The sequence below is a fragment of the Lutra lutra genome, chromosome 8 (assembly GCF_902655055.1).
Source record: "Lutra lutra chromosome 8, mLutLut1.2, whole genome shotgun sequence".
In the NCBI taxonomy this organism is placed as follows: domain Eukaryota; kingdom Metazoa; phylum Chordata; class Mammalia; order Carnivora; family Mustelidae; genus Lutra; species Lutra lutra.
In genome coordinates, this window is record NC_062285.1 from 114,066,710 (window position 1) to 114,204,176 (window position 137,467).

The 137,467-nt window shown below is 40.9% G+C and overlaps 2 protein-coding genes, 1 long non-coding RNA gene and 1 pseudogene across 6 annotated transcripts; 2 read left to right on the plus strand and 2 right to left on the minus strand.

Moving 5' to 3' along the window:
• Positions 1-6,433: 6,433 nt before the first annotated feature.
• On the minus strand, positions 6,434-108,739 carry POC1B (POC1 centriolar protein B). 4 transcript variants are annotated; one of them, XM_047740779.1, is made up of 12 exons: positions 108,451-108,739; positions 107,736-107,820; positions 85,690-85,861; positions 81,020-81,199; positions 61,322-61,429; positions 61,078-61,193; positions 59,782-59,915; positions 57,674-57,742; positions 56,809-56,961; positions 47,515-47,592; positions 12,221-12,442; positions 6,434-8,024 (listed from the first exon to the last, which is right to left on the minus strand). In XM_047740779.1, the coding sequence occupies exons 1-12, from the start codon at positions 108,463-108,465 to the stop codon at positions 7,920-7,922; spliced, it is 1,437 nt and encodes a 478-aa protein (XP_047596735.1). In that variant the 5' UTR covers positions 108,466-108,739; the 3' UTR covers positions 6,434-7,919. The 4 variants fall into 4 exon arrangements, 3 of the variants coding, with proteins under 3 accessions (XP_047596735.1, XP_047596733.1, XP_047596734.1); XR_007129349.1 differs by lacking the exon at positions 6,434-8,024 and adding an exon at positions 37,100-37,221 and having other exon boundaries at positions 12,327-12,442; positions 108,451-108,611; XM_047740777.1 differs by lacking the exon at positions 47,515-47,592 and having other exon boundaries at positions 108,451-108,609.
• LOC125106552 (heterogeneous nuclear ribonucleoprotein A1-like) lies at positions 27,806-29,308 on the plus strand (annotated as a pseudogene).
• GALNT4 (polypeptide N-acetylgalactosaminyltransferase 4) lies at positions 102,091-107,475 on the minus strand. The gene has a single exon (XM_047740776.1). The coding sequence runs from the start codon at positions 107,186-107,188 to the stop codon at positions 105,452-105,454; it is 1,737 nt and encodes a 578-aa protein (XP_047596732.1). The 5' UTR covers positions 107,189-107,475; the 3' UTR covers positions 102,091-105,451.
• Positions 107,717-110,775, plus strand: LOC125106553 (uncharacterized). Its single transcript, XR_007129350.1, has 3 exons — positions 107,717-107,853; positions 108,786-108,920; positions 110,733-110,775. It is a non-coding gene; the product is annotated as an uncharacterized LOC125106553 (long non-coding RNA).
• Positions 110,776-137,467: the final 26,692 nt, after the last annotated feature.

Here is a 137,467-nt window from a genome sequence, read left to right on the forward strand (position 1 = left end):
CCTCAAGATAAGAAGCTGTTTCCTTGCTTCTACCATTTCCGAGTCCACGGGATCGTGAGAGCTGCCCCCTGAGCCACACAAGCCCACTGTTCTGACACCAACTGGACAGAGCAGTGACCGGCCACAAAGACAAGCAGACAGGTGGCTGGAAGGGGCCGCCACGTGACACGGGCCGCCCGTAGGGACTAAAGGAATGTAGAATCCAGAGTAAATGACCATCATAGAGTACCAGATCTTCCCGTTTTTGAACAGAACCCAGAAACCTGGATTTTCATGAGCAGTTGTTTCATTTTTAAATATTGATACCTAAACCAAAAAGCCGCAGAGGTGGAACAGAACCTGATGCCCGGCGCCAATTGGCAATGCCAGGTGCGCCAGCGGCCAACTTGACCAATGCCAGGTACAAGGACACCGAGAGGGGTGTTCTGAGGAGCCCCTTGTAGGACAGCAATTGGATTATTACCCAAAGTCTAAGACATCAAATGCTTATATTAACGGTGAATAAATGGAGTCTAGGATTTTATCGCCTCTGGTTTCTTCCATCGGCCTGATAGGGACTTCCCCTTGCTTCTTCCCACTGCAAGCCCCCCAGCTTACAGACGCTCTCCTGAATACGCAGTGTACTGGAAACGAGTCAGGACCCTCCTTGGCCACAACTCCTTTTATATGCATCTTTCATGATCCCACCTGGTCCAAAATCCCATCCTGCGTTTTTTGCCTGACGCTCGCGGTTTAGGGAGAAATTGGAAAGGAAAATGATGAAAGTCTTAGACAGGTGTTCCCCAGAGTAAAAGCTGCCACCTTAAGCCACCTTAATTGTTCTCTTCAATGGCCCCCACTTTGTGGGTCTTTAATCTCTTCTTTTCAGAGAAAGAGTGATCAACATCACAACATCACAGTGACAGGGAGACACCCTCCTCCCCCTGCGCTTGGCACTCTCACTCGCTGAAAGCAGTGCAGAAAGAGGATTTAACGACTTTGAACTTTTTACGTGATTTTTGCCTTTGACACAGTTGTTATTAAGTGAGTTCTCAAAAGGCAACAGCCCCCTACAAGAACATCAGGTTTCTAAATGATTCATCTTCTCACAGACCTTGATATTCAATCCAGGTGTAGGAATAAACAGTGTGGCCCTCAGGGTCTATCCTTGGGGCTTGGAAAGGCTTCAGTGAAATTCTAGAGCAAGGGACCCAGGCACTTCCCCTGACTTTCTCTTTGTTCTACTAACTTTTTATCTCTGAAAAGCAAAGGGATTTCCTTTGGGGATTAAGCAGAGGAAACAACCTAAGGCAGAGATAGTGTTTCCTGAGAATGATGAGATGCGAGATATCCTGGAGTCTGACTGAGCAAGAAGCCCTTCACCCCAGTCTCGGACCTTCTCTCTCTTTCCCAGCCCAGAGCTCCGCAGCTTCTTCCCATCTGAGTTTTACGGTGTCCTTTCTCTGAGCCACAGGAGGATCCTGGGCAAATACAGACGTGTCTCATCCCAAAGTGATGGCATGCTGCCTTTTTTTTTTTTTTTTTTTTTTGTATTTTTTAAAAAAGGTTTTACAGGTATCCTTTTGTTAACACAAAATCATTTTGAAAAGATATTTAAAAATCATTAAGTGCCCTTCTCATCCTACTGGGTCATGGTTTTGAGTCACTGAAAGGAACAGAGGTTAGAATGAGGCAGGTGATTAATTTTCTTAGTCACACATTTGTACCAAGAATATGACAAAAGAGAAATACTTTTTTTTTTTTTAAAGATTTTATTTATTTATTTGAGAGAGAGACAGTGAGAGAGAACATGAGCAAGGAGAAGGTCAGAGGGAGAAGCAGACTCCCCATGGAGCTGGGAGCCCAATGTGGGACTCGATCCCGGGACCCCGGGATCATGACCTGAGCCGAAGGCAGTCATCCAACCAACTGAGCCACCCAGGCGTCCCGAGAAATACTTTTTTATTAAAAAAAATTTTTTTTTAGTGTTCCATGATTCCTTGTTTGCATATAACACCCAGTGCTCCTTGCAATACGTGCCCCCCTTAATACCCATCACTAGGTTCTTAAAAATACTCTTCCTGCTCCCAGAAGGCCAACGTGCCACTCTGTAAGTTTGTCCTAGCCACACTTTTTATGCCAAACCAGGAGTCTGCAAAAGGATTGGAGTATGACAGTCAAGAAAAGGCTTTGTGTCAAAGGAGTTACAGCAGCCTGACATACCCATCTCCGGTCAACACAAGGCTAGATAAAAAGTACACACATGCCACTACCTGAGAGCCATGGGAAAATCTTGAAATGAACAATGACATAAATCACATTCCTATTACATTTGTTTTCCCGATTTTTCCACTCTTATGAGTGACTGACATTTACTTTAAAAATGTTCACGGTAACCCGAAGGACCAAAGTCTAAGTTAGGCACATTTTTATTAATTACTTTTGAAATAAAACAAGTTTTCTTCTCCTTTTGGTTAATGCTTAACTTTTAAAATTTTCAAAGAGCCAACTATTTTTCCCCACTTTTTATGTGAACTTTGTTATATTTTCCTTTCACTTTGTTATGATCACATTTTTAAGGAAAACCCTTGGCTCATACTTTCATGGTTTCAGTGGTATCCCATCTAATTTCACGGGTTGCATTTCTATTTGCGTTTAAAAATACTCTTGGCTACATTTTGGAGTTTCTTCACTGCCCCAAGTATTACGGGACTTCAAGTTTTCTTTTCCGTATTTTCTGTGTGACTGAGCATTTTATTTGGTTATTTCTAACTTTATGATTTGCTCTGTGGTATACATGGAATATAACATCGGAACTTCCTTTATATCATGTAATCTAGAACATGGTCAAATTTTGTTTAAAAACCCAGTTGGCCAAAAAAGAAAATTTGCTTATCTTTCCATGTAGTTCTTTGTACATATGTTAAGTCTGCCTCATTAGTTTTGTATAAGACTATATCATGGATTACTAAAATTCTACTTCTGAGCTGTTGATACTCCCAATTATTTATGTTGCATTTCTGCCCATCTTTTCCTCTCATACACTTTTTGCTTTATAAATTTAGAAATTTTAGATGAGTGAGCTAGTTCTCCTGCTGCTTTTGTTGTGAAATCTACTTTATTAGAAGACCCTCAAAGCAGAGCCTTTATTTTTAATAGGAACATGTTTGAGATTTGGCCCAAAAGAAAAGACAACTTTTGTACTTTGCAAAGAAAAAGAGTAGTTGTGCACACCCTCTCTGCCCCCATTAACTTCTGCCTCTTGGCAAGCCACTAACCTATTTTCCTAGTGAGCCCAAGCTGCCATTGGGACCGAGAGTCCCAGCTGGGACTTAGGGAGGAGGACAACCTGACAATTACACAGTGTTTCTAGATTCCATGTACATTCATAAATCCTCTGGTGCATGAAGTCTAAAACCTCGTGACTTGGCTCAGGCAATGACATTGTATGAACCATAGTGGAATGTGAAGCATACAATGTATTGAAGATATAATTCCACTTGAATATCTATTACAGACCCATCCATACTTATTGCTGAATTTGCTCATGAGTTGAACATGATTGTCAATAACCTCCAAATATTGGAATCATTTTTCTCTCAGCAGCCAAATATTTCTACCCAAGGATAGAGGGCTTATCTTTCAATCCTCTTAGATGCACAGAATTTATTTTGAGACCAACAGACCAAGTTTGCTCCTCATGTGAATGAAAGGTTAAGTGAGGTTCTGGATTGCTTTGTCTTTAAAGAAAAGGCAGAAAGCAAATGATACTTGTTTACCAAATGTCAAAGGGCAGGGACAGTATGAATTCCCGGTAAGTCTTTGTCTCACTGGCACTTACTTGGTTCACATTCCATTCCCTTCTCCCACTTCTCATTTCTTCCCTGCCTCTTTTTAGGATAATTATGGCATTTGTATGCTCGGGCTGAATTCCTCTGAAGTTGCTCAGAGACTTGCTTTTGGCCTGAACCCTGAGGTTTTCTGTGTATGGAAGGCTAATTTCTTTTACATGTTATTCTATTTGTTGTACTTTTAATAAGGAAAACATTAATTCTGGATTAAATACCATGCTTTCATTCATTAGCACTTAATACCTGTATCCTTCCCACAGTTACAGTTGAAATCATATGAAATCATATTGCTTGAAAATACAGTTCAGGGAAACAAGATGATTAATAAAGAGCATTAATATCTAACATTTACTGAGCACTTAATTCTCTGACAGCTACTGTGCTAATCATTTCACAAACATAATTATTATTTTCACCTTTTATAGGTAAGGAAAACGAAGTTTTGTGAATACCTTTCCTAAAGGTCATACAGCTAGAGAAAAGCAAAGCCGGAATGCACACCCAGGTGTTTCTGGCTTTGAAGACTGCATGTGGGTGCCTGCGTGGCTCTGTTGGTTAAGTGTGTGCCTTCAGCTCAGGTCATGATCTAGAGTCGTGGGATCAAGCCCCACGTCTGGCTCCCTGCTCTGCAGGGGATCTGCTTCTCCCTCTCCTTATGATACCTGCCTCTTTACCCTTGCTCATGTTCTTTCTCTCTTTCTCAAATACATAAAATCTTTTAAAAAGGGGGGGGTGTCTTTAAAAAAAAGGCTGTCCATGTACCTATTGAGCATACAACAAATAGCAAGCCAGAGCAATGCCCACTCTGCCCCAAGCATCTAAATTTTTACCTACGTTACTTCTTCCAGTCCACCCAGCCTAGTCTTAACTACTTTCAGCTGGAAGTGAATTGACAAATGTTTTTAAAACCCTCAAATAAATGAAAATTCTCATTTACTCAAGTATCTGCTATGTGCTTGGTGGGGGAATCTAGAGATGACGGCACCTTGCATTTTGAGAAGGTAGAGCCACAGTGGAAAGGGCAGAATTGCGATGGTATTGTCATCTATGTTGGACCAGAGACATGCAGGGAATGAATGGAAGTGAATGATTTCATCCTGGGTGGTCATGGAGGGCACCTCTGAAAATGCAACCTGGAGGGGTGCCTGGCTGGCACAGTCTGTGGAGTGTGCAACTCTTGATCATGAAGTTGTGGGTTCGAGCCCCATGTCGGGTGTGGAGATTGCTTAAGAATAAATTTTTTTTAATAAAAGATTTCATTTATTTATTTGAGAGAGAGAACAAATGAGAGCACAAGCAGGGAAAGCAGCAGAGGGAAAGGGAGAAGCAAGCTGGCTCCCTGCTGAGCCGGGAGACTGACGTGGGGCTCCATCCCAGGACCCTGGGATCATGACCTGAGTCGAAGGCAGGCACTTAATTGACTGAGCCACCCAGGAGCCCCAAGAAAGAAATATTTTTACAAAAAGATGTCTTTGAAAAGGCAACCTGTGAGCAGGGCTGGAATGTTAGGAGGGCTGGGGACGGAGAGTTCCAGGTGGAGGGAATGGCAAGTGCAAAAGCCCTCAGGCAGGAGCTATTTCGCTTCTTCAAAGGAAAGCAAAGAGGCCACTAGGCCAGAGGGCAGTGAGGGAGGGTGACCCAAGGCAGGGGAGAGAGGAGTTCCACAAGGAGGGGGTAGGGGTCACATTACCACTGCCAAGGCTTGAGCCTTTATGCTGCTGAAGGAAATGGGAAGCCCTGGAAGGTTTGGAGCAGAAGGGCCATATGGGTAAACTCACTCTTCAGTGAGTACTCTGGCCTACTGCAAGGACAGCAGGCAGACCTGCAGGGAGGTGGATGTCGTCGTCAGTAAGAGATAACGATGGCTTGGGCCCTGGCAGGTGACGGAGGAAGTGAGAAGTGACGGGGTGTTTCATCCATTCTGACAAAATCTTCTGAATAGAATGTGAGGTGTGAGAGAAAGCAGGCAAGCCTAACTCTGAGGTTGTCAGCCTGAGCTGAGCGCCTGTTGGGAGAGTTGCCACTCGCAGAGACAGAGGAGGAGACCTAGGGGAGGAGCTGGCAGGTGGTGTGGAAGGGGGGAGCCGAGTTTGGTTTAGGACAGATTCAGAGCCACCTACTCACCAAGTGGAGATGGTGATGAGGCAGCTGAATATGCAGGTTGGGGCGGAGGAGAGGCTGGAAATCAGAGGAAAAGCAAAGAGAATCTGCAAATGCTTAGAAAAAGGGAGGGGGTTATAAAATGACCCTCTTGAAAAAGTTTCAAGGCATTTTAATTTCTACCACCACTGTTTTTGGATCTCTTATAAAGGTCTGTGATATCTGCAAAAATGTGGCAACCACACATTATAAGAAGTGGCTATAGCTCCATCGTGGGTTTCTAGAGTGTGGGCCTTAGGCCGACAAGCAGCTAGGGCACCTGTGAGCTTCTGAGAGATGCAGATGATGGGCCCCGACTGACCCCCATGATCCTACAAACTGGATAGGGCCCAAGAAACCTGGACAAATGCTCCAGGAGACTGTTATGCACGATGAAAGGTGACTGAGCTAAATAAGAAGTTTAGTATGTCAAGGTTTTAACCACCTAGAAAGAAAGGCACAACTTTTTTAAAGGTATAATGTCTTTATTGTTTGAAGCTTAAGAAATGGTAAACAAAAATCGGAATGACATTTCATTTCTTAGTCTTTTGAACGAGGTTATAAAAATACAATGCCACTTAGTCTTTATAAACTTTTGAAAATGTCTAGAAGTTCACACTTGGTATAATATAAAAAGGCACTTAAAACACACAACAAGGTGATTTTTTAAAAAAACCACCTTATAGATATGATTGAAATTGCTTGGGAAAAATTTATCAACACAGACTCCTACACAAATAGGACTTGACTTTTTCTTCTTTTTCAAAACATAGATAGCATTTTCCCCATGTTACCTACAGACAGCATAAATACAGACTGCCCTCTTCCACATTTGTTCTTGATTTAGGTTAACAGAAAAGCAAGCAAAAATTCATTTTTCTTCAATTTAATCTCTTATTTTTTTTTAGCTAAAACAAAATTCTTCATTTGTAACCAGATCACCCTGAGCATTTTTTGGAATGTCAGGCTCATTTTCATTTTGTTTTAAATCACAATTCACTAAAAAAAAAAAAAAAAATAGGAAGACAATGATGTGAATATTATATGTACTTATTACCCAGCCACCAAAATCACCCTGTGCAGCAGCATTTCTGAAGCATGTGGACATATGTGTGTGTGTGCATCTGTAAGTATCACTGTTGCCTCATTCAAGCACCAGAGCCTACGGAAATCACACTGGCGCCATCTTTGTAACCTGGGGTCACAGGTCTGGGCACAACCCCAATCATTCCGGGCACTCACCCACAAGGGCAAAGATGTGCGCTTCATGCATTTCTAGCTCTTCATTTTCTTTCAGCTTGGGCAAAGGATAAGCCGTGTACAGCATAAATGAAAAACCCACGGCCCTGTGTCACGTATGTAAGTGTGTTCTTGCTGTGGAAAGTCTGTGCTTTGGGAATTTTATAAGATCATCATTTCGGGACATGGTTAAGGAAGAGTAAGTTTTTTCTGAGCTGACAGACCCATGAGCCAGACTGCTAGCTCATTCCCTGAGTCCAGGATGCAGGAGAGGTAACTGTATTACTTTACCCCAAGCGTGTTGTTCATGAAGGGAACACATCCACTGCTATAAGCAATCGCCTGAACGTGATCAGTTGAAATGATTTAACAGTGAAATTCGGAGATTTGGTTACTTTCCTGGCAGGATTTGTACTATAAATGACAACTGGCATTTACAATAATATGGGGGAAAATATCGAGCCACTTGGATACTTATTACTTTATTACTGCAATCATAAATGTTAATGATCTGAATTAGTCCTTGACATTGATTTGTGTATTTAAATTGGTCGTTAATTATGCCTTTTCTGCCTTTTGTTCTGTTGCTCGCCCTTCTAAGAAAGGCCAGGATAGTGAGTACATGGTCGAGTTGCCGGAACCATCTTGCACTGCCTTCCTGAGCACAGGTACATGTGGTCATTTATCAAGCCTCTGTTCCTATTTTTCTATTTAACTTTTATGTTGGATAACATTGAAAAGCCTTTGCTGATTTTCAAGGCAGTCTTTCAGCTTATCCTCTGTCAAAGTCAGTCGCTGCTCCAAGATTGAAACAGTCTGTAAAAGGATGACAAAATAATCAATGCCTGGTGACCCGATGGTGAGGACAATGACAGTCATCTCTACAGAGGAGATCCTCTCAGCAACTGGAATGTCCACCCCTTTGCCAGGAAGGGGCTCATAAATTAGCCCCAGAACTTGTTCTGCTTCTAGGCCCTACCACTGGCAAAAAGCGCTATGAAGCAATTTGAGGAAAAGATGAAGAAGTGATGCCTTTGGTGAGAAAAGAGTAAAAGACGAGGCCTCTGTAGACCATTCTTGTCTGGTCTCCTAAAGCACCAACGCCAGGGAAGGGGCCCCAGGTAGGCTGTGCACAGCCCCACATGCTACACAGCAGTATGGGGGGAAGGGGGGTGCCACGTGCCCAGCCCAGGAGCTCTGTCACTCTGTCACAACCAATCCATGATGAACCCTGTCTACACCAGCTGGATCCCTGGTTTCCTTGTTATAATGACTGGCATCAGTTCTCACACCTTGAAAATGACGACAGCACCTCCCAGGGTTGTTAGGAAGACTGAGCGAAGTAATGCACATAAAATGCTTACGTGAGGGTCTGGCGCATAGGGCTTGAGGAATCTTAGCTCTTTTGCCTCCGTGGCTGATAAATGAACATATGACTACACACACACACACACACACATATACGGCTACTTTTAAATTCCACAAATCTAATTTGATATTGACTACTTCATCTTTGATCTTTTACATTTCTTTTAAACGTTTTATTATAAAATAAAGTGAATTCAGGAAGCTGCACAAAACACATGTCTCTGAATGAATCCTCATGAGAAAAATACCCTGATGACTGGCACTCAGATCAAGAACTAGAACTCGGGGGCACCTGGGTGGTTCAGTCAGTTGAGCGTCTGCCTTCAGCTCGGGTCATGATCCCAGGGACCTCGGATCGAGCCCTGCATTGGGTTCCCTGCTCAGCGGGGAGCCTGCTTCTCCCTCTCTCTCTCTCTGCTGCTCTCCCTGCTTGTGGGCTCTCTCTCTGACAAATAAATAAATAAAATCTTAAGAGAGAAAAAAAAAAGAACGAGAACTGCCAGCCACCCAAGTTCTTTCCATGGGCCTCTCAGAATCCCCACTCCTGCCCCACCCCCACAACCGCCACCATCCTCACCATTATAGTAACTGCTTTCTTATATTCTTTATGGTTTTATCTTTCAAATGTACATTCCTAGACACTATAATTTTGTCTTACCCATTTTCAAAGTTTGAGATGTCATTTAAAGTTCCTTTTGACAGCTGCTCATCCTCTCCCCTCACTTTTTTTTTTTTTAAACACTTCGTTGGGGTGCCTGGGTGGCCCAGTGGGTTAAGGCCTCTGCCTTCATCTCGGGTCATGATCCCAGGGTCCTGGAATCGAGCCCTGCATCAGACTCTCTGCTCAGCAGGGAGCCTGCTTCCTCCTCTCTCTCTGCCTGCTCTCTTTCTGTCAAATAAATAAAATCTTTAAAAAAAATAAAATAAAACACTTTGTTGACAAACTCAGGCCATTGAGAACAGAGTTTTGTCTGCAGAGCTTCCACCAGGCTGAATTTTCAGGTCAGTGCGCTAAGGGTGCAGGTCAGTCTGTTCTGTTCTCCGTATTTTCTACAAATTGGCAGCTGGATTAAAGGCTTGATTAGACTCAGATTAGATCTGTAAGACTATGGATCTAACAAGACCGAAAGTTAAAGCTATCGGTAGACATCTATTTCATCAGAATGCATGTAATAAGGTTTGATCATTTCTTTTCTCATAATGTTGGGCCTGCTCGATGCCTACAACTATTCATTCTTGTGGACTATAAATGATGATATTCTAATTCCATCATTTAGAAAATTATTAGCTGGGATAATTTATAAATAAGAGATGCTTTCCTCACCTACTACTTGGCTATCCAGTGGTAGAGTTCATATAGGAAAGGCAAGATAAATACTTGATTATTTTAGTCAGCAAGTGTCAAGAAAATGAACTGATTCCCTATCGTCCTCTGAAGGTAAATAATTTTTAAGATATCATTACTTAATAGCTATTGCTTTCATATTTCCTACTATAGACTATGGCTAATTAAAAATGATGCTAATAGGGCGCCTGGGTGGCTCTGTGGGTTAACCCTCTGCCTTCGGCTCAGGTCATGATCTCAGGGTCCTGGGACCGAGTCCCACATCGGGCTCTCTGCTCAGCAGGGAGCCTGCTTCCTCCTCTCTCTCTGCCTGCCTCTTTGCTTACTTGTGATCTTTCTCTATCAAATAAATAAATAAAATCTTTTAAAAAAAGTTAAAAAAATGATGCTAATAATATTTTCTATCCTTTTTTGAGTACCTATAGGGGGCAAGCATTTTGCCATATACTTTGCATACATTATCACAATCCCACATACTAAAGCGACATCTTTAATACTGGCTAATTCCATTTATCTACCTCATAAAACGTAATTTTCTTTTACTTGATTTCTGATTATAGTTCAGTGTAGATAAGTTATAAACACCGTGAGTGAGTTAGGAGATGCTCAGTCATCTGTAATTAAAGTGAATCAGAACACGTTTATTTCAGAATAAATTCACTGAAATTCACTGTTTCTATTTTCCAAGTGTGTTGTGCTTGCTTTAACCTCTTTAATTATAAAAGTAAGCCAGCCTTTCAAAATTAAAAATCATGGAGACATTCAATAAATCTTAAATGATTCATTCAACCCTGAATCAGGTAAAAAGAGGATGGAAAGATTCACTTGTGAGAGGCTCTAAAAAGGACCTGACGTCGAATATGACAGTGCAGGTGAGGAAGTCATGGCAATATGGGAAATAAGCCAGCCAAAACGAAATCTGGCATGAGGCCGAAAGGGAAGATGTCTTTAAAGGGAAGAAATGTCTGATAAATACAGAGAAGGTCACCTCCAATTCAATACTGCAAAGTGAAAATGATTTTAATATGATTTTCACCAAACAAATCTTGTGATGACTCCAGGTGTTCACGTGGCCCTTCCCCACAATCTGTCAGGACCCCAAATCCACATACATGGCCCTTGCTCCTAAAGGCCCTGAGATGTCATCTACAGGTTTTTAGTATTCAGTTAATGAATGCCTCTAAACCCTGGCGGTAAAACAGAATCATGTGGGGTACCTAAAAGGACAAATGTCAGGGACTTGCCCCAGACCCATGGCAATGCGCTGTCAGGAGAAGAGAACTGGCCGTCCTGATCTGTAGCTTTACAACCGCCCCGGTGATGGTAATGCACAGCCAGTGTTGAGAACAGAATGAGAGGATTTCTACGCAAGAGCTATTTGAACTTGAAATATGTATTCTGGAAAAGGAACTGACATCTCTCTAGCTCACATGATAGCCTCTCTTTCTGTATAACCTGTAGCCAAGGTCTGCTTTGACAGATACGGGCAACCTCATTCTAGAGATACAGGAACAATAAGACGTCTTCCAAGGAAACACTGAATCAGCAGAGCTGGAGGGGAAACCGTTGAGGTAACCATTTCAACACCCCCTTCCCTTACATGACACCTGTATCTTCTGACCAAGAGTTGGAAGACCTTTGATACATAAAGATCCATAGTATACCTTCTTTGCAAAGGTAAAAAGGCATCAAAGGACGAGGTAATATTCTAAAACAGGTATGCAAAAACCATCACCTCCAGAAGAACACAGCATCAACATAATAAGCTCTGGAATGAGGAAAGTTATATCTTGGATAATAAGAATATCTTCAGGTGAAGAACTATAAGCATTGCCAAAATTTCATTCTAACCAGAAATTGTTAATCGTTTTTCTTATGGCCCTGGATATTTCTTTGATAATGCACTAATCTGAGCACAATACATCAAAAATCTTCAGGTAAAACCTTACTGAGCAGAATCATATTACATTTATAGCAAGGAGTACCACTGCTGTTCTTCCCAGTCTCCACTGTTCCTTCCAGCCTCCAGATGGTGGAGAGAGCACAGGGGCAGCTGTGTGTGCACATGCGTGTGCATGTGTGTGTGTAAATGCATACATGCATATGCACACACGGACTCTGATCTTACCTCTACCAGATCTTACCAGAGCAGCTCAGCAGAGCGTGCCTTGCTGTATTGATTGCCACCCCGAGCTTACCTTTCTAAGAACTTTCCCCCTGGCTCTGCTAGTTCTGCAGCGTGCTGTAACCTGGACTGTTTTGTATAACCTACCCCTCAGGACAAAGCACACTGGCCTACCTGGGTCAAAACATTGAGTTGTTCCATAATATGCTCTAAAGCATCAGTCAGAGCGAGTGGTATGCTTCTTTGGCTCTCAGAAGGGAGGTCACTCATGTCTTCTGTTTTCTTTTTCAAGGACGTTGGGGAACATTCCGATGACAATAAAGAAGGGTTCAAGAAATATCCGCTGATCTCTTCGCTCTTGTCTGCTAAGGTTCTAACAGTGGTGGTATCTGTTGTCTTTGACAACACAGAAAAGATAGGAAGAGTTATATTTTCCAAACCTCAACATGATAAATAGATAAAGTATTTAATAATCTTCCTTCTAAATACCCAGCTTACATTTAATTGTTTAACAACTACAGTATTATAAAAATTACAATTACAGAGAGAAAATAAAGTCTAAATCTTTTTTTTTTTTTTTTTTTAAGATTTCATTCATTTGACACGGAGAGACAGAGTGAGACCACAAGTAGGCAGAGCAGCAGGCAGAGAGAGAGAGGGAAGCAGGCTCCCTGCTGAGCAGAGAGCCTGATGTGGGGTTTGATCCCAGGACCCTGAGATCATGACCTGAGCTGAAACAGAGGCTTAACCCACTGAGCCACCCAGGCACCCCAATGCAGTCTAGTTCTTAATTAAAAACAAATACCACATCAAGATGACCATTATTTTTTTAAAAATGGAAAACGACAAGTGAGGGTGAGGATGTGGAGGAACTGGAACCCTCGGGCATTGCTGGGGGAGCAGCAAACAGTGTGGCTGCTGTAGGAAACAGTTTGGCTGTTCCACAAAAAGTTAAACCAGAATTACCATATGACATAGCAATTCCAATCCTAGGTATGTATCCAAAAGAATTGAAAGCAAACACTTGAACAGACACTTATATACCACTGTTCACAGCAGCTTTACTCACAAAAGCCAAAAGGTGGAAACAACACAAATATCCATCAGCAGGTAAATGTAGATACAAAATGTGGTATGGACATACAACAGAGATTGTTCAGCCTCAAAAATGACTGGAATGCTGATACATGCTACAGCATGATGAACCCTGAAAGTATTATGCTAAGGGAAATAAGTCAGACACAAAGGAAAATAGGGCACAAGTCTACTAATATGAGGTATGCAGAACAGGCAAATTCACAGACACAGAAACAGTAGAGGCCACGATGGGCTGGAAGGAGGGGGAAGGTGGAGTTACTGTTTGATGGGTACAGGGCTTCTATTTGCAATGGTGAAAAAGTTCTCAAAATAGATAGTGGTGATGATTACACAACACTGTGAATACTTACTGTCTGTAAACTGTACACTTAAAAGTGATTAAAATGGTAAACTTTATGCTGAGTATATTTTATCACAATAAAAAGCCAAAAAGCCCTCCAAACATATGGTCATGAGCAATCTGAAAATAAAATTTAAAAAACAACTCTATTTACAACAGCTCCAGAAAGAATGAAGTACTTAGGATAAATTTAACAAAAGCACAAGGCTTGTTCATTGAAAACTGCAAACATCACTAAAAGAAATTAAAGATCTAAATAAATGGAAAGGCATCCAAATCCATGTTTGTGGACCAGAACAGTTAATACTGTTAAGATGGCAATATTCCCCAAATTGATATGTACAGATTCAATAATATTCCTATCAAAATCCTAGCTGCCATATTTGCAGAAGTTGACAAACTGATCTTAAAATCCATAAGGTAATGCAAGGAACCCAGAATAGCCAAAACAATACTGAAGAATAGACTTAGAGGACTTATACTTCCCAATTTCAAAATTTAGTACAAAACTATAGTAGTCGAGACAGTATGGCAATGGGTATAAAGACAAACATATAGATCCATGGGACAGAACTGAGAATCCAGAAATAAGCCCTTTCACTTATGATCAATTGATTTTTGACAAGACTGCCAAGACAATTTAATGGGGGAAAGAATAGTGTTTTCCACAAATGGTGCTGGAAAAACTAGATGTCTAAATTCAAAAGTATGGATTTGGACCCCACCTCACACCATTACCTCAATATGGATCATAGACTTAAAAATAAGAATGAAAACTGTAAAACTCTTAGAAGAAAACATACAAGTAAATTCTCCTGGCCTTGGGTTAGACACAGGATTCTTAGATACAACACCAAAAGTACAAATGACTGACTAAATGAATAAATAAACTGGACTTTATAAAAATTAAAAACTTTTGTACTTCAAAAGATACCATCAAGAAACTGAAAAAAAAAATACCCATAGAATGGGAGAAAAAATCTGCAATTCATGTATTTGATAAGAGATTTTTTTGAAGAACATACAAAGAACATGTAACTTCTACAACTCAAATATAAAAAGAAAAATAATTCAAAAATGGTTAAAGGGTCTGAATGGATGTTTCTCCAAAGATACACAAATGACCAATAAGCTCATTGAAAACATGCTCAACATTATTAGTCATCAGGGAAATGCAAATCAAAGCCATAATGAGATCTCACTTCATACCCACTGGGATGATTGAAACAAAAAAGAAAGAATATAACAAATGTTGGTAAAGATATAAAGAAATTGGAACCCTCATATATTTGCCAGTGAGATTGTATAATGGTGTAAACACTTTGGAAAACAGTTAAACATAGAATTACCATAAGACCTAGCAATTAAACTCCTTGGTATATACCAAAGAAAAATGAAAATATACATCCACATGAAACTTGTACATGAGTGTCATGGAAAGATTATTCATGATAGCCAAGAAAATGAAAACATTCCATATGCATCCAAATGCTGTAGTAATGAATGTTTTAACAAAATGTGGTATATCTATATAATGAGTATTATTTACTCATAAAAGGGATGGAGTACTAATACACGCTACCATGTGGATAAGCCTTGAAAACTTTAGACTAAGTTAAAGAAGCTATATATAAGATCACACATTGTATGATTCCATGTTCATGAAGTGGTCATAATAGATAAATATATGAAGACAGACTATGATTAGTGGTTGCCAGGAGCTAGGAGGAGAGAGCTAATGGGAGAGACTGGTAATACTATGATGGTGATGAAAATGTTCTAAAATTCTGGAGCACCTGGCTGGTTCAGTTGGTGGAACATGCAACTCTTGATCTCAGGGTCATGTTGGGCGCCTCTGCATTTTCTTTCTCAGAAAGAAAAGAAAGAGGAGAGCAGAGGAAGAGAGAGAGGAAGGAAGGGAGGAAGGAAGAAAGGAAGGAAGGAAGAAGGGAGGGAAGGGAGGGAGGGGGAAGGGAGAAAAAGGGAGTTAGTTCTAAATTTCTTTTTGGAATAGTGAAATATTTAAAAGTTAGATAGTGGTAATGGTTACACAACTTTGTGAATATATCAAAAACCATCGAATCATATACTTTAAAAGGGTGAACTTTATAGTATGTAAATTTTATCTTATTAAAACTATGATGAAAACAAGCAAAAATATAAATATACACATTACAGAGGGTTTTTTTAAAAGATTTTAATCAGTTTCACATTTTTGGCTATCATATGAGAGTTCCTGAGTGAGTTCCTGAGTGAGGTTCCCTCAAACATGGAAGTATACATCTAATGATGATGATGATGATTGTGATGACCATTAGCATACAGAACTTACTATGTATTTGGCACTGTTTCAAGTACCTTACCTCTATTAATTGATTTAATCCTCACAATAATCCCATAAGGTAGGTTCTGCTAGTATTCCCATTTTACAAATGAGGGAACAGATACAGAGAGATTGAATAGCCTGTCCCAGGATATACACATAGGAAAGATTATGAACCATAACCAATCATACATCTCAGAGATGCTGAAATATTATAGGTGCTGTAACTTTGGGATCAAAGCCACTTTCTCCATGAGGTTCCCAGCCAGTTTTTAGGAAGATGAAAACTTTCAAGTTTCCCTCTATCATAAATTTGCCATTTGTTGAAAATAATAAAAACAAACTCAAAATCCATCCTCTGCAATTCAAATTTATCTTATTTTATTTTACTTTTAAAGATTTTATTTATTTATTTGAAAGAGAGAGAATGAGAGAGAGAGAGAGAGAGAGAGCATGGTGGGGGGGAGGGTCAGAGGGAGAAGTAGACTCCCCGCTCGGCCCGAAGTGGGACTCGATTCTGGGACTCCAGGATCATGACCCGAGCCAAACCAACTGAACCACCCAGATGCCCTCAAGTTTATTTTACGAGACCGACGCCTTACCACTTGGCCACCGCGCCTGACTCAAGTTTATTTTAAAAGGATGTATAAAACACGCCTTCATACTCCTACCTAGCTAAGTGTGTCTGCTCAGGGTCTCTCTGTTCCCTCAGCTCATGGTCCCAGGGCCTCGCTCTGTGTTAGGGACCCCCTTAAGCAGTGAGAACCCTTACCACTGTACACCCTGGACTGAGCAGGAACTTGAATATTTTTGAGTAATACGTTAACCACCTATATACAGATTTTATTGCTGTTCTCACTGACAGAAACCAAACGCTCCATATAACCGAGACAGTCTTTTACACGGGGCATGACACACCTCCACGTGTACATGCAAGTATCACTATGGGTATTGCGGCAACTGTTCCGGCCACCCATGGGAAAAGGCCTCAGGCTAGTGAAGCAACCATCTTTGAACTCTGGGGTTTTACAGTCAGGGTGGTTAGTGAAGAAAGGGTAATAGGAAATAGACAAAGGAAAGATTTAAGTCCCTCAGTCTAAGCCATAAAAGATCTCAATACAGCCTTAATAATGGTCTTCTTGTTTGGGACCAGCAACAAATAAATTACTATCATATGACATGTGGAGGTGAATGAAAAACAGTCAAGGGGACGGTCAGGGAGATGGGGAAAGTACGAGGTCTCCATCCCACATCCCACAACGTTAGGCCAACTGACGTATCTCTCTTTCTGTCTCTCAGAGGTACTGGAACCTCGAAATGAGCAGATTCTTTCCCACCAACCAACTCTGACTTTGCATCCTGCTTGTACAGGAAAAGGGAAGGGTGCATGGCTTAGGGAAGTTTCAAAGCACTCATTCATGAAATTTTTTAAGCAGTCGAGAAGGGAAAAAATAGGTTGAAGATTCTGGGCTATCAGAAGTCCCGCTGATGAGGCTGCCGTCCCCGCTGCTCCCAGTGCACCCTGGCCCTCTCCAAGTGGCTTCTACTCTTTTCCTGGGTAAATGCCCACTGAGCGCCGACATCACAGCGAGCACTGACTGAGGGTCAACGGGAGTATGGTGCAAGGCCTGCTCTTGAGGATTCTGTTGTGGGGAGAGAATTAAGACAGAGTGAGGCCTAGAACCCCCCGCGGGGCCGGGGGCATCACTGGTGGGCACAGTGGAAAAGAAACAGGAGCACACCTGTGACTGGAAGACTGTCAAAAAGAGCGACCCTCTGGTGCTCCATGAAAGGAAGAAACCACACTCTCTGTTCCCTTAGCTCCTACTTTTATTGCCAACGCTTGAAGTACAGTGAGGTAAGAATAACTCATTCCTTGATTGATTCTGCAAACAGAGGCCTCCTGAGCTGGGCTTTAATTAAAGCTACAGGAAACAGCAAGAGGGATGTGGTACCTCCCCTTGTGGAGCTTAACAGTTCTCTGAGAGACCACTTGATCCAGAAGGATGGCAGAGAAATCACCACCCCTAAGTTTCCCTTGGATGGGCCCATGGTGGCCATGTCAAAGATGGGAAATGCAGAATATGCAGAAAATGCGCCAAGAGCAGAATAAATCTGAGTGGCTGAGAAAACTCTCCCTTTAAGCATACAAAACAAAGTAAGAGATACAGAGTTGACGACTGCCAACAATTTGATAGTCCTGAGAGCTAGACACAAAACTGACATTCTGGGGACAACAGACTCCTTTAAAAAAATTTTTTTTGAGGATTTTATTTATTTGACAGAAAGAAAACATAGCAGGGGTGGTGGCAGAGGGAGAAGCAGGCTCCCCATTGAGCAGGGAGCCTGACATGGGGCTCGATCCCACGACTGTGGGATCATGACCTGAACTGAAGGCAGACACTTAACCGACTGAGCCACCCAGGCGCCCCTGGAAAACTGACTCTTAAAAGATTGTTTAGGGGCGCCTGGGTGGCTCAGTGGGTTAAGCCGCTGCCTTCAGCTCAGGTCATGATCTCAGGGTCCTGGGATCGAGTCCCACATCGGGCTCTCTGCTCGGCAAGAAGCCTGCTTCCCTCTCTCTCTCTCTCTGCCTGCCTCTCCGTCTACTTGTGATCTCTCTCTGTCAAATAAATAAATAAAAAATCTTTAAAAAAGATTGTTTAGACACCATGGAAAAATTAATGCGTAATTTTTCATTTGTCACTTACATTAGAGAATGAATATTTTAGATATATTTTTTAAATGATTTTACCTATTCATTTGCCAGAGAGATAGCGAGTGAGCACATGAGCAGAGGCACAGGGAGAGGGAGAAGTAGACTCCCTGCTGAGTGGGGAGCCTGACACAGGGCTTGATCCTAGGACCCCAAGATCACAACCCGAGCAAAGGCAGACGCCCAACGGACTGAGCGATCCAGGAGCCCTGAGAATGAATTTTTTTAAGTACATTAATAGAAAGTGAAAATTGTGGCATTTGCAAATTTTCAAGCAAATTTTCATCAGGAAACTAACCATTCAACGATGTAATCAAGGTCCACATTTAAACTATTACTATTTACATAATTAACAACGGAACATTCGCAATACAAGGTCCACATTTAAACTATTACTATTTACATAATTAACAACGGAATATTCGCGATACTGTGCTGCTCCTTCCACACACAGAAGTTCAGGCATCATTTTGTTCCTCCCTCCTCTCCTCTTCTTCCCTCCTCCCGGCCCTCGCCCACTCCCCGTCTAGGCGAGCCAGCCAGACCTAATCACTGGGGCCTCTTCCCTCACCATCTCGCTGTCATTTCCTGTTACATTTGTGTTTACAGGTCTACATTCCCAATTAGTTTGTGAGAGAGTCTCTTGAGGGCAGGAGCCACCACTTTCCCATCTTTTTTCCTCAGGGTTCTGGCACAGTCCATGAGACGCTGGCAGGGCTCCCCAGTTATTGAGCTGAATGGGTTCTAATGGGTTCTAATTCACTGAATTCACTGTCCCGTATCAGGTGAGCCACCAACGAAATAGTATTATTAATAATTCGATAGTTTGAGAGACAAGTAAAAACAAAGTTAAGCCAATCCCATTCTCTGTTAAAAATTACTGTCTGAAGTGCCTCCTGTGAGGGAGCAGTGGAAGCATTTAGCACGTAACCGCAAATCTGCAGATCACTTCTTGATTTTTCCTCACCATTCCCCCTACAGCATATCTGATGGTTTCTGATGGCCTGGCATAAAGACTGCAAAGTAGGCATTTCACATGTAAAGGTAATCAATGACTTGCACTTCAGATATATCTTTAATAAATGGATATATCTTTATATCTATAAAGATATATCTTTAATAAGTTTGGGCTTAGAACTACTATTTTTAGTCTTGGTTTAATTCTGTGAGTAGAGAACAAAACAGACAAAAGTCAGAAAAGCCTTTCTAAGGGTGGTTTTGACCCCTCCAGCTAGTGAGTTTCCTATCATTGAAAATTCTAAAATAGAGATGGGATGGTCATTTGTTGGTGATATTCTGAAAAGTATATAAACATCAGGTCAGGAAATTCAAATGATTGCCCTTCAAAGCCCTAAAATTCTGAGATTTAAAAATTACTACACACACACACATGAAATGCCTCCTTGAAAAAGACTAGGATAACAAAGAATATCTTTTGCCAGGATAAAAATAAAGGTAAAATTATTTTCCAAATAAAGAATGGGTCACTTATTTTCAATAACATTTAGAGTATGAATTCGGAACTTAATAATCTCTATATGGGATCTAAAACAATGAAGACAGGGACGCCTGGGTGGCTCAGTGGGTTAAAGCCTCTGCCTTCGGCTCAGGTCATGATCCCAGGGTCCTGGGATTGAGCCCCACATTGGGCTCTCTGCTCAGCAGGGAACCTGCTTCCTCCTCTCTCTCTGCCTGCCTCTCTGCCTACTTGTGATCTCTGTCAAATAAATAAATAAAATCTTTAAAAAAATAAAATAAAATAAAACAATGAAGACATAAAATCCATTCAAATGACATTTTATTTAGCACCTACACGCCAAAAAAATTCTAAACAGCAGAGATACAAAACTGTGTTAGTTTCCTACTGCTGCTACAACAAATTACGAATTTGTTGCTTAAAACAACACAAGTATATGAACTTAAAGCTCGGGAGGTCAGAAGTCCAAGATAGGTTTTACACAGCTAAAACCGACAAGCCAGCAGAGCTGTGTTCCTACCTTTTCCGGCTTCTAGAGGCCCCTGCGTTCCCTGGCTCATTACCCCATCATTTTAATCTCTGCTTCCATTGTCATACTCCTCTAATTCCCGTACCTCCCTCCTTCCCATACAGGGACCCTAGTGATTTATTGTGCTCATCCCAATAATCCGGAATAATTTCCCTAACACAAGATCCTTAACTTTATCACATTTGCAAAGTCCCTTTTGCCATGTAAAAAAACACGTTCACATATTCTGGGAATGGGGACATGGCTGCCTACTCTAAGGAATGAATAAAGAGAGATCCTGTGGTCACAGGGTTAAACTCAAGTGGGTGAAACAGGAAAATAAATACACAGATATGTGATATAATGTCAGGTAATGACAAGGGTTATGAAGGAAAAATAAAGCAGGGTAACATGATATTATGATACAGCTTCATTAATGATGTATTTTTTTTAAAAGATTTTATTTATTTATTTGACAGAGAGAGAGAGGGAACACAAGCAGAGAGAGCAGGAAAGGTAGAAGCAGACTCCCCACTGAGCAGGGAGCCTGATGTGGGGCTCGATCCCAGGACCCTGGGATCATGACCTGAGCCGAAGGCAGACGCTTACCTACTGAGTCACCCAGGCACCCCTCAAAGATGTATTTTTTTAAACAGGAAAGGTGGAAAATAAATTTTAAGCATGTTAAGGTTGAAGTACCTATTAGACTTCCAAAGGGAAAAGTCATGACTGTCACTGGAAGTATATAATTCTAGATTTCTGTGGAGAAGTTGTGGAGAGTTATCTGAATCAATCTATCTATCCATCTATTCACCAGTTTTTGTAAAGGATACAAATGAACAGCCAGATAAAGAGACACACAGAGCAAGGTCTGGAAAAGTCCCAAATATAAGAACTTCTGTTGCCTTGAAGTTGGGGTCCTCAGCATGTAAATATTACAGCTATGGGTCTATGATCACTCAGGGGGAGTTAAACAAGGAAAGAGCTACAAAGACTTCAAAAGGCAAGAAGAGAAGGAGCAGGAAAGTTGACGAGGGGCCCATGAGGTGGGAAAGGTAGTGGCCCAGAAAGCCAAGGGACAGAACAGTTTCAAGGAGGAGAGGGTGATCACCAGGAGCAAGTGCTGTACAAACACTGATTTTTAACAAAGCACTGGGACCTTGACATGAGTGGAATGGTGGGGACAAAAGTTTAATTGGGAATTCAGAAGAGTGGCAAATGAAGAAATGAAGATCGAATGTAGGCAACTCTTCTGGGGAGCTCTGCTTTAAAGGGGAGCAGAGTGATGAGACCGGAGCTGGACAGGGATGAGGGGGTCAAATGAAGTTTTCCTTTTTAAAGATGGCAGATACATTATAAATGTGTGCTAATGGAAAAGTTCTGGTAGAAAGAGAGCACTGATGTCATAGGACAGTGAGGTGATAACTACTCAGCTAATGGGTTGGCTAGGCAGCGCTAAGTGCCCTGGAACTTTGTATAAAATTTAAGGTGCAATCAGTCAGCATGGCTGTCTACTCAAAATCAGTTGCTTGGGTGTTGGTGTACAGTAGGCAAAGAAATAGATTTAACCAGGTTCAAATTTTTCAGGTGGGCACAACAGCGGTAGGAAGGGATAAGGGCATGGTTATCATGATGGACTACAGAACCTAAAGTAGAAGAGAGGGACACAGACAGAGGAGGTGGGCAGTGAAAAGGCACCAGGATTGGAGACCCTTCTGGGGTTGATGAAATATCAAAATTCGAGGACTGGAGGAAGTGGTGGCAAAAACTAGCAGGCTTTACACTGAGTTTACCATCAGCACAAAGGATTCAGACTGTCACTGAGTTCATCTGAGAATCCTGACAGAGAGACAGTATGGCTGTCTTTCCGAAGTGACTCACTGCTGCTCTATCTTTAGTTCTCTCCTTGAGGTCAGAATCCTGTGTTAACAAAGGAATGGATGAACCAATCAGGAAAAACAGAAAAAGGAGCTATACACTCACCCATGTGGGACTGTCAGAGGACCACACCGAAAGATTCAGTCCCAATTTCTAAAATCATTAGGAAGAAAATCCTGAAGAAAACCGCAAGTCTTCTATTTCGTATATATGTACAACAACAACGTACTGTGTATCCTTGTAAAAACATACCCACCTGCTCAAGTCTTACTGATTTAAAAATATCTCTGGGATAAAATCAGAGAATGTCATGTGAAATTTGTGTCTCTCACACTACCCTGGCTGAGCTGAAAAAGACTTCTGTTTGTCCCTTGGGAGAAATCATACATCTTTTTCTCAAAGAAAGAGCCTTCAGGCCTTAGGGATAAGGTTTTATAGAGGGCTTTGATTTTTCTTCTTCAAACCAAATTGGAAATTTCGTTTTTGTCAGAAGACTTGAAAAACACAGTCTTATGCAGCTATCAACTATAACATCTGAATGCTTAATTCAGTCCCCTTGAAAAAAGCAGCTGCCACAACAAATCGACTGTCTTTGTCTTTTATCTTTATTCTCATCTCTAGAGAAGCTTATTAATTTTGAAGACATGAACGTGCAGAATACAAGTATGACAAATAAAATCTGTATAAAAATTTCCTTCTGTTTCATTTCTTACGCGATCAGGCAAAACCAAACCATGGTGCTTCACTCATTGTTCAAAAAAAGGTGCATGCATGCGTATAGCTAAATTTTGAGGCAAATAATAGCTTATATTACACAATGATCTATTTCTTGAAGATGTTTTATGTTCAAGTAAGTATTATATCTTGGAAAAAATGGAAGTTTGACGTGGAAAGCCATATTTGGTTTAGTTTCACCCACGTGTCTCAAAAGAGCCATCTGTTCACCTTTCAGAAAGCTGCCCTTTTCTCTGTGTGCACAACAGCAGTCAAGGGAAATTAATACGTGACTGAATAAGAAATGCAAACTCACTGCAGTTCTAACATCTTTGAATGAATCAGTGATTTCTCTCTTTTTATCTAATAGCTGGCTTTTCTTTAAGTTCCAACTCTGCTTTAAAACTTTCAATTAAAAGGTATAAGGAATAATAAAGCAGTCCTCTCCCCTATCTTAAGAAATAAAGTGTGCCATTTTTGGATCTATCTTCTTCCCTTTCCCTTGTAAAGAACAGCATCATCTTGAATGTGGTATCTATCATCCCAGTTCACGTCCCTGTACTTTTATCACTCTCTAGATATCCCTGAACAACAGTATTGTTTTTGCATGTGTTAGAACTGCTCATAAAATGGTCTTGTAGTGTATCCTTGCAGAACTTTTTGTTAACCGTTTTTAGATTTGTCTATGGGGATGCAGGTAAGTCTAGCTCACTTATTTTCACTGCCAAATAGTATTCCATTGAAAACTATTCTACAGTTTAGATATTCTGTCTACTGTTAACTTGCATTAAATGCTACAATGAGCAGTGTTATAAATGTCTCCTGCATACGGGTGTGAGAGTTTCTCTAGAATGGGAAAGTTAAGTCAAAGTTTTATCAGATATTGTCCAAAATATCGTCCAGACATTGTCTAAACTTACTCTTGTATGAGCAGAAGGCAATCTCCCCTTTTTCTACAAAATCAGTAATATTTCATTGTGCATTTCCATGATTACTGCTAACTTGAGCATATTTTATCTGTATATTATTCTTCTGTAAATTGCCTTTCAAATCCTTTGTCCACTTTTTAATAGGTCTACCTGTCTTTTTTCTAATTTAAATTTAGGAGTTCTGTATATATTCTGGATACGAGTATTTTGTTGTTTATAGGTATAATACATCTTCTACTTTGTGGTTTGTCTTCACTTCTGTTTTATGGGATTTTCTTTATTTGTGCAAATTTTTGTTACAAATGTAGTCAAATTGTTCAAATCTTCCTTTGTACTTTGTGTATTTTGTATTTGCCTCGCCTACCAGGAGTGTATAAATACATTCTGTTTTCTTTTAGAGGTTCTGAAGTATTTTCACATTTAAACCTCTAACTCCCCTGGTATTGATTTTGTTTGTGGCTAAAAGCATGAAAATAATTATATATTTTTTCCAATTAGCTGGTTGTCCCAGCAACATTTATTGAACAGTCTATTTAGTGACTAATCTGTCTTCATGGGTCTGCAAAACCAGGCCTTTCATATACCAACCATCTATTTCTGTGTGGGTCTGTTTATGTGCTCCCAACTGTGGGCTCTGTCTCTGCCTGTAATAGCACCACATTTAAACTTAATGAACCTGCAACCTCCATATTTCTTCAAAATTGTCCTGTTCCAAAAATTGGCTATTTTTGGCCCTTTGCTTTTCTACTTGAGCCTTAAACTCAATTTTTTAGGTTTCATTAAAAATCTTACTGGGATGTTTACTGGAATTGCCTTGAATTTATAGATTCATTCAGGAGAACTAACATCTTTATGACACTGAGCCACCTGATCTACAAACCTGGTATTCCAAAAAACATGGAATATTTTCTAAATTTCATGCCATCCTTACATGAAGGCCTTACACTCTGTACTTTCTGTATCATTTCAATTTTAGTCTATGTGCTTTCAAAGCAAACACACTGGGGGCACCTGGGTTGCTCAGTCATTAAGTGTCTGCCTTGGGCTCACGAGATGATTCCAGGGTCCTGGGATTGAGCCCCGCACTGGGCTCCCTGTTCAGCAGGAATTCTGCACCTCCCTTTCCTACTTCCCCTGCTTGTGTTTCCTCTCTTGCTGTGTCTTCTATCAAATAAATAAATAAATAAATAAATAAATAAATAAAAAGCAAACACATCACCACCAGGTTAGCATTGTAATAGTCATTCAGAGCCCAACTTACCCTGATGTTTCAAATTATAATTTTTCAACTTTATGATGGTGCAAAAGCAATATACCCTCAGCAGAAATCACACTTCAAATTTTAAATTCTGATCTCTTCCTGAGCTAGCGATGTGCATGGGATATGACATTCTCTGTCCTGGGCAGTAGCAGTGAGCCCCAGCTCCCAGTCAGTCGCACGATCTCAAGGGTAAACAATCAACATACTTTCAACCATTCGGTTTCTCACTCTCAGTATGGTATTCAATAACTCACACGAGACTTTCAACAGTTCATTACAAAATAGGCATTGTGTTCGATGATTCTGCCTGACTGTAGGCTAATATGCCCTGAGCACATTTAAGGTAGGCAAGGCCAAGCTAAGACGTTTGGTAGGTTAGGTGTCTTAAATGCAGTATACTGGGATGTAACCTCATGTAAGTTGAGGAAGACTGGTACACAGACAGCCAACCAAATCAAAAGTCAAATAAATCCTCAAATAACTCAGTATTTCTGTGAAACATAAAGTTATCAAAGAATCAGGGACATTATTTAGAATGTATTTTTGAAAAATTATTTCCTGAGCTTGCTTATTCTTTCAGATAAATAATGCCATTTCTTAGCCTTTCCTAGAGGCCCTATTTTCTGTTCCTCAAAACTTTTCAAATGCCAGATTCAAAAGAAGCGAGCTGTGGTGTTAAAAATCATGAGATAGTTCTTTTAAATTGTACACACAAAGTACATCATGCTTTAGTCAACTGAATAAGACTTTAGCTCCCTTGCTGTATTTGTTTTAGCGCTATGAAGAGGCAATTTTAAGACAAGAATTTATCCAATCATTTAACAAAGCTACATTCAGAAAACTGGCAAGCTTTACAGAACATCTTTTGGAGAGCAAATATTGTATTTCTTTATTGTTCTATTCATCATGTAGCATAATGTGAATATTATAGTACAATTAATAATAACTGTGATTGTAACAGTAATATATATTCACAGCTGGGTTTGAAAACCACCCTTCTCTCTATTTATTATTCATTAAATCATTCAAAAAACAGAGAATGAAAGCTTTCTATGAGAATTCAATATACACAGTGTACATTGTATTAGTTGACTTTAATTTGCATTTGCTAAATAATGAAGTCTTTCCTTATCTTCCCCAAATAGATGAAACTTGCCCATCATCTAAATCTCTATAAAAATTCAATTTTGCTTAGGCAATTATCAATTTTTCCTTACATTTCTGCTTTTTGTGACATCATATAATTTTCTATGCTCTCATATAATATGGTGGCTATATGAATGGGACATCAAGTCACACAGACTTTTAACCCTGTATCTTTTATGCCATAACTATGTGACCATGGACAAATTACTTGACCTTCTAAGAGCCCTTAGTTCCCTCATCCATAAAATGAAGAAAATGGTATTGAGCTACATTATAAGGCTGTGGTGAGAATGTAGATTTATTGAAAGAGTTTAATGTAGATTCTGTATTTACTTACCTACCATCATCAGTATCATCATATTATGTCCTCCCCCAACTCCTCTAAAATCTAATTTGCAAGTTTCTAGAAGGGCAGAAGCTACAGGTTACCTTCCTTCACACAGTTGACAACTTGCTGAGTAACTCCTATGTGTAAGGCACACATAAAGTAATTAATGAAATTTGTTGAATTAAAGATACTTCTCTATGCTGTATATTCCAAATTTGTTTGTTTTTTAATTCTACTCTTTATATGTCTATTTTCTCAAATTAGGTCATAAGCCATAAAAGGCAGGTACAGTTCAACAAATAAATGGATGAACCATAATAAATAAATGCTGATAGTAAAGAAGTATACACTGAATACACACTTAAAATAAAAATCACTGACAAATCCAAAATAAAATATTAAGACATTTTCAGATGTAATTAAAAAAAAAACACACAAGGGACACCTGGGTGGCTCAGTTGGTTAAGCAGCTGCCTTCGGCTCAGGTCATGATCCCAGCGTCCTGGGATCGAGTCCCACATCAGGCTCCTTGCTTGGCGGGGAGCCTGCTTCTCCCTCTGCCTCTGCCTGCCATTCTGTCTGCCTGTGCTTCTCTCTCTCCCTCTCTCTCTGAAAAATTAAAAAAAAAAAAAAAAAACCACACAAAAAATAAGGTTTCCATTTTCAGGCAGGTGCCTGAAAAATGTACATAATATTTTAAAAAGACATTTAGTAGACAAAGATCCAACAGCTATTAAAAAATTCTGATCTTGTCATTTTCATGGATAAAAATGGTTTCCTAATAATTAATACAGGAAGCCAATCTAACATCAAGCATTTAAATCTATGAATCTTATCTAAAATATTTAACCCCTTGATGAAGATTATATATATAGACACAGTTAAAAATTAGGGCATAAAGCCTCCAGGAAGCTTATGAGCTTATGAGTAGAATTTCAGTAACAGATATTTCATTATAAATAGCTGAAAACAAGATGCTATGATAATAGTGCACTGTTTGATAGAGATAGAATATTTTCCTTTCCAAGATTTTTGCGTGTAGAGAGCTGTAGGTGTTTTTCCTTTTCTTATTTTGCTGGTGGAAGAAACCCAGAAACCAAAGACAATAAAAATAATGACTGCATTTATAATGAAAGATTTTCCTTTTTTTTTTCTTTTTAATCAATTACCATAGGGAAAGATGGTCTAGGAAAAATAACTTACAAATACTACTACGTATCGTTAAGGTCTCCCCTCCTGCCACCATCATGTTTAAGTCAGAGTCTCCCAGAGCCCCAACAGCTGTTGAAGCTCTCATCGAAGGTCTGAGCTTTGAAACAACTGATGAAACTCCGAGGAACCATTCTGAACAACAGGGAATGCTCTCAGACTGTGTGGTCATGAGAGATCCAAACACCAAGCACTCCAGAGGCTTTGGGTTTGTCATGTATGCCACTGTGGAGGAGGAGGAGGCAGCCATGAATGCAAGGCCACCCAAAGCGTATGGAAGAGCTGTGGAAACAAAGATGGCTGCCTCAAGAGAAGATTCTCAAAAACATGGTTTCCACTTAACTGTGAAGAAGATTTTTGTTGATAGCATTAAAAAAGACACTGAAGAATATCACCCAAGAGATGATTTTGAACAGTATGGGAAAACTGAAGTGACTGATGTCATGACTGACTGAGGCAGTGGTGACGAGAGGCTTTGCTTTTATAACATTTGATGACCATGACTCTGTATGCAAGACTGTCATTGAGAAATTCCTACCGTGAATGGTCAAAACTGTGAAGTAAGAAAAGCCCTAAGGAAGAGGTGGCTAGGGTTTTATTCAGCCGAGGAGGTCGAAGTAGTTCTGACAACTTTGGTGGTGGTCGTACAGGTGGTTTTGGTGGGAATGACAACTTTGGTCATGGAGGACACTTCAGTGGTGAGGGGGCTTTGCTGGGAGTCGAGGTGGTGGTGGATATGGTGGCAGTGGGGATGGCTATAATGGCTTTGGTAATGTTAGACGCAACTCTGGAGGTGGTGGATGCTATAATGATTTTGGCAGTTACAATAATCAATCTTCAAAATCTGGACCCATGAAAGGAGGACATTTTGGAGGCTAAAGCTCCAGTCCCTAGGGTGGTGGAGGCCAACATTTGCCAAACCATGAAACCAAGGTGGCTACGGTGGTTCCAGCAAGCAGCAGTAGTGACAGCAGTGGCAGGAGGTTTTCACGACTGCCAGGAAACAAAGCTGAGCAGGAGAGGAGAACCAGAGAAGTGACAGCGAAGCTACAGGTTACAACAGGTTTGTGAACTTGGCCAAGCACAGTGGTGGCAGAGCCAAGCTGCCACAAAGAAGACATGTTTTAGACAATACTCACACGTGTGGACAAAAAACTCATGATTAATTGTATAACGGGTTATTTTAGCTTCTTTTCTGCGGAAGATGTAAAGCACTCCAAGAAAGGGTTTTAATGTAGGTTTTTTTGTTTTTGTTTTTGTTTTTGCACCCACGCTGCCAATTGCTAAATGTAATCGTCTGATCGTGGTGCTGAATAAATGTGTCTTTTTAAAAATGTGCTGTGTAAAGTCAGTCTACTCTGAAGCCACCTTGGTAAACTACCTTAACAGTGTGAAGTCAGCATCCCTTCAAGGGGATACCAGGTTCCATTTGAAATGTGTTTAACACTTGCTCGGGCACAGAAGCCACAGTCTCCAGAAACCTTGGTATAGCTGAACTGACAAGTTAATGTGTTGGCACCTGGAGTTCATGGTCAGGACTTTATTTGGTTATCAGGTTATTAATACGATCGCTGGCACAACCTATGCAATATATATAAACTGAATTACGGGATCAGATAAGATTACAGATAGCACATGTAATTAATAAATGATTTAATATCCTCTTGAAAAAAAATTATACCATAAAAATTCAAACATACTTTTCACAGATGCCATGAGTCAGAGAGAATATGAACTCGATTCTCTAACTCCGTAAAAGAGTGGTTAGCAATCATGATAAGCTGTGCACACACACAAACCCAGGAGGAAGCAGGCAGTTCTGGAAGGAGCAGCCGTGCCACCGCTAAAATGTCTAATATTTCCTGCCATCCAATAGACCCAGTTTTAGTTGCTTCATATTTCAGTCACAGTGTTTACCAGATAACCAGCATTTCTCAAATAAACAGTCTTCTGATGGTCCCTCCTGATGGATGGGACGGGATGCATGCGGACCATCAGTTTGTCATAGTCGCTACAGTATGTACCATGGGGTGCAGTTTGGGGTCATCCTGTGTGACCTTATGGCTCGATCAATCAGTTAGACTCTCACATCTCTATCTGGACTGGAGGCTCTATCCCCAAGCTCTGTGTCCTATCTTGGTAAACTGTTTACTCAGCAGTTCCAAATTTAAGGTCAGTCACCTCCTCTCCATACCCTATGTTATTGCTCTCGATCAAGCACTCCCTGCTTTCTATCTGGACTACTACTGCAACTGGCCCCCACTTTTCTATGCCTCCAGTCTCACCTCCCTGTCACCCCTCCGTTATCATGTTTTCGGAGTACCTATTCTGAAATTCAAATTCGCTTGTCACTCTCCTGCTTAAAATCCTTCACTGGTCCACCTGAACTTCTCAGGGAGAATCCCAACACCTTCAGAGGGCATTCAAGGTCATTCATGACCCAGTTTCATCTCTTCTCTCCTGCCTCCTGTCTTACTATCCCCCTCAACTCCCTCCCCCAGTACTGCAGCCAATCAGGAACGCCCACAGTATTCTGAACTCACCATGCCCTCTCAAGCCTTCTTGCGTATGCAGAAACTGAGCTCTGTCCTTGCTTCCCATATAATCAGGCAAATTCTTAAAGAATCTGCTCAGGTATCAACCCATCTGGGAGGTTATTTCTGATTAACTTTTTGGTCCACATTTTACTTTTCTAGTCTGCACACACATATGTGTACACACACACGCACATTCCTTATTTAGCCACTCTGCTCCTGGACTCCCATAGCAACTTAGGCATATATCCCTATTTTTGGACATAGTCCCTCATCTGTACGTTCCCACTGCTTGGTATATAACAGTGTTCAGCAAATGTATTGAATGAAAGAAAGAAAGATCTATTCTAGCCGTCTCTTTTGCTCACCCTTCCCCCAGAGACTCATTGTTCTCACTCATTGTTCTTCAGACGGGCTTGCACCTGTATTATTCCATCAGAAATGGTAACCAAAAATCTCTGCCAAATTCACCAAACATTTTTCAGTCCTTCTCTTGGCTTTCATTTCTACTGCTACCCATGCCCTTGAAGCACTCCTCTCTCGGCTGCCAGGACACGACATGCTCCCACCCATCCCTGCGCTCCAGCCCTCATTTCAGTCCCTAGGGAATACCCAGTCCCCTGCAAGATGGTCTTCGCACACAACGTTCTGTCTAGACCACTCCAGTACTCCTAACCCTCTCATCTCAGCTGTCTCTGAAGCTTTAGATCACGTTTCTCAAATTTCAATGTACATGTAAACCACTGTGGGTGGTTTACATGTACGTTGGTCTAGGATGGGACTGGAGAGGTCTAGGATGGGACTCATCCTAGGGTGAGAGGGTCTAGGATGGGACTGGAGAATCCGCATTTCTAATAAGGTCCCAGATGATGCTCAAGCAGACTATTCATGGACTACATTTTAAAGAGCAAGGTTTTTGTTTTTTTTTTTAAATTTTGTAAAGAATTTATTTATTTGAGAGAGAGCCTGACAGAGCACAAGCAGGGGGGAGTGGCTGAGGGAGAGGGAGAAGCAGGGAGCCGACCTCGGGGGCTTGATCTCAGGACCCCGGGCTCACGACCTGAGCTGAAGGCAGATGCTTAACCCACTGAGCCACCCAGGTGCCCCTGAATAGCAAGGTTTTATATCTTGTTCAAATGTCTTTCCAGAAGAACTGTATCTGATTCCACCTTATCCACATACCTAATGATGTCTAATGTCCCCAATACAGACTCTCACCGTATCATGTAACTCTCTACAATAGCTTTTGCTTAGATTCACAGCCTACATGCATCCTTCTCTCCAGCCTCCAGTTCCCACCTAAGACCTGGCATAATCCTTTCTGAGAAATGAATGAACAATGTCTGTTGAGCCTTCTCCTGACAGGCCAAACCACACTAACACAACAAGGTTCACTGCTCCAAGCTCAGCTCCTACAGAAATCCAGCTCGTCCATGCTTGGTTCTTAGAGGGATTTTCTATTCCTTCCCAAGATTCACTTGTCTGGGGTCTGCTGAGCTATGGCCAGAGAGTAAATGATTCCACATGCACTGGCCTTTTTGTTCATTATAACAAGCACGGTTGGACACAATCTTCGTGTACCGTCTACTAGGTAGTCCAGATTCTTTGTGCTGGGTATATAAGAAACAGAGTTTAATCAAGTAAATTCTACTTATTGTGGCCAGATTCAAATCTCCTACCCTGGTGTGAGAAATATTTTGGCACCAGGAGGGAATGAGGCAGGAGGAAAAGACAAAAACTTTTAGTACACTCTGATTTTTTTCCATTTAAAATTCACTGCCTAGATTCTCATAAAATCTATTCTTTCTTGTGTTTAGGAAAAAAAATTGACTAAAAATGCTATAGGAAAAATTATATAAGTTAATGGCTGGATACAACATCTAGAACATTTACATGAAGTAAGCTGTGATGGGAAGCTAATGGAAGAGCTTAACTGCATAGACACACGACAGGTAGAAACAAACCGTTGTTGCCAAGAGAACCGCCTGGAAGGAGTGCCAAAGTGAACACTAAAAATAAACAAAACACAGTCTGAGATATAAACTCCACGAATGTCAATTCCCTTGACTAATAAATACATAAAAATAGTCATAAGCACATAGTAGCACAAATAAAAAGATATTAACACTTGATTAAAATATTATTAGTATACCTTAGAGAAAACTGTTGCTCTCTGAATAACAAGTTTTAAGTGTACTTAAGGGAAGAGATCATTTATTTTGAAATTAAAACAATTTTTCCCCCAATTCTGTTTGGTAAACCTACTAGTATACTCAACTTGAAAAATGGTGATGAATTTTTTAAATAAATAATCTTATTCATGTGCAATTGTTCATGTCATCTAGTTGTAGGCCAGAAAGTAATTGCTTTTCCAGAGATGAGATAAAAGGATGTGACCCTCTAGTACATCAGTGTCCAAAATGTAAATAGGCATAGTTTTATGCATTCACCATTCACAGAACACATAAGTATAGAAATGATTTCTTAAAAAAGAAAGAACAACTTTTAAAATAGCATTAACATCTTGAATTTTTTTCAGTAATTTTACCGTGTACAAAATTATACAGAAAGTACACAGAATTTTCTAAAAGTACAAATTTGGGAGAGTACATTGCTTAGTCAAATTCTTTCAGATTTTCAATTGGTTTTCCAAAGCACACAAATGTCTTCACTTTGTCTTAATAATGCATTTCCAGTTCTATTTAAGATGAGAAATTATTTTAGTTATCATTCTCAAATTTCATTGTTATGAATTCTTATCCTCAAAATGCATTATTTCAGAATTGGAATAACATTTCTCAGCATGGTAATTTGCCTGATGCTAGATGTCATTTAGAATTAATTCATTTTACATAATATTAATTATGCACAGAATGGACAAAGTGGGCACAGACCCATTTTACTGAACCTAAAGCTTCAAACAGAACTTGATCAAGTGAACTAGGAAATGTCTTTGGAAGTTCCCACCTGTGGGGACAAGGTACAACATGGAAACACAGCTCTGTTACATAATGGCTCCCAAAGAGGGGATACCGGCAGAGGCTGAGGAGCAGTGAACATGGAAGAACTGGATCCCTCGGAACAGCAAGTACTTGGAATCTGAGCAATAGTAACAGCAAGAGGAAAAAAAGGTTGGAGGAGACTGCCCGGGTTCTGCAAATGGATGTATATTTGCAAAAATGACTCAAATCAATAGAAACAAAGTATGAGTTTGGGTAAGCTTTCCAGCCTTGCCCACAAGATTTCCAGCCCAGCAAACTAAGGATATTTACCAAGAAAATAGAGCTCTGTTTAAAAATAAAAGGCAGTGGAAAACAGGATTCACTTCATAGAAATCACACATAACCAAATCTGATGGAAACCGAAGTTACCATCTACTCTACAAAGGAAATAAAACCTGCAACCACCAGAACAAACAGCAATAACAGCACCAAAGAAAACTTATGCACTCACGATTCTTACCACGAAGAATATCCTTTCCTCAAAAGCAATGAACAAAAACAAGACAAAACAACAATAAAAAAAAAAAACAAAAAATGAAGATCCTAGTAGGATAAGGTTGGGGTCCTGGGGGGAGGAGTCAAAGAAAAGTAACCAAAAAGCCCTGTTAAGGAGGTTAAGCCATTCTATGGTTGGGAAAGAGACTTAAAGATCGGAGAGCTCAATGACTATTTTTTTTAAAAGATTTTATTTCTTTATTTGACAGACAGAGATCACAAGTAGGCAGAGAGGCAGGCAGAGAGAGAGAGGAGGAAGCAGGCTCGCCGCTGAGCAGAGAGCCCGATGTGGGGCTCGATCCCAGGACCCCGAGATCATGACCTGAGCCGAAGGCAGAAGCTTTAACCCACTGAGCCACCCAGGCGCCCCTCAATAACTATTCTTACCAGGAAGCTGTATCCACACAGCTAGGCTGGAATAACCTGTGACCAGCACACAACAGGGAATGCCTCCTGGACAGTCAGTAAGAGACAGTGCGTCTGCTACAAACAATTCTTCTCCGTCAGGATTCCAATACTAAGTTAAGGATCTGTGCTTGTTAAAGCCTGGCATGTGCTGAGGATTTAAGTACTTGGCGAATAGGAATGGGGGATGTATGAAATCCCAAAGTAGGCTCCACAACGGATTACTTGTAAGCACTGACACTAGGGCCCATTTCTCCATATGTTCCCAACCAAGTACTGGGATCCTCAAAACTTGTCCCTCTTTTCTCCCCAAACAAATACTCGTCAGGCTTTTTTGGCTACTATATTATACCACAGTGAAGAAATATTTACTGAGGATAAGCCCTGTTGATACTAAGGATGCTAAAACTAGGATTTAGAATGAATGTGATGTGGGTAGCTGAACTCTTTGGGGAGTGGTAGAGTGCACAGGGTGAGTGTGGGCTCAAAACTGAGTCCCATTCGAGCCCTTGCTTCTATCACTTCACAGTTGGTGTGACTTTGGGTAAGTTACCTCAGTCTCTCTCTCTTTTTTTTTTAAAAGATTTATTTATTTATTGGAGAAAGAGGAAGAGATTGAGTACATGAGTTTGTGAACAGGGGGAGGGTCGAGGAAGAGGGAGAGAGAAAATCTCAAGTAGACACCCTATAAGCACAGAGCCTGATTTAGGGCTTGATCTCAAGACCCTAAGATCATGAACTGAGCCAAAATCAAGAGTCAGATGCTTAACTGACTGAACCACCCAGGTATCCCTTGGCAAGCTACCTTAACCTCTTTAGAGCTAATCTGTGGATAGAGTCTGTGTGCATCCTTAGTAAGGAGATAAAATGCTTAGTCGTACATAAGAAATGGTGACTATTTTTGTGAATACCACAGGCATGTAAGGAGAATGCTCCTAAACTTGATTCAGTGAAACTTTAAAATACATACCTATAATACTATATTCCTAGATAAGCAAATAAAGATGGTAAAGTTGGCAATTCTTCTCAAATTATTTTATAAATAAAATGCAACTCTCATCAATATTCCAAAAGAATGTTTTTGGACAACTGACAAAATAATTCTGAAGTTCATATGGATAAATACTAGGTCAGAATATCCAAGAAACATTTGAAGGGAAAACTTGTGCACTGTATTTTAATGAAATACTTTGAAGTTACAATAATTAAGGTATGAAAATAGATAAAGAGCAAACAGATCAATAAGACAGAAGACAAAATCCCCAGAGACAAGTACATAAGGATTTAGTTTTAAGAAGGTTCAAATCAATGAGGAAAGAAACAATACAAATGGAGGATAACTTTGTTAACTATAAATATGTAATTTATAACACCAAAATTAATTCATCTAGAATTTCAGATTTAATTGTTAAAAATAAAACTTTAAGAGGCGCCCAGGTGGCTCAATCAGTTCAGCATCTGACTACTAGTTTCAGCTCATGTCATGATCCCAGGGTCCTGGGATAGAGCCCAGCACATCAGGCTCTGAGTCAGTGGGATGTCTGCCTGCCTCTCTCCCTCTGCCCCTCCAGCTCCTACACATACTCATTTTCTCTCTCCCTCTGCTTCTCCCTGCTCCCTTCTCTCTCAAATAAATTAAATTTAAAAAAAAAAAAACAATAAGAGTAGCTAGGGACATATTTGGGAAGTAGGGAAGGACTTTCTTTGCAAAAACTCTGAAGAAATCATAAAATTAAAATAATGATATTTTTCAAGAAGTTAATGCAACTAAACCTATCAAAAATCAGAAAGAGAATTCAAGGAGAAATAGCAAAGAAAACTTTGTAGCACATGGCAAAGATGGTCAACCTTATCAGTTAAAATGACTTAAGGATCCATTTTAAAATGAACAAAACAATAAGAAAAATGGGCAAACACGCAAAAAAGCAATGCTGAGAAATAGGAATGAGCGGAAATCATGAAAACAGTTTGAAGCACACAAGTCACTGTTCTTACCACACACACAAAAGGTAACTATGGGACATAACAGATATGTTAATTACTTCAACTGCGGTCCTCTTACACCATGTATTCATATATCAAAACATCCCACTGAACACATCAATATATACACAATATACACAATATATATATATACATATATATGTGTATATATATACACAATATATACACAATATACATAAAATATATCCAATTTTTTGGTCAGAAATATTTTTTAAAAAGCTCACTTCACTAAAAAATTAAAAACACCTCTTACTTATTAGATTTTTAAAGCCTTTTAAATTTAAACAATTAATAATTAAGTAAGTATAATACCTAACATATGTTTTAAAATATAGTAAGTGGGCACCCTCATATAGAACTAGTGGGATCCAAATTCACACATTCTAGACTGAATTTGCCTAGTTTTTGGTTTTTTTAAAGTTCCTATCCTTTAATTCAGTGATTCCTTTTATAGAATATGTTTCTTGGTTCCGAATCCACCCTTCAAAACTCTATTCTGTGATGCTGAGATTGGGCCTCTATGAACTACAGCTTTCTCTTGCCAATGGGTTCCCTGATAGGCTCTGCCAAAAGGAGCCATGAGGGGGAGGACAGAGGTCAGAGGGGACAGAAGAGACTCCTCTCCCTATCTGACTCCAGTCAGCCTCTTCCCAGCAACAGCCTTGACCCCACAGAGACATTTGTACCAGGTGACCAGTGGCCCTCAGAAGTCTGGGTTCAGTCTGCAGGCTCTGCCTTCCGAGCTCTTGAGGCTGGAGGGCAGGGCCTCTTCTCCAGGCCTCTAGCATCTAACAGCAGCAACCTCTTCCTGGGAGAAAATATTTTAAATGTTCACAACAGTTGTCTCCTGGTAATTTTTTGTTTCTTGTGTTTTTTCTCCTTGTTTTTCATTCTTTGTATAATTAGGAAAGTTACTGCTTTAAAAGCATACACATGGACATTACAAAGTGGTTAAAAGCACATTGTAAAACTAGATAGAGTTCGAAATCCAGCTTTGTTACTTACTGGCTGGATGACCTTGGGTAAATTTCAAATGCCCAGGTTAGTATCCAAGACATACAAGACGCTCAGAAAGAATTCCACTGAATGGAGACACGTATTTGTGTCCCTTGATAAAATTAGAATCATATTGCTTGTGATATTCTTTTTTCACTTAATAAAAAGATAAACAAAAATCATATTTTAAAATTAAAAAAAAATCATACCCTTACAAGACATATAAGCGATTTTTAACTTTCATTGTGAAATAATTTCAAGCTTATAAAAAAGTTGCAAGAATAATGAAAAGGACTCTCATATATCCTTCATGCAGATTCATGTGCTGACATTTTGTCACATCTTCTATATCATTATCTGTTTATCTAAATTTTTTTGGAATCTTTTGAGAAAAGCTATAGACACTATGCCTCTTTACCTTAATTACTATTGTGGGTATTTCCAAAGGACAAGACCATTCTCCCATACAACTACAGTATTATCATCAAAATCAGGAAATTTAGCATTGATATTATCATCTAATATTGATAGGACATTTTTGCCAACTGTCTTAATCATGTCCTATGTAGCAATTTCCCCACTGACCCAGGATCAAATCTAGAATAACACACATTGTATTTAGTTGTTGTTAAATGTGGTATGGCTACATAATATTCCATTCATGGATATACTATCCTTCTATTTAACCCTTACTCTCATAAAGGACATTTGATTTGTGTCCACCCTCTTGTTATTAAGAGTCATGCTGGAATAAACGTACTTGAATAGAAGTCTTCGTCAGTCTGTCTTATTATTTTTTAAAGATGATTTAGGATCTTTAGAATGATCATTCAGGATCCAACAGGAAAACAGAAACCACAAGAGTTATTTTAACAGAGAGAATTTAATATAGGGAGCTGGTTAAACAGGTTTGGAAGTCTGTAAAGGCTGAAAGGAAGCACAGAGGGAAGAAGAAATAGTAAATGCATGGAACAAGACCTCAGTAGCGCTGGAGGAACAAAGGAAATGTGTTGGATTATTGGACCCTAGGCACTTAGAGGCCCCTGGCTGACTTGAGATGGTTTGTTCATAGGAGAGAAGAGGAATGTTCATTAAAAAGACATTCTGAAAAGGAAGAGGAAATGCCTGGCATTCCTTCTCCATCTCCCCTTCAACTTAGAACAAACAAGTTGACTTGTATGTGCTTTAGCAAAATAATCCAAACAAACACTCGAAAAGTAAAAGAATTTTGCGACCATAAGCACTGAAACCTAGCAAAATTCTGCAATGATTTGGAAAGCAATTTAAAATGTACATGTAATATACAAATTGGGCTTTGTGGTGGCCATCATTATCTCACGCAAAGAGAAAACGCTATGGGAGTTAGATTAAAAAAAAAGTCAAGTTATACTAAAACATTCTTCAACTAAAAATCCATTTGAAATGTAAATGATAGGAGTTGGTTGGTTGGTTCAAAGCAACAGTTGTATCTGTGTTTGAGAATGTATGATTGTGCACACAATACGTTACCTTCTACTGATGCCTACACTTCAGAAAGTAAAAGAAAGGAAATGGAAAGACACAGGAGGAACTAGAAAAGGATCAGCACTGGCCTTAATAGCCACGCCACTGATTGTAAGGGTTTTAATTTCTTTGAAGCCCTAACCATGTTTTACCAATCCTGATTTCATAAAGTACAATTGAAATGACTGAAAATTCTATTAGCAGATTATTGATTACTTCCAGCAAGTAATTAACTGTCAAGTGTCTAAATAGAAGGGCAAAGCCAACTAGCTTTCCCGTGTATGCAGCACCAAATAACTCAAAACCAGATAGGTAGGGATGGACAGAACAATGAGTTCACGATTTTCCACGAAATTCTGACAGACCCGTATGTGGTGTTTAGCTCCCCAGTGAACCATCCTCTCGGTCAGCCGGTCAGCCGCAGGAAGCTCATTCCCGGCTGACAGTCCAAGAGACAGGCACTTTTCAGTGCGCTACTGGAGTAATTTCCTGTGTGAAAAGCTCACTGCTGTTCTTGCATTCCTCAGGGTGCATTTCTTCTCATTTCAGAGGATGTTGCTCTTCCACAGGAAGAGGAAGGAACCAGTTGTTACTGGATGTGTGGGCGGAGAGAGCTGTGGGGCATTTTCAGCATGCCTCAGGCTCAGCTGTGGGAACCAGGGGTGCGGCTGAGATTCCCAGGCCCGGGACCCCGGGTAGTACTGCAGCAGTTAGGGGTCACGGCTTAGACAGACAATATCTTAGGGAGCTGGAAGGCAGAAATAATACCTGGAACTTCAACACCTCCAGTTTCCAGAAACGTGCTAATTTTCTAAAGGAAATTGTAAAAAAGTACCCTGTTGGGCTGCCAAAGAGCATATTTTATAAAATCTTTTTGGAGAGCATCTCCTTTTTAAAAAATTTCTTCTTTTGTACATTTCATAGAGAAAAGTTTAAGTCCTGAAACATTTTTGTTGAAATGTAATTTGTGTAACATTTTTTTTGGTGAAAGGAAACATTAATGTAAGCTTTCTTTCTCTGTGACCTTGAACCTGGGAATAAAACTCAAAAATTAATATATTTTTCAATATAGCTAAGTCAAACCTTGGAACTTAAGATCATTATGATTTTTTATTAAAAAATATATTTTATTTGAAGGAAAAAAGAAAGCCTCTGACCTACACTATTAATCTCTTTTTCTAGCTGTACTATCTTGGTAAACTTTACAGATTATCAGATCTGTGTCATCTAAAAATAAAAGAAAAAAAGAAAGAAAAAGAAAAAAGTCATGTTCCTTTAACAGACTAAAAAGTTAAAAAGTTTTAGTTGGATTTTTTTTTTCCTTTTTACAATCCCAAAACACATTTTTTAAAGGTCAGCTATCACATCCACAACTGTTGGTAGTTTTCTAACATATGGGTCACGAAATACTTCAAAAGCAAAGACACAACTAATTTTGAAGTAGTCTCTTTCTAATATTTTCTTTCCTATCTCTAAAATAACTTGTATCTGAAAAAAAGAAAATGTGCTGTTTTCGTCTAACTGGTAATAGGTCTGTGAAAACGTTTTTCTTCATTACTTCCATCGATTATCATGTACATCTTCTTTTTAAAATGTCTGACAATTTAATTTCTTCATTTCTTACAATTTCAAAGACAACGTTTTCAAATTACTTCTCAACCCAGATGAGAATTCCTCTTTTATTCCTACTAAGCATTTCAAGAGTAACATTTAACTTTTGGAGTTCCTGATTTAAAAAAAAAAAAAAAATCACTGTGTCCTACTTAACAGGCTCATTATTTTTTGAAATGAAGACTAAAAGTCTTTTAATAAAAGGTGGACAAAATGTGGAAGGTACCAGCTAGTTAGTCCTGATATAGATTCTACAAATATCTATGTTAATTTCCCTTCAAATGCTTAGACCAAGGGTGGTCAGGAGAAAGATAGCACAGGGCCACTGAACCAATGTCTACAGATATGGTTCACATGTCTATTTCCTAAAGCTTAGTAAGCAGCAACAAAGTTACAAACATACCTCGTTTCAGAAATCATATGGACTAAACTTACAAATCAAATGCTATGTTAAAAAATACTGCAAAGTTTAAAAACTTCAAAAAGAATCTTCCTGCCTCCAAATTTGGAGGTGGTTTATATACGTAAATCCAGCAATGTTAGCATACAGGAAAGTAGTGAAAGCAGGAGGATTGTGCAACCTGATTTTTACTTATTTTCCTGGAAAAGTAAATGGGGAGTCTGAGGACAATAAATCGCATATTACCATTTTACACTTTTAAAGTTATAAATTTTAGTTTTGAGACATTTAGGTTTGCATACACCATGTTCTTTTGAGTAAGTCTTTCTAAATCTTTGCTTACATAAGCAGTTAGGAACTGGAATAACTGAACTAGTTACACAATGTTGTTCAGTAGCCAGGACAAACTGTTGCCACAACATCCATGGAAATATTCCCTCTGTATCTGCGAGTTTACTTTGTATGTCCATAGAGTTTATCAATGCATTAATATTTTTCAGAGAGCATATACCATATGACTATCTCCATGGAAGCATGCAACATTTTTCTTCCTAAAAATACGCTGAGACAAAAGTCTTTCCAACAGGGAAATGAGTGCACTTTGCTGAAAAACACCCATCTCAGTGACGTCTAGGAGAGAGGAGTGTTTTACCACTGCGCTTCCCTAAGTCACAGCAACAGCAGAGTATCAGATTCAACTGATCTGATCGCTTTCCTGAGCCTAAAAAAGGATGTGGTAAAGCCACAGTTCTTCTTTCAGCAATCCCGCTGGCAAAATGATGCAGAGCCAGGAGATAATCTCAGCTCTCCTGAGGTTACTCAAGGCTACACCTTCCCATCCCTGGGGAAAGGAGGTAGGGAATCCCACAGCTGACATCCAACCTGTCAGGAAATCCTCTTGGCTCTGCCTTCAAAACACATCCAGAATCAGATCACTTACACCACCTCCTCCGCTACCACTGTGGATCAAGGAACTCCGGACGGCCATCTGACTATTCAGTAGCCTCCTAATTAGCCCGTGTGCTTGCTTCTCTCCACCACCACCCCTGCAGCCGGTTCTCAACACAGTCATAGCCGCAGTGAACCTATTAAAACCCAAGTCCAACAAGTTCCGCCTCTGAAGGAAAGCCTCTGCTGACTCCTCTCTCACTCCCAATCTGCCCTTCCAGCACTGCTCCCACTTGCCGGGGGCACCTGCCCAGATATCCTCATGGCTGTCCCCTTCACTCCTCACATGTCCCCTCTCGCGGGAATCTCATCCTGGCCATACCTAAAGCACATCCCTCCTCCTGTCTGCCTTCAGCGCTTTCTCTACCTTTACCTTCTGGGGGCGGGGGGCTATATACGCTAAGCCCTACCATACTGTACAGTCTGTCTTTTCATCTGTGAATTGCCTGTCTTCCCCACTAGGATGTAGGAAGCAGGCTACTCGGGGGCAGGTGTTTTTGTTTCATTCCCTTTTTCTAAAATCAAGAACGATGAATGACACAGAACAGTTACTCAACAATACGGATTAAGAGACATATATGTTGTGGGTAGGCATGTTCTTGGCTTTCTGCTACATCTGCTACCGACTGAGCAACTTAAAGATCCCAAACTAGACTGATGCACTTTGATTGCTTTGGTATGTATTTTCAATTACTTCGGAGACATCTACCTACACCTTGCTCTTTCCCCAACTGGAATGTCCCCATCAAAATCCTATCCGATTCTGGTCAGGTCAAGAACTGGTCAAAAGATTCCTTCCAGAGAAATTTCTCTAGTTTCCTCCAGCCCATTAATGATCTTTTCTGAGTACTTACATCAGTAAACTTTCGCGACCATCACATACACTTGGTATCTACTATACTCTAAGTGTCGCTTATTTCTTAAACTCTTATTACTTAAAGATTTTATTTATTTATTTGACAGAGATCACAAGTAGGCAGAGAGGCAGGCAGAGTGAGAGGAGGAAGCAGGCTCCTTGCTGAGCAGACAGCCCCACATGGGGTTCGATCCCAGGACCCCGGGATCATGACCTGAGCCAAAGGCAGAGGCTTTAACCCACTGAGCCACCCAGGGCCCCCTAAACTCTTATTTCTGTTGGGCTCGGTTCTAAGTTTCTTGAAGTCAGCTCACTGAGCATCTCATGTTCTGTCTTCATGTACTATAATCTTATATATTTTGACTGATGGAGCAACAAAAGGCTGCAAACCCATGATTTTTTCCCTATAATTGTAAATTCTCATTTATTGTAAAGAATTAATCTGACCTGAAACACTGTCCCCAATTCTAAAGAAAGACACCCACATTATGTTCATAGTCTACACAGTTGCCAGAATGAAGATGAGAACACTGTTTTGGTTCTCTCTCAGTGAAGAGTCCATGTTTTGACAATCAGTTGGAGGAAACACTAGCAAGATTATCAACCTCATTTTGTTCATTTGTAGGACAAATAATAATAAAATTAATACATCAAAACATAGGAATACAGTTGACCTAGAATAAAACATTTTAATAATCCTAGAATATTTTTAAATAAATTTTGTTTATAGTCAGTATTGTTTTAAAAAAGACTTTGTTAGGATACAGAAGAGAAATTCCTATCTTGCCTGCCTTTTATAGGAGAGAGGTTAAGAATAGGGGAGGGTCTGGAACATCCCAGAGGGCCACATCCAATGTCAGTGCTAATGCTAAATGCTGCTCTACAACCGTGTTGTTAAAATGGTTGGTCCAGTTCTAACTGAATAAATGAAAATATTAAAAGACCCAATGGAATCCCGGAAAACCCTCAAAAAATCAGTACATAATGAGTAAGAATGCAATCAGAATGAAGATTTAGGGATTCGAGATCAACATTTTAAAAATTACATTTATTTGACAGCCAGTATGTCCCTTTACAAATTGCCCCCCCCAATTCTGTTTTTGTTTGTTTGTTTGTTTATAGCAAAACTTCAAAAATGCAGGCTGGTGGAGCACCTGGATGGCTCAAGCAGTTGGGTGTCTGCCTTCTGCTCAAGTCCTAATGGGATAGAACCCCACATTCAGCTCCCTGCTCAGTGAGGAGTCTACTTCTCCCTCTCTCTCTGCCCATCCCCCTCTGCTCCTGTGCCCCGTCTTTCACTTTCTTTCTCTCAAATAAATAAAATCTGAAAAAAAAATGCATATTGGTTACAGCTTATTTTGATCCTGAAATACTATATCAGATGTCCTGCCTGCTTTTAGAGGCACAAGTACAAGCCGGGAAGATTCCAACTGTTATACTGTATGCCATAACTTGTAATAAGAAAGCATCAGAGTGGGGTGCCTTGGTGGCTCAGTGGGTTAAGCCTCTGCCTTTGGCTCAGGTCATGATCTCAGGGTCTTGGGATCCAGCCCTGCATTGAATTGGGCTCTCTGCTCAGCAGGGAGCCTGGTTCCCCCTCTCTCTCTACCTGCTGCTCTGCCTACTTGTGATCTCTCTTTCTCTGTGTCAAATAAATAAATAAAATCTTTAAAAAAAAAAAAAAAGAAAGAAAGAAAGCATCAGAGCCCAGATACCAGTACTCTCAGATCTATAAATCATCCTAAATGTAATATAAAATCAAGTCAAAGTAGGAATAAAAGCCAACTACTTCTATCGTAACAACCCTGGCTTTTGTCCTAGTAGGAAATATGACAAATTAAGGCTTGAAGAGTAATCTTTTTTATGTCCCATCTTGATGAAATGAATTCTAAGGGAAATTTCTTCCAGTCTTCTATGAAAACCAAACAAATAAATCCCCCAGATAAAGAGTAACCACCACAATAAAAACCAAAACCACCTATCAATACTGTTTGGTGGTGGTTTTTTTTTTTTTTTTTTTTGGCTTCTGGTATTTCTCTGGGTTTTAAAATTATAATCACATGCAAAGTTCAAATCACAAATACTTAACGCAGTTATGCTTCACGCCAGACTGGAAACAAATCTCCTTTACAGTTGTGCCTGGTTTGTTGTGCAGAAGCAAAAGAAAAGTAGCCAAGGTACAGAGACTATAGATTAAGAATTACTTATCAGTAGATTAATAAGATGAACATTTAAAGTGATTTCACTTTAGTTTTCTACCCAATTATCTATCAATGAGCTAAAAGGAAGATACATATATATATATGTATATTGAAAGTTTAAAGGGAAAAGTTTTAGAAATATTCTTTATAAAAAAGATGTTTTATGAGCATATATTTATATCTTCAGAGAATGTCCTAGTAAAATAAATAAAATCAGGAATCCTTATAACTTGCCCTGGAGGCAACCAGCTATCTTCCAGATTCTAAAAGAATCTACCTAGATGGGACTTCATTAGCCTAATCCTAAACTGATTTATGGCAAATATATTTTTGCTTTCCTGTGTTTTTTTGTCTGTTTTATTTTTATGAAGCATTAAGCACATAACTCAAAGTAACAGTAGAGTCTTTTTTGTAATACTTACTACTGGGTTGAACCATGGGAAATCACTGACATTAGACTATTTATGCCTACAAAATGGCAATTTCCTATAATCCAATCTTATATTATCCCTTATGTGGACATATTTGTACTCTTCAGTCTTATTAAAGGTTTACTAGCATAGCTGCAAACTTATCATGTATTTATCACACAGAACTGTCCTCTCAGAATTTCACATACATTGTAGTCCCTGAGTTAGGTTACTATAACACGGACTAGTTGACTTTGGCACCTTTGGATCACCATCAAGGGATAGATACTCTGCTATCACTTGCTAGGTGGCAATTAGGCCACTTGCACAGCAAACTGTAAAAAAAAAAAAAAAAAAGTCTGGATTATTCAGGTCATGAGGTTTTGCAAAACTTCAAAGGTACCAGCAGGAAGCCTGAGTCTCAAAATGTAGACCAAATTTTGATGATCTAGGATAACTTCTAGGCCAGAAATACATAAATCTTGTAGAATAACAGCTTCATAAGAAGGCATCACCTCTCTTTTGGTCCTCTTACAGCAGGGGCAAAAACCTAACTCACTGGAATTTATGTTTTTCAAGTATTTTATTGAACATAAATGTATTGACTACCTATTATAAGCCACCAATCCATGTGGCAACAATTAGATGTCCAGTTAATTTTTAATGCCATAAGTAAGCTATTAATGCAGAAGTGCTAAGAGGAATATTCTATAAACATGCAATCTACAGAAGACAGGACCACGGACCTGCCTGAGATTTCCGTGACAATTCTACATGACAATCAGCCTGTTGGTCACCCTCCCTCCCCCAACTCAGGGTGATTTCTTTTTGTAAAACTTCTCATGAGTGATCTATGAGTCTTCTCTGCCTCGGGTTAAGTACAGGTTTTTTGTTTGTTTGTTCTTCTTGCTTTTTAAAGATTTACTTATTTATCTGAGAGAGAGAGAGAGTGAGAGAGAGCATGAGGGGAGAAGGTCAAAGGGAGAAGCAGACTCCCTGTGGAGCTGGGAGCCTGATGTGGGACTTGATCCCAGGACTCTGGGATCACGACCTGAGCTGAAGGTAACCAACTGAGCCACCCAGGTGCCCCAATAAGTACAGTTCTTTCTGGTACAGGACAGATTCAACATGGACTAGTCCCTCTACAGAATTCCTCTACCAAAAATACCATTCTTGAGATCTGCTGGAAAGGGTGTAATGTCATAATGTCAAGCGTTTTTGTTTGTTTTCTTTTTTGGCCACCCATTAACAATTTCTCCAAAATACTCAACTACACCGACACCATCACAGTAGTGTGACCACAGAGCGTGCATGCCATTCCTCCCACTCATTCTTTTTTTTTTTTTTTTTTTTTTTTTTCCTCCCACTCATTCTTACAACTAGTTTTGCATTGACTCGCGGGAATTGATGGCAGTAATAATCTGCTTTGCAAAGGCCAACAGACTCAGACTGAAAAGCTGAAACTCTCAGTGTATGACTTTACACTGAGTAAGTAAATTATATGTATATAGTTATTATAAACGAAATTGCAAGTACTAGAAATTCTTAATCCCTGCATAATCCATCAAGAGGGATGGACAAAGAGAAAGGACTGCTTTTTTTATAGCTTCTCAGGAGAAAACTGTGAGTTTAGCATCTCTGAAAGGCAATTAACAGAGAAGAAAATCTGTTCTGTGACAACAAAGTGAAATGTCAGCTGGATGGCACCTTGACAGGGAATGAGGCAGTGAGTACAGGTTAGGCTGAGTTTAAGGTCATCAGAAGTGAAGGCTTTTCTGAGAAACTGGTGCTGCTCCCCCTTGTGGCTATTTAGGCATATCGTAAATATGACTCTGTACAAGTTTTTTTTTTAAATGCTAAAATGTTAGGCTATTTAGACCACTTTTTATCTCCTCTCCCACACACTTTTTTTTTTTTAAGATTTTATTTATTTATTTGACAGACAGAGATCACAAGTAGGCAGAGAGGCAGGCAGAGAGAGAGGAAGGGAAGCAGGCTCCCTGCTGAGCATCGAGCCTGATGCAAGGCTCCATCCCAGGACGCTGGGATCATGACCTGAGCCAAAGGCAGAGGCTTTAACCCACTGAGCCACCCAGGCACCCCTCCCACACACTTTTTAAGGAAAATGTATTTTGCCAAATAATTTAATGCCACTTAAATGTTAAAGAAAACTTACTGTGGTAGAATCAAAAGAAAGGACATCCACAACAGGGGGAGAAGTCTGCAAATCAATTACCTCAAGCTTTGGATTAATCTGTGTATATAGATAAGAAAAGTTAACATTAGTTTTTTCTACCATAAGAAACTGGATGCTATTTGTAACAACCTAGAGGGTATTTCCTAATATTCTAAAATTAAATACATTGCCATATTTATGAATATGGATGCAGAAATTTTAAACATAATATTAGCCTATCAAATCTATCAATGTATAAAAAAAGATTATTAGGACCAAGCTGAATTTATTCCAGGAATAAAAAGTTGATTTTACATTCGAAAATCAATATAATTCACCTTTATAAAGGAATTTTTAAAATAAAATAAAATGACCCACCTCCAGAGATGCAGAAAAAAGTCCTAGCCAGTTCATTAAAACAAGAAAAGGAATAAAAGGTGATAAGATGTAAGAATTAGAACAGAAGAAATAAAACTGTCATTCATATGTAATTATCTACGGAGAAATTCCAAGGGAATCTACTGTTAATCATCAGAACTAACAAGAGAATTCATGCGATCCAAAATCCATACACAAAATCAAATTCATGTCTATACTTCAACACACAGAAAATGTAAATTTGAAAAAGACATCATTTATGGGGCGCTCTGCTGGCTCAGTCAGTAGAGTACGCGACTCTTGATCACGGGGTGGTGAGTTCAAGTCCCATGTTGGGCGTAGAGCTTACTTTAAAAACAATAAGAAAAAAATTTTAAAAAAGAATAAAAAGACATCATTTACAACACCATAAAAAATTTAAATACATCACAATAAACATACAAAGATGTATAAGATCTCATGAGAAAAATAATAAAACTAACATGATAGATATTTAAAAAGACTTAAGTAAATAGAAGGCTATACCACCAAAAGCTCAGAAACGGCACCCTATATACATGGGAAATAAATACAAAAGAAAAATAGCACAACAAATCAATAGAGGAAGGATGATTATAGTTGAGAAAACTGGCTCACCATATGACATACAAAAGTGGACAGTAGATAGATTACAAAACCTAAATGTTATGTTAAAACTAGGAAGTTATAAACTATAAGGTAAATAAGAATCTCTTTGTCACATGGGGTCAAGAAAGACATCTTAACAAGAGCCGCAAAAGCAAAACCATAAGGTAAAAAATAACAACACCGAATTTTTAGAAACCTGATGCATCTGATGACATCAAAATTAACAATTTGTTTAACAATGGACACCACAAAGTTAATAATCCGATCATGGAAAAGGAGATAGATTATGCTGTCTAAAACTGAAAAAGTAGGTTTTTCTTACACAGCTACAAATCACTGTGAAAAACACTGATCCCAAGAAAAAAAATTATGGAAGAAAAAACCTAACAGTTGACCAGCAATATGGAGAGGTTTCTAGAAACATCAGTAATTAGACCAGATTAAAGCAAAATGCCACTTGACACCTATTAGATTCTGAAAATGAGAAAGCTCAATGATGCCAGCCTTGTTTATAGCAGTACTGTTTATAATGGTGAGGGGAAAAAAAAAAAAAAAGCCACAGCCCCAAATCCCCTAATGTGTATCAACAGCGGAAAAGACACATAAGTCATGGTAATTACATTCACTGGAATCCTATACAACAGTGAAAATAAATGAAATACAACTATGTACAACATATGTTTGTACAAATTCAGAATTCAAACATATGACTCTCAGGATTTTAATTTCTTTTTAAAGATTTTATTTATTTATTTGAGAGAGAAAGAAAGCACATATGAGCAGTGGGGAGGGGCTAAGGAAGAGAGAGAATTTCAAGCGAACTCCCCACTTAGTGCAGAGCCTTACGTGGGGCTCGATCCCAGGACTCTGAGATCATGACCTGAGCAAAAGGCCGAAGCTTGGGGCGCCTGGGTGGCTCAGTGGGTTAAAGCCTCTGCCTTCGGCTCAGGTCATGATCCCAGGGTCCTGGGATCGAGCCCCGCATCGGGCTCTCTGCTCGGCAGGGAGCCTGCTTCCTCCTCTCTCTCTCTGCCTGCCTCTCTGCTTACTTATAATCTCTCTCTCTGTCAAATAAATAAATAAAATCTTAAAAAAAAAAAAAAAAAAGGCCGAAGCTTAACCTACTGAGCCAGCCAGGTACCCCACAGGATTTTAAGTAAAAAAGCAGTTTATAAAGAAATACACTCAGTATGATTTCATTTGTATAAAGCTTAAAACCATCTAAAACTAAGTAACATCTAGTTATAGGTTAAAATGTTACAGTAAATGAAAAAATGAAAGCAATGGAATAATTAACTAGATTGGTGATTATTTCTGAAGGAGGTTACTTCAGAATTCAAGAAGACCAAAGGAAAAAAATTAAAAATAAAACCCATCATCACCAAATACTTATAAAGACTGTGAATACAAATTAGTTAACAAAGGGCAACAAAGGTAGGAGAACTCTGTATCAAATGAATGGTACCAGCAATGAGTATACAAGAACCTTAAAGAAGAAGCTGTTGACTGGGCATTTAGGGAGAAAACCTTTTCTATGGAGGAAACATAGGAAGGGCTTAAGATGGATCCCTAAAAACAAAGGTTTAGGAAACAAACCTGAGACAGAGATGAGGTAAAGAGCATTCCTGAGCACTGAGGCAGAAGGCTGACATGATCCTTTTGGAGAGGGCAGTAATAAGACAGGTTGGCAAGGGGCAAACTGGGAAGGGTGCAGGAACTGGGGAAGAGAAGCTGGAGCTGCAATGCTGTTTAGCAAGGTGAATCTGACAGAGGCCTGCAGAGCACCAAGAAGGACGTCGGGTAACAGCGAGAACACCGCTACGGCAGTCCAGGACTGTGCTGATAAGGGCTGAGCCCAGGGGAAGAGGAGCAGAATGATTTTTTTAAAAATTACTTTTATTAACATATAATGTATTATTTGCCCCAGGGGTACAAGTCTGTGAATCATCAGGCTTACACATTTCACAGCACTCACCATAGTACATACCCTTCCTAATGTCCATCACCCAGCCACCCTCTCCCTACACCCCCACCCCTCAGCAACCCTCAGTTTGTTTTGTGAGGTTAAGAGTCTCATATGGTTTTTCTCCCTCCCGATCCCATCTTGTTTCATTTTTTCCTTCCCTACCCCCCACAACCTCCCGCCCTGCCTCTCAAATTCCTCACATCAGAGAGATCATATGGTAATTGTTTTTCTCTGATTGACTTCACTCAGCATAATACCCTCTAGTTCCATCCACATCATTGCAAATGGCAAGATTTCTTTTTTTTTTTTTTAAGATTTTATTTATTTATTTGACAGACAGAGATCACAAGGAGGTAGAGAGGCAGGCAGAGAGAGGGGGTAAGCAGGCTCCCCACTGAGCAGAGAGTCCATTGTGGGGCTCGATCCCAGGACCCTGGGATCATGACCTGAGCTGAAGACAGAGGCTTTAACCCACTGAGCTACCCAGGCACCCCAAGATTTCATTTCTTTTAATGGCTGAGAAGATGTGGTGTGTGTATGTATGTATGTGTATATATATATACATATATGTGTGTGTGTGTGTGTGTGTGTGTGTGTATACACACACGTACATACAGAGGAGCAGAATGATTTTAAAAACACTTATCATGTTTGATGGGTATAGCTAGAGTTCTGGAAACAATAAGAGACTTTTATAATTATCCAGCCACTTGTGTTAGACGTACGTGCCCAGGAGTGTCTGTGCCCCAGGAAAGGGGTTAGCACCATGCAGGATGAGGACCAGGGCCTATCAGCACCTCTGTTTCTTTCTGGCTGCTCCAGATAACAGAAAACATAGCCTCCTACTCTCAGCTCTGAGTCCACACAGCAGGCCACAGAAACCTGAGGATGAATCACCTTCCTTCCAACCTTAGCCTAGCCGGCCAGAGTGCCTGCAGACATTTTATTCTCTTTTATCTACTGCCACCTAGTGTAGATATGAAATCACTTACCTATGAAAAATACAATCTGGTTTTACCATCTGAAATTGGAACTGCTCAGAAAATCTAAATCCCATGGAAATAGCATCTCTCACAGAGCAATCCGTAAACTTCTCCAAGTTGGAAAACTCTTGATGTGACTAACAAGTTGCTGCCACATACATTAAATGGAGCAGGACGTTCTTACTGAGTAAAACTCCACAGTCTTCTCCAAAAGAGAATGTGTGTGTGTGTTGCGGGGCGGGGGGGGGGGGGGGGGGGGGGGCGGGCAGCGCAGGGAGATGCTTCCAGTAAGGCTCTTCACCGGCTAACCTCCAGGAGTATCAATAGTCCATCCTAGCTCTTTGTCCTTATTAAGGGAAAGAACCGTGTCATGACTACACTCGCCTTGCCGTGGAGTGGACTGCCTTCTGAGGGGCTGAGTTCTCTCTATCACTGACCGTGTCATGGAGGGGTTTGTGCAGGACAGAAACCTCGTGCACAGCATCCCATTCTGAGGCCCTGTGTACCTGCCACACGGAGGAGTCCTGAGCACAAGGACTGCTACTAACAAAATCCAGAAGGACAGGAATGTGCCTATCTTGTTCTTTGCTGCACGCTCCAAAGCAAGTACAATGTCCTGCACATACATACTGCTAACACAGCAGCATTTACTTTTGATTATTTTGAAGCATTACCTCAACACGGTTAAAAGCACAAAAAAGAAAGGAACCAAAGTGTTTGGGTTGAAATTCTAGCACTGCCATTTACTAACTTTAAGTTTTAACTTATATGTGCCTCAATTTCTCAAGGAATAAAACTAGTACTTCATAGAGCTTTAAAGGAAGATTTAATGACAACTTATATAGGCCAATTAGAGTAACTCTGTATGTACTGAATATTGCTATCATTACTAATATTATTTTGTAATCTCTGAAGAACATTTATTGAGGCCCGAACAACATAAACATATGCCATGGCTAAAAATAAAATACAAGATTTGTAGAGAAGTGATCATTTTTTTATCCAAAATTATGCTTCTAACCTTAAGAAAAGGTTGAGATAAAAACCCAATCTCAGACCTGAAGACTTAAATTGGTCATTTTTCAACAATGGATCATGGCCAGACTGTCACAAATTATTATTATATAGATAGTTGGTTAAGTTAAAGGAATTTTTCCTTCCTGTTAAATATCACACAGAATTTCCTGTGCAATATTAAGAACTTATAGATTAAGTTCAACTCAAATGGGTACTAGAAGATTAAAAGCTACCAGAACAATTATTTTATTAATAAACTCTTTTTAACCTACCATAATCCCTTCTTACAATATTCTGCAGTTCTCCTAGAATAATTATTTTGGTGCCTGTGACCCTTAGGATGGCTTTATTGTCTTCCCATTAAAATACGCAAAAGAAGAAGGTACTGCACACACATTAAGTTCCCCTTCAAGAAGGAAATCTGGTTTTATCTAGGGGCAGAACTGCGCAATTCAGCTCATGCCAGTCTGAAGAAGATAAAGACAGCATGAATTAGGGATGTGCCATAGCACAGCATGGTCTGAGTTAAGAATCCTTTCCCACCAAAAGAGAAAGAAGCTGTTCTCAAGTTTTTAATCAAGATGGAGGACCTTAGCTAGCTTAGTCAGTAAAGCATGCAACTCTTGATCTCAGGGTTGTAGGTTTGAGCCCCACGTTGAGTGTAGAGATTACTTAAAATTAAAAATCTATACATTTAGGGGCACCTGGATGGTTTAGTCATTAAGTGTCTGCCTTCGGTTCAGGTCATGAGCCCAGGGTCCTGGGATTGAGCTCCGCGACAGGGTACCTGCTCAGCGGGAAGCTTGCTTCTCCCTCTCCCTCTCCCTCTGCCCCTGCTTGTGTTCCCTCTCTCGCTGTGTCTCCCTCTGTCAAATAAATAAATAAAATCTTTAATGAATAAATAAATAAATATAAATAAAAATAAATATTAAAAGAAAAAACAAAAGATGGAGTGCCCAAGCCAGAAGTGCCACAACAAAGATTTGCAGTCAGACCAGTGGGAAGGACATGGGAGGGACCTGTCCCGCGCAGCTGGAGCTAGGACTGCATGCTGCGTGCTTTCTTTCATGTGGCCTTCTCTCGTTCATTCTAAAAGCAACCTACTATCACCCTCTCTATCCATGTAGTAATTAGTAATTTACACATTTCCTCAGCTGGAACCCAGGTCTAAGACTCCACCTTCAAACAAGCAAAGCATGAAAGCTGGCAAATGGGTCGCTTTCATAAAGGGCCACTGTCACCCAGAAGGCTGGGATTATGCCACTCAAATGAGCCTCACAGAAAACACACAAAAATATAAACCATAGGAATTCTCTGTTGCTTCAAACTCAGAAATAGAATACTCATGGTTACTATAAAAAGAGCCAATTAGGGAAATTAACTAGATCATTTAGGAGCCATTTTTTCCCTACATCTTTCAATAATACCTTTTTATACAGTTAATCACGAATTCTGACCTCAAAAAGTTTTTTTCTAATTTCAAATATTTCCAGAGTAGCCTATCATATATAAACTGACCTTGCTTAAATCTTTGGGGGGGAAAAAATCAACCCACCACATTTAGCAGTTCAAGGTCAAATGTACTGATCATAAATGGACATAGTAGTACAACATCTATTCTGATTCATCCCCTTCCATCCTAGGTGATATTGTCAAATTAATGTATTTTTGGTTCTAGGAGGCATCCTTGGACATTAACTTGAAGCCTTCAAAAAAATTTGATATTTACCATTTATTTCTAATATTAAAGATATCCTCTGTCCAGAAAACTTTACATCCTTGCTTACTATAAGAACTTTTCAAGAAAAAAGAAAAAAAAAAAAAAGGCAAACGGTTGTTCTTATGCAGCATCCTATCACTTCTCTGGTATTTTATTTTATTTTATTTTTATTTTTATTTTTTTTTAAAGATTTTATTTATTTATTTGACAGACAGAGATCACAAGTAGGCAGAGAGAGAGAGAAGAGGAAGCAGGCTCCCCGCTGCCCAGAGAGCCCAATGTGGGGCTCGATCCCAGGACCCTGGGATCATGACCTGAGTTGAAGGCAGAGGCTTTAACCCACTGAGCCACCCAGGCGCCCCATCTGGTATTTTATATCACGTGGTCTGCGGATGTTTTACAAATATACGTCACTCTGTGTACTTAATTGAAGCAGCCGTGAGTGCTTGATAGATCATTTAAACTAGGTGCACAGAGGCGGACATTCTTAAGGCCACAAACATAATTCAGTCATATATTGCTCAACGTTCTGTACAGTATAACTGAATTCTAATTCCAGGAGGAAAAGTTGGTTTTTATTTTTTTTTATTTTTATTTTTTTTATTTTTTTTTTTTAAAGATTTTATTTATTTATTTGACAGAGAGAGATCACAAGTAGACAGAGAGGCAGGCAGGGAGAGAGAGAGAGAGGGAAGCAGGCTCCCCGCTGAGCAGAGAGCCCGATGTAGGACTCGATCCCAGGACCCTGAGATCATGACCTGAGCAGAAGGCAGTGGCTTAACCCACTGAGCCACCCAGGCGCCCGAAAAGTTGGTTTTTAATAGATTTTTCAAGTGTACATGTGAAAATTATGGTTGAGAGTGACTTTGCGTGACTGGGGTCATCTTGACCCAGCCAAGCAAAGCAGCCCAGCCGCTTTTACTGCTTTCTGGCTGCTGTCAGAGCCGAGCTTCTCAGACAACTTGTTGACATTTTCAACAAAGTCCAGCACTCTTAAGTGGGCTGGGGCTGACAGCAAATCACAGAGAAAATAACTTGGGTGTTTACTGCAGGGGTGGTGTGGTGTCATGGAAATATCACTCAATTAGGAGCCAGGAGAACTGGGCTCAGCCTGCAGCTCTACCCCCCACAACTCTGGAAAGGTGGCTGACTGGATGACTGGGCAGCATCAACACTGAGGACCAACCCCAGCCAAGCCCCAGAAATGCTAGAGTAAAAAATACCATGAGTCAATAACCAGCTGGGGTAAAACAAGAAAAGGGAACTTCAAATATATTTTACATATACATTATGTGAATACATGTGATCCCAGGGAATCCACGAATACATACACCATTGTAGAAACTGAAACAAAAATGTGATGAACCACAAATTATATTACATTATTTCTTTCAAAGAAATAAAAAAAAGATACAATAATCATCAATAATCATGATGATACAGTAACAAGCAGTAAAGCACATGGTAAATACTCTGTTTAGAAGAACTGGAAAGATAGTCAGAAGATGGAAGGACAAAAATTATAACCAAGAAAAAACTAGAATAGAAATCCCCAAATGAGGCTAAACAAAATCTAGAAAATAATCCAAAAAACTCAAAAGAGTTTCAAAAACGTAAATGTACACACACACACACACACGTAAGCACACACATACACAGTGACTAACCGAAACCGAAATCAAAGCGCAGACTTGGGGGGAGGCACAGGGACCGTGAAAGGGAGTATGGACCCACTACATAAAGTGTGTGGGGTGACTGCGTTTCCACTCAGGAGTAAGTGTTAAGAACTCAAAACAGCTACTCTCAAAGCAAAGCAAGGCTCTGTTGATGATGGAAAAACAGTTCAGATAAATAGGTAATAGTGATTTCCAATATCAGCTCTTGGAGGAGAAAGGGGCTTAAGAATAATTATGCAAATTGGGAAGAAACAGACAAACACCAGCCAAGTACCCAGCAAAGATGAATTCTGACTCTGAAAAGAGTAGAACATTTAAATCTATAGGACCTAGGGGAACTTGTCAATAAAGACCTACAGCATTTAATAGATAATTACATATTTGAAAATACATGTAGGCAAAGTAGGCAAATAGTAAAATAATTCTCAATGATTAGGCTTAATGCCTAAATCTCTTCTTTTTACTGTCCACAAGATTTTTTTTTTCCTATGGTCATAAAGAGGCTGTAAGATACCTATTCCAGGAACTGTTATAAAAATTCTTGCCTTTCAGCCCCATTCTTGTGATAGCCATCACAGATGCTCCCTAAACGCATCAAGAGTATGAGCTAATTCGGGCTACACGGTCAACACTGGCCTTAGGTTTGATTTCTCATTTCCTATGACACAATGTTTTGTGTCACTGACACAATTTTTAAGCTTTATTTCTAGACCATCAAGCCATGAATCTGAGGCTTCAACAGAATTACACACTATCATTACTTATAGTTTTGCTGTATTATTGAAAATAAGTGTTTCTCAAAGAGCTGCTGTTTTAAGACATAACTAAGTTTTATATAATAAAGTATAATTTCAAGCATCTAGTTGACCAGTTGCCCCAAAACATACACTTGCAAACAGGCAGATGACTGGGGTGCAAAGTACTCACTTCAATGGTCTCAATTTTCCCTTCGTGGGGATGTGGTGTCCTTGGGTATATATCGGCAAGATGTGGTGACGCATCAAAATGTAACCTTTTGAGATTTCTTTTTATCATATCCTTACAATTCAAGTCATCAAAATTAGTCCTCCATAATAAGACCTATAAAAAATTAATACGTTGGCACTTAAAATTGACTTGCACATAAAACTAACAGAACTAATTAAAAAAAAAGTTTACATGCTTGTTCCTCAGAATAGGAAGGCTGAAATATACATTTCAGATGTGCTACTAGTTCCCACTACTACTTTTTAAGGGTGAGAGAGATTTAGCACTTTGAATTGCCTTCGTGTCCAATTTATAATTTATGCTAAGAAAGTAATGTATTCCTTTAAAATACTCTCTCATGTTTTCACAGTTCAAAATCATGTTCTTGGCCTGACAGTCCCCCTCATTCAGTCCATCTGCCTATGGATGACTTTGGACACTTCCTCAAAAATGCAGATTTGCTACATGAACAATTTATATTTACCATCCTCGAGGGGCTTAACATTTGAAAAAAAGACCTAGAGATAAAAGGTGAGGCAAGAGTTCAAGTGGAAGTCCCACACCAACACTGGGACCTCAGGAAATCCCACATATAATTAAGTGTCAAGAAGAGCACAAGAAATAACCACTATTTGAGTCCCAGAAAGTGTCAGAACCAGTACTAGCTCAGCAATGAGACAGGAGACTTCCTGGAATTAAAGTAAAATATAAACCCAGTGATAATCATCTTAACACCTACAAATGAGCTGGTTGTAAGAATCCTAGCCGAGGTGTTGGATCCCTTTACCCTCACCAAATCAGAGAAGGAGCTGAAAGATTTACAAACCTGTGCGTCTGTACCTCCTGAGCTAAACAGCTCTCCACCTTTTGAAAATGAAACAGTAAAGACGGGTCCCTAGGAAATAAATGGAGATAAAAAAAAAAAAAAGCACTTGGTATTGTTTTCTCATAGTCAAAAAGATTGTATGAATTCTTCATCCTAATCTATGTAGATGATGTATGCAGTAAGTCTGATAGAACGTATCCAGTCACTGCCAACTAATGTAGGCGGAGTAAAGATAATCAAGGAACCAACCCAATTGTATTAAAACACATACCAATAATACTAGATTAAAAAAGCAATACTAATAAAACTGAAAATACACTTTCTTTCCATTTAAAGAAAAGCTTGTAAACGTGTAAGTGAATAAGAATGTCTGTTAAGATTTTCTGGTTTTGGACTCTTTGTTCATCAAATCACTAGGAGAAACCGAATGACAAGTGTGTAAGGCAATCTGGACAAAGGCCATTTCCTGACCACAAAGGGCTTTGCGGAGCTCTCCCCTCAAGAGGGAACAGGGAGTCACTGAGAGTTTTGCCAGCAGAGACAGGCAGAGAGCTGTGACTGTGGAACACTGGGATCACGATTGTAAACGATGAATTCGGGCAAGAATTAATGGTTGGAGCTGATTGAGAAATGACTGCAGTTATCGAGGTGAGAGGTAGTGAGAACCTGAAATTAAGCAATGACTGTGGAGTTGGGCAAGTCACAAGATGCATAGCCTTTAGGTCAATTTTTCCGCCAAGAGTAACTCTTTCTCATCTCAAATATATTACTATATGGTTTGTTCTTAATGTCTTTAGTTGGTGTAAGCAAAATTGGGGGGGGGGAATCATTTTGTATTTTTCAAGTAGATCATCACACAGACTTGGGTTATTATAGCCTCTTAAACATCTTCACTCTAGACTGAAAAATTTCATCTTTGTGTACATTGTTTTCCTCCTAAAATATATTTTTCCGATTATTCTGAATTATTATTATCCTATATTATTCCACAGATATTTTAACCCTTGACCACTTTTATTGGTTGTTTATTCAGCCTGAATCCGTGGATATACATATATCTGAACTGGTTAGTGTCTATTCCTGCTTTGCTCTAACACAGCTGCAGAACAAATGATAAAGCAAAGCAGGAAGCCAGACAGGATATATGAAGGCAGAAAAGAACCCCTTTCCTAGACCACAAAGCCTATTCTATTTTTGGAGATAAACAGCTCACACTTGGTTAAAAGGAAGTACCTAGTACATCTTAAAACAAAACAGAGGATGCAGGATGCATTCTAAAAAATATAAAGAAGTTTGAATATTTACCCAGAAAGGAGGAATAGTTTATACACTTAAAAACTCTTTTTATTTATTGCATTGTATGCTGGGTGTGTGTGTGTGTGTGTGTGTGTGTGTGTGCGTGAGATTGAACAGGCTCAATAAATAACAAGCCTCTTGCTCACTGGGTTCTAAGTCAATTAAAAATTAACACATAGGAATGTCATCTTTCTTGCTGCTGAAGGCTTGTAAAGAGAAAACGTGGCTTTATCTGTGGGCAAATGGGCTGAAGAACTGAATCCCAGAATGAGTCATATTTGAGTACCCTGTCACAGGCAAGACTGAACAAAGGCAGGCATGCCCACAAGAAATACCAGAGAAAAACACTGAGGACAGGCTCCTAACAGAAGGCACTGGGCTCTCCTTGTTGACTTTCTCCTTCTAAACTCACCAATCAGATTAATGAAAAGGAATGAGTGAGAGGGTGTGCAAGGCTGAGTGGCAGAGCTGTGGACAGCCTCCACATGAGGGGAAAGATCCGAAGTCAGGAAAATGCTTCTCCATCGCCATCGGACCAGGCAAATCTATGTTACATACTGAGGAAGCCAGCAGTGGAGGATTACTTCCAGGGCTACTGAAAGATACACATTGATTTTGATAAGAATTACAGTAAGTAATATTTCGAAGAGTTGCTTCCAGAGGATAAAAACAAAGCCCTGAAAGCAAACATTCTGTGTGAGTCATAATGGTAATGTGTGCTACACCTGGAAAGATCATAAAGATATATAATAAACTGGGCCAACGCCTTAAAATATATGTTATTTAAAAAGCACAAATCTTAGTGTTAATACCGTATGTCCTTGAAGGGTGTATATGAGCCTCCCTTCTAAGAGATCCAGAATCTTAAGTGTACCGTCTGAAGAGGCAGTGATGAGGTAGTGGCCCGAAGGATGGAATGATACACAGTTAACTCCACCACTGTGAACTAATTCATGGGAAAGAAAAGCAACAAGTTCAGAGAACAATTTCTAATTCTAGAGATGTCTCTTTGCCCTATTAGCAATATTAGCTTGGAAACAACAATCCGTTAAAGCCAATGTCTCCATGATACCAAAATTCCATATAGCTCACTAAAACAAGTAAGTAGCTTATGATCATAGATTCAACTTCCAGCAATGAGACTGAATAGCTTTAAAACTGGAAGTATGTCATGGAAGGATAAGCTGGTTAACCATAACTATGAAGTCTTCAGACACATTACCAAGATAATATAACCAATAATGGATTGCCACCAGCTCACATATGGTATACAATCTAGCCTTAAATGAAATTTCATAACCGATTAGTGACTTGAGGCTTGGGGATGAAGAGTGTGGCAGTCTATTTGCAGAAGTGCAGTCTTGCTAGCTTCTCCGAGAATTCATTCCTGGACACCATCTTTCCAACAGGAGGCAGCAGGACACAGCCATGAGAAGGCTGTTCTTCCACGTACTTTACAAACAGATAACCCTAAGCTAGTTCTAGCAATTACTTTAGCAAGTTACTTATGTTCCTTAAGCTTCAATTTCCTTATCTATAAAATGGGGGCAATCATAACAGTAACAATAATAATAATAATAGTAATAATAATAATAATAATAATAATATGTCCCAGGGTTGTTGTAAGGATTTAGCACAGTATTATACTTATTTTAAAAGGGAATATGAATTTAATATAAATCCAGTACAAACCAAGAAATCAACTAATTTCTCTTCTAGTTTCAATACATAGACACAGGAAGACGCCATTTTCCACCACTTACAACACCTATTTGTGCTCACAGAACTCCTGATTCGGAATTCAGAATTAGTTTCTATCTCTCATACTATGCAGAGAACCAACCTGTGAACATCTCACTGTAGCTTCTTTTTTAACAGCCCTGGCATCACTTCTGAGGTCCCTCCCCCTCCCTCTCCACTCTGACACCTGTCCCAGCTTCTCCCACCATGCTTTTGATGGAACTAAACTGTTCTCGAGTCAATTCAAAGGCAGCCCCCTGACTCTCTTGAAGAGGGCCAAACCATACTGAGAAGCATGGGCTGCGGCTTAACGGTTTCCTGGAAGGGGCCAGGTGTCAACTGGATTTTGTTGTCATGGAAATTGTTACCTTGATAATGCTGAAGCAACTTGTTTACTCTTATATCCCAGATTTTCACGGTATGATCAGAACCTGCCGATGCTATGCATGTACCATTAGGGTTAAAATCCACAAAATTTGCAAACCTAGGAGGAAAGAATAAGGTAGCCCAATATTCTGATTTCTTTCCCTTCATTTCTTTATTTGAATTTTAATAATGAAATGTCTCCTTAGCAAACCAACCCATATAAATGCACAAAGGGAATGGACTTACCCTACAGAATCTGAGAAGTTATTAACACACTGCTTATTGGTGGTATCCCAAATTTTAATAGTTTTATCTTCACTGCATGATACAATTAGCCTTCCATCAGGTGAAAATCTGGAGAGCACAAGAAAGAAGACTGCCTTTGTGAAAGGCTCCTGACAATCACTCACATGCCCTACCCCCCCCCCCCAACACATGTCAGGTTGTACATATTAAATACCAGAGACCACAGTTACCATACCATGTAGCAAGGTCATATTCTACAACCATCTTTCTAACTACAAATAAGCAGGACAAATGACAATGACAGACCATATCAAAACACACTATACAGACCAACCAACTTTCTTTTTTCCTTGTATTAGTTGATTTAATTGATTTAGTTTTATGGCACTTGTTCTAGGTCTTTGATTCAACTCTTCACTCCTCCCAAGCCAAATACCTTATTTTAAAAAAAATCATTCTTTATCTCTTTCTTCTACTTTTGTCATTTTCTGGTACTATCCCTATGACCTATGACCTGATAGATATAGACCAATATCTATCACCCTTTTGATCCTGTGGCCTATAGGATTGAACCGATGGTGGTTCCAGGAGTGGAATTTGAGCCAATGCTAATCCCACATCATAAGGGCAGGAAGCGAATGCACTTAGAATTGAGAGAGGGCTTGACCAGGATGAGTATGGACCTTAAGAACAACTTGCTAGGTTCACTGCGGATGGCCTGGAAGTCTTTCACCAGAGCTCCATACCCTGCCTTACAGGCTTCAGAAACTACAGAAGAAACTGAAGCAGAATCTGAATCAAGTTCAGAGAAGCTGAGTGATGTTAACACAGAAGAGACCCCTGTGACAGTTAAAGAAGAAGTCCCACCCATCAATGTGGGAATGCTGAATGGAGGCCAGCGCATTGACTATGTGCTACAAGAGAAGCCCATTGAAAGTTTTAATGAATATTTATTTGCTTTACAAAGCCATCTATGCTATTGGGAGTCTGAAGATACGGTATTGCTGGTCCTCAAAGAAATCTACCAGACCCAGGGCATCTTCCTTGATCAGCCTTTACAGTAAAAGTGAACCATATATAGCTGCTTGATGTAAGTTTTTAAATGTCATGTATGCAGCATAGTTCCTACAAATTGACACGTTATGAGGAACAGTGTAGCCTTGAGCTCTTTATAAACGTACTTTTCTGTTGCCTGTCACCAAGATCTAGGTTATTGTTCATTTTTAGAGGGACTCTGGTTAAAACTGCTGAGGAATAAGTGCAGTGGCCCATTTAGACCAAGAGTGTGTGTGTGTTTGCTGGTGACTTAGTCCAGTAACACCTGTCACGTTTTTAGGATCTAAAAAAAAAAAAAAAAAAAAAAAAAAAAGAGCCTTTACTACTCATCCCACTAACCAGTAGTAAAGCTTTCTGGAAGAAAAGGATTGGCATGTTGAGGATTAAAATTAAATGACACCACCAACAGAAGAACCAACTCGCTCAGCCTGTAACTTCCTGGACTTCGGGAGGCCGGAAATCTCCAGCGGAAATCTCCAGCAGACGGCGTATTTATACAGAACTGAAGATCCTCATTCACGGACACACCTACCATCCACATGACCCCCTCAGAAACAAGTGAGACAATTCTCAGACATCTCATCTACTGCTTTTATGCACTCTCCTCCTTTAAGAACCTTCCCGAGGTTCATTCTTTTTCCCCTAAGTGGTAGGGGAAAAACAGAAGAAAAGACGACCAAGAAAAAAAAAAATTTAGACTATTAGGAAACTATGAATAGTATTTTTATTATTAATACTTTAGCAATAACAACAACAACAACAACAACAAAAAGGACTTAGGTCATAGACTGATTATGTTTGAATTTTCTTTGTACTTTCCCTCTATGCCCAGATGACTATAAAGGTCATTAATTAAGGGCGTGGGTTGTAATTGAAGAGTTTCATTGTTGTCGTTGTTGTTCTCTCTCACTCTCTTCTCTCCTCCCTCTCTGTTCTTAAGACTGACCTAAAAATAATTCTTCCTGACAGAAACTTTGAATCTGTCATTTATGGACTTACCATATTTTAAAAAAGGGCGTAGAAGCATAATTCAGTTCTATGTGAAATAGTCTTTTAAAATTCTGAAAGTGGGGCACCTGGGTAGCTCAGTGCACTAAGTATCTGCCTTTGGCTCCGGTCAGGATCCTAGGGCCCTGGGATTGAGCCCTGAATCGGGCTCCTTGTTCAGTGGGGAGCCTGATTCCCCGTCTGCCTGCTGCTCCCTCTGCTCATGCTCTCTCTCTCTCTCTCTGACAAATAAAGAACATCTTAAAAATAAAATAAAATTCTGGGAAGTAACCTTGCAAGGAAATGCCTTCCATGCTGGGTAGTTCAGCTTGATTTGATTTGATTTTTTCTTTTTTTAAAGATTTGATCTATTTACTTGAGACAGAGAGAGAGAAAGAGAAAGCACACGCACAGAGGGAGGAGAAGCAGACTCCCCACTGAGCAGGGAGCCTGATGTGGGGCTCAAACCCAAGACCATGAGATTGTGACCTGAACCAAACGCAGATGCTTAACCACTGAGCCAGGCAGGCACCACTTGATTTTATGATAATATAATATTTTATTAATCTTTTCTTCTAGAAAATATGTCAGGAAGATTCGCATATGAAAGGCAATATTATAGAAATGCTTCAAACAGATATGTATTTGACACAGATCCCGGGGAAGGAACACCTACTCAGTATCCTCATGGAAATAAACTTTGGATAATAATGCAACTAATATAAGGAATCAATTGTTTCTTAATAAGTAATGTTTTAAAAATCACTTACTATGAATATTTTAAAGAGTATTTCTAAGAGATTACTTGATTCATACATTTTAAGAAAGCAATGATGAAAGAATGGTTAATGGAATGACCAGATTAAAAACAAAGTCTAAAAACACTCACCCTTTGACATTACTGACTAAATACCACCACTTCCATTATCGTCATTATCCTGCCTACATTATTGAGCGCATATATCTTAGAATGTTTCCTAACACATTACCTATAGCAACTCATTTAATCCTCAAAATAATCTACAGAACAGGTGCTACTGGTATCCTCAATTTACAGGTGAAAATGCCCAGCCCCATAAAGGATCAGGAAACTGCCAGAGTCACACAGACAGGAAGGTCTGACCAGGCAGTCTGGCTCCATAGCCAAACCTCTCAGCCACTCTGCTGAAGTCCCTGAAAGGAAACTTTCTTCAACGGGCTAAATGATTTATAGCACAGTTCAGTGTGGCTTCTGGGTAACCACACAAAGTTCTAGGGTGAAGGGAAACCATGAGGCAGGGTTCCGAGGAGGCTATGTGACTGGGCTATGACTGGCAGGCTAGCCACCAGACTATCCTTTAATAAAAACTTGTCTGTGCTGCTAGACACTGTCAGTGTCCTTGGGGAGTTTATGGGGAAGATATTCATCCATTTGTTCAAATATTTATTGCGCACCTGCCAAAACCTGGGCATTGTCCTGGGTAATGGGGATTAAGTGGTGAATGAGACTGGTAAGATCCTGGCCCTCATGAGGTTTTTCATTCTAGGAAGGGCACACAAATAATAGCATTTTAGATAGTGCTAAGAAAACAGTCTGTAACAAAAAGGTGCCAATTTGTCAGTAGAAGTTAGAATGGAGCAACAGGACTTTAAAGAAACTCATTAGTAAGTTAAAGAAGGGATCTTGGCTGGCTAGAAATTCATCCTGAGCAGGAGGACCAAGAGCCTGGGAGAATTTCCAGGTGCTAAAGAAACGAAGGGGATGAAAAGTCAGATAAGCTGAGAGTGAAGGGCAGAGGGGGCGGGGAGCGAGGGGTTCTACCCCCAGCTCAACACAACCAAAGGGGGACTCAGGGTTGAGGCTGTCCCCTTCCTCTGGATACCACATTATAATCCTGACATATGTTCTCAAAAATGTTGTCGTTTGCCTTGGGAGGGGTTAAAAGTGAGGATAGTGGTTTGTATCTTCTTTTCTCCCCTTTCATTTTAAATTAGACACATCGAAAAGAGGATAGCCCCAATAAAACAGGCTTCTCTTTGCCCTGACTTTGGGGCAAAGGATTGTTCTTTCCTTTTTCAGGGCTTAAACAACATCTAACTGGGTTATTAATTTTAAGAATGTTAAGAGTATATAAAATTTCTACTGAAACATCAACAGATTTCTACCTAATTTAGCACCACTTAACCACCTTTTAAAACCTAGAAGGGGGGTGCCTGCTCAGCGGGGAGTGTGCTTCTCCCTCTGCTTTTGCCCCTCCCCTCTGCTCTCTCTCAAATAAATAAAATCTTTAAATAAAAATAAACAATTTGGGGGTGAAGTCTTTTGGGTTTCCACATAAAGTATTATGTCATCTGCAAAGAGAGTCTGACTTCTTTGCCAATCTGAATACCTTTTATTTCTTTGTGTTGTCTGATTGCTGTTGCTAGGACTTCTAGTGCTATGTTGAACAACTGTGCCGAGAGTGGGCATCCTTGTCGTGTTCCTGATCTCAGTGGGAAGGCTCTCAGCTTTTCCCCACTGAGAATGATATTAGCTGTGGGTTTTTCATAGATGGATTTTATGAAGTTGAGGAATGTTCCCTCTAGCCCTATACTCTGAAGAGTTTTAATCAGGAAAGGAACACTACTAGCCATCAGATAGGACAAATACCCAACTTCTGCATCAATATGGATGGGACTGGAGGAGATTGTGCTGAGTGAAGTGGTCAAGCAGAGAAAGTCAATTATCATGTTTTCACTTACTTGTAGAGCATAATGAATAACATGGAGGACATTAGGAGAAGGAAAGGAAAAGTGAATAGGAGGAAATCAGAGGGGGATCAACCATGAGAGGATGTGGACTCTGAGAAACAAACTGAGGGTTTTAGAGGGGAGGGGGGCATTGGGGGATGGGTTAGCCTGGTCGTGGGTATTAAGGAGGGCACGTATTGCATGGAGCACTGGGTGTTATACATAAACAATGAATCTTGGAACACTACATCAAAAACTAATGATGTATTTTATGGGGAATAACATAATAAAAATATAAATAAATAAATAAAACCTCTAGAGTGTGTCACTGACATGGACATTAGTTAATAGTGACTACTGGATTAGCACACATGAATTGTCTATAAGGTACCTGGGAAATTAACTGAATTATTTACTTAAACATAGTGATACTCATTTGAGAGAATCAGAAAATTACTGAACTTCTTTCTAGAAAAACTGGTTCACAGGTCCTTGAGAATAGCCCAATTATATAACAGGAGTTCTTTAACTTGGAATCTATGGAGTTCCTAAAACTGTATGTAAAATTGTATTATTATATGCAGAGCCGTAGAGTTATTAACTCATTAGAGAGCCAAAGGGGTTCATGAACCGTGAGAAGTTTCAGTGTTCATAAGAAATCAAAATTTTCCTTTGGAAATTTCTTATCGTTGGAATGAATACTCTATAAAATGACCATTCCAGCCCTCAGGGCTCTGACATCAGAGTAGGCACTATTCCATGTCCCTTAAGAAACAAATAATCAGTGGGCGCCTGGGTGGCTCAGTGGGTTAAGCCACTGCCTTCGGCTCAGGTCATGATCCCAGGTCCTGGGTTCGAGCCCCACATCGGGCTTTCTGCTCAGCAGGGAGCCTGCTTCCTCCTCTCTCTCTGCCTGCCTCTCTGCCTACTTGTGATTTCTCTCTGTCAAATAAATAAATAAAATCTTAAAAAAAAAAAAAAAGAAAAGAAACAAATAATCAGTAATTGGTACTCTGAAGTCAGCAACTATTCAATAGGAGAGGAAAGCAGTAAAAAGTAGTGGAAATAAGACTGCCCTGTCGGTACATGGTCCTGGATTCTAGGGCCAATTTTGCAACTGCCCAGCTCTGTAACCTTGTGAAATTCAAAACCACACTGGCCACTGTTTTCTATTTGTATAATGAGGGAGTTTGGATTGCATTCAGACCTAAACTTTCATAGACTCATTAAAAAATATATATATTGGCAGTCTCAGAGTTTGCTTTGGTTGGATTTTGTGTTTGCATACTGAAGGTGAAGTTCAAGGCAATAAGCAAAACATTTGTGTGTGTGCGGTGTTTTGTTTTTTTTTTTTTTAAGTGCTGGTCAGCATCAGAAGAGAACCCATCTGTTAATGACAGGAACAGGATTCATTCCTACAGCTGCTAGGAGACAAAAAGCAGATGAAAGAGATACAAAAAGATTTAACTATGCCATGGAACATGCTAATTACTTGTTAGGTCATTTACCACTTATATGCCCAGACTTCTCTCCTGGGATCTCCACCCATAAATACAACTGCCTACTGGGCGTCTCCTCTTGGATATCCTGCAGGCTCCTCCAACTCTGAACTTGTCCAAATCTGAACTCATCGTCTACCTCCCCAAACTGCTCCTTCTCCAGTGTTCCTTTTTTCAGTAAGTATTTTCTCAGGCCAGAATCCTAGGAGTCATGTTTTGTGCCTCTTTCTCTTCCTCTACACCCACCCACTCCAATCCATTATCAGGCCCTGTCTCTTCAAACCATAATGGGAACTAATGTCTTCCATTCTCCGCAGGCAATAAAAGTGTTCTTTAAACATTAAATTAAATTTCTCTGATTAAAATGCTTTGATGATTTTGCATTTCCCTTGAGAAAAAGCCTGGCATCCTTCCCACTGCTTACCAGGTCCTCCAGAGTCTCCCCTCCTGTCTCTCCATCATCCTGCGTACTCTTCCTGACATATATGTCTCTCCTCTCAGGTCCCTGCCCCTGTCTCAGGAAGTGTCTTCATGTGCTATTCCCTGTGCCTCAAACGCTGCCCCCTACTCTTTACCTAGTTTAAAAAACCTAAGAGGATTTTACTTGTCCTGTAAGCCTCCCGCTCAGCATCACTTCCTCAGGAAGTCTTCTAGACCACCCCTGCGCTCCCAGCTTAGTTCCTCAATATGTGTTCTTAGAGTGGCTCAGAGTCGCACTAAGGTCACACTTGTAACCAAACATTCTGTCGTCTTCCCCAACAAATGTAAACACCAAGAGGACAGAAACCACGTCTGTCTTGTTCATTGTTACACTTCCAGACACAATAGATGGCACTGAGTAGGTCTTTAGTAAATATTTCAGGCATTTAAAAGACATTTTTTTTAAGAAAATTGGGTCCAATTTAAAGTATTATAACCAATGAAAGCTGATGTTTAAAATCTTTGCAATTTGTTGCACAGCATGAATATACCCAGTGACACTTAACTTTATACTTTAAAATGGTTAAAATGGTAAGCTCTATAATATATGTATCTTACCACTGTGAAGGAAAAAACCTCTGTAGTTCAGGTGGTCAAAGATCACTGTAACACTACCAACAAGTGAAAATTAAAGGTAGAATTTTTTCCCCCTAAAAATTAATGCTGGAAAAGCAATAATGTTGGAAACGTTGTCTCAATAGGCTGTGTTTATTTTTAATGGAGGATACCATAAAAAAGCATACAGAATCCTAGAGTACACATGATTTTAAGAATATACGGCTACAGGCATTCCTGGGTGGCTCAGTGGGTTAAAGCCTCTGCCTTCCACTCAGGTCATGATCCCAGCTTCCTGGGATCAAGCCCCGTATAGGGCTCTCTGCTCAACAGGGAGCCTGCTTCCCCCTCTCTCTCTGCCTGCATCTCTGCCTACTTGTGATCTCTGTCTGTCAAATAAATAAATCAAATCTTAAAAAAAAAAAAGAATATAGGGCTACAATAAGTTTTACCTATTAAAAAGATTCTTTGCCACTGGAAAGAGAAAATATTTCTCATATTTTATATATAGATATAGATATAGATATCAAATGATAAATGTTTTCTTCATTACTCATTAAAGAAAAATTGAATGTTAAAAAAATGGGAAATACGGTAAGTAAAAATAGTCTATCGTCCCATCACTCAAAATCACACTTAACATTGTATGTATGATAGGTACTTTATCTTTTATATTATAATGAGTTCTGAGTTTTGCTCTCCCTCCCTCACATAAATATTTTCATGTCATTACTTATATATAGTCCCCTTTTAAACTATACAATAGTTTAAGTTTATTTAACTAGTTTTTTGGGGAAAAATTCGTTCTTTCCGACTTCTCACCATTATAAATTATACTGAAAGCAGTATCTTGGAATACAAAGCTTTTTCTTTTGCACATAAAAAAGAGTATTTACGTAGAATATACTTCCAATTGTGAAGTCATTGCAACAAAGATACCTGACAGATTTTGCAAACTGATTTCTAAAAAGACGATACTACTTTATATTTTAAAAGCATGAATATATTTCCCAATAGAGAGTGTACCTTAAAAATATTTGTGAATTAAAATGTATGATTATAAACAACAGCCACTTCAAAGAACGTAGCAAGCTATTCATCACTTCTTACATGAATAGGTACCATCTCTATGCCACACAGAGGCTCTAAGAACAAAATTATGGTAAGTACCAAGCATAGACAGACACAGAATTTTAATTACTTAAGTCTATGCCATACATTAAAATGAATATACTTAGGAGAAAAACTCTGCTGACCCTCTATATTTGTTTACATATACTTCCTACATATTAGGAGGAAAAGCAGTATCATTGGACCATTTTTAATGTTTAAGTGTTTAATTCATCTACAAATTTTGTACATGTATGGTATACAATAAAGATCCCACTTTATATTCTTCCAAACAGAAATCCAATTATCTTAACTATAGATTAAATAGTCCATCCACTTCCCCACTTATTGGAAACACCATCTAAGGCATATATGAGCCTGCTTCTAGACTTTCTATGACTTATTTTCCTAATAGCATACCACTATCACCATATTTTAATTTCTATAATTTTGTACTGTGTTCTGACAGCAGGTTGGACAAGTTTCTTCTCATTTTTTTCTTGGCTATTCTTACACATATAACTCACCCATATGAATTTTGAAATTGGCTTGGTAGGCTCCACTAAATTCATTTGGCAGAACTTCTAGACAGAGGGAGTAATGGTTATCAGACGTATTCTCCTATAAACAAACCTACAACTGGGCAAAATATATGAAGCAACTATTTTTAGGCACCAGTGAAGAGATGGCATGGCATTGTGAATCTTGCGAGAGAAGGAATATGAAATGGGATGAGATCTATCCCGCATATGTACCTACAAGCATTTTCCAAACCATGGCACGAGGACATAGGGTCCAAGGAGACAGTCCAGTCTGACTGAGCAGAGGAAACAGAAATCAGAATTCAGAACTGGACTAAAGGGCTAGAATTTTGGAGGCGTGTACAAGAGGAGCTACAAAGAGCAGAAACCCTCCAAAAATCTGCCTCCAAGACCCCCTGAGTCTAGTCAAATACAAAGCTGCTTATGCTCTGACAAGGCTTGACAGAGAGCAACCACTGGAGACTAAGTGCTGAACAGAGATGCCAGATGTTAAATAGTACTCAAAGATGTTCAAGTTCTGGGCAGACCTTGCTAAATGCTTCAGGCATTTGGTTGAGGCCCTAGAAAGGCCACTAGTACTACAGCCCAAATGTAAATGCTACTCTAGATGTATACCCTAAAACAGCCTAAATCCAAGCCTCAGGAAAATCTAGCGGAACCAGCAAAAAGCTAACTGCTTACAAGAACAAAACTCATCACTTTCTAGAGATGACAGAGTAATCTCAGACACTTAGCAGTGTTTGGGCACATAATTAAAAAAAAAAAATTACAAGACCTACAAAGCAGCAGGGAATCTTGACCCAAACAGGGCACAGACACTGGAATTAGCAGATCGCGTTCCAGTGAGCCCCTGCTCTTGACCACCCTGCACTGCCTCTCCGCGGACTTCAACCAACCGCACTGTTGCACCTGAGAGGTACCCTGTCACCAGAGAGGAGGTGTCCAGCAATGGGAGGAGGCAAGAGTGGTCAGTGTGTCTCCTGCCTGGCCTTGGGGAGCGGGTCGAGGACCCGACCAGCTGATCATGCAGCTTCCTGGGCTGGTGTGTGCATGTGGCCGAGATGGCCCCATCACACGGTCCGAACCCAAGAAAACTATTCATCAAGATAATTTTTCAACAAACTTCCTTGCTTTAGTTCCAGAAAAAACATAATAAATGCATGAGAAAGAATCTCTAAGTATGCTGTAAGCATATACATGGAAAGTTGCCCAAAAGGTGAGATCCTTATTCATTAAATTTAACCAAATTATTTATCAAAGAACATTCTTCCAGAGAGGCCTCTGCAGAGTTTCCCATGAACCACTCAGGCCAAACAGTTAGAAAACAACGGGTAACATAAGACAACTGTTAATCAAGATAAAGAGTCATATTGATATGAATACATTAATAGTAGGGGATCTTAATACACCACTCTCAGTAACAGACAGATCATCCAAGCAGAAAATCAATAAAGAAACAAGAGCACTGAATGACACATTGGACCATATGGACCTCATAGATAAATACAGAACATTCCACCCGAAAACAACAGAATACTCATTCTTCTCAAGTGCACATGGAACTTTCTCCAGAATAGACCACAAACTCTGTCACAAATCAGGGCTCAACCGATACTAAAAGATTGAGATTATTTCCTGCATATTCTCAGATCACAATGCTTTGAAACTGGAGCTCAACCACAAGAAAAAGTTCAGAAGGAATTCAAACACCTGGAAGCTAAAGACCACCTTGCTTAGGAATGCTGGGATCAACCAGGAAATCAAAGAAGAATTTAAATGATTCATGGAAACCAATGAGAATGAAGACACTTTGGTCCAAAATGTATGGGATACAGTGAAGGCAGTCCTAAGGGGGAAATACATAGCCATCCAAGCCTCCCTCAAAAGAATTGAAAAATCCAGAATATACCAGCTCTCTTTACACCTTAAAGAACTGGAGAGTCAACAACAAATTAAGCCAATTCAACACACAAGAAAGGAAATAATCAAGATTAGAGCAGAGATCAATGAGATAGAAACAAGAGATACAGTAGAACACATCAATGAAACTAGAAGCTGGTTTTTTGAAAGAATCAATAAGATCAATAAACCATTGGCCAAACTAATCCAAAAGAAAAGAGAGAAGACCCAAATTTAAAAAAATTATGAATGAAAAGGGAGAGATCACAACTACCACCAAAGAAATAGAAACAGTCATCAGAAATTATTATCAACAGTTATATGCCAATAAGTTAAGCAACCTAGATGAAATGAATGCATTCCTGGAAAACTATAAACTCCCAAAATTGAACCAGAAAGAAACTGACCACCTGAATAGACTGATATCTAGTAACGAGATTGAAGCAGTGATCAAAAACCTCCCAAAAGGGGCACCTGGGTGGCTCAGTGGGTTAAAGCCTTTGCCTTCGGCTCGGGTCATGATCCCAGGATCCTGGGATCGAGCCCCGCATCGGGCTCTCTGCTCGGCGGGGAGCCTGCTTCCTCCTCTCTCTCTGCCTGCCTCTCTGTCTACTTGTGATCTCTCTCTGTCAAATAAATAAATAAATCTTAAAAAAAAAAAAACCAAAAAACTCCCAAAAAACAAGAGCCTAGGACCTGATGGATTCCCTGGGGAATTCTACCAAACTTTCAAAGAAGAAGTAATACCTATTCTCCTGAAGCTGTTTCAAAAAAAATTGAAGCAGAAGGAAAACTTCCAGATTCTTTTTATGAAGCCAGCATTACCCTGAACCCCAAACCAGGCAAAGACCCCACCAAAAAGGAGAATTTCAGACCAATATCCCTGATGAATATGGATGCTAAGATTCTCAATAAGATCCTAGCTAATAGGATCCAACAGTATATTAAAAAGATTATCCACCACGACCAGGTGGGATTTATCCCTGGGTTGCAAGGGTGGTTCAACATTCGCAAATCAATCAATGTGATAGAACAAATCAATAAGAGAAGAGAGAAGAACCATATGGTCCTCTCAATTGATGCAGAAAAATCATGTGACAAAATCCAGCATCCTTTCCTGATTAAAACGCTTCAAAGTATAGGGATAGAGGGAACATTGCTGAACTTCATAAAATCTATCTACGAAAAACCCACAGCGAATATCATTCTCAATGAGAAAAAGCTGACAGCCTTCCCTTTGAGATCAGGAATACGACAAGGATGCCCACTCTCACCACTCTTATTCAACATAGTATTAGAAGTCCTAGCAACAGCAGTCAGACAACAAAAAGAAATAAAAGGTATTCAAATTAGCAAGGAAGAAGTCAAACTCTCTCTCTTCGCAGATGACATGATACTTTATATGGAAAATCCAAAAGACTCCACCCCAAACTACTTGAACTCATTCAGCAATTCAGTAATGTGGCAGAATGCAAAATCAATGTACAGAAATCAGTTGCTTTCTTATACACTAACAATGAAAACACAGAAAGGGAAATTAGAGAATTGATTCCATTTACTATAGCACCAAGAACTGTAAGATACCTGGGAATAAACCTAACCAAAGAGGTAAAGGAACTGTACTGAAGGAACTACAGAACATTCATGAAAGAAATTGAAGAAGACACAAAAGATGGAAGACCATTCCATGCTCATGGATCGGAAGAATAAACATTGTTAAAATGTCTATACTACCTAGAGCAATCTATACTCTCAATGCCATTCTGATCAAAATTCCACTGGCATTTTTCAAAGAGCTGGTTCAAACAATCCTAAAATTTGTATGGAATCCAAAGAGACCCTGAATTGCTAAGGAAATGTTGAAAAAGAAAAACAAAACTGGGGTCATCGTATTGCCTGACTTCAAGCTTTACTACAAAGCTATGATCACCAAGACAGCATGGTACTGGCATAAAAACAGACACATAGACCAGTGGAACACAGTAGAGAGCCCGGATATGGACCCTCAACTCTATGGTCAAATAATCTTTGACAAAGCAGGAAAAAATATACAGTGGAAAAAAGACAGTCTCTTCCAATAAATGGTGCTGGGAAAACTTGACAGCTATGTATACAAGAGTGAAATTCAACCATTCTCTTATACCATACACAAAGATAAACTCAAAATGGATAAACTCAATGTGAGGCAGTAATCCATCAGAATCCTAGAGAAGAACATAGGCAGTAATCTCTTCAACATCAGCCACAGCAACTTCTTTCAAGATATGTCTCCAAAGGCAAAGGAAACAAAAATGAAAACGAATTTTTGGGACTTCATCAAGATCAAAAGCTTCTGCACAGCAAAGGAAACAGTCAACAAAACAAAGAAGCAACCCACGGAACGGGAGAAGATATTCACAAATGACAATACGGACAAAGGGCTGATATCCAAGGTCTGTAAAGAACTCCTCAAACTCAACACACACAAAACAGATAATCATGTCCAAAAATAGGCAGAAGACATGAACAGACACTTCTCCAATGAAGACATACAAATGGCCATCAGACACATGAAAAAACGTTCATCATCACTAGCCATCAAGGAAATTCAAATCAAAACCACATTGAGATACCACCTTACACCAGTAAGAATGGCCAAAATCAACAAGACAGTAAACAACAAGTGTTGGAGAGGATGTGGAGAAAGGGGAATTCTCTTACACTGTTTGTGGGAATGCAAGTTGGTGCAGCCACTTTGGAAAACAGTGTGGAGATTCCTCAAACAACTGAAAATAGAGCTACCCTATGACCTGCAATGGCATTAGTAGGTATTTACCCCAAAGATACTGATGTAGTGAAAAGAAGGACCATCTGTAATCCAATGTTTATAGCAGCAATGGCCACAGTTGCCAAGCTGTGGAAAGAACCAAGATGCCCTTCAACAGACGAATGGATAAAGAAGATATGGTCCATATCTACAATGAAGTATTATGCCTCCATCAGAAAGGATGAATACCCAACTTTTATATCAACATAGATGGGACTGGAAGAGATTCTGCTGAGTGAAATAAGTCAAGCAGAGAGAGTCAATTATCATATGGTTTCGCTTATTTGTGGAGCATAAGGAATAACACAGAGGACATGGGGAGATGGAGAGAAGAAGGGAATTGGGGGGAAACTGGAGGGGGAGATGAACCATGAGAGACTGTGGACCCTGAAAAACAATCTGAGGGTTTTGAAGGGGCGGGGCTGGGAGGTTGGGTGAGCCTGGTATTATGGAGGGCATGTATTACATGGAGCACTGGGTGTGGTGCATAAACAATGAATTCTGGAACACTGAAAAGAAATTTAAAAAAAATAAATTAAAAAGAAAACAGGTAAAAAAGAAAAAAGAAATCCACCTAGAACCACAAGGTAGACAAGGTGAGATAAAGGCATTCTATAAAAGAGTAGGTGAGCTCAGTACAAAATTATCAATCTGAACAGGGATTGGGAAAAAGATGGAAAAAAAAAGTGAAGTCCCATACACATTCTCCATCACAACATGCATGTACAGTCCTCTTTTATTTGATATTAAAAATCCACAGAAATGACTCTTCCTTGAAGAAGCCCATGAAAACTCCCACCTAAGCTACCTGCACACCCCTCACTGATTCATTCAACCCACATTTTTACACAACTCCTCTGAGCTTTCCCCACTCCATACTAACATGGTGGTGCTTCTCATACTGTGTAAGACTCCATCTCCAACACTCGTCCCCGCCCCCTGCCCCCCCTCACTGGCTTCCCGCCTTCAGGCAAGGTCACCTGAGCAGAGATGCCTTGTCACCGGGATATAAGAGCACCCTGCAACCCAGCACTCTCTATCTGGTTACCCTAGAGAATTTTTCTGCAGAGCACATATCACTGACATATTTTTTTAATTGTCTACCTCCCTTTGGTAGAAGGAACTCTACAAGACTGGGAATTTTGGTTTGCTTTCTATGGTAGCTACAGAATTTAGAACAGTGCTTGTCAAGGGAATACAATAGGAATAAAATACTTGTAACTCAAAATCTGACAGGGAAGTGAGGCTGAAGCAGACAGATCTCCTCAAAGGGACAATGCAGTGGCATAAAGGACTTCGGATAAGCTGGGCTTGGGAGAGTCAGAAACATCTCCTGGAGGGTGAGATACAGAGCAGGACTGTGAAGGGAGCATGGATTCAGGGGGCACTGCAGACAGGGCAGGCAGCATGTGGAAAAGGCAGAGAGTATAACGGAACATCGCACACGGGAACTCTGCATAGAGGCAAGAAGGGGATGGTGACAGGGACAAAAGACAAGGTTGTAACAGGAAGGCAGAGCAGAGGCGCCAGGGCAAGGAATCACTGAGTGGTTTTAACCTGAGGAGCCCTGTGACTGGATCTGCATTTCACCAGGGTCTCCATGGAGACTGCAGAGCGCTGGTGGGGGTGGGGTGGGGAAGGAAGGCAAATCTGTGGAGAGGGTACATCACCGGGTGCCACAATAACTCCCACTTTTCCAAAACACTGTTCCACTATCACATCTTATAGAAAGTGCCTTTAAAAAATAAAGTGAGAATTTCTAAGGCTGGTTTCTCACACGCACATACACGCCCACATGCAAACACCTGCTAATAAAACCAGGTATAACCCTTTCCAGAAACCGCAGCAGGTAATTACACAGCAATGTTTTCTCTCTCCAGCTCACAGTCTGCTGCCCCAAAGTCAGCTCTTTGCCCGCACTGTCCTTCAGCAGCCACAGGTTTAAATAAGCCTAAGGGGCTCTTGGCTGGTTCTGTCAGAAGGGTATGTGACTCTTGATCTCAGGGTCATAAATTCAAGCCCCACTTGGGGTGTAGAGATTACTAAAACAAATAAATAAACTTAAGGAAAAAAAGAAGGAAGGAAAAAGAAAATAAGCCTGACAGAGAAATCCCAAGGCAAGGGCATGCCGTTCTAACAAGACTCACTAACTCCTGTAGGCAGGAGATGTCCTGTTCCAGGCGGCAAGCCTGAGCTCAATGCCCTCCGCTGGGGCTGGAGAGTAGGCCTTGCCAGCATGGTACATAACATAATGAGGGACTGCGGGGGAGTACTGGTTCCTCGGGGAATACTTGGCACCGTCTCCAGAAAACAGAACAGATGCTAGGCAGACAGAAAAGCAGGGTTCAACCATCACCTCCTCCTCTCTAAGTGATGAGGGAGAATGTTTTTAGGGGCTCTTCCCCAATACCTAAGTCTCTCCCTAACCAGTGCTGTCCAGCCGGAGGAATGGCAGGCTTCTGGCATCACTCAGTTCTGCACACAGTCTCTCTCATCCCCACAAGTCTATTTGAGATGCCCCATTACCCTCACCTCCCACTGGGCTGAGAGCTGTAGACTGACTTGCCGAAGAGTAATGATGTCGCACAGGGAGGCCTATGAGTCTTGGCCCAGCTCATGCCAACACTCTAAAGCAAGCATGCTGTGGGATGTAAGACCAATTAGCAGAGAGCTCCAGAAAGATCAGTCTTCCTCCCCATTCCAAGCCCTCTGGTATCTCCGTGTCACCTGGAGGATGAAGTCCAAAGTCTTTTCATGACATCCATGACACTGAGCCTTCCCCAGCTCTCCCCCCTCCACCCCACTTCTCATTTCACTCCTCACACCTGGCAACAGCTGAATAATTAATGTTCCCAGAGCACAAAACCTTTCCCCAGGCCACAGTGCCTACTCTGGCTGATTTCCACCGTGAATGGCTTGCCACCCTTCCCCATCTGACAAGACGCTGCTGCCTCTACTCCTGCCTGTCTTTGTCGGTCGGTGCTGGGCCTGAAATGCCTCCCCAGCTTCTCCTCATGCAGGTCTAGTTCAGTGCCCCACTGCCCAATCCCTTATCACCCTGTGCATCACCTTCCCACAGGATACATTAAGTTTATAATTTTTATAAGTATAATTTGTATCCATTTTTTCCCATTGAACTATAAAATATAAAAGCCCCTTGAGGCCCAGACTGTGGATCTCTATCTACCTAACACGCAGCACAGATATGTGGTACATAGCAGGGCTATGCTCATTAAAGGAATATTGTGAAAACCAGAATTTTACATTATTGGTGACCTTTTCAACATTTCCTAAGTTCTTCTGTCTTATATCAGCAATAACTGTTCTTCTGCATGTATATTATACTAGATGATTCATTACAAGGGCAAGGAATAAAATACCTCCTTGAATTTACTACAGGAAAAATTTTGTCTTATCTGAACAACTTGATAGGATTTCTTTTTGTTGTTAGAATATGAAAGTACGTCAGCCACCATCATCCCATTAATACCGTGGCTGCAGGAAACTCAGTCTAAACCTGCCAGATTTGCACTAAGCAAGGTTACATGGTTCTAGATAGAATCATCTCTTCATTCCCTCTGATTGTGTTACAGTTATTACAAACCACCTTAAATTATTTTAGGAAGGAAATAGAGACACTCAGGACACACTAGAGAAATAACAGCTATCATTCATTGTTTTTGCTTCTGATGAGCTCCTTGATGAAGATAATAGAAACTAGTGTCTTTGCTAAACACATCCAGAGTCAGTCCTAGTGGGAGCTGAATAATGACTCCCAGGCCCCCGCCTAGTCTCCTGTCCTCTGTCTGTTCTCCGGATCTGATGCACGGGACGATCAATTCTCTGTTCATAACATCATTGAATAAATCAATACAAATGAGCTGACCAGCCTCTTGGGACCACCACACATGTCACCTCCTTAGGCAGAAAACAATTATCAACTCAAGTTTCACAATATCTTTAAAAAGGAAACAAAATTGTGATGTCCAATGATGATGAGGAAGAGGATGACTAAAGATTTATCTAGTGATTACTCTGTGGGAGGCATGATTCTAAAAGTTCCACATATATTTACTCATTTAAATACCATGACAACCTGTGTAGCAGGTTATTATTATCCTAATTTTACAGGTAAGAAAACTAAGGCACTGAGTAGTTAGATAAACTTCCATAAGGTCACACAGCTGGTAGTTGGTGGAGCTAGAATTTTAACCTATATATTTAGGTCCCAGGCCCAGGTTCTTGACCACACAGCTCTCTGGCATATACAGAAATAAGACTGAGATGGCCAGAGCCAAAAGTAGCGGAGACCTTTTGAAGGGGAAAAAAAACAAAACAAAAAAAAACTATTGACTAAAAGTATGACCTTCTGTCTTTTTTATTTTCCTTAGACTCATCCCTAGATTATAATCAACACCTGAACAATAATGTTCCACTGAGAGCATGCGAACAGGAACGTGGGATGTAAGGCGAGACAGACAGGGCTGGGCTCCCCCTCCCCCATATCCTGGCTGGAGATGTCATCACACATTGTTTCCTCCAGTGTACACCAAGTCTGCTGGCTGCAAGCTTCACAGATTGTCCCCTAATGGCCATGACTATGCTAGCCCCCTCCTTTTGCGAGCTGTCCTCTCTCTCTACCACCAGAATGCATGGTTGGTATGTACTCTCACCCCTCAGCCAGCCGGGGTCACTGGTCTCATCGGGCGCCTGCCTAACCTGACACAACCAGTGTCTCACTGCCTGAAGGGATGGGCACAGGATCCAAGCTGAGAGCTGCCCCTGGCACTTTTCTAACTGGTGTCAGGAGGAGCTTTTCTTGTCCAGTCACAGAGCTGTGAGGACTTCGCCAAGAGCTGGCAGTGACCTCAGCAGCGGGGTGTTTGAGAGAATAGAGCTGGCGTCTATGGAGGTCTACAGTGACGCTGGAGGCATTGGAGTCCCTGCTTCTAGTGTTCCCTGTCTTCACTCCAATTCACTCCAATGTTACCAAACATCAGCTAATTAACCACCTTGAGAGGAAAAAAATAGTTTCTTTGGGTTTTTATCACTTTCAACTAGATGAGTGCTAATTTTAACTCTGAAACTCAGTTCCCTTATCTGCAAAACTAGGAAAATAAAACAATAGTCCTATCTTGCCATGGCAGTTGGGGAAATATTTTAAGTACTTTAGCAGTGTGTCTTAAGAACAGAAAGGGACACCTACAATAGCACTTGTCCCAGTAGACTACTGAGAAAGACTGTGGTCATTCTTAGTTCCTCTCTTTGTCTCTCACATCCTATGTGACAGCAAGTAGTGTTGCTTATCCCTTCAAACTATGTCTAGACTCCAATCACTTCTTGAAGTCTCCACTGCCACCACTCTGGTCCAAGCCCAGATGTGAACCACTACACATAACCTCCAAGCAACACCCCCTGCTTCTGCCCTGACTTTGACAGTCCATTTTCCACAAAGAAATCAGAGCAACCCCACAAAACATTGGTCAGGGAGATGAAACGCGCTCCAGTGGCATCTTGCCTCACTCAGTGCCTGTCAGCTGTTCCTAACCTGGCTGAAGCTTCCCTTGGGGCCTCTCCAATTCCTTCCCCACACTCTGCTCCACACCAGCCTTCTTGCTGGTCCTTCAACAGCCACCAGGCTCCCACCCCAGGGCTTCTGTACTAGTTTCCTGTATCCAGGACATTTCCTTTCCCAAATATATTCAAGCCTTGCCTCCTCCCCCTCAATTAGGTCTCAGCTCAAAGGCCACCCTTTTTGTGATGCAGTCTCTGAACACCCTGTTTAAAACTCCAGCCACCCCTTCCAATCCATTTTCCTACCTGTTTGTTTTCTGTCTCCCCTTTCTAGAATGTCAGCTTCATGACAGTGAGAGGTTCTGACCATTTTGTTTCCTATTCTTCCCAGCACACAGCAGGCGCACAATAAATATTTGCTGAATGAACAAACGAACGAATTTGTCCTCAATCCCCTTTTCTGGGGGTTAGGTGGGGAGGGTAAACATGAACTACAGCAGGGAAAAAATGTGGAAACCTTATGACAAAACTTCATACTTACTTGGCACAGCGTACCCAGTGTGTATGTCGGTACAAGGAATACAAGAAACGTTGGCGATACATGTTCCATACTTTGATGGATTTGTCTTCAGAGGCTGTAGCTAGAAACTGGCCATCGGCTGAAAAGTCTACACTTCGAACTGGAGCTGTATGAGCTTTAAATTCGGAGGATTTCCCTCTCCTGGAAATAAACAGTTCAATATTTGTAACTCTGGGTTTCAATATTATCAACATCTAACCAGCGTACAGACTTTGAAACATAGGAAAATTTAATTCCTAAAAAATTAAGAAAAGTATGAGAAGTTTCTTCATCAACATTCTTTATAGCTGGTTTTATTAGAGTCACAACTGATACTTAACAGGAAAGACCCTGGTGGTTCCACCCAGAAATGCAGTTGCTGTTCTAACTGGAAGCTAGAGAATAGTATTTTGAACAAATCTCGACCATGAATTTTAAGTTACTGTTGTTCCTCCAGAAAGAGCAAAAAATAGTTTAAAGAACCTGCAACCTAGAAAAACTAAGACAGGTTAAATGAATAGCTCCAAGGAAGCGCTTTCAGACTAAGGTCACATGTGGACTGGCAGTCTGGGGTGGGAGAGAAGAGATGCCCCTTATGCAATTTTTCCCTCTCCAGGACGTAGTTCTAGGTAATATGACTTTCCTGTTTCCACTTGTGTTTGCACCCACCAGCAATGAGAACTGAGACCCCTGGGGTATATCTAAGGCCATGCTCAGGCCAGGTCCAATCTTACGCTCATAAGCAAAACAAAGGACAAATGGTAATAACACAGTTCTCAACACTGAAATTTCAGATGCTTCTTCTTTTTCTTGACTAGGGTGAGCAAAAGAGAACAGGAAAAGAAGAGATGGAGAAAATGATGTGTGGCATTTAAGGAGAAGCACCAGGAAAAAAACAAAACAAAAAACTTTAAAATAGGAGCAGGCTAGCAGAGAGAGCTGGAGTTCAAAGGTGGCTTTGGGGAAATACTACTTTGTGGTAGCATTCTAAAGTTCCCAAGACACCTCCAAGTGTCTTTCCATTCAGAAAGTCATTTACATGTTTGAAAAACAGCAGGCAACAGAATTTGTAGAGGGAGAAGTCATTCTCAACTGCTCCCCTTCTCTTCCCACATTCAGTAGGCCAACAAATGGACTTATTGATAGTGATATTGCTATCACTGCCCAAATATCCTTTCAGTACCTCTTCTTTCTATCCCAGCTATGCTCACATTAAGGGAGATACACCTTCCATATCCCTCACAGAGATTATCGCAAAAGCTTCCTAACTGGTTTCCCTGCTCTAATCTGTTATCCCCCTCCAGTCCCCAACATACGGTGCTTATTACCTCCCTAAAAGTGCCATTCTATGCATGTAAATCTTAGCCTAAACGTGTCACTGGCTGCCCTCCAAGAAAAGGCACAATGCCCAAGCTCTTCAGCAAGGCGTCCTGCCCTTACACTGAACTTTGGACTCAGAAAAATCCCCGAGCTTCAAACACACCTCTGGCTTTGCACCTGCTGCTTTTTCTTAGCCTGGATTACTTCCTCCACCCCAACAGCCCCCCCTCCCCGCCCCGCTGCCTTGACTGACCCGGGCAGGCTTAACTGCTCCCTGTCTGCTATATCTATTTTACGTATTACATTATACAGAACTTAAAAAAAAAATAGACCTGTTTCTCTTGTATTAAGCCCCAAGTTTTGGGGGTTTTTTTGTTTGTTTGTTTTTGTAGGGTTTTTTTTTTTGAGGACAGGAATGATGATTTATTCATCCCTATAAGATCAGCATCTAGCAAAATATCAGGCATATAAAAAGAGCTCAATACACTTTGTTCAATTCCACTGGGAAGACTCACTACTTAAGGCTCTTAGATCCATCCTGGCTTATCCTTCCAGTGGTCTGTAGAATGTAAAGTGACTTTGTAATAAATCTCCATCACCTGATACATGATATTATACCAGGAAAAACTAAAATTGATATATATTTTTTTAAATAGGAAGGAGCATTCAGGCTCTGGTCTAGTGAAATTTCAAGGGAAAGTTCTATGGGTGGCAGTTAGGAGTACAGTTTGGCCCGAATTCAAGAATATAGCCTAGAGGGGTGCCTGGGTGGCTCAGTGAGTTGGGCCACTACCTTCAGCTCAGGTCATGATCTCAGGGTCCTGGGATCGAGCCCCGCATTGGGCTCTCTGCTCGGCGGGGAGCCTGCTTCCCCCTCTCTGCCTGCTTCTCTGCCTACTTGTGATCTCTCTCTCTGTGTCAAATAAATAAATAAAATCTTAAAAAAAAAAAACAAAGACTACAGCCTAGAAAAGACAAAGACTAGACTGGCATCCACTATGACCAGGAAGCCAGGAGACAGTTGGAATCATTCAAATCCGCCCTGGTCATTAGTTCTGCGCTCCACACTCCATCAGGCTGTCTGGCTGGACATCTTTCTAAAGGGTCTGCCTCTTGGCTCTTGTCTGCTGTGACCCTGGACCCGGTCTCAACAGGAAGCCTATAAGAAACCACCGTAGGAGTGCCTTGTTTGTGCTGCTGCTTAACGGCTCCGTAGGTCCTCACCTTGCCTTGACACTGGTTCTGTGCCCACACATATTTACGTCCCCTTTCTGCCCACATTCTCGTGACTGCCCATGGTGATGGACTCCGGGCCAGAACTGCCTCCACGCTTGGTCCTACTATCTTCCCCTAGCCTGCCAGTGACCAGGTGTGGTGTTTGCAAATGCAGCCGCCTGCCTACTCCCTCTCATCCCTGTACCACACGCTGCTCCCCACCCCACCAGGAGGTGGAATCTACCCATTTCTCTTCCTTCACATCTGGGCTGGCTGTGACCTACTCTGACCAGCAGAGTGAGACAGAAGGGACACTGTGGCAGTGTCAGACCTCGCCCTTCAAAGGCCTAGCCGCTTTCATTTTTACTGTCCTAGAACCCAGCTGCCAGGCTGTAAGGAAGTCCTTATCTGGGTGCAGAGAGGGCATACGGCGGACCAGGGAGCCCCGGCCAACAGCTGGCAGAGGCCGCAGGTGTGAGTGGGGTGCAGGACCCCCCAGCCTAGTGAAACTGAGTGAGTAATGGCTAACATCAAATGGGGCAGAAGAACCATCCAGATAACCCACACATTACGGGAAAGGACAGTTACTGTATTCGGCTAAGTTTTGAGGATGATTATACAGCAATACGGAGCAATCAGTCTCCATCCATGACCCATGACTTCCCTGGCCCACGATGATATGATGTAGAAAGAGGAACCAGAGACATCTACGCAGGCTGAACTGTGGCACTTGATTAGCCCGTACCAATTAACGACCGTGCATGGTAAGCATTTCTACCCTTGTATGGCGCTTATTCACTGAGAGCTCCTTGAATGAGTAGTGGGAGATGGAAGCTGTGTTGTGCTGAAGACAGTACAACCACTAGCCTTAAATCCCCAAAGTTAAGGATTTTAGAAAACGCTCTCCCTTTTGGGCTCCGAGCCAGTCTCCCGCCCTCGTAGCTACCCTGTACCCTGCCACCCTGCCACCCACAGCGTCATGAGAACACGCTGTTTCTCTTGAGTAGTTTTCACCATCAGGATGATGTTCAGTTTCTCAGCGTGGAGTTTCCATGGGTGGTGGCAGAAAACAAAGTGCCTCCTGGCAGGAAAATGCCCTGAGAATGTCCATGTGGGGGTACCTGAGACTGCTCAGTCGCGCACCACAAATCCAGTCCTGCCCCAGCAGCGCCAAGGCAAATGCTCAAACTCTTATTTACGGCGGGAAATGGTGTGTGGGATTTGTTCTAAAAATACTCTAGCTAAAAAAAGAGAGAGAGAGAGAGAGAGAGAGAGAGAGAGAGAGCGCGCGGGGTGGGGGGGTATGGGTGAAATCACTGATAAATGCTGATACTGAGAGCTGCTGGGCGTGGTGGAGGAATATGGAGGGCGGGGAGGGATCACTGTGCTACTCCTTCTGTTTTCATGTGTGTTTGAAAACATATAATTAAAAAAGGACTTCAAAAAAAGAATTCAAAGGCTTTTAAAAAAATCATGGCTCAATAATTGCTTAAAATAGATAAGCTATCAGCTAGGATTTTAAAAGCCTCTTAAAGAGGGATTTGTTAGACTAGAATAGGACTTTACACAAACACAGTGATTTATACATTTGTCAGAAACTTTCTTTAGCCAGAAAACTCCAGAGCCCAATAATATATGATATGCACCAAAAGTCAGTTCTGCAACAGGGATTAACAGATATCCAAAGGCCCCCCAAAGATCCACAAATGGGTGATAGTAGGTTAATAAACTATGAAATTTCAGTTATAATGTCGATATGTGTCTCTCTAGGGAGACAATCTGAAGTTTACAATAGATTTATAAAGGGATAGATAACCAGCCCCCTGTCAAAAAAAAAAAAAAAAAGACGAAAAAACAAACCTTAAGTATATTTCCATGGTTAGACATAGATTTCAAAAAGAAGAGATAATTGTGAGTTAAAGATGGGGAAAAAACAGTATGAAGGAGTTTGCTAACTTTACAACAAGGGTGCCACGTCTTGCACGTGACTCAGACTAGGTGCAGTGCAGATACTGGGAGTGCAGGCATTCCTGAGAAGTGCAGAAGGAACTGCCAGGCTCATTTTCGTTCACATTCCTAAATCCAGAGCGCATCAGGTATTTCTTTATTTCTCTTACTTATCAGGAATCCACAGTCTGACAGTTCTGTCCCGTGAAGCAGATGCCAATAAGTTTCCATGTGGGGAAAACTGCACGCTGGTTACAACATCCTTGTGACCCACAAATCTGAAAGCTCTGGCTTGTGGCTTGCAATTCCATAGCATGAGAAATGTATCCCAAGAAGCAGTAGCTATCAGGAGAGAGAAGAACAAACCATGACTGTTAACATGCAAATGTAGGCGTGTCTCATTACAATGGGCAGGATATCTAGTAACAAGATGTCCAGGTAACACAGGGGCTTGGGGTTGTAAGGCTGACCAGATGATGGAAAAAGTATTTTCAAAAGTCACCCAGAGCTACATCATTAATATGCAAGTTTGGCTGCATCCTATGCAACCACAAGTCAAGATTACTGCCCTTGCATCTGGTTGGAGCACGATGACAAGTTACTAGAAGGCAGCAGCACAGCATAACACAGCCTGCAGGACTAGGAGAGGTTCTGTCTCTAACTCTCAGGGCAACTGGGAAAGTTACATAACCTCTGTGTCACACAAACTGAATGCTTTTCCTGAGAGGGCTGGCTGAGATGAGTATTTAAAACTGTTTAGATAGAGAGAATTTCACACTTAAGAGGAAACACATAACAGTGTAAAGAAGATTAATATACCCTTTGCCAGATCTACCTGTTGTTAATGTTGTGCCCCATTTGGCTTATAACTGACTCTTTGCTCATTTGTGCTCCCTCTTTCTCTCCATATGCAAGTGAGCTTGTACACACACACACACACACACACACACACACACTTTTCTTTCCCTGAACCATTTGGAAGTAAATACACCATCATGGCATCTTTATTCCTAAATATTTCATTGTGCTTTTCTAAGAATAAGGATACTCTCTTATATGCCCGTAACACTATCAACTTCAGGAAGCTGATCACTTATAATAATTGAATCTACCAACAGTGTTCCCATTCTGTTAACTGACCCAGTAATGTCTTTTATAGCTGGATAAGGGATCTTGAAAGTCTCTTTCTGCTCTGTTATGACATTCTACAATTAATCAAAGAATCGTGTATATTAAGCCATAGCTTAAGGCTTTAAGGAAATAAAAACAAATGCAACCAATAGTGGAAATAAATGCCTCAGACAAAGAATGAACAAATAAATAAATGAAAGATCAATCTAACTCTTGTCCCCAAATCAAATTTTATATATACATGTAGCCCCCAAATTGCACCAATAATAGGAACCAGATCAATGAGAAATACTGTCTAGATTGCAGAATTCTAGAAAAAAATGCAACTTTATAAATGTGAAATACAACTAGTATTACTGTTAGAAGAGAATATAAAGTCACTGAAAACCTTCTACTTTCTTTAGCCATAGATAACATTTGCCTGGCCTTGGCCTATGTGTTGTTCCCATATAAAATAGTTAAAGTGAATTTTAAAGTTTCAGGCTATAATGCTGTATACTAACCCCATTTTAAAAAATACAAAAAGCTCATGTTCCACCTCAATTCGTAAGATTATTAAATATTTATATTAGAGTCTGAATGATCTGGAGCTAATATAGACAAAATAGGGAAAACAATGTATTATCGCACGCATTATGCTAAGGACCCTATTCGAGTTCTAAAGTATTATGCTGCAAATAAGATCTACAAAAAGAAATAAGACACAATCCCTTACCTCAAGGAATCACAACATTATAGAGGAGACAGTTCAATAATAATAATATACATGCTCAGAGGACTTTTACAAATGATTCATTCTATTTTCTGTAGCTCGAACTCCTCTTTATCTAATGTGCCCACTCCCCCACTGGCAAGCACATTATGTTCTTCGTAGTTATTGGTCTGTTTCTTTATTTGTTCATTCATTTGTTTTGTTTTTTAGATACCATATGATATCGTTTGTATATGAAAATATATGAAAATATACAAACGATATCATATGGTATCTGTCTTTATCCAACTTATTTCACTTAGCATAACACCTTTGAGGCCCATACATGTTGTCAAAAATGGTAAGATTTCATTCTTTTTATATGGCTGAGTAAGATTCCTGTGTGTGTGTGTGTGTGTGTGTGTGTACCACATCTTTATCTACTCATCTATCAGTGGACACTTGGGTTGCTTCCATATCTTGGCTATTACAAATAATGCTGCAGGTCACAGAGGTACATTTATCATTTTAAATTAGTGTCCTTATTTTCTTTGGGTAAATACCTAGTAATGGAATTACTCGATCATATATTTCTAATTTTTTGGAGGAATCTCCATACTGTTTTTCATAGTAGCTGCATAATTTATGATCCCATCAACAGTACATGAAGGTTCCTCTTTCCTCATATCCTCAAAACACTTATTTCTTGTCTTTTCATTTTCTAGCCATTCTGACAGGTTTAAGGTGATATCTCATTGTGGTTTTGATTTGTATTTCCCTCATAATTAGTGATGTTGAGTATCTTTCCATATGACTGTTGGCCATCTGTATGTTTTCTTTGGAAAAAATGTCTATTTAGCTCCTCTGCCCATCTTTCAATCAGATTATTTGTTTTGGGGGTGTTAAGTTGCATAAGTCTTTTATATATTTTAGATACTAATCCCTTATCAGATATATCATTCGCAAATATATTCTCCCATTCACTAGGTCGCCTTTTTGTTTTGTTGGTGGTTTCCTTCACTGTGCAAGAGCTTTTTATTTTGGTGTAGTCCCAATAGTTTACTTGAGCTTTTGTTTTTCTTGCCTGAGGAGACATATCTAGAAAAGTGTTGCTAAAAGCTGATGTCAAAGAGTTTACTGTCGATATTTTCTTTTAGGACTTTTATGCTTTCTGGGCTCACATTTAGGTCTTTAGCCCATTTTTTTCACTGAAATTGAATTTTTATTCCAAATGACTCTAATGGCTAGAAAGACAACAGACAAAACTGAAAATGATTTGTTTAACCAGGAATTAGAAGTAGTTGATTTCAGGAGAACAAACAGTGCAATGACAGATAGCAATGGTACTCTAACAACAGTTATCACTAAGAAAGCATAAAAATAATCCATGTCCTTCTGATACACAATCTGGATGTGCAGCATGTACAGCAAATAACATCAAAAGAAAGAAAAGAGGAAAGAAAAGAAAAAGAGGGGACAAATCCACAAAATTCCAAACCTCAGAAATTAACACTCATTTAAGCACACAGTAGTGAAGGTTTTTGGAAGCAAAATTTTCATAGTTCTTAAAATGGAAGTCTTCAAAAGCACTTCTTCAAATTCAAATGCTAAAAACAATGAAGAAAGCACAGTTGCACTGGCTTAAAAGAGCTGCTGCCTGTTGCAAAGATGATGATCAGTCCTACTTCCAAATCCAGTGAGATCTGATGAATCTGACACAGAATGAAGAGGCCGCCTGGCAGGCACTGATATCACTGGGAAAGAGTTCACTAATAATATCATACATGTTCAGAGGATTTTCATATATTCTTCATTCTTAGTGTTATGTGGAGTGGTTAGTGATCCTCCCTGGGAAAGGGCTTTTTAAAAAAATATTTTATTTATTTGAGAGAGAGAGAGAGACAGTGTGTGTGAGTGGGGAAGGGCAAAGAGAGAAGGAGAAAGAATCTGAAGCAGACTCCGCACTGAGCACAGACCCTGAGATCATGGCCTGAGCTGAAACCAAGAGTCGACGCTTCACCAACTGAGCCACCCGGGTGCCTGTGGAAAGGGCATCTGAGCACAGACTTGAGTGCAGTGCAGTGAGGAGGGCTTCAGGCTGACACGTGGAGGAAGAACGCTCTCTGGGCAGAACAAACCCCACGCCTGATTGCCCAAGTCAATAACGTATTTGAAAGACTGAGGAACAGCAAGGAGACCAGCATGTCCACTGTGGAGAGCAGAAAATGAGAACAGTGGGGCAAAAGCTGAGAAGAAAGCAAATTCCAGGCAAAGAGCCACAGGAAGACATGTCTATTCCATGCTAAGTGCAGTGGGAAACTTTGAAGGATTTTGAGCAAGGGGGGACCTCATGATCTGAGTTAAGAAAATTACCACTCTTACAGTAAGAAAAGGGTAGTCTTCACAAAAAAATGATGTTGGGTCAACTGGATATTATAAGGGGAAAGAATGTATCTTGGCTTTTACCTTTTATACTAAACACAAAAATAATTCTATATAGAGTACAGATCTAAAAAATGGGATAGGTAAAATGACAGGCTTTTAGACTAGAACATGGGAGAATACCTTCATGACCATTGGGGTAGGCAACAAACAGGACATCAAAATGATTAATTACTAAAGGAAAAGCAATAATCTGTACTACACCAAAATTAAGAAACTGTGTTCATGGAAAGATACTACCAAGTGAGTGAAAAGGCAGGCCACAGAGTGGAAGAAGATATCCACATTGAACACAGATTCTGTAAAGAACCCTACAAATCAATAAGAAAGAGCAAGAAAATAGGTAAAGGGCTTAAATAGTCACTTCATAGAGGAAGATACCCAAATGGTCAACAAACATATGAAAAGGGAGTCCATTCCATGAGTAGCTCAGCAGTACAAGTGTAATGAACACAGTGCACTGCACAGTTCACTACACACTCGTCAGAAGGACTACAATGAAAGAGAGAAATGATACCGAACCTTGATGAGGATGTGGGACACCTGGACCTCTCACTTAATGCTGAGGGTTATAACCATTTCAGAAAATTGTTATGAGTATCTGCTGAAACTGAATATACATTGACCGTTTGACTCAGCGGTTCCACTCCTAGATATATCCCTGACAGTAATTCTTATGTATGTTTAGCAAAAGATGCATAATAATAATATTTGTGGCAATAGGATCCAAAATAGACTAAAAATAAAAACCCAACTATCCATAAAAGATGGATGCCTAAACGTCATATATCCACACTGTGTACCTCTTGTATAATGAAGTTTCATTTTATAGGAAGTTCAAGAAATAGTAAAACTAATCAACGGAGTTAGAAACCAGTATACGGATTATTGGGGGACAAGAAGGGAGGACAGTGGCTGCAAGGGAGCACAGGGGACTTCTGGGGTACTGGCTTTGGGTGTTGGTTAAATGGTCATGTCACATTGTGAAAATTTATCAAGTTGTCCAATTTGGTTACATATCTTATACTCCAATGAAACATTTAGGAAAAAAAATTTAAATATCACCCTGATTGCTCTATGCAGAATACACACAGGGCAGAGAGACAAAATTGAAGAAGGTGGTTGTTTGGACTAAACTAGAGGCCATGGAAGTGGGAGAAGGAGTCAAAATTAAGATATATTTAAAGGTAGGGGCACCTGGGTGGCTCAGTTGGTTAAGGGTTCAACTCATGATTCTGGCCCAGGTCATGACCTTGGGGTTGTGAGATTGATTCTTTAACTCACCGAAGATTTGCAGGGTCCCTAACAATATGATAAGAGGTCCGGGAAAAAATGGTATTATAGGATGCTCATGGTGATGCAAAAATTAATGGGGTAAGGTGGGCTCAGAGGGATAAGAATAAGAAGCTTAAATGAGAAGGTGACACAGGGTAGGGCTCAAGCCTTCAAATATTTCATCAGAAGAGGAAAAGAGCATCTTAACCAGAGTGGGTGCTCAAAAATTAGTCGATGGTTGCATGCCCACATTAAAGCAGTACTTGCTGTTCTGGTGAAGGGAAGTGAGAAAGCAGAAAGAACAAGTGCTTCACGGGCAGGGACAACCCAACCTCTGGGCAAGGTGGCACTTCAGAGGCCCTATATTATGAAACACCAGAAGCAGAGATGTCTGATCGCCACTGTGTGGCTCAAGGTACACTCTAGATTTCTTCTGAATTTTTCCTCCTTACTTCCTTACCTGATCCCACCAAATTCTCATACCATGATAATAAAAGGTATTGGACTATCAATGTCAATGTTGCATAGTGTCAACGTGGAATTTACTCTCATACATTTCTACTGAGCCACACCTTATATAAACATTACTACATAATTTCAAATGTCAAGGCTTCATCATCTGATTGGTCTGTTTTGAGATAAAATGTCAAAGGCAGGAAGCTAACAGAAAAGGTTAACTAGTAAATCTACTCATTTAAAAAAAACTATTTATATTCTATAACAACAAGTCACTGTTTCAAGAAATCCTCATTAGGACAAAAGAAAAAACAAAGAGCACGCTGGGTCTCTGGAGTAACAAGGAACAAACTAACGGAGAACATGTTTGCTTTCCACAATGTCCAAAAGTTACTGTGTCACCCTAAGTAGCAATAACTTTAGTCAGCCGAAGATCTCTCACTCCTTGATTTGCCCAAAGCTGAAGTGATTCAGAAGTCTGCTCTGTCAGAAATACTAAATCCTGGAAAGAAATGGTGCTGCCTCCAGTTTTTGAGTTTGTTGTTGAATTGTCTTATCTTTTCAATTGGTAATACATGTACCTGACACTGGTATTTACCCACATCTCCTTCCAGACCTTGGCTACCCAGTTCCCCTCCTAGAAGCAGCCAGTGTTAACGAAGGCTTGAATATCCTTCTGTGTGCTTAAACAAATCCATGTCTATTCACGTGTCCTTTTTATGCAAATGGTAACATGTTATTCTTGCCATTCTGCATTTTGCTTCTGCATCTTCTTCTCCGCCAGCCCACATAGTGTATATATTGGAGGTCGCGTTTTATCAGTACATAGAACTGTCTTATTTTTTTCCTCCCTAGTTGTGATAATTTATTTTATTTATTTTGATTTATTTATTTTGATAATTTCAAGCTTACAGAATAGTTACAAAGGTCATACAGGAAACTCCCTTGTATCTTCCACCTTAGACTTTTGCCCCCCCCCCTTTATTTTTAAGATTTTATTTATTTATTAGAGAGAGAGAGTGCAAGCATGAGCAGGGGGAGACAGAGCAGCAGAAGGAGAGGGAGAAATAGGATCTTCCCTAAGCAGGGAGCCTGACATGGGGCTCGATCGCAGAATCCTGGATCATGACCTGAGCTGAAGGCAGACGCCTAACCAACTGAGCCACCCAGGTGCCCCGATTTGTGTCTTTATTGACACTCTGCTTTATATTTTCTCTCCAAAAACTCTTACACATGCATATTTCTTAACTATTTGAAAGTTAGAAACATAATGTCTCTTTACCACCACATGCTCCAGTATGCGGTTCCTAAGAACAATGATATTCCATTGACATAAATCATAGTACAGTTAACAAAGCCAGGAAATTAAAGGCTATTTAATATATTCTTAATACGTATCCACAATCTATATACAGACCTTGTCAATGAGAGGTGTTTTCCCCCAGTCCATGCTGTAATTCAAGGACATGCACTGCATTAAATGCCAAGTGTCTTTGGTCTCCTCTAAACCGGGAAGATTTCCTAAGTCATTTTTTCTCTATTGACCTTGATATTCTTAAAGACTACAGACCCGTTATTTTTGTGGGGTGTTCATCAATCTTCTTCTTGGTGCTCCTCATGATTAGAGTCAGGCTATATATTTTTGATAGGAAATTCACAAGTTTTATTGTGTCCTTATTATATTAGGGTGTATGTGATGTCTATCTGTCCCAATTTTGGTGAGATTTACTTTCATCACTTGGTTTAGGTGGTTTTGCCTAGTGAAGTTAGTATTGTTCCCCTCTGTAATCAATAAGTTGTTTGTGGGGACGATACTTTAGGACTAGATAGACCCTTTCCCTTAATAAGCTATCACAACTAATTTTAGCACCCTTAATGCTCTTCTAACACATCCTTCTTTCTATAACTTACTAATTAGAAATTATATTAATAATTTAACTAATGAACTAATATATAATTAATTTTTTATTGCAAGGAAGAACTTCCCCTTTTCCTCTATTTCTCTACTTATTCACTAACTTATTCATCAATATGGACTCAGATTATAATCCATAGCTATCATTATTTATTTTGACTCTCACACCGTCTAAAATTTGGCGAGAGTCCCTTAAGCTAGTCTCTGTGACCTTCTCTACTATGTGTCATTCATTCTTGAGGTACTACCTTCCAGAATCATTTCTAGACCTATGACCTCTGTTGCCTCCGCTCAGCTAGGATGTCACCGCTTCGGCTCTACCTGACTGTGGGCTCACCTTGTGTGTTTCCCTCCTTGTAGTAATCATCACAGTTTTGCACTCTCTGTTGCTTAATGCCTGAATACAGTTGCCTCATACATTTTGTCTCATTTTTTGGTGGTTTTCAGGCAGGAGGGCAATTTCAGTTAACAATTACCCTGTCCTAACTAGAGATGGAAGGATGCCTTCTTCTAATAGTTACATAGTATTCTATTGTGTAGCTACACCTTAACTTATTTAACCAGACTAATTGTGTACAGCTTTGCCCTTTCACAAACGATGCCATATTGTTGTACATGTGTCATTTCTGGTGTGTCCAAGTATATCTCTGTGATTAATTCCCAAACGAATTATGAATGGGTCTAAGAATACATGTTTTTAAACTTACAAAAAGGTCTGTGATTACAATATAGTATCTTTCACAACTTTATACATTTGGATTATATCCCTCTTGGACTTTTTTATCCCATATTCATGAGAGTCCCAATAATTCAGGTTACCTTCATAAAGAAATTATTTTTTATTTTTTTAAAGATTTTATTTATTTATTTGACAGACAGAGATCACAAGTTGGCAGAGAGGCAGGCAGAGAGAGAGAGAGAGAGAGGAGGAAGCAGGATCCCTGCTGAGCAGAGAGCCCAATGTGGGGCTCGATCCCAGGACCCTGGGATCATGACCCGAGCCGAAGGCAAAAGCTTTAACCCACTGAGCCACCCAGGCATCCCCATATAGAAATTATTGAATCTTTCAACTATTTCAGAGGTCTTTCTATATATTCTGGACCTAATTATGTCCCACTTGTACTCCACTACCAGAAGTAAACTCAAATTTCTAATTTGAGGACACCCTGACTTTGTACTTCCTTCTGCATTTCCAGGTTCATGCTTGTCTTTCGGTCACAAAAGAGACTCCAGGCTGCCTTTTCCAAGGAAAAATAAACAAGGACATCCTCTAAGGAAATTGACAAGAAGGAGTTTTCTGTAACTATTTTTAAGAAATGAAAAATATATAATTCCCAAGCACATGTATCTATAAACTTAGATAAAGGAGAGAAGGCTGCCCAATAAAAAGATAATATTCTAATCTTCGCTAGATCAACTTTAATACCTATCTAATACCTTCAGAATTAGTTTGTGCTCTCCAAGCACTGGGTAATAATATAAGTAAGTGATGGCACTAAATGAACATTCCTCTGCCCTGAAAGAGGGACTATTTAATCATGTTTTCCTTCTAGCTGACACTAAGTAATTATCTTACTAGTGTAAGATTGGTCTAAAAGGAGCTGTGGGTGCTTTAAAAATAATCTTTAGTAATGATAACCTGGAGAAACTTAATTTAACTTATTCAAATTCCACATCTCTATGAGGATGGACAGTCATAACGGAATGCACCTTTACTGAGTTGTTACTATGGGCCAAGTACTTTTAAAGACTTCATAAGCATTATTTTATTTAATCATCATAACAAGGCAGGTAAATATTATTATTCTTCTTGTATAGATGAGGAAAGAAATAAACCTTAGCAAGGTTAGGTAATTTGTCCAAGATCATGGAGGCAGAAAGTAATGGAGTCCATTTTTAAGCCATTTCAATCAGACTCCAAAGTCTGGCCAATTAACCAATAACCTGGTGCTTTGAGAAGCATGGGGGATTTATAGATTCTCTCCATTAGAATTACTGGGAACCTTGTTTAAAACATGTATTTCCGAAACTCTTGGTTTCGGCTCAGGTCATGATCTCAGAGCTGTGAATCCAGCCCCACAGTGGGCTTTATGCTCTGCAGAGTTTACTTAAGTTTCCCTCCCTCCTCTTCTCATGTACACCCTCCCCCTCTCTCAAATAAATAAATAAATAAATAAACAAACATTTTTTTTTTTAATGTCTATTTCCAGGTGTACCTGGGTGGCTCAGTTGGTTAGGCATCTGCCTTCAGCTCAAGTCATGATCCCAGGGTCCTGGGATTCAGCTGTGCACTGGGTTCCCTGCTCAGCCAGGAAGCCTGCTTCTCCCTCTCCCTCTGTCTACTGATCCTCCTGCTTGTGCCCCCTCTCTCCCTCCCTCCCTCTATCTCTTTGTCAAATAAATAAATAAAATTGTTTTTTAAAAAATGTGTATTTCCAGCAAATTAAGCATTGTTTGGGGTGAGACCAAGGAATCTGAATTTTTTTAACCACCTTCTCGTTTAAGTCTGATGTACTTCAAAACTAGAGAAATATGGCACTCTGCTACTGCCTCTCAGTGCATACACTAGATTACTTTAGTACTTGGGAGTAATTTTTTGAACTAAAACAGTAGGGGAAACTTTAACAAAGCTACTACACAGATTGCCATCAAGAACCCTAATAGAAAAAGAGTATCTGGCAAACTTTTACTATGATTTCACCAAGAGGAAAACAACTTAGAAATTCTAAATTTCATTCTGCTCCTATTCGAAAGAAAGAAAGAAAGAAAGAAATTAACTTTTTTTTTTTTTTACTATGATTTATTCTACAAATAGCCCAAAGGCTAATAAATAGGAATTGAGTCGATGACAGGATAACCTTGAAGGAAAAAAAGGGGGGGAAAGTGACAACTTCAATGTTAAAATTATACAAATTTAAATAAAAACTTCTAAAGTACAACACAGATTCTACAAACCACATGACAGTACTTTTAAAACTTTCTAATGTTTAAATAAACTTGAGTGCTGCCCTCTGAAAAATTAGCCTAATGCAAAAAATGTGGCTCCAGAATCAGACTCCAAACCAGGCCCAGCCAGGCTACAGAGCTTCAGAAAAGTCACTGAACCTTCATCCAGAACAAGGAATGGAAACACTTCACAGGCTACTGTTTGTTCCCATTCCCCTCTCCTCTGATCCTTCCCAAATCACTCTGTGAAACCCAGCCTTCAAAAAGGCTGCCAAGTATAAATGTTCTATTTCCCTCAGTCATGTTCTATTGTTCTATTTCCCCCAGCCATGACCAGAAGTTGAAGTCCTGAGCCTCTCGGGTCATCAGTCACATGTACTCACTCCCACAATGCTTGGATGTCCCCTTAGTTGACCTTTAGTGACCCTAACACCTATGCCTTCTCTGCTTTCTGAAAGTTACCACTCGCCCAGAGGAACATCCACTAGATGATCTCCCTTCTACCCTCCACCTCCTCCATGAAAGTCCCTTCTCAACCACTTATGCCTGACTCTGCTTGGGAACCCCAAGTTCCCTGAAACCCTTTCAAGTGACAATCATTTTCTCTTTCACATTTCACCTACCCCAGGTCACAGTTTTCCTCTCCGACTCCTGATATTAGTTCATTCAAAAGATATCTCACCCCCATGTAACACGTAAGGCATTGTGGCAAGGGCAGGGAAAGTCCTAAGTAACAAAATAGACAAAATCTCTAAACGGGGAGCTACTGACATTCAGATGAAGAGGAGGAAAACAAGTCAACAACAGGCAAACATATCATTTTACCTTCTGCTAACAGACATGAAAGATAAGTCAGGAAGACCCAATAAGAATTGTGTGTGGGGGGACGCCTGGGTGGCTCAGTCGGTTAAGCGGCTGCCTTCAGCTCAGGTCATGATCCCAGGGTCCTGGGATCGAGTCCCGCATCAGGCTCCTTGCTCAGCAGGGAGCCTGCTTCTCCGCCTCTGCCTGCCACGCTGCCTGCTTGTGTGCTCTCTCTTTCTCTCTCTCTCTCTAATAAATAAATAAATAAAATCTTAAAAAAAAAAAAAAGAATTGTGTGTGGGGGTAGAATACTTAATTCAGATGGAGTTATCAGTAGCATTTTAAGTAGAGGCATCAAGGACAAGAAGGAGTCAGCCAAGCCGAGTGAAGAGTGAAGAGCATTTCAGACTAAGGGGATAACTAAGACTCTCCAAAGCCCTTTATTTCCGCGCTTCCTCCGTAACTTGTTCATGGCACACCCTGCGTCATGTCATCAGCAGAACCTGAACACTTCGCAGATCACGAATCGAAAGCCATCATCCTCTGACAACCTGCATTCCTTAAAGCATAGTCAAGTAACTTCTATCGCATGAAGAACTCCAATCCATTGACCTATATTCTCCTTGAGGCTCTCTCCATTTCTCCCTCCACTTAATAATCTTCATTTCTCTCCTTACCCAACTGATAATCCTTCTCTTACACATATATTCAACCCCTTGACCCTCCCTCCCTCCTTCAAATTTCCCCAGCGGAGTCCCAATCACTCTGCCTTTCCTGGGATGATATCTGTACCAGTCAAAAGGGCTAGACGCACCCCAAACAGATTGGAAACACTATAAATTCAGAACCACTAATTTCACATGGATCTTCCATACTGTCCAGCAGTGCCTCATTCTGCGAGAGTCCCCTCCCCACTCTCCTAATGACACGGAGCCTGATGTGGGGCTCAATCGCACAACCCTGAGATCATGACCTGAGCCAAAATCAAGACTGAGACGCTTAACTGAGCCACCCAGGCGCCCCTGCTAATGACGATGTAATATCATCTCCTCTCAATTCAACAATTCTACCCCACCCTGGACCTTGGCTTTCATGATCCCTGCTGCCATGGTTTTTCTCCTATCCTTCTGATTATCCCTTCTTAGATTCTTTTGCCATTTCTTCTTCTGGTCTAGAGGGTGGAGATCTTTAGGGCTCAGCCTTGGCCCATCTGCCCTCATTGTTCTATGTTCTTCCCAGGTGACCTCAAATATTCCCATGACTTTGCTAAAATCAAAAACAAATGGAGACCAGCCTTGAAAATTCCCTGAGCAGACAAAACCCATTTAGTCATACAAAGATTAATTTGGCTTATTTTGTAAAACTAACTTGACCTGGGTCATTTCTTGCTTATGTCCCTGGAAATCTTAAGCAAAACTTGAACTGTTTCCAAGGTAACTGCTGACCAACACCCTATCATTTAAGAGAATTCTAATATTACAAGCAATCAGTATGAAGACTAAAGTCACTGCTTTCTTACTATAAAAGCTGCTTCATAATGTACCTCTGAGCCTCATGCCATGTTTTGAGTTGCTCCCAGTTTGCAAACTGTCTTTATGGTATGCGCACAATAAACTTTTATTAACAACTGTTCCACGGATTGCTTGGTTTTACCTCTGTTATTTCTGAATTTTTGACAACTTTAAATACCATCCTTATGCTAATAACTCCCACATTTTTCTCTTTCACAGATTACTAGCCTAGTTTGAAGACCATCATCATCTCCTGCTGTTATTACTAAAATCGCTCCTAACTGATTTCTCTACTAATAGTTCAGTCTCCACATAGTAGCCACAATCATTTTTTTTTTTTTTTTTTTTGTCAGAGAGAGTGAGCACAGGCAGACAGAGTGGCAGGCCGAGGCAGAGGGAGAACCAGGCTTCCCACTGAGCAAGGAGCCCGATGTGGGGACTCGATCCTAGGATGCTGGGATCATGACCTGAGCCGAAGGCAGCCGCATAACCAACTGAGCCACTCAGGCGTCCCCACAATGATCTTTTTGAAGTATAAATCACATCATGCCATTCATTCCCATACTTAAAACCCCTCAACAACTTTTTATAACTCTCAGAACAAAATCCTAAAACATGGCCTCTGTCTTAGTATTCTGCAGCTGCCATAAGAAATTGCCACAAGGGGGTGCCTGGGTGGCTCAGTGGGTTAAGCCTCTGCTTTGGGCTCAGGTCATGATCTCAGGGCTCTGGGATGGAGTTCCGCATCAGGCTCTCTGCTCGGCAGGGAGCCTGCTTCCCCCCAACCCCTGTCTGCCTCTCTGCCTACTTGTGGTCTCTCTCTCTCTCTGTCAAATAAATAAAACCTTAAAAAAAAAAAAAAAGAAAGAAAGAAAAAAGTAATTTCCATAAACTTAGAGGCTTAATACAAAGGAAATTCTCTTGTGTAGTTCTGAAGGCCAGAAGTACAAAATCAAGGTGTTGGCAGGAATCTCTCTAAAGTTCTAAAGGGGATTCCATTCCCTGCCTCTTCCAATGTCTGAGGCCTCCAGAAGTTCTTTGGCTTGGGGCTGCGTGACTCCAATCTCCGCCTCTGGCTTCACGTGGCCTCCTCCTATTTCCTCTGTGTGTCTCTCTTAAGAACAATTGTCACTGGATTCAAGGCTCACCAAGATAATCCAGGATAATCTCTTTTGGAGATTCTTAATAACATCTGGAAAGAACTTTTTTTCCCCAAATAAGGTTATATTTACAGGCTTCAGGAACATGTTTAAGGTGCTACCATTTGACCCACTCTAGCCTCCAAGACGTTAGCTGAAATGCCTCTGCCTTCCCCCGCAAACTCATCTACCAAAGCTCGCTCTCTTCCTTTGTTCCCCGGCTTTACCCTTCTGGAATTCTTTTTAAGTAAAATTTTTTAAATGTTTGTGTATGTATGTACGTACGTACATATGTACATACTCTACACCCAATGCCAGGCTTGAACTCACAACCCAGAGTCCATGAGTCATACACTCTTCTGAATGAGCCAGCCAGTTGCCTCTGGCCTTCTTCTATTTCCTTGATCAAGGACAAGTTCTTTCCCACTTTTGGTTTTTGCATATGCTATTCTCTCTCCAGCCTTTGCCTGGCTAACTCCACCTCCAGGTCTTGAGTGAAATCTAACTCCCACAAAGGAGTGTCCCTTAACCCCATAAACTTATGTCACCACTGTTCTTCCTCAAAGCACTCTTCCTTTTCTTCATACTGTGCCCCTCTTTTCCTGTTTCACATTGTACCGGCACATGATTTATGTGCTTCTTAGTATCTATCATTGGACTGTGAGTTCTTTATACCCCCTGAGAAAGCACATGTGTTTTGTTAACCTCTATATGTATACCCAGAGCATAAGCCAGTATCTGGCACCACTAGCATTAACTAAATAAAGGAATACTAAATAAATAGAGTACCTCCCATTTCCCTCTTTGAACAAGATTATATACATGCAAATGAGAGGGGTAGAAGGGTGACCAGAGAGCCAAGGACCGCTGGCCTGTAGCACACAACTCTCTCAGGTCAGCCTGAGAAAGTGACTGAATTTGGCACAAAAGGAAAAGTAGCGGCTGATTATTAGCAAGTTATAAGGACTATCTACTCTTCAGTTCTGCCATGGACAACTATGTAATTCAGGAACTCATTTCACATATAATCCCTACTTCCTGTTCAAGAGGATTGATTGAGGTTTCTCTGAAGTTTTAGGAAAACATTCCAATACAAATTCATTTGTACTCACAGCCTAATTCACATATATATTAGCTTTCTTAATTCTGCTGAATTACAAAATGACTCAAGCGTTAATAAATCCTGCTGGCCTGTTTTAAAGTCTAATAAGCACAGAGGGACACAGAAATCTTTTCTGGGATACATGAAATTCTCCAGCCTCTTCTTTTCCTCTAATTTTTTTTTTAAATAATTGAGATATAATTCAAATACCATAAATTCACCCTTTGATAGTGTATAATTCAGTGTTTTACCCAAAGCTGTACAACCATTGTCACTATGTAATTCAGAACACTCTCATCACACCCCTCCCCTGCGCACACACACATGCAAAAAACCCCCCAAAACAAAACGAAATTGCCATTAGCAATCATTCTCTACTTCTCCCTCCCCCAGCCCCTGGCAAACATTATATACTGTTTCTATGATTTTCCCAGTCTTTTCTCACTTCCATGAAACTGAAAGAGAGAGAAAATGGTTTGCACAGGGTTGCCGTCACTTAGTAAGACAGCAAGATTATAACATACATACTTATAGTAACACTTTAAACTATACGTACAAAACAAAAGATGAGTAAAAATTTGTTTAGCTCAACTATACATATCCTAAACGTGGCTATAAAACATCTGACGTCTTGGCATAGTGAATCCCCAGTATTCACTTAGAATAGGGATTCCTAGGCAGTGTCTCAGGCTAGGAGAGGCAGGGTGTAGGGCATTAGGCAGAATCACTGAGGAAGAGAGATATGACTGGTGGACAGGAATTGTACTTAGGATGGCGTGATGCAGAGAGAAGGTTAAGGAAAATGTGAGGCTATGTGGTTTATAGAATAGGCATATTTCTTTTTGGCCTAGGGTTTTGAAATTGGTGTTAATGTGCCCAGGTGCTCACCTGTTTCCTTTTATAGTGCCCCCAATAGGTCCCAGAGCTCCCGGATCATTTCCTGTTTGTTTATGAGTAATTAATGCATGCATTAATAGCGCTAACACTTCAGAATGCTTGTTGGTTAATGACACCTTGCAAAATAATTCAGGAATTTTGACTTTTTAACATTCTGCCTGTATTTTCAAACAAGCAAAATTATTATGAACTCACCTCTGTTACAATCAACAAATGTGTACATAGAAACAATGATCCCATAGACTAAAATTATTAGAATCCATTTGCAAAAATAATTAGTCACACATTTTATTTTACGTCTGATCAATACTGCAAAAACCATTAACAAAAGGGAAAAAAAAAGGATAGAAACTGCTCATCACAAAGGAAAAAAATTCATTGTTCAAAAGAGATTAATTGAACCTCAATATTCTTTGTGCTCATTTAAAAATATAATTAAAACAGCAATTTAAAGGGACAAACAAGTCAAAACTAAATATTTTATCCATTAAAATTGAGATCCTAAAACCACTAAGACTCTACAACTTAGAAATAACCTCTTGACTTCAACCTAGAAAAGTTTGATTTGCCAACATATAAGGAATATGCAGGAGTCTACCCCTGGGGAGTAAACAGATTTTCTCATACAAACAAGTTATTCTGAGTTACAGAGATCCTGCAGATGACTAGGTTACCATTTGCTTAAAAGATGACTGCTAGAAATGCCTATTTAAACAATCTACTCATAGAATTGGACACTACATGACAGTGACCATTTAAAATGGAAACCTCTAGTCTACTAAATATTTCACTGAAACTGTCAGTAGCATGTTAAATAACTTAAAAGGTCAACTCTTCATTGTCTACAGCAAAAGACAGCTTTGGTACCAATAAACTGGAATTAGAGAATCAAAATAAATTTTGTTTATAATTTTACAGTATGTTTTTGCAATTAAATTGGAAATGCCTATAGATGAAAATATGAAAGTCTCATTCTTCTGTTACCTACACTATCAGGAGGAATGAAGAACCAGACACTTTCAAGTTATTGATATAAATAAAGCACTATCCTAAAATTCCTTCCAAAAAGATTAATGGGTCACAGCCTACAATTTAGGCAATAGGTAAACAATTAAGTACTTTGCTTTTCAATGCCCCCTTTGCCTTTTGATAGGAGCAGCAAGACACTGGAACAAAAGTAATTCCAGTAAGTACTTCCAGAATACATCAATTTTAGTCTTTCCATTTGATAGGGGGCTAACAAGAACAAAAAAATAAGCAAAAAGAAAAAGGGTAATTTAAATTAAAAAGTAGACTGGGCAAGAGGAGAGGGTGGGTTTAGAACAACTGCTGTCAAACAACCATTTTTGCAAAATTAGGAGTATTCTTATAACTCCTTCTTAAATTACACCCATGGCCATATACAGTGCATATGAAGTTTGGACATTTCTTTGATAAACTTTAAGGTTGCCAAATAACTTAACGAAAGTTATTAACACACTTACATTTTAAGAAGCAAAGGAGAAATAAGCTCTTCGAGTTACATAATACTTTTAAGTTTTGAAATGGTTACCCTAAAAGTTTTTCTTAAATTCACATTCAGCAAAGTTCCTTCTCTCTAGTCATCATGTACACACCGAAAACAACTTTACTTATGAGTACTGTCATCTAATTTTCTATGGAGTATGCATTTTCCATAAATCTAGACCAAAGTGAACTAATATAATTCTAAATTCAGCCTGTGATTTCTGGATATAGCACTAAAATAAAACTAGTAAACATATTTTTTCTTAAAAAAAAATGCTTACTTCTCAGATAATTTGTTTTAGTAAATATTTGTCTTCTTAGCCCAAAAAATTACTTTTAGAGTTTGAAGAGTAAAGATAAAAACAAAATTGGTTCAACGATTGCCAAAATAAAATGAATACAAACACTGACCACAACAACTTCCCACTCAATCCAAACCAAACCACTTCAGTTGAGCTCAGCTCACTTAATTATTTTTTAGGGATTTATTTATTTATTTGAGAGAAAGAGAGACAGAGAGACAAAGGGAGAGTGGAACGAGGGGCAAAGGGAGAGAGAATCTCAAGCAGATACCCCACTTAGTGCAAAGCCCGACATGGGGCTCGAATCCCATGACCCCCGAGATCATGATCTGAGCTGAAATCAGGAGTCAGGCACTTAACTGACTAAGCCACCCAGGCTACCCTCACCTCACTTAATTTTAAAACCGTCCCTCATTTTCAGCTTCATAACGGGACTGAATGTTGTTTAATCACATTATCTGTGTTAAAAATGAAGAGATAAAAAGTGTTATAAAGACTCTAAGAGTGACTATAATGTGTCATAACAACATTTCAGAGCTGGAAGGGATCTCTGAGATCAAATCCAGCACCCACATTTACGGATGAGAAAACTGAGGCCCAAACAGTTGGTCAAAGGACAGGATGACAATCACATTCCATGGCTGAGCTATTCATTCACTCATTCATTCATTCATCCATCCATCCATCCACCCGCCCACTACTGAAAGCTGCCTAAGTGCCAGGCTTGGTGCTAGGGCTGAAAACAGGCTGCCAGGCAGCATACACCAGTGCCCAGACAGTCTTTTTCTTTGTGTTAGGATAAATCCTTAAATGTTCGAATTAGGAAGAACTCCTAGAAGAATCCCACAGCCTTTCTAGCATGAGACCCACTTTCAGTTTCACACATTTCAGTAAATGCAGTTGGGTTTAACTTCAGCGAGCCAATAACTGTGTTTACTTTAAGTGATTAAGCATTAACAAAGGGAAGCACAGTATTGTGAATGAGTCCCTCTCCAGTACATTCATAACTTAAGGAAGTGCAAACAGAAAATATCGCACACACGAAAAAGAGTTCACAGAGAGGACAGCTTACAAAATCAGAGCAATATGAGGTATCAATACAAATCAGTGAATTCTAATAGCTCCAGTTCACCAAGCATGGAATGTAAGTATCTCCCCATTTCATTCAGATGTGGGTATACTTTTCTGAGATGTCTCCATGTTAAAAAGACCTGCAAACTCACATTCAAACTAACGCCCTCTTCCAATGAAACATACATCTATGCCAGGCCTTTTTCCTTAAGATCAACTTTCTTTGATTTCTAGTTGATTAAAGGAAAATTAAAATTTAAAAAAAAACACCTAAAATTTAACGTACTGGCTAAAAGAAATTCAAAACCCATATACAATCAAAATAGCAATAGCTCCAACCGCATATTTATGAGTTTTGATTTTAAAAGGATGGGCATTGAACTTATCCATCAATATAACTCATCACTCATTCTGCTTGGACTTCTACATTCTGTACTATTAAGTCTGGCACTTAAACGTTTTATGTATCTCAATTCAGAGTCAACTTCTTTAAGGAGAAGAAACCACATTGACAAAGCCCTTAAACAAGACAACCCATCAGTAAGGCACTTTGAGAGATTAAACAGCAGCTCTCTATGCACCCACTTTCAGTATTCTATACCCAACGAAACACAGCTTTCAGAGAGCTCTCGCAGATGACCAGTGGGTGATTTCTGATGAAATACAGTCTTTACTGAGGTTTTTCACCAGCTCTTTGACTTTCCTGAAGCTCTAAGCTCAGGAAGAGAGTGCCATTGTGCTCTTCTATTTCTCAAACTTCCAGATTTGATTTTTATCTAGAGCATCACAAGTTCTCATTTGAACATCAGGTCGACCCTCAGGTGTCCGAAAAGCACTAAGACACAGCCCCGAGTGTGGATGAAAAATGGTTCCATCTTCCTTAAAATGCCAAATAATGTTTGCGGGGATAGGGAACCCATCTTTTGGACAATTTTGCATTCCTACATATTTTTTTTGCTCAGGAACCTCTGCACATAACTCTGTCACAGAGTTAAACCTTATTTCTTTGTTTGAAGTATATTCAAAGAATTGATTGCCTCCTTGACCATGGCATCCAAACAGGGAAAGGTGAGCACCTGTGGGGTTGTTGTCAGGAGAATTATAATCTAAACATTCAGAAGAGATACCCATACTGCGGACAGCTCCATGCCAACCTGGCCTATCCTCTGGGACGTGTAAATTAGAAAACACGTTTTTCAAATACCAGTCAAAACTCTGGCACTTCAGCCGTTCACGTAGTAATTTTCTTTCAGAAATATCACCATAAGCTTCTTTCCTTGCTGGAGGGTTTCGATTGTAGAAATGCTCTTTGTACTCGTCCATCCACACTTCTGCTGCCCGAGCAGTATTCTGTAGGAAATTGGGCCGAGCATAGGGCGCCCGCTTGGGGAATACATGCCCCACGTGGGAACACGGGTGGATCTCCAATTTACCTCCACACTGCCAGACCCTAAAAGACAGCTCAAGGTTTTCACCTCCCCACACTTCCATTCCAGTGTCATATGTTCCAAGGTATTGAAAATATTTCTTGCTGACAGCAAACAGTCCTCCAGCCATGGTGGGCGATCTGATTGGGTCAATCCTCGATTTCCGTCTGTCCCTTTCGTGCTTGGGGACAGAATGCCACTGGAAGGTTAAGCGCCAGTCAAATCCACCAATCATGGGCTCCCCAGTCTGCATATAGAATTCAAAAGTATTCCAATCAATGGTATCTATAACAGGACAAACAACTGCCGTCTCATCGTTACTAATTCTTTCCAGAAGTGGTTCTAACCAACCAGAATTACACTCACAGTGACAATCCAGGAAAGTGAGGACATCCCCAGTGGCAAAAGTGGCCCCAATCAGGCGGGCTCTAACCAGCCCCTCCCGCTTATTTGTTCTAATCAGGCGGACTCTATCAAGACTGCTGATGTAAGTTTCGAGCTGTGTCTTCAAATAAACTCTGTCACTCAAGTCATCCACTAAGATGATCTCCTTCAAAAGGACTGCAGGAGAGGTTTCTAAAACACTGTGGATGGTGCGGAGCAAAGTCGACCAGGCTTCATTATAGAAAGCAATGATAACAGAGGTGGTGGGAAGTCTCCTATAATTAAACTTCTTGGATTTACACTCATACATTCTCTTGTCCTCTATGTGGCGATGAAGGGAAATCCTGTCACTGAGATAAATATTAATGGCATATCTCTCAATAAGTTCTTCTTGCTGCTTCAATTCACCCTCGCTGAGCTGGAGTTTGCTGGCTTTGCCCCACTCCCCAAGCGCATGGGAGTCTGCAGGCGGCTTCTTGTAGAGCGGTCGAGACAAATCCTCTGCCTTTTCCCGGGGGTCTGAAAGCTGTTTTGGCCCCTGCTCCCTAGCAAGGTCGGCTGCTGGGGAGGCATGGAAAGTGGAGACCGAGAGTTCCACCAGGATATAGGCCACTGTTAAAAGCGCCAGCAACAGGCAGCTTTTGCCTGCCCAGGTCCACCTCACGGCCATCCGGATCCTCACGGCCAGAGCGCCGACGCGGCCACCAGAGTCACCACGCAGGAGAAGGGCTGGGGACCCGCAGATTGAGTTCCAGGCTCAGGTAGGGGCGAACTCCGAAGCGGGTCTCTCCTCTGACGCAGACGCTCGGCTCCTTTCCAGCCACGGGGACTTCCCGGGGTGACCTGAGACCTCTCGGTCCTTGGCCTCCGGCACAGCCCCCGCTCCTCTCTCCCCGCTTCCTCCAGCTCTTCTCACAACTTTTCACAAACTCTCTCGCCAGCACCCCACCCTCCCTGGGCCGAGGACAAACCCCTCCCCTTCCCACTCACTCCTCCTGGTGGTTAGTTCGCGAAAGTCGCCGGCCGGGCCCAGGCCCGCGGGCGGCTCTGGGGGCCGGGATGGGGGCGGGACCGACGCGACCCAGGTGCGTGCGTCTCCGGCCGCGCTCGACCTCCGCCCCGGTCCCCGGTGGTGCTCCCGCGGCCCAGGGTGGACGGGCACGGTGTCGGACCAGTCGAGCATGTCCCTCCTCACAAACAGAGAGAAAAACACTTACCGAGTTGTTTGCCGCTGGGACTGAAGTCCACGGAGGTGATCGCAGCTTTGTGGCCCTTAAAATATCGCTCCAGAACGGGGTCCTCCTGGGAAGGAAAGTTGTCAAGTTTTGCCGGCAGGTGCAGACCTCGGACGCGGGGGTTCCGGGATCAGGGCGGTCCCCTCCCCCGGAGTCCAGCCCCGGAGCGGCCACACCGGCGGGCGCCTGCGGACACACGCTCGGACCGCCGCCGGGGGACGCCGGGCGCCGGCCTCCCGCGCGGAAACCTGCCAAACCCGCCGCGGGCGCTTCCCAGAGTCGGCCGCGCCCGCGGGGCCACCCCCGGCGGCTCATCCGAATGCGCGTTCCCGGGCCCCGGCCGCGGGCTCCGAGTCGCGGCTGCCAGGCGGGGCCCCGGCTTCGCTACTTTTTAAACCTGCCCGGTGATTCTGACGCAGGCGCTCCGCGGAAACCCTCGGAGAATTCTAGCGGCCATGGGGCTGCCCCGGCTCAGTCCGGGGCTCCGGGGCGCGGGGAGGAGCGCCCGGGGTCTGGCCAGAACTCGGCCCCAGTAGCAGAGAGTGGGATGTGGACGCCCCGGGGCGAGGGGCGAGGGGCTCTCAGGACGGGGCTGCGGACGCCGCCTCCATCTCCCGCCAGGTGCGAGCGCTGCCCGGGCCTGGCGCCGCAGCCCCCGGCACCAGCTCCGGGGAGGCGCCCCCCAGCCCCTCCTTACCAGGGCGGAGGCCATGGGAGGCGCGGTCGGCGCCGGGCTCCAGCCCGCTGGGGGAGCCGGGGAAGGGAGGGGATGGGGTAGGAGGGGGGACCGTGCGGCGCCCGGAACTGTCTGCCCAGAGCGGCGGCGCCTCCCGGTCACTACAACAACGGCGGCCCAGTCAAACCCCACGCTCCAGGCGTGGCCAGTCGAACCCCGAGGTGTCGCCGGCGCAGCCAGAAGCCGGGCCGCCGCGGGCTGGCAAGCGGGGCGCTCCGGGGTCAGGTGTGACCACCCACGAGACCCAAAGTTTACTAACGCACGCTCTCCCCTCTGCTTGAAACTATGAAGTACAGCAGTCACCGGGATGGAAATGAGACCGAGGGGAGGAAGCGAGACGAGTCTGTGATCGATGCAATCGGAGTTCTGCTGCACGTTAAAGAGACAGCACCCACGAATTTGAAGAGGGTCCGCAACTGCTTAATGACCGGGTAAGGGAGTTTGGATCTGAAGTTGGGCAGCTCGATATTATTAATATTCACACATGAACTAAGCCTCTGAAGGACACATTTTAACTTATTTAATCACTACTTTTGACACAATACGCTTTGTGGTATAAATATGGATGCTGGATAAACTTGAATGAAGAAGGAATGTTATGCTGTTATGCATCCACTTAATGTTTTTCTGTTAATGGGTTTCTATGCTCTGCTCATTACCGTTTGCTTTAGAGCCCCAGACTCACAGGGCAGCATGTTGAAAGTCTGTTGGAACCCTTAGAAAGAAACTTGTTGTCTTGTTTAAATTATTAGGACACGTAGTAACTACCGCCCTGGTACAGCAGGCTTTCTTACACATTGTATCTGCACTTCGGCAACACTATGAGGTCGATAGAGTGACAAAATGTTACCAAGGTTTACAAGTTATAAATTTCATTCCTAGATATTTTACGTATAATTGTCAAAGATCCCAGAGTCACATTTTCGAATTCTAAATCTGTATCCTTTTTAACCCTCCCTCAAAGCAGGAAGGACTCAGCTGAAAACTGCATATAAGATAAACATTATTGGCAGCAAAAAATGACATAATGGACCACACCTGGCAAGATGCATGTTCGATGTAGATGAAAGGTGTACTGCATCTCTTAATTATAGGTGCTCTGGTTACCTAGTGATAGAATTTAGTTTTAGTAAATACTGTACATAGCAACTAAGCAGCTAGGAAATAACTTTAGATTCAGTATTTCAGTTTGACTTGAAGGCATTCTTAAAAATAATGCTGGATGCTGGTTTGAATGTAAAATGCTGTAGCTCTGTGGAAAACAGTTGGGCACTTCCTCAGTAAGTTAACTCCTAGTTTTTAAAAGAAAAGTGTTGAAAGTGGGGACTAGAACAGATACTTGTACATCTAAGTTCATAGCAGCATTATTCATAACAGTCAAAAAGTGGGAAGAACTCACATGTCTAACAGGTGAATCTACAAATAAAATGTGATAAGTACATAACAATGACTGTTATTTGGTCATAAAAAGGAATAAATTTCTGATACATACTACAACATGAGTGAAATTTGAAAACAATGTGCTAAGTGAATAAGCCAGACACAAATGTGCATATATTGCATGATCCCATGTATAGGAGGTACCTCAAATAGTTGGATTCATAGAGACAGAAAGTAGAATGTAGGCTACCAGAGCTGGTGAGGGCAAGGGAGAATGGAGAATTATTGTTTAATGGGTGCAGAGTTACTGTTTGAGATGATGACATTCTGGAGATAGGTACTAGGGATGATGGAAAACATTGTGAATGTATGTCATGGCAGTGACTTGTACACTTAAGAATAAAGCGGTAAATTTGGTGTTGTATATATTTGACTACAATCAAAAATAATAATTCTGGAAACTCTGAAGAATGACCAGGACCTCTGGATTTCTCATAGCCAGGATATGTCTGATCATGGGTATAGCAGATTAAGAAAAAGGAAAAGGACGGATGTAGAAACTAGTTCAGAAGAAAAGAGAAGTTTTTAAATATAGATTTTTCTCTAAGTCTTTTAGTTAAAGATTTTAAACTTTCTAGTTATCAAAAAACACATGTTCTTTACTGAATAGAAGGAAAACTATCACCTACTGGCCTATCACCTAAAAGTTGGCCTTAAAAACTTTTTGGCATCTACCTTCGGTGTGCTCGGTACATGCTCAGTACTCCTCTAAGTAACTTACAAAATTTGACATAGTCCTCACAAGAATAATATTATTACCATGTTTCTTTTAAAAAAAAATTATTTTATTATTTATTTGTCAGAGAGAGAGAGAGCAAAGGCAGGCAGAGTGGCAGAGAGAGAAGCAGACTCCCCACTGAGCAAGGAGCCCGATGAAGGACTGGATCACAGGACCCTGGGATCATGATCTGAGCCAAAGGCAGCAGCTTAATCGACTGAGCCACCCAGGCATCCCTATTACCATGTTTCTTTATGATGAAATTGATATGCAGAGATGTGAAATTACCTGCCCCAAGTACATAGTTACATCATGATGCCTTTTGCATGATGGCAGGCATATTGTAAATATGTAAAATTCTGTATCCTAGCCTAACAGTAAATTAAAAAAAAAAAAAGCATCTTTGTTTCCATTTCACTGTTCTCTCAGTAGTCCAAACTGCTCCTCCCATGGTTCTTTTCCATATTTGATTTGACTGTGTTTTTATTTGTTATTCCTCACCTTTGCAAACTGCAAAAGCCCAGAGACAGAGATTTGGAAACAAGGCCAAAGTTGGGACTATTTTTTTCCCCTCACCTCAAGCCTGCTTGAATTCACGTAATTCCACTTGCTACAGTAACTTGGAACCACTCCAAACTGCAAATGTATTAATCTGGAAGAAAGCCACGATATTTCACACTATTTGGAAATCCACAAGATAGCATTGGAGGCAAGGTACTACCTAAGACAAATAGATCCTTTAATTAGCTCTCCTTTTCCTAATTTCCCCCTCAAATTAGAAATCAAATGTATCCACTTGAGCACCATAAAAGTTTGTTTTTATGTTAACAGGAGTCTTTCTTAGGTTAGTTGCCTTCAAAGGTTGAAAATTTAGGGATAACACAAAAGTGCCATCTACTGTTCGTATTCTTGTGTAGCACTTGGGAGTGAAACTACTTTGTATCCCGTTTCCAGGCACTGTAATTCCTCTGGATCCAGTTGTTCCAGAGCATAGGAGAATACGTAGAAAGGAAGTTCCAGATCTGTTTGAATCATCAAAGCATTAGTTTTCACTTCCTTTTGTTTTGAGGACCGTCAGTAATTCATTTCAATCAACATTCAGTTTCCAAATCCTGTCAGCCATATCCTCACAATAGAATTTTTCTTGCCATCTTTTTGTCCTTGTTGTTCCTGCTTCTCTACAGGCCTTCTTCCTTCTCTGCCTCCTAGGAAATTTCATACCAAAAGCAAAAATTAATGAGGGAGACTACGTCAAACTAAAATACTTCTGCACAGCAAAAGAAACAAAGAGAAAAGGCAACTATGGAATGGGAGAAAATATTTGCAAGCCATATATTTGATAACAGGTCAATATTCAAAATAGATAAAAACTCACATACTTCAGTAGCAAAAAAAATCAATCTGATTTTAAAAAATGGACAGAGGAACTGTGTAGGCATTTTTTCCCCCCCAAAGAAGTCAGGGCAACTGTTATAGGAAAAAAGTACACATCACTAAGCATCAAGGAAATGCAAATCAGAACCACAGTGAACTATCACCTCACACCTGTTAGAATGGCTACCAGCAAGAAGACAAGAGATAACAAGTGCTGGTGAGGATGTGAAGAAAATGTGTGCTGTTGGTGGCAATGTAACTGGCGTAGCCACTCTGGGAAACAGTACCAAGGTTCCTCGAAACATTAAAAATAGAAATACCATATGATCCAGCAATCCTACTTCTGGGTATATAACCAAAGGAAATGAAAACACATACAAGATATCTGCACTCTCATGTTCTTTGCAGCATTATTTACAATAGCCAAGACATGGAAACAACTTAAGTGTCCATCAAAAGATAAATGGGTGAAGATGGGGTATATGTAATTGGACATACATAATGGAATCGTACTCAGCCATGAAAACAAGAAGGAAATCTTGCCAATAGCAGCAACGTGCATGGACTTGGAGGGCTTTACACTAAGTGAAATAAGTCAAAGATAAATTCTCTGTGATCTCTCACATGCAGAATGTAAAAACATCAAATTCAAGGGGTGCCTGGGTGGCTCAGTGGGTTAAAGCCTCTGCCTTTGGCTCGGGTCATGATCCCAGGATCCTGGGATCGAGCCCCGCATTGGGATCTCTGCTCGAGAGGGAGCCTGCCTCCCCTTCTCTCTCTGCCTGCCTCTCTGCCTACTTGTGATCTCTGTGTCTATCAAATGAATAAATAAAATCTTTTAAAAAAATAAGATAAAACCCATCAAACTCAGAAACAGAGTTGAATGGTGGTTGCCAGGGCCTGAGGGGTGGGGGAAATGGGGGAGATGTTGGTCAAAGTCTACCAACTTTCAGTTATAAGATGAATATGGTCCAGGGATCTAATGCACAGCATGGCGGCTATAGTTAATAATACCGTATTGAATCTTTCAAAGTTACTATAAGAGCAGAATTTTAAGGTTCTTACCAGAACAACAACAACAACAAAATAGCAATGATGTGTTGTAAAGGATGTGTTAACTAATCTGATTGTAGTAAACATTTTGCAATATACCCAAATATCAAATCATCACATTGTACACTGCCCAGTGAGCTGGACCTGGGCACTTGGAGGCTCCTCACTCCCTCCCATGTCCTTGGAATGTAGGTTCTACTTGCCTATCCCACCCTTTCCTGTTCCTAGAGGCTGCTTCAAGGACAGAGCCTTGAGATGGTGATGTGATGGTGAAAACACCTGCACAGTACAGGTAACCAAACCCAGTCTGGGGTAAGCTGGGTAAGCTTTTAAGATTTGGAGACCACATAGGGGATCCATTTACCTTACTGCCACCCAAGACAAGCCTCTTATGTAAGTTCCCTTTGCTGTTATTTTCAAATTTTATTTATTTATTTATTTTTGAATTGTCATTTTAAAAAATTTTATTAAATTTTAAAATTTTTTTTATAAACATATAATGTATTTTTATCCCCAGGGGTACAGGTCTGTGAATCGCCAGGTTTACACACTTCACAGCACTCACCATAGCACATACCCTCCCCAATGTCCATAACCCCACCCGCCTCTCCTGGCCCCTCTCCCCGCAGCCACCCTCAGTTTGTTTTGTGAGATTAAGAGTCACTTATGGTTTGTTTCCCTCCCAATCCCATCTTGTTTCATTTATTCTTTTCCTACCCCCCAAAACCCCCACGTTGCCATTTGCAACGACATGGATGGAACTAGAGGGTATTATGCTTAGCAAAATAAGTCAATCGGAGAAAGACAACTATCATATGATCTCCCTTTGCTGTTATTAAAATTGCCACCTATCACCTACCTGCCTCTTTCTTCATTCTCTCCTTGCCCTCTGCATATAGGGGCCAGTTTCAGCGTACGCCAGGATAACTCCCGAGGGGGTTGTAAACCTACATATACCATACAAGAGCTCAGACAGTAGCCTGAAATTTTTCATTCATTTCCTTTAAATAAATGAGAGTCATCCATTTTAGAATTTAGCTACACAAAGGTAATACAGGTGTTACCGTCTGCTGCCTGGCAGATATTAAGGGCTAGATAGGAGTTGGATTCTAAGGACAGACAGCAACACTGTGACATCTCAGCTTCCGCAGCCCCGCAGACTCAGTCTGAGTCTCCTGGAAGGAGAGGATACAGCAGTAAGTAGAAGAAACTGTGTTACTGTTGTGTCTGCTGAGACACTTGGTACACACTGCACTGCCTGGTAGCCAGGGGGCTAAATGGAAAGCAGAGTGACAAAGGAGGAAGCTCCTACCCAGGTCTGCATAGACCACAGCGTGACCTTGGCACAGTGAAGACTGCTGAGACCTTACTTTGTTGTGAACTATTTAGCTCAAAATTGGATAATTTAAATCAATAGTTCTTAACTAGGACAGCTTCCCTCCCCCACCCCAATCCTGGGATGTTTGGTGATGTCTAGAAATACTGGTGTCACAACGGGGGGATATGGTGCTCCTGACATCTGGTAGACAGAGGTCAGGGTTGCTGCTAAACATCCTACCAGGTACAGGACAGCCTCTGCAGTGATCCAGCCCAAATGTCCCTGGTGCCGAGGTTGAGAAATCTTGACTGAAATGAAAGCGCTTACCACAAAACATGCTCAGTAAATGTCAATTCACCCTTCTGGCCTAATCTCCTGCTGCTCATAAGGTTTCAAATAATTAGTGATCTCCTAAACTTTCCATTAAATATACCAAAGTTTCTTCATTATATGACATACCTTTTAAAAAAAAAAATCATTCTTTTAGCATAATAGCTACCCTTGGGGTGAGCAGAGCATGATGTATAGAGAAGTTGAATCTCTCTGTTGCACACTTGAGAATAATGTAACGTTGTGTGTCAACTACACTCAAAATTTTTTTTAAATTAATCACTGTTTTAGTTTTTTTGAATTGGCATCAGATGTGATAATTTATATATTTTCCCCTCTAACTAGCTGTCATTAAATCATGGTGGGTGTTAATGACATCTTAAACTCTAAAAAAAAAAGGTAGTATACTGTATATATGTCTAAAGTTCTAGGCTTCTATTTTCTGTATGAGATCAGAAGTTCTTGAAATAGTGCCTAGGGACACGAAAAAGTAGCCTATTCATATGTCTGCTGATTTATTATCACCAATTACATAGTTATTAATTGACTTTTCTCTTTGTGCTGCTGAGAAATACTGATGTCAAATTTTGCCCATGCTGATCTTTTTTCTATGATGAATATGCAACACAAGGAAGAAATCAGAAACATTCCCTTTGGTAGAAGTCCTGGGGAGCAAATTGATCAATTCCTTCCAGGAAGAGTTGGGAAACCAGGGCTCCAGGAAAGCTCATTGACATGCCTGACTCTGTTCACCTAGCCAGTGACTGAGTCGAGCCTACAAGTCGACCGTCCAGAATTCAAGTTCACCGCTGCCCCTCGAATCACCACAAATGCGGAATCTCTATCCAAGATGAGTTCAGCAAGAGGTTATCACTTTTTATTCCTCTTCTGAGACTTAGTGACATTCTCTGTGGGACAGAATTTTGGTCCCCAGACTATATTTATTCCACAAACATTGTTGAGCACATGAATGGGAGCCAGGCAGTATATTAGGCATTAAGCATATATAAATAAGCAAAAATGGGTACAAGCGTAGGAAACACTTACCTTTTAAACCTAAGCAGATAACAAGAAGGAGGGAAGGAGTTTTGATTGTAGGGTTGCTAGACACAGGATGAGGTGTCCTGAATTGCATGGATTACATGGGACATACTTACTAATTAAATCAATATTTATCTCAATTTCAACTTTAAACTAGACATCTTGTATTTTTATTTGCTAAATCTAGCAACTCTAGCTAAATGGGAATTGAGGAGAATGGGTAGGTGCAGGCGTTGGCTAAAGGGGGAGCTGCTATATAGTATCTCAGGAATTGTTTCCATGAGGAATGCAGCCCCAGTGTTACCAAATCATTGAAATTATCATGATAATTAGGAAATCTAGAATTTCAGTTAAAATGTCCCTGATTTTAAAAGTTCCATGCTGATTTGGAAATTTTTAAAGACTCATGTGGGCCAAAAAAAAAAAAAAAAAAATTTTTTTTCTCTATAGCTTGTGATGGTGTCAAAGTGAGCCCCAAATAAGACCTGTCTTTCCCACCAAAATGGAGAAGCCGCTGAGTCCTATGGGTTTCAGACAGACAGAAGTCAAAATGTCAGCTATGATCCTGATGAAATAACAGTGAAGAATTTGGCTGAAGTGTACAACAAAACAGGCCTGCTAGCAGGCTCCTGAATTGATCTAACCCTCCTCTCCCCCAGCTCAGCTTTTTACCCCCACAAAGCAGAGTTTACCCTACAGCCAACAGAGCAAACCAGGATATGCCTGCTTCTCGGACAGAAGGATGTGACGAGAGCCAAAGGCGGCAGAGGCTGAACTGAGTGGGTCCCCTTCCTTCTCAGCCCTCCAGGAGACTGTACCCCTACTCTTCCCAGAACCCCTCAAACCCACACCCATTCCAGGAAAGGGAAAGCAAAAGGGTGTTACAGAGAGATACTTCCCACCCTTTCTCTCTCCATTTCTGCTGAGAGATCAAGACAATAGGTGGTAAGCACCCCGCATTCCAATGGGATGGGCCGGAACACCTGTGCAGGACTTGGAAAGAGGTTGCAATCAACCAGTTGTGCGACTTTCAGCAAATATCCATCTCCAGGTTGAGTTCGGACACAAGAGGATTTTTGTGGAGAGACTATCAGTGTGTCTGTTCCCCAGCCCCCCTTCCCATGCATGTGGGGGAAGGGTAGGGGGTCTTTCTCTCTACCCTCAAACTTGCTGAGAGGAGATTAGGCTGTCTTCCAGTTATGTAACCCTTGGGGGCTGCTGAGCACAGTGATGTGATGTGACACATGCCTGTAAAATCAAAAGGCAAAAGGTTATGGTTGGCTGACTACTCTGAGGGCAGAGACCAGGCTGCCCTGAGCAGACTCTTCCCACTGGGGAAACGATACAACAGTATCTTTCCAGAACCAGACGTGACCCATGCGGGGAAGAGAGGGCAGGGGGCGAGGTAGGCAGAACTGCAGCCCAAGAAAGCTTGAACTGTTGCCATAAATCCAGTAAGAGGACAGACTGCCAGAATCCCAGGAGCTGGGGAGGACCCGAAAGTGACCTACAGAGAAAAACACATTGCTCACATCACAGGGAGTCCGGCCCAGTGTGCCAGGGAGGTCCTCAGCGGACCCGCAGAAGTGCCCATGAGGATAGTTCTGCCTGGGTTCAAACCCAGGAAAAATTAGTTTTAAACATCTGAAGAGCAGGAACCATCACTTTGGAGGGTCCATACGGGTGAGATCTTCCTCATGGCTCCCCTCTCCTCTCTCCTGTGCTTCAAACCAGGAGCCAGAAACCTCTTAGAAAATGAGAAGGAAGGCGAAACGGGGAATAAAATGCACCATTCCCAATGTTGGATGGGGAAAACAGAAACACTTCCCTCCCCCATCACCTGGCACCCACTGCAGCTTTTAGTGGTTGGAATTTGGGGAGCGGGGAAGCTTTGTATTGAATGAATCACAGAGGTTTAACTATCGCTTAGAAATGGGTATTTTAATTACTGAAATAAAACTATTTTGTAATTAGAAGTGGCTAGAAGATCTTTTTTTTTTTTTTTACCAGTGAAAGAACAGATAAGTCATAGAGCCTCCCCCGACCTTGGGCTTCACCAGTATGTCATCCAGAGACAGCTGAAGATGTAGCCCTTAGGGTGCGTTTGAATGAGCAGCAGAAGAAATGAATTCAGTTGCTTTCTAAGTGCACCCTGTGAATTTTGCTTTTTCGTGAACACAAATGCTACAGATATTTTTAGTTTGTGTCACTGAAACCCCCTTTCAAACTGGCATAACAGATTTGGGCACTGTTTCTCAGTGGTTCTCTTGACCCCGCTCTCCCTCTATGTCACCTTCTTGCTCAGTATAGCATTCTTCTTGGTTACAACATGGCTGCTAGTAGCAGATGTAACTACAGGCTCCCTGTTCACTCTGATGGGGAGAGCATCACTTCCAGAAACAAAACAAACAAAAACTCCTCAGTTTCCTGCTGAGTGGAACACCTGTAAAGAAATCCCCATGAAAAAAAAAAAAAAGAAAGAAATCCCCATGGCCAGGGAAGTGCCAGATACTGGTAGGACTAGGACTATGTGAATTAATCCAGTTAATGCCATGTAATTACCCAGGATCCTCCACAGACGCCAGAGAAAAGGTCAATCCAACCAAAACACAACGCTGCTACCCAATAGGATAGAAATGGCAGGATGCCAGCGAGATGAGGGACAAAACATGCACCATAGGAGATAAGGAAGGACTGAATAGAACACAAGGCCACTGAACCATGTTCTTTAAAGAAGAAGAGGGAGCACCTGGGATTGCAGAGGGGTCAAGGTGGAGGAGAGTGAAATGCAAGGGGAGTGGGCATGGAGTCTGTCGGGTCTCTGCCGATGAAGGAATTCATGTGAGAATCCTGCGGCACTAAGCAACGTGATTATATCGCAGAAACCATAAGTGGTTGGTTTGTGGGAACGCGGTGTACAGGGGAAGTGAGGCAGAGATGAGACTGCCAAGCCAAGGAATTTGGACACAGTATGAGTAGAATGTGGCTGGAAACAGATGACACACTCAACTGAGGAGGCCTTAATAAATGGACTATTTACAAAGGTGTGGGCAGGATTAAGGGAAAACAAGATGGTGCTGTGTCCTGGGGCTTGCAACAGCAGGGGACCATTTCCATCCTTGCTCTGAAGAGATAAAGAGGCCAGCATCAAGACCCAAAGATCTTAGGGTCTGCTTGATGGGAGCTCTAGTCTTTGGTAGAAGGGAATTGTCAAGTCTAAGAAAACTCAGCGGGGAGGGGTCTGAGGAAATAATAATACCCCAGTCTCTCTCTCTTCTTCCTCAGTAGGAGTGATCTCCGCTGGTTAAAATAACCTGGAAGTCAGTGGGCAAGGGAGCCCCCAGATTCAGTCCACAGAGATCAAGCATCTTGGGACCCAGAGCAGAGTGGAAAGGAAGGGAGAGTAGATTCAGAGGGACAAACAGAAAACACCCAGCACAGAAGAAGGGACTTGGAAAAAAAACGGAGAATATCAGAAAACATCCTCTGGTTCCTGGGAGGTCATTGAAAGTTTCAAAGTTGAACGCTGCTGGCCTCTAGAGGGAGCCCAAGGATTTCTTTTCATCCACCCCCTGCAGAGAAGGAGCAGATGCAGAAGGGGAGGGCCAAAGACCCCAAGAGGAGAGCTCTCCACTGGGAATGGAGCTAGCAGGTGTCACGAGATTGCTCCTGGTACAAGAAATTTCCTCTTTGCACTTACATTTACTACATTTGGATTTTTTTTTTTTTTTTTTTAAGTAGGCTCCATGCCCCGCGTGTAGCCCAACTCTGGGCTTGAACTCACGACCCTGAGATCAAGACCTGAGCTGACCTCAAGAGTCTGCTGCTTAACCAACTGAGCCACCCAGGCACCCCTGGGTTGATTTCTAATAATAATGATCAAAATAACCGAAGCTAACACTACATATTCACTGTGTGCCAAGTTCTTGGCTCTCATTTAGTACACAAACTTGTTGGGGTAAATTCCATTGTTACTGTCTTTTTATAGATCAGGAGACTAAAAGAGTCGGGATTTGAACCCACATGATGTTGGATGGGTCTCTGCTCTTCTGTCCTCTGTCCTGCTGGTTTAGTCAGCTGGATCGAAGGTTGCCCTTACTTAGAAGACCCAGGGCAGTGTCCATGGACAAGGAGACCGGAAAAAAGGAAACATACTGTTAGGATTTGTCTGTATTTAGTAACTTCCAGCACAGATTTAATGATGAGCACTGGCTACATGCCAAGATCTGAGCCAGGAGCCAGGGATCCCCAGTGGCCAAGACAAGAGGTACTACAATTTAGTGCTTAAGAAATTTCCCAGCCAGACTGAGCGGACTTGAGTCCCGTGTCCACTCCACACTACCTGTAGCACTCAGGGCAAGTCGCTTAATTCACTTCAGTTTGTTTCCTCCTCCCTAAAATATAAGTCATAAATACACACAAAGCACCTAGAGCCAATCCAGGCGTATTGTTAATGTTACAAAGGTATGATCTACTATTCTTACAGCCCATACTGTCAGCCTTTGAAGCTTTACCTTAGATGGAGAGTCACAGAGAGACAAGGTCAGGTTCTTGGTCAAGTGCAAAGGAGCCAAAAAGGCTACACTGCCTGCCAAGTTCAGCAGGATCCAGGGTTATAAGGGCAAAAGGAGTTCTGGAGGCTCTAGTTGGTCCAGCTCAGTTGTTAGGTCCAGAGTCAAAGCTCTAAATTAGAGGTAGCAGGTTCCTTGGCGTTCCAACTCTGATCCATTGATACCGGCTGCCTGAACCACTGTGTTAAGAGGGATTCTCGGACTGCCTCTACCATTAATGAGAACAAATGCCATGAGAGATCAATGTATCTGCCATTGATAGAAGATGGAAAGGAATCAGCACATGGTTCTAGAATAGTGTTCTTTTGCCTGGAATGTCTCTTCAGAGGAGCATCTGAGCAGGACTCGGAGGTCCCGAGTATAGTCACAGACTAAGGGAACCAGCTGTCCCAGTTTGTTCAGGATGGTCCCGATTGTAGCATTGCAGTCCCGTATCCCAGGAAACCCCTCAGTCTTGAGCACCCCCCCCCCAATTTGCTTCACAAACTTTTCTCCCTTATGCCACCTTTAAAAAAAAATAAACAAATAACCTATGAACTCTGACCAGTAGAGATGATTGTTTGTTTGTTTTTTAATCTCAGCCAGTTTCAGCCTGTGAGATGCACTGTATTCCACCCCATTGCGATATGCCGGCCAGATACCCTCACCAGAATCACCAGATTCCCCCCCCCCCCCCCCAATACACACCTCACAACAGCAGAAGGCATTGCCCTCTCCTTTCTCAGCACCGTTCCCTGCTATAGCCATCAAAGTGTCAGCAGGGAATCCACGGCATCCCCAAAAGGCTTTAACGGAAAAGCACTTCAAGCAGGGATTATTTACAGAGGCATGATCAAGGTTAATGGAAGCAATAAGGTCTAGGGAAACACCCAGGGATTAGCCTGCAGCCCTGGAGACCTGCAGGGACAGGTGAGGAAATGCTGTTCCCAGCCTGCTAAGAGGCAGAGCTGAGTCAGACAGGCTTGCGGCTGGGGATCTGGCTGGGATTCGGGGCCTGTGCTGAACTGTGGGGAGGCCCGGAAGAGTGAGGAGGGAGGAGGAAAAATCCCTGACCTTGCTCTCCTCCCGCCCACGGGCCTCTGCCAGTGTCTCCTTGCCAGAGGACAGGGAAGAGCAAGCGAAATGGCAAGCTTAGTAGCGGTCAGCCTCCCAGGCCACAGTGTGTGGCAAGGAAAGGCTGAGAAGAGAGCTGAGAAGAACCAGCCCAGGCCACCTTGTTGTCACCCAGCTTCCGTTCTGGTCCTTTCCTTAGCTAAGAAACTCCGCTCTCCCACACAGGAAATACACAACCTCTCATCCACCAGTGTGTCATGAGGGGTGTCAGAGTTCAGTCACTCTCCTTCCTGGAACCTAGACTGTCCACATCCCTCAGGAGTAAAGCAGCAAGGAAAGGGAGAAAGATAAACACTTGGAGTAAGATGGGTCTAAACCGACCCTCCTGACGTCCTTCTCCCACCACTCACCCCGTGACCCCCTCACGCTCAGCTAGCACCCCCCGGCAGGGAAGATGTTCTTATCCTACAGGGTGAGCCCAACCTTCCCACCCACAGGACCCAGGTGCTCTGTGGCTCTGTCTTTATCAACTGGCTGCTGTTTTCCATTGCCCGTTGCTATTGGACATGAGAGCGCAATCAATCCCGTGGGCTGTGGATAATGTTGGCCCCATTCTGCAGCAACAATCCAATTTCTCCACGATAAGCAGAATCAATCACGCCGCCCCATATGCCCACCCAGTGCACACTGTCCTTCACGAACAGCAGGAAATGGCCAGGGGGGCATTCTCGGTGTTGTCTGGTGGAAATAATCCTCTCGGTTTGGCAGGAGCACCGCAAGTTCACTAGCTACAATGTTTCAGGGACAGGACGAAAATATTCTCGAATCAGGTTATTAAGTGTAACTGAGAGAAGCCACTTCCTCCTTCATTCGTGGTTTTCCAGAACAACGCATTCAACAGCCTCTATTAACCACTGACCTGATCACTTAGAGAACAATATCCTGGCCTCACAAGATGCTGTCTTCCAGCAGGGACCATAACTGAGACCTCAGTGCGTCTTTCCACTACCCCATCAAGCCAGCTGCTTCCAAGTGATGTAAGAACAATGAATTCCATCATGTGAGCCCAAAGCCACAGTTGTTTCACTGCAAAGGAGTTCCTCACTCAATCAGAGGCAACAATGTGTGTGATACTGTTAGGAAGCAAGAATGTCCTATCCCCTTTAAGGTCCTTCTAGCTAGACTGGAAATCAAATTGGCGAGAGAGGGAGATTAACAGGGGAAAATTAAGTTCGATTTCCTATGTACAGGGAATCCACACAGACATGGAAATTCCAAAGGCAGGCAACATGAAATATGTATGTCATTCTGCATTAAGGAGAAGGGGGCAGGCATCTGGAACTTCAAAGAGAAGAAATGCAATTCACAGGGAGACAAAAAAGAGTAAATAAAGAGTAGACAAATGTTTGCTGGACCACTCTTGCTAGGGTCCTCCCTTTCCACCATAACTAGCTCATAGTATAATGTAGTTCTTCATGGTGATAGCTTTCTTCCTGGAGCAGGTCCTCTATCTAAATTCTTTTTAGGCAGTTGTGGGGTGTTATAAAGAGCTTTTCCTGAATCTGCTGGCGTTTAATGGCTTTTTAACTCAAAATAGTCTTCCTGTCAAAATAGTCCATTTGGGGCAGCCTGCCTTTGGTCACTGCAATGCCATGGATTGATAAGACAATTTATCAACCATCTCTGGTGGTGTTGGCAGAAGCATCATGGGCAGTAAGGGGAAGTCACTCTGCAGAATATGCAGCTACTCCCACGAGGACAAAGAGCCCCTTCTGTAATGGAGCTTTCCGAAACAATCAACCTGGATGGCTGGTGTCCTGGGCAATGGTACCAAATAAAGGCTCCGTGTGGGCTGCTGTCTTACAAAGTTGTGCATTCACACCGGTAGAAATCAGAATAATTGTGGTAAGAGGAAGTCTGTGTTTTTATTCACATTGATTGCCTCTATCTCTGTTTCCATGGCCACTTGGTACATGGGCCATTTGTGCAAGTATACAGATGGCCAGAAAGGAGGCTCACTTATAACCAAGTACAGGTCATATTGACGACCTCCCTGTTTTATCCTTCTACATTGTGGATGTCCCCCAGGGGACACTTCCATGGGGCCCAAATAGCTTCAAAGACTGGTGGCCTTCTCAGAAGTCCATAATGTAATTTCTCTTTAGGTGATCTTGGCAACAGTCCTCCAGTCACGTTTAAAAACTACCAAGTCCTCGGTAGGTTGACCAACACATCAGTTTACAACCCACGGATCCGCCGATCTCAGGGAAACTCAGTTATCTCTTCTTTCGCATCAAGTGGCCAACCAGAGGTAGCACCCGAAGTTCTGTCCACTGGGAGATTTCCCGCTGACTTGCAGAGGATACATCCTTAAGCCAGACAGTGTCCCCTGTCTTCTCATTAATTGGTCATGGGGAATTCCCCCACAAGGCAGAGGGCCAGTTTGAGGGAAAGGCGGGGAGCAGTAGGGAGTCTGAGTCATCCGCTTCTGCAGGGAAGAGAGGTACTGAGAATAGAGCTGGGTTGTGAGGGAGAAAGAATAATAGCTCACCCACGCGTGTGCAAGTTCTTCACCCTGAAGTTTAAATGGAGTGATTCTTCAGCAAGCTCCTTATTTTCTGTGAGAAAATCCTTGCCATTACAACAGCATCAGTATTACAAAGCCAGTAAGGCAATAAAGAAATATCCTTGCACATATATTTCTGGCAAATACCATATTTCACAGTCCTTCCTAAATGCACATGAGGTAAAGGGAGACGCATCTAACATCTATGTTTGATTGATTTTCCCAGAAAGTCTATTTTGAAATGTGAGCCTCTGATAAATTCCTTATTTTTTTTTTTAAGATTTGTTTATTTATTTGAGAGAGGGGCAGAGAGAGTGCTGGAAGGAGGCGTAGAGGGAGTGGGAGAGACAGCCTCAAGCAGACTCCACACTGAGTCTCCAGTGCAATGTGGGGCTCCATCCCAGGACCCTGAGATTATGACCTGAGCTGAAACCAAGACTTGGCTCCTGAACCTACTGAGCCACTCAAGCTTTGTCATGCCAGGCTGTGCTTTTTAAAAACAAGTTTGAGGGGCTCCTGGGTGGGTCAATGGGTTCAGTGGCTGCCTTCAGCTCAGGTCATGATCCTAGGGTCCTAGGATCAAGCCTTGCATAAGCTTTCCTCTCAGTGGGGAGTCTGCCCCTCTCTTCCCTCTGCCTGCCACTCTGCCTGCTTGTGTTCTCTCTCTCTTGCTCTGTGTCAAATAAATAAATACAATATTAAAAAAAATAAAACAAGTTCCATTTTTATATTTTCTTTGGCAGTTCGGGGAAAAATCAGATTAATTCTAGTTATAGCCTTGGCACTCCTCGATGTCTCCCTTGGTTAAGCATCTCACTCTTGATTTCGGCTCAGGTCATGATCTTAGGGTCATGAGATTGGGCTCTGCACTGGGCATGGGGCCTGCTTAAGATTCTCTCTCTCCTCCTCTTTACCCTCCCCACCACCTCTCACTCCCCCCAACCTCGCTCATGCACACATGCTCTCTCTCTCCCCAAAAAAGAAAAAATAGATTAGTTTTAGCCAAACATTATTGAAACTGTTGAAATCCCAATATGGAGTCTTTAAAATAAAATGTGCTTAACTAACCCGTGGGGTTAGAATTCAGGAAGGGAATCATGAGGGAGCGGCTCATGTGTCCTCCTCCGGGTACTGGTCCTGCGGGAGACTTCATTTTGTGAAATTACAATAAGATGTGCCCTCGTGATAGATGTACTTTTCTATCTGTACATTATATTTCAATAAGAAGAAAAAAATGAAACGTGTTTTATATACTGATGACCTCCTTGCAAGTTTCCAGGAACTGGAAACTATGTTAGAAAAGTTCATGAACTGCTGCACAATTCAGGCTAAACAGACCTTCAAAATCAGTTATTGAAGGCCGGCAATGGAAGAAATTGCATTAGATATAGATTGTAGTCTTGTAGTCACAAAGTCAAGGTTTATTGAGCACCTACGACATACCAGTCAGTAGTCTAGATGCCTGAGATGATACAAGTGACCAAAACAGGCAAAAGTCCTCTCCTCGTGGAAGCGAGGCCTGCTGAGCAGAGACTGCCAGCAATAAATAAATTGCAGAAGCCCTGAAAACTGAGACAAGTCACCCTTTCATAAGAGGCATTTCCCAGTATAAGGGAAATCCCTATTTGTAAGGGTGTCACCTTCTCTGCACCAGAAAAAGAAGGATGGCCAAATCTCTAGAAACTCTTATCAGTGGAGAAGGTGCAGACTTAACTCTGCATAACAACCATATGCTTGTTTACTGGGCTTTGCCTGAAAACCTAGTTCACCTGCCCAACATCTTTTGTCTTTAGCTAGACATCATATTTAGGGTGGTAGTTTGGACGATTTGAAGGAGTTACTTAGTTTTCCTGATGTCTCTCAAGTACACAGGAAGGATACACGTTATTAAACTTCTGTTTGTTTTTCTCCTGTTAATCTGTCTCTTGTTACAGGGGGCCTCAGACAAGAACCTACAGGGTTAGAAGGAAAATTACTTTTCCTCCTCTATGAAAGCAAAGAAACCAGTGTGATTAGGAGAGCAAAGGGGAAAGGAGGTCAGGGAATTAATTAAAGGAGAGATATGGATAATTGTAAGATTTTGATTTTTTTTCTTTCAGTGAAATGCAGCACCACTGCAGGAATTTGAGCAGGGAATGGGATAAGCTAACTTATATTTTCAAAGACTCTGGCTGCCATTCTGAGAAAAGATTTCTGAGGATGAGAAAGTCAGGAGGAGATCAGTCAGAAAGCTATTGCAACAATCCAGGTGAACAATGACCAAGGCTTGGGCCAGGCTGGAGGCAGTGGATATGTAAATAATTGTCAGAATATGGGTATATTTTGAAGATTGAGCCAACAGGATTTGTTGAAGGATTGGATATGAGATTCTAGAAAAGATAGAAGTCAAGGACAATTTTGAGGCTTGGGTCCCCAACAAGGGTGCAGCTGTCATCAGCTCAGATGAAGAAGACTGGGTAGAGCAGGAGTGAGGAGGAAGATTAGTAGTTCAGGGTCGGGCACATTAGATTTGAGGTGTTTATTAAACATCCTAATGGAGAGGTTAAATAGGCAGTTAGTATATATGAATTAGAGTCCAAGATAAATGTGGAGATGCAGATATAAATTTCAGATTAATAGGCATAGAGATTGTATTTATAAGGCTGGATGAGGTAACCATCCAGAAAGCATAAAATAAAGAAGAGAACCAATAATTAAGGCCCAGAGTCCTCTAAGAGAAAGACCCAGCAATAGAGAAAAAAGGAACAGTCCATTCTGTCCTAGGATATTCCAAGCCTGGAACAGGAGTAGTCGACCTAACACCACTTCACCACTGTAATAATTACCTCCCAGGAAAAATAAGTCCAAGGACATTTTTCCAGTTTCTATGCCAAGACGCGATCATGAGTATGTGCACAGCGCCTGGTACATAGTAAGGACTTCCTAAGTATTGCAAATTGTTGAATGAATTATTTCAAGTTGCTGGAGATTGGCCAAATCCCTTGAGACTTGACCCCTTATTAGAAAATCCTGGTATTTTAAATATATTTAGACTTCCTCCCTCTATCCGCCTTCTAGGCACACTGGGGACTAGATGGGTAAAGGTGGTTCCTACTGGGGACTTAGCTAGAAACCTACAAGCTGCAAAGTGTCTGTTGTTCATCCCTGATCAACTCTACCTGGATTCTTTTTTTTTTTTTTTGTCCTGAACATCCATCCTGCAGCAACCAAGCGTCCTTCTGTCTCACTGGGTCTCTCAGTCTGGACCCTCACTACATTGAACAGCATACTTCCCTGAAGCCTCTGCTTAAACTCACCTCTTCAGAGAAGCCTACTATCACCTTTCCATCTCAAACTCTCTAGTCTCTTCCACTTTTCATTCTCCTTGTATCACTAACTGCCATTATATAATACAATGATTTTGATTTGTTTGGTTGGTGCTATGGATTGAATTGCATCCCCCACCTCCCCTAAAATTTGCCCATTGAAGCCCTAATCCCCAGTGAGCTATATTTAAAGTAAAAAAGGTTAAACAAGGTCACCCCTTCCTAGGGTAAAGCCCTGATCCAGTAAGATTAGTATCCTTCTAAGAAGAGACAACAGAAAGTCAGCTCATTCTCTGCCATATAAGGACACAGCAAGAGAGCAGCCATGTGCGAGCCAGAAGGAGAGCCCTTGCTAGAAACCTTGTCAGCTGGCACCTTGATCTTGAACTTCCTAGCCTCCAAAACTGTGAGAAATAAACATCTATTGTTTGAGCCACCTTATCTATGGTATTTTGTTATGGTAGCCCAAGCTGACTAAGCCAGTTGTCACCTCCCACCTATTCCACTAAAACAGTCTCTTTAAAGCAGGTAAAGTCTTTTGTTCTTTCTTTTTCCCCAGTGGAGAAATCTAGAACAAAGCCACGTCCATAGCAGGCAACTCATTAAATCTTGATGAATGAATCCACTCTCTCAGATCTGGTCAAGATACCACTTAATTAAATAATTATATGGATTACCCGCCATGTGGAAAGATCTATGCTCAGCATTAGTCAAAGTGAAGAACATATGATGCTAGCCCTAGAAAAATCTGCAGTCCATTTGCTCTGGGTTAGGTTGTTCTCTTAGGCTGATAGCAACTCACTTCCTCCAACTACAAATTTTGTTTCCCGCCAGGCTCCTGAGCAGAGGGGCAGGGCTTCGGGGAATAACAGCCCTCATGTTAGCAGAGGCTCCAGGGTGTTTTCCATGAGAGTCATCTCCGGACAAACAGAGCAGGTTTTCAAAGTAAATTTAGCTCCTCATTTGAGATGAATCGTCTGTATTTTGTCTTATAAATCATGCCCAGCAATCCTTTTCTCAACCTCAGTCCTTGAAGGGTAGAGGAAATGGTGTTTCTGATCAAACAAGTTATAGGACGGGAATCTATTATAAAGCCACTTGGAGGAAAGGGTTTGGAGGAAAACCTACGATTCCCTTGTCAGGAGGGTCTCAGGATCTGATATCCTTGGTTAAACTCTGTGTTTGAAAAGTTCCCAAAGTACACACACACACACACGAATTACTGTGTTCAGACGGAAACCAACTAACACAGTGGCACATTGTGTAGAGGTTGATCTTTATTGTGACCTAACTCCATGGCTGTGGATGTGAGAGCCAAAACTAGCTATTTGTGTGGGAAAATGTGATAATATTATGGGTTCACGAGCCCATAAAAGAACAGAAGAGGAGGAAGAAGAAGAGGAAGAAGAAGAAGAAGAAAGAAGAAGAGGAAGATGATTATAATGAGCAGTAAGAAAAGCTTTCAGAGTCTCACAGCTCAGTCCCCTGTTAAGAGGTAAAGGGTTTTATTTCTGTCTCAAGCGTAGGCTTAGGCAAACCCAAGTCTTGCTCTTTGTGGTGGGCTTCTGAGCAGGGTAAATGGAAAAAGGGAAATTCCTGGCAAGCCCTGGCTTGGAGATGGTACAAAAAAACCTCAGTAAGTATAGTGTATTTCCTTCTTTCCTGAATCCATACTAACTTGCCCAGTAAAACTTTCTTTAGTCCTTTACTGATTCCAAAACTTATTTTAATTCTTGCCTTTCACTTCTTATTTCCTTCCCCACAGATGGTACTGGGTAAAATATATGCCTGTAAAAAAGTAAATCTTAAAAGACTTTCTTTTCTTTTTTTGGCTTTGAAATGTTTCACATGACTACATGATAGTCCCACCTCGTCCACCCACACTTACATTTTTCCTCTTCCTAGCATTAATAGGTCTAAACATTCAGTTAGGCAGGAAATTCAGAATAAGGAGCTTTGCCTTATTCTCTTGCCTCTTGAAGGAGTTTTTAGAAATAGCGAAGAGTTTCAATTCTAGGTACAACAGAGTAAACACATTCATTCCACCCTGTCCCTCCTACTAACTGCAGCTATGAAGTCTGGACAAAATACATGGGTCATCTGAGGACTCTGAAAGTAAATAGTAGTAGGCAGATTGGGAAAGACAACCAAAATGGTGAGTTTATCACTTTTACCCTTCTGATATCCCTTGAAATGAACTCAGGGCTGCTGAAAACCCAGAATGGGCACAAAGGCACAAACAGAGAGAGCCCCAGGAGAGGTTCTCTTATTCTAGCTCAAATAGTCAGAAAGGGAATTCCTAGTATTCAGAGATGCCGGCAGAAACATTATTATATATTTTTTCTTTTCTCCATTTTTTTTTTCTCCTTCACTTGTGTCTCCAAGAAATCCTGCAGTAGTGGCAGTAACAGGAGCATGTGGAAACAAAAACTCTGAGAAAGGAGCATATTCCTTTCCAGTTGGAGGAGCCGTGATCCCAAGGGGATGAGGCAAACTACTGTGGCTTTGTCTGTCTCCGTGTTCTCTTATCAACTGGCCTTAGATGTGGGTCAGTTGCAGAAAGTGAACAACAGAGTAAAGTTACCAAAATCCCAGCTTTCTGGCCAACAGACCAAAGATGAGAGCCCCAGGAATCTAGAAGGTACCAATGAGTTGACAGTGAGGAAAGAGATCAGGATTGCAACTCCCTAAAGTTGTTTATGAACTTCTGAGCTTACTTCTGATTTGCACATGTGTGGATCTGACTCTAAACTACAGGAACACCGAGAACCAAGCAACAGGACTGACTATTGCCCAGATCCCAGACTGGAAGCTGGGAGGCACATACAGGGGACAGATCTGAATAGTACTGCAAAGGTTTTATAAAGTGGACTGACATTGGAATCATAAAACACATGTGGCTGGTTGGAATTTACCATTTAAACCCAACTGTGTCAGTTGCCTGCTAAAATAGAAATATCAATTTTCTTTGTAAGATTTGTCCAGAATCTCATAACATAGTAATCAAGATATCTAGAATACAATCCAAAAGTATGCAGCATATAAAGAACCAAAAAGATCATGACTCATTCAGGAAGAGACAGTTAAGAGATGCCAACTCCAAGATGACATAGATGTTGGAATTATCAAAGACTAGTGGAGCTCTTGCGAAAATGCTCTACCAAGTAAGGAAGTAAACTCTTATATAAATGGAATGATAGAATGCCTCCGCCAAGAAATAGAATATATAAAGAAGAACCATTTGAAAATGTCAGCACTGAAAAATATAACAACTTAAAATAAAAACTCTCTGGATAGGCCCAACAGCAAAAGAAGTTAACAAAGAAAAAAGTGAACTTGAAGATAGATCAATAGAAAGTATCCAGTTTGAACAACAACAACAACAAGATTGAAAAAAAAAATGAAGACTTTTTTTCATGGAAAAAAATGAAGAGGGGTCTGTAGAACAAAACCCAAAAGCCTCACATTTGTATTGTCAGAGTCTCAGAAGGAAAGAGTCTTGTTCAGAAAAATATTAGAAGAAATAATAGCTGAAAACTTCCCAAATTTATTAAGAGATATAAGCTTACAGATTCAAGAACTTCAGCATACCTGCAAAGAGATAACCCCCAAGAAATCCACTCCCAGACACGGTAGAATCAAGAAGCTAAAGATTTTAAAAATCGTGAAAGCTAATGACAAAGAAAAAGTATTGAAGGATATCATCGAAAAATGATATACATTACTTGTACGGAAATCATGATTTGAATGACAATAGATTTCTCACCAGAAATCATGGGCGGGGGGATGGAATGTTTTTAAAGTGCTAAAGGAAAAGAACTGTCACTGTCAGAATCCCATAACCAGTGAAAATATTCTTCAGTAATTAAGGGGGAAAAAAGACATTTTCAGATGAAGAAAAAATAAGAGCATCCTCTGAGGGCAGGCTTGTTCTAGAATAACAGCTATAGGAAGTTCTTCAGACTGAGTGGAATGCTACTTGAGGAAAACTTATAGCATCAGTCATGAAAGAAGAGCAACACAGATGATAAATATCTTGGAAAATATATACTATTCTGTTACTGAATATTTCAAAATATGCTTGAGGTTGAAAACAAAAATTATAATACTGATGGAGTTTTAGTGTATATAAATGTGATATATAAGACAGCTACAATATAAATCAGGAAAGAAAGAGATCTATATGGTGGAAAATGTTTTATATTCCACATCAAGTAGTAAAATATCGATTCTAAGTACATTTTGAAAAGTTAAGTATGTGTACAGAAATTTATGAGATTCAGCAAAAGCAGGACTTACAGGAAAATTTATAGTAGTAAATATTTATATTAGAAAAACAGAAAGGTTTCCAATCAATCATCTAAATGTCTAATTCATGAAACTAGAGAAAAGAAAAGGAAAATCAACCCAAAACAATCAAAAGGATGAACATAAAGATAAGAGCACATATCAAAAAAATTGAAAACAGAAACAGGGGCACCTGGGTAGCTCAGTGGGTTAAGCCTCTGCCTTCGGCTCAGGTCGTGATCTCAGGGTCCTGGAATCGAGCCCTGCATCAGGTTCTCTGCTGAGCAGGGAGCCTGCTTCTCCTCCTCTCTCTCTGCCTGCCTCTCTGCCTACTTGTGATCTCTATCAGATAAATAAATAAAATCTTTAAAAATATTTTTTAAAAAAGAAAGAAACCAGAGAAACAATAGAAAAGCCAATGAAAACAAAACTTTTTCTTTACAAAGACTAGATATATATTTTTTAATATATTTTATACACACACACACACCTCTAACATGACTGAAAAATGACACATTATCATTATCAAGTATGGAAAGATGTAACACCAGACTCAGCAGACATTAAAGGGATAATAAGGGAATAATATGAGCAACTTTACATATATAAATTCAGCACCTTATGAAAATTGATTAATTCATAGAACAACAATGAAAAAAAAACCAATGCTCAGCCAGGAAGAACTAGGTAACCTGAATAGTCCTATAACTATTTAAGAACTTAATTCCTAGCTAAAAACCATCCAAAAAGAAAATTTCCAGGTGCAGATAGTTTCACTGTGAATTCTACCAAACATGTATAGAAGAACTGCACCAATCAAACAATTCTCTTCCAGAAAACAAAGAGGAAATAATACTGCCTAATTGATTTTATGAGGTCAACATTACTTTGATTAAAAAAGAGACAGTTCAAGAAAAGAATACCAGAGACCAATATTCCTCATGGAAATAGATACAAAAATCCTCAACAAAATCAAATTCAACAATAAGTAAAACAATAATATACCATGGCAAGTGATATTTATCCTGCAAATTCAAGACTGGTTCAAGGTTGAATATCAGTAAACACGATCCACCAATCCACCATGTTAACAGTCTAAAGAGTAAAACACACGCACACACACACACACACACACACACACACAAAACACCGAAACTATGATCTATAGAGAAAGAAATTGATAAATTGGACTTTATCAAAATTAAAAGCTTTTGCTCTGCAAAGGACATTAAGAGCATGAAAAGACAAGTTACAAATCTGGAGAAAATATTTGAAAATCACATTTCCAACAAAGAACTTTTATCCAAAATATATAAAGAACCCTCAAATATCAACAATAAGAAAACAATCCAATTTTAAAATGGACAAAAAACTTGAATACTCTACCAAAGAGGATATAAGCATGGTAAATAAGCCCATGAAAAGATGTTTAACAAAATTAGCCATTAAAGAAATGCAAATTAAAACCATAATTATGCATCTATTAGAGTGGCTAAAATAAAAATAAAATGCCAAGTGGTGGTAAGCAACTGAAATGCTCCTACTTTGCTGGTGGGAATGCAAAATGATGCCGGCAGCCTGGAAAAGAATTTGGAAGTGTCTAATAAAAGTAAACATATTTACACCCACTATATCTAGCAATCCCCCTCCTAGGTATTTACCATGGAGAAATAAATATGTTTCCAAAAACAAAAACAAAAACAAACCCCTTTGTCCATAATTGTTACTATAGCGGCTCTCATCATAATCACCCCAAATGGGGTGAAGGGTGAACACCTTCAACTGATAACCAGATAAACTGTAGTACATGTAAATAATGTAAGACGACTCAACAATACCATGCAACCTACTATTGAATCATGCAACAACTTGGATAAATCTCAAAGGCATTAAGCCGAGTGAAAGGTGCCAGTCTCAGAAGGTTACCTATGAAATAGCTCCATTTATGTGAAATTCTCTAAAGGACAGAACCATCCATGATGGACAACAGACAAATAATCAGTGATCTTTTAGGGATTAGGGGTTGAGGGAGACAGTGATGGCAAAGGGATAACAAGAGGGAGTTTTTGGGGGGTTGATGGAACTCTTCTGTATCTTGATCCTGGTGATGGTTGCATGAATGTATACACGTATTAAAATTTATGGAGTCACACATACAGAAAATGTAAATTTTATTGTGCGTTAATTAAAAAAAAAAACTAGAAAAAAAAAACCAGAGAAGATTACAGAGTTATAAAAAACAGGCAGAAAATCATCATTTTACTCAATTTTCCCTTTCCATTTCTCTTGGATAGAAAATGGTTTAGGCAATATACCTTCAGATTTAATACTCTACATGTTTGTTCATTCCCAACGTCCATCAAAGTATCCATGAAACTTGAGTCACCAAGTACAGATCTGGAGCAGATAGCTGGGGGAAAGGACAGCCTATCAGAAAGTTAATGACTTGGCTTAATGCCATCTTTTAAAGGAACAAGGAGGATATTCAAACTTAATGGAAGTATTCAGTCCATGAGACACGGAGACATGCTAAAACTTTTTAATCAGCCTTTCCTGCAAGATGTTCTAAGAGAGTGCTGGGTCTGCAAATGACTAACTTCAAGTTCTTAAGCTCACAAGGAAGCAACCATTACCTTTCTATGTTCCGCAAGCAAATCTCTGTATGCAACAGAACTGTGCCATGGACTCAAAACAAGACTACGAGTGTGGTGTTTTGTATTTGTTCTTGTTTTTGTTTTTGGATAGACTAATGCTCCCTGAGATCTTATCTGCCTTATGTGTGGTTGGTCCCAATATCCAGCACATAATAGGTGTTCATGTAGTGTTTATTGGATCCAATTGAATATTAGATGGTGGTTCTAACTGGCTAAGATTATTTTAGGATCCTTAGTTCCAGACTAGGTTAATGGTCATGGTAAAAATAGGAGGAAGATACCTGGTTAAAAAAAAAAAAAAAGAGGGTTTTGGTGAAATGCTCTTCATGGTAAGAATGTCACCTTCCAAGTAAGAAAAGAGAGGCATCATCCAGAATCCCACCAATGTAAGTCAGGGGAATTGGCCTTGACTCGAGTCTGGGGTCTGGCTCTCCAGCGCCCACAGAGCAGATATCCCCAGGGCTAGAAACGGCAGGTGGAGACGGAGACTTACCTGTTTCATGGGGACCAGAAGTCGGTATCTTTTGAACACATCGAGAGTGACCTGCCAACTTGCTTTATCTTGTCTCGACTGGTTTTTGAGTTACTTCAGGAAAGGCGGGGACACTTTTGTAAGAGTACGTTGCATTACCTCAGAGAGCAGTTGGCTCAGGAATGGAGACACCACCAGCCTGGACCAGCGCTGTCTCGGCGTATCTGCTGTGCTCAGCTATTTGCTCCCTCTCTCTACCCAATAGTGTCCTTTGCTTATGCACCTGTTCCTGTTCACATTACTATCAAACGGATTTCTCAGAATGTTCTAGTTCCCATGGGTTATAGAATGTTATGGGGCTAAGGTAGTATATCATAGCCTAGTCAATGGATGGGCTACGCTTTGGTCATGAATGCCTGTACCTGGGATCACAAGGCACGAATGCGGCACAAATATCGGGGGCTGGGAGTGAAGCCGTTTCCTTCACCAAGTGTGTGAGTGGCAGGAGTTGACATCTAGAGTTTGGGGCTGGGGCTGACAGTGCTTTGGTGCCATTCTTCTTATTCCTTCATATTACACAGCAGGTAGAGGGGAAGGCAATAGAAATGGCTCTCTTTCAGCTGGAGGGACACACTCACACAGAAAGATTGTAGCAAGTAGTTCTTGTTGACCCTCAGGTCGCACACAGAGAGGGAATGCTGCTCTCCTGGTGGTTGCGGCGCCCGACCAGTGCTATATGCACCCTGCTGGGGAGCCAGCGCATGTGTTGACCAAGAACGTGAATGGAGGCTGTCTTGGGTTTCAATCCCAGTATGGCCCCTTGCTCTGTGATTTCTGAGTAAATAACCTTGCCCTCTGAACTTCAGTTTTCTTAGTTATAAAATGAAGATAATTATCTCTCAGCTTGTTTAAAACAAAATCCTGACCCTCTTACTCTATGACCTAAAATTCCGCCTGGTTTCCCATTGCTCGGAATCACATCCCAAGTCCTTAATAGCGGCCAGTGCCCTGAATGGTGTCTGTACCCTCCTCATTTCCAGGCCATCTCCCCGTCTTGCTTCCTGGCTATTTCTCATACGACGTGGGTGTGCTTCTGCTCCTGGTCCCCTGCAATAGCTGTACTTTCTGTCTAAAAAAAGCTTCAGCCCAGTAGCTTCAAGATGCACTCCACGATCGACTTCCAGTCTGTGCTGAAAGAGGACCGTCTCAGTCAAGTCTCCCCGACGCCTCAGTTTAAAACTGTAACCTCTCACTCTTCCGCTGCATTCTGGATTCCGCTTGCCCTGCTCTACTTTTCCTTTCTAACGCAGTGCATAATTAATTACTGATCTTGCTTGTCTTTGCTCTCCCTCAGAAGAATAGAAACCCTGGAGAATGCCACTTTTGTCTGTTTTCTTCATTGATCTGTCTCTGGCACCTAGAACAGTGTAGGCACAGTGTAGGTGTTCAAACAATAATTTCGAATGAATGAGTGTGTGTATGTCCATTGCCTTCTGGCTTCATTCCCTTCCACTGTGAACTCAGCTTCTGATAATTACTCCAATTACCCATTTCATTCATTCATTTATTCATTTGTTTGTTCGACAATTATTCATGTGTCTGTTCTGTACCAGACATTGGAGATAGAACAAGGAGCACAATTAAGTAACTGCCTCCTTACTTGCCAGGAAGGCAGGCAATAAATATATAAACAAGTAAAAAGGTGCTATAATGTTAAGTACTGTAGGATACTAGGATAAGCCACCCCAAAATATGACTTTAGGTGACCAGAATATGCCCCCAAATATGCCTCTTTGGCATAAGGATTATTTTGAACGGATCATTTTGAAAAACAGCAGATACAGAAGAAACTTTGAAAATAGAATAGAAGCTATCTTCTTGTAAGGGAAATTTGCATTTATAAAATACGTCGCCATTTGTAAGGGTGTCTCCCTCTCTGATCCAGGAAAAGAAGGATGAAATCACAAGATTCCAGGGGAACCTGGGTGGCACAGTCAGTTAAGCAGCTGCCTTCAGCTCAGGTCATGATTCCAAAGTCCTGGGATCGAGCCCCACATCTGGCTCCCTGCTCAGCAGAGAGCTTCCCTCTCTCCCTCTGCCTGCCGCTCTGCTTACTTGTGCTATCTATTTGTCAAATAAATAAAATCTTAAAAAAAAAAAATCACAAGATTCTGAATCACAAGAGACTCTCATCCAGGCAGAGAACACCAACATAATCTGCATAACGAAACCCACCCTTGTTTACCATACTTATCCTGGTCACTTTCCCATAACTTGCCTCTCCCTGCCTCCACATCTTTCTTCCTTTGTGCTAGTTGAGGACGGGGTTTAAACCCATATCCCAATCCACCCCTTTGAGTTACTCTTCCCTGAGTTTCTCCTTTGTGTGTGAGACATACATGTTAATAAACTTCTGTTTGTTTTCCTCTCACTAATCTGTCTTTTGTTACCCGACCTGGAGGGTAGAAGTAGCTCTTTTTCCTCCCCTGGTGCCAGCCTGTGCTCATGAAAATATCAAGCAGGGTGGGGTGGAGAATGCCACTTGGGGTAGGCTGGCCATGGAGGCATTGCTGGAGAAGTGACATTTGAGGAAGAATCAGTGAAATGAGGAGGTGAGCCATGTGGCTACAGGGAAATGGCGTTCCTGGCGAGAGACCAGGGAAGGCAAAAGCCCGGCAGCGGCAGCAGGACTGGCATGTTGGGGCGCTCGCCCAGTCGAACATCGGGCGGTACAACCTGCCGTCCCCACACTTGTACCTGCTCCGTTGAATTCTGCTGGAGGAATGTCTGCCAATG

Bases quoted from the DNA above. Each gene is read 5' to 3' on its own strand.
- POC1B (XM_047740779.1), bottom strand. The intron at 61,430-81,019 runs GTAAGTATGAAG...TGTGCTCTCCAG, and splicing joins CACTGGGTACGCTGTGCCAA to ATTTTCACCTGATGGAAGGC. The intron at 57,743-59,781 runs GTATTAACACTA...TTTATTTCCTAG, and splicing joins ACACCCTTCAAGGACATACG to GGACCCGTCTTTACTGTTTC.
- GALNT4 (XM_047740776.1), bottom strand. From the start codon at position 107,188: ATGGCCGTGAGGTGGACCTGGGCAGGCAAAAGCTGCCTGTTGCTGGCG.